General features: G+C 36.2%; 5 protein-coding genes across 5 annotated transcripts; 4 read left to right on the plus strand and 1 right to left on the minus strand.

The window, feature by feature from the left end:
• Nucleotides 1–8,715: 8,715 nt before the first annotated feature.
• LOC136123167 (vacuolar protein sorting-associated protein 45-like) lies at nt 8,716–33,243 on the minus strand. The gene is given in 4 exon segments (XM_065877228.1): nt 8,716–9,212; nt 9,215–10,199; nt 32,205–32,282; nt 33,193–33,243. Coding segments are annotated over 4 exon segments (1,611 nt in total).
• An 11-nt stretch (nt 33,244–33,254) lies between these two features.
• On the plus strand, nt 33,255–65,243 carry TMPRSS11E (transmembrane serine protease 11E). The gene is made up of 11 exons (XM_065877230.1): nt 33,255–33,284; nt 35,741–35,892; nt 37,217–37,341; nt 41,859–41,980; nt 44,168–44,235; nt 47,709–47,872; nt 55,591–55,629; nt 57,107–57,284; nt 58,138–58,397; nt 59,004–59,146; nt 65,082–65,243. Exons 1-11 carry the CDS (start codon nt 33,255–33,257, stop codon nt 65,241–65,243), a joined length of 1,443 nt encoding a protein of 480 aa, XP_065733302.1.
• A 5,632-nt stretch (nt 65,244–70,875) lies between these two features.
• LOC136123169 (RNA-binding protein with serine-rich domain 1-like) lies at nt 70,876–71,854 on the plus strand. Its single transcript, XM_065877231.1, is given in 2 exon segments — nt 70,876–71,472; nt 71,474–71,854. Coding segments are annotated over 2 exon segments (978 nt in total).
• A 206-nt stretch (nt 71,855–72,060) lies between these two features.
• Nucleotides 72,061–91,609, plus strand: TMPRSS11B (transmembrane serine protease 11B). Its single transcript, XM_065877232.1, is given in 11 exon segments — nt 72,061–72,124; nt 84,509–84,624; nt 84,705–84,736; nt 84,738–84,770; nt 85,968–86,128; nt 87,501–87,539; nt 88,349–88,526; nt 90,050–90,177; nt 90,180–90,308; nt 90,668–90,808; nt 91,446–91,609. Coding segments are annotated over 11 exon segments (1,185 nt in total).
• Nucleotides 91,610–117,353: 25,744 nt separating this feature from the next.
• TMPRSS11F (transmembrane serine protease 11F) lies at nt 117,354–127,197 on the plus strand. The gene is given in 5 exon segments (XM_065877233.1): nt 117,354–117,613; nt 121,359–121,529; nt 121,531–121,616; nt 122,840–122,982; nt 127,039–127,197. Coding segments are annotated over 5 exon segments (819 nt in total).
• Nucleotides 127,198–144,179: the final 16,982 nt, after the last annotated feature.

Below are 144,179 nucleotides of genomic sequence, written 5' to 3' on the forward strand. Positions count from 1 at the left end.
ATCAGGGAAAAGCAAATCAAAACCACAATGAGATATTACCTCACACCTGCCTGGCTGGCTATTACAAGAGAAAAAGACATTGGTTAGAATGTGAGGAACTTGGAGCTCTGTGCACTGTTGTGAGAATGCAAAATGTTACAGCTGCTATGGAGAAAAGTATGAGGTTCCTCAAAACATTAAAAATAAAACTACCATATGACCCAGCAATCCCATTTCTGGGTATTTATTCAAAAGAATTAAAATCAGGGTCCCAAAGAGATATCAGCACTCTCATATTCATTGCAGCACTATTCATAGTAACCAAGACATGGAAACAACCTAAGTGTCCATAGTCAGATGAATGGGCAAAGAAAAAGTGATATATAAATACAACTGAATACTATTCACCCTTAAAAAAGAAGGAAATTCTGAAATGTGTGACAGCATGGGTGAACCTTAAGGACATGATGCTAAGTGAAATAATTCAGTCATGGAAAGACAAATACTTTATTATTCCAATTATATGAGGAATCTATAATAGTCAAATTCATAGAATCAAAGAGAATAGTGCTTTCTAGGGACTGGGGGAGATAAGAAGTTACTAATCAATGAGCATAAAGTTTCAGTTAAACAGATGAATAGTCTCTAGAGATGTGCTGTACAATATTGTACCTATAGTAAACAATAATGTATTAGACATTTAAAAATTTATTAAGAGGTAAGATCTCACATTAAGTGTTCTTATCATAATAAAATACAATTTCAAAAAATTACATAAATCTTTGTATCTCAGTACCCTTGTCTGCAAAATGGAGATGGTAATAATGCCTATTTTATAGGGTTGCTGTGAAGATTAAATCAATGAATGTGTGAAGTCCTTAGAAGAGGCTATGGCACAGGTAAACACTCCATAAGTGTTACCTGTTGCTATTTTTACTTGAGTGTGTGGGCCTGCTCCCTAATTATACCAGTAGTCTCCCACTGTCTCCCACTGTGACACAAAGTGGCTTTGTGTCACTTAGGTGGCTTCCATGTCCTGGCTATTGTAAATAGAGCTGCAATGAATATTGTGGTACATGACTCTTTTTGAATTATGCTTTTCTCAGAGTATATGCCCAGTAGTGGGATTGCTGGATTGTATGGCAGTTCTATTTTTAGTTTTTTAAGGAGCCTCCATACTGTTCTCCATAGTGGCTGTATCAATTTACATTCCCACCAACAGTGCAAGAGGGTTCCCTTTTCTCCACACTCTCTCCATCACTTATTGTTTGTAGATTTTTTGTGATGATGGCCATTCTGATTAGTGTGAGGTGATACCCCACTGTAGTTTTGATTTGCATTTCTCTAATGATAAGTGATGTTGAGCATCTTTTCATGTGTTTGTTGGAAATCTGTATATCTTGCTTGGAGAAATGTCTATTTAGATTTCTGCCCATTTTGGATTGGGTTGTTTGTTTTTTTGATATTGAGCTGCATGAGCTGCTTGTATATTTTGGAGATTAATCCTTTGTCAGTTGCTTCATTTGCAAATATTTTCTCCCATTCTGAGGGTTGTCTTTTCATCTTTTTTATGGTTTCCTTTCTTGTGCAAAAGCTTTTAAGTTTTATTAGGTCCGATTTGTCTCTAGGAGGTGGGTCAAAAAGGATCTTGCTGTTATTTATGTCATAGAGTGCTTTGCCTATGTTTTCCTCTGAGTTTTATAGTGTCTGGACTTACATTTAGGTCTTTAATCCATTTTGAGTTTATTTTTGTGTATGATGTTAGGAAGTGTTCTAATTTCATTCTTTTACATGTAGCTGTCCAGTTTTCCCAGCACCACTTATTGAAGAGGCTGTCTTTTCTCCATTGTACACTCTTGCCTCCTTTATCAAAGATAAGGTGACCATATGTGCATGGATTTATCTCTGGGCTTTCTATCCTGTTCCATTGATCTATATTTCTGTTTTTGTACCAGTACCATACTGTCTTGATTACTGTAGCTTTGTAGTATAGTCTGAAGTCTGGGAGCCTGATTCCTCTATCTCCGTTTTTCTTTCTCAGGATTGCTTTGGCTATTCAGGGTCTTTTGTGTTTCCATACAAATTTTGAAATATTTTGTTCTAGTTCTGTGAAAAATGCCATTGGTAGCTTGATAGGGATTGCATTGAATCTGTAGATTTCTTTGGGTAGTATAGTCATTTTTACAATGCTGATTCTTCCAATCCAAAAACATGGTATATCTCACCATCTGTTTGCATCATCTTTAATTTCTTTCATCAGTGTGTTAAAGTTTTCTGCATACTGGTTTTTTGTCTCCTTAGGTAGGTTCATTCCTAGGTATTTTATTCTTTTTGTTGCAATGGTAAATGGGAGTGTTTCCTTAATTTCTCTTTCAGATTCTTCATCATTAGTGTATAGGAATGCAAGAGATTTCTGTGCATTAATTTTGTATGCTGCTACTCTACCAAATACATTGATTAGCTCTAGTAGTTTTCTGGTAGCATCCTTAGGATTCTCTATGTATAGTATCATGTCATCTGCAAACAGTGACAGTTTTACTTCTTCTTTTCCAATTTGGATTCCTTTATTTCTTTTTCTTCTCTGATTTCTGTGGCTAAAACTTCCTAAACTATGTTGCATAATAGTGGTGAGTGTGGGCAACCTTGTCTTGTTCCTGATCTTAGAGGAAATGGTTTCAGTTTTTCACTATTGAGAATGATGTTGGCTGTGGGTTTGTTATATATGGCCTTTATTATGTTGAGTTAGGTTCTCTCTGTGCCCATTTTCTAGAGGGTTCTTTAAATAATAAATGGGTGTTGAATTTTGTCAAAACCTTTCTCTGCATCTATTGAGATTATCAGATGGTTTTTATCCTTCAATTTGTTAACATGGTGTATCACATTGATTGATCTGCATATATTGAAGAATCCTTGCATTCCTGAGATAAACCCCACTTGATCCTTTTAATGTGCTCCTGGATTCTGGATTGCTAGTATTCTGGATTCTGTTTGCTAGTATTTTGTTGAGGATTTGTGCATCTATGTTCATCAGAGATATTGGCCTGTAGTTTTCTTTTTTTGTGACATCTTTGTCTGGTTTTGGTATCAGGGATGGTGGCCTCCTAGAATGAGTTTTGGAGTGTTCCTCCTTCTGCTATATTTTGGAAGAGTTTGAGAAGAATGGTGTTAGTTCGTCTCTAAATGTTTGATAGAATTCACCTGTGAAGCCATCTGATCCTGGGCTTTTGTTTATTTGAAGATTTTTAATCACAGTTTCAATTTCAGTGCTTGTGATTGCTCTGTTTATACTTTCTGTTTCTTCCTAGTTCAGTCTTGGAAGTTGGGGTTTTCTAAAAAATTTGTCCATTTCTTCCAGGTTGTCCATTTTATTGGCTTATACTTGCTTGTAGTAATTTCTCATTATCCTTTGTATTTCTGCAGTGTAAGTTGTTACTTCTCCTTTTTCATTTCTAATTCTGTTGATTTGAGTCTTCTCCTGTTTTCTCTTAGGCTAAAATTAGTCTGGCTAATTTTATCTTCTCAAAGAACCAGCTTTTAGTTTTATCCATCTTTGCTATTGTTTCTTTCATTTCTTTTTTCATTTCTTTCTGATCTGATCTTTATGATTTCTTTCCTTCTGCTAACTTTGGGGTTTTTTTGTTCTTCTTTCTCTACTTGCTTTAGGTGTAAGGTTAAGTTGTTTATTTGAGATTTTTCTTGTTTCTTGAGGTAGGATTGTATTGCTATAAACTTCCCTCTTAGAACTGCATTTGCTGCATTCCATAGGTTTTGGATCATCGTGGTTTTGTTGTCATTTGTTTTTAGGTATTTTTTTGATTTCCTCTTTGATTTCTTCAGTGATCTCTTGGTTATTTAGTATCCTGTTGTTTAGCCTCCATTTTTTTAATTTCTTACAGTTTTTTTTCCTGTAATTGATATCTAGTCTCATAGCATTGGTGTCGGAAAAGACACTTGATATGATTTCAATTTTCTAAAATTTGCCAAGGCTTGGTCTGTGACCCAAGATATGCTCTATCCTGGAGAATGTTCCATGAACACTTGAGAAGAAAGTGTATTCTGTTGGTTTTGGATGGAATGTCCTATAAATATCAATTAAGTCCATCTTGTTTAATGTATCATTTAAAGCTTGTGTTTCCTTATTTATTTTCATTTTGGATGATCTGTCCACTGGTGAAAGCGGGGTGTTAAAGTCCCCTACTATGATTGTGTTACTGTCGATTTCCCCTTTTATGGCTGTTAGCATTTGCCTTATGTATTGAGGTGCTCTTATGTTGGGTGCATATATACTTATAATTGTTATATCTTCTTCCTGGATTGATCCCTTGATCATTATGTAGTGTCCTTTTTGTCTCTTTTAATAGTCTTTATTTTAAAGTCTATTTTATGTGATATGAGAATTGCTACTCCAGCTTTCTTTTGATTTCCATTTGCATGGAATATCTTTTTCCATCCCCTCAATTTTAGTCTGTATATGTCCCTAGGTCTGAAGTGGGTCTCTTGTAGATAGCATATGTACACTGTTGTTTTTGTATCTGTTCAGCCAGTCTATGTCTTTTGGTTGGAGCATTTAATTATTCATATATATGTTCCTATTACCATTTTCTTAATTGTTTTGGGCTTGTTATTGTAGGTCTTTTCCTTCTCTTGTGTTTCCTGCCTAGAGAAGTTCCTTTAGCATTTGTTGTAAAGCTGGTTTGGTGGTGCTGAATTCTCTTAGCTTTTGCTTATCTGTAAAGGTTTTAATTTCTCTGTCAAATCTGAATGAAATCCTTGTTGGGTAGAGTAATCTTGGTTGTAGCTTTTTCCTTTTCATCACTTTAAATATGCCCTGCCACTCCCTTCTGGCTTGCAGAGTTCCTGCTGAAAGATCAGCTGTTAACCTTATGGGGATTCTCTTGTGTGTTATTTGTTGCTTTTCTCTTGTTGCTTTCAATATTTTTTCTTTGTATTTAATTTTTGATAGTTTGGTTAATATGTGTCTCAGCATGTTTCTCTTTGGGTTTATTCTGTATGGTACTCTCTGTGCTTCCTGGACTTGATTATTTCCTTTCCCATGTTAGGGAAGTTTTCAACTATAATCTTTTCAAATATTTTCTCAGACCCTTTCTTTTTCTCTTCTTCCTCTGGTACCCCTATAATTCAAATGTTGGTGCGTTTAATGTTGTACCAGAAGTCTCTGAGACTGTCCTCAATTCTTTTCATTCTTTTTTCTTTTTTCTGCTCACTGGCAGTTATTTCCACCATTTTATCTTCCAGCTCACTTATCTGTTCTTGTGCCTCAGTTATTCTGTTATTGATTCCTTCTAGAATATTTTTAATTTCAGCAATTGTGTTGTTCATCACTGTTTGTTTGCTCTTTAGTTCTTCTAGATCCTTGTTAAATGTTTCTTGTATTTTCTCCATTCTTTTTCTGAGATTTTGGATCATCTTTACTATCATTACTCTGAATTCTTTTTCAGGTAGTTTGCCTATTTCGTCTTCATTTATTTGGTCTTATATGATTTTACCTTGCTCCTTCCCCTGTAACAAATTTTTTTGTCCTTTCATTTTTTTTTTTTTAATGGGTGGTGCTGTATTCCTGTCTTACTGGTTGTTTGGCCTGAGACGTCCACCACTGGAGTTTGTAGGCAGTTGGATAGAGCTGGGTCTTGGTGTTGAGATGAGGACCTCCAGGAGGTCCAGTTGATATTTCCTGGGATCTGAGGTTCTCTGTTAGTCCAGCAGTTTGGACTCAGAGCTCTCACCACAGGAGCTCAAGCTTGACCTCCAGCCTGGGAACCAAGATCCCACAAGCCAGTCACTGGAGGCTCCTCCCATCCCTTTAAGTGTCCGTGGTCCCCTACCGGTGTCTGGTAGGTGCCCTAGTTGTCCAACAAGTATTTGAGTGCTTATGTTTCAGGTGCTCTATAGGTCCTAGGGATAGAGTCAAAGAGAACAAGATAAAGATTTCAGCTTAAGGGCTTTCATTCTAATGAAGGAAATTGACAATAAAAAAGAAACAAACACATGTATAAATAATTTTAACAATTAATAAGTACTTTGAAGAAAAGGCAGGCTAATGGTATGAAGAGTGATGGGGGGATATTAATGGGACAGACTGTTTCAGATGGAATGGTCAGGACTCTTTTGAGGAGATGATATTTGAGCATAGATATGAGTAAAGTGAGAGAGTAAGTGCTAGGAAAATCAATGAGAAGAAAATTCTAGAAAGTGGGAACAGCAAGTATAAGGGCCATGAGGCAGATCTGAATTCAGCTGTTCAAGAGCAAACAGAAGGCCCATGTGGTGGTAAAGTGAAGTGACATCTATATTTGGAAATGAGGTAGGAGTAGGCAAATAATTTTGGATTAATAGATATATTCAATGAATCAACAAAAATGATGGAGCATTTTGATTAAAAATACCTCAAGAAGTATAAAATATTATAGAAATTAGGAGACATACTAGATATATTTGTAAACAAGATTTTAGCTTGTTGAGTAGGACTTTTTCTGTTGCTTATAATTGAAAAGAAGAGCTAAGCAATACCCTTCGTATGAAAACCTCCAAAGAGATGCCAAAAATTGGGGTCAGTCACTGCCCTCCACCAAGGGTAGGCACACTGTGAGGTAAAATAACCTGCTGTCCTAACAAAAACCAGCACTCAACTCCTCATATGTATAAGGAGAAAACTAGGGAGAAGAGTGGTAAAATCCAGTAACTCCTGAAGATCACAGACCTCAGAGGAAAAGGTTTCTCCTCTTCCCAAGGGAAGAAGAGAGATTATTCTCTTCTCTTCCTGAAGCCAAATTATGGCTGCCCATTGGGAGAATCATGTGTAAAGAATGTTTGTGTGTGTCTGCAAGAAGCAAGAGAGGTCCACCTGGAGCTGCTATGGCAGAGCCCTGTTGTGAAAGTCTTCTTGGGGAAGTTAAGCATTTGCCATCTGATGTTTAAGCACCACCTGTGAACCAAAGACAGCTGCTCACTTCTAGTCTTCACATTTTTGAAGAGGAGGAGCTCACTGCATTAGCTCACATTAACAGGGAAGTAAGGGACTGGAGTTTGTTCCTGAGAGGGAATACATAGCCCCCTCTATCCCATGCTGGTGTTCTGTGGCTCTTGGAGGGTTCAGAAGATGATGTCAGTGGTTACCTTAACTATATTTGAAGCAGCACAGAGGAAAGGAAAGGGGCAGGATAGCTGCTCAGTGAGGCAAGGGAGGCTGAAGCAGAACCAGTGTCAAAGCCCAAAGTGGACATGGTTACTTTTCCCTGAGGGATTCCTCAGTGATTGGGAGACTCGGATAAAGCTGAACACCATCCAAAGAAAACCAAGCACACCATCAGCAAAGAACTCTCAATAACAGAATCTTTTAGCAGTAGACACAACTGGATTGAACCAGAGAAAGACCTGGGACGCTTTCCCACACCGACACATAGCTGATTATGTAAAATCTCTACTACCCTATCTCCTCTGTCTGACCCCAAGCTACAAGAAATAAGCACTGAGGAGGAGGGGCCAGACCTCCTTCCAACTTCTCTACTCCAAGCAGCCAGCGTCATAGTTTATGCTTGCGTTAAGGGGAAGAGGAGGTGATCGTATTTATATCAGACTCACTATTGAAGTTTTACACTAGACAAAGGTTTAAAATTAGACTATAATTAATAGAAAATGATCGTATGTACCAAGATTTCTTTAAGGAATATGAAAAGGAGATTTGGCACATCATGGATAGAAGCTTTTATTGGAATAAAGATTAACCTATGGTGCATTTATGCACCTATTGAGATACATTATACAATCCAGCAAACTATGAGACATAATAATACAAACTACACAGGAGCTAATAAGGAGTCAAAGTGCACTAATCTAAAATCATAATCTCATGGGGCTTTATGTTATTTAAAAGTAAAGTTTCCTCCAGCTCCTCAGTTTTGACAAAGTATCGATATTGTCAATTGCCTCTTTGGTGTAACAAAGTAAATTAATCTTCCCTCAATCAGCAATGCATAATCCTAACTCTCCAGGCCTTTGTCAAGGATATGAATTCAGAATCTCCTTTTCTGTTCTTATAAAGGTCTTCTGAGAGAAGTGATATTTAGGAATGTTCATCTAAGGAACATAGTATCCCTAGTTAAGGTAATTCAAGTTCTACCTTTGGATCAAGCTAGACCAAAAAGTTTTTTCTTTTCTATAATGAGAATTGTCTAAGTTTCTGTTGTTATCCTTACTGCCAGGAAGTTCAAAGCCAAATTGTCAGCTCTATCAAAGCAAGTATAAACAATATAGAGAGATAGTATATTTGCATTTGTCGTTTTTCTTGAAATTGATCCTTATTTTATCAATATATTTATACATCTTGGGGTGTCTATTTGTAAAGAGGTAGAGTGTAGATAAATACATTTAATTCATATCTCAGGAAAAGTCTGTTCAGAAGACTGAAAGGTGATCCCTCAACATGAAATTCATAAATCTTTTTTTTATGCTATCAAATACAAGGAATACATTTATGTATTTGATAAAGAAAACATGAGAAAAGTGGGTTGGAATGGGCTCAGACTTATTCTCAACTCACCACTGGAGTCTTGGTGTCTGTGCCAACAGTTCAGGAATCAGCAGGCTACCTGGAGATGGTTTATAACAAGAAGTACAAAACCCAAGGCTCTTCTCCAACACCCCTCTGGTCAGTGGAGAAAGCCTGCAGTGAGGCAAGAGGGGAAGTTGTGCCATTCTTCTCACCTCTCTATCACCATTTCATCTTCTGCTTGCTAACCTTGATGTAACTTGAGAGCTGTCCTTGCTTTGGCTGTGCAGTCCAGAAGCCAGAACTTCCTCTAGGAAGCTTTTCGTGTTATGCACAGCGGCTCCCCCCAGGACAATCCTCACTCCAGGAGTGGTACGGTTCAGGTTATAAACTGTTAGAGCCTCTTCATAGGTGGCTCCTCCAATTATAAACACAATGATATCCTGATGTCTGTCTCTGAGTGTGCTGGGGCCTAGATAAGGATACAGGTTTTCCTTAAGCTTTCCTTTGATGAGATGGTCCAGGTTCTCATGTAAGAAAGGCTGATGCTGAGCATATACATTTTCTACTCCCTTCAATCTTTTGAGGAAATGTTTGGTAATAGCCACAGCGTCTTTGGGGCTGAAGAGATCACTTCCTCTGACCCGTTTACCACCATATTCAACAACTGTAGACACAAGCTTTCGATACTTCTCAGAAACACCTTTATTCCTAAGGTCCATCATAATCCTGGTAGGCTATTGCTGCTGTGTTGCTCATAATGTAGAGGATAAAGCATCAGCAGGCTGCACGCATCAAACTCTGTCACTTTGGGGTTCTGCAGGAGACTCTTTATATTCTGGAGAACACTAGAATGGTCATTTTGACAGGCCAGTTCTTGCTCAACCTCCAAAACCTCCAGCAGATTCCACTCACTGACCAACAGAGACAGCTCTCCAACCACTGTCATGTGCTTTGATACAGTTCCAGACATCTTCTTGAATTGTGGGTAATTCTCAACAAAGGCCTTCATGTCTGCTATTGATTCTAGTTTTTGCTGTTCTTTTGGTTTCTTCTTCTGAAAGTCTTCCATGAGATTCTTTATGTTGCTACCAATCTCAGAAAAGTTCAGGTACATATTGTTAGTGTAGAATTCATCATTTTCAGCAGATAGGACCACCTCTCTCATGTCTTTACTGATCCCTGGCACTCTGGAAAGATCAATCCGATTGTTGTTTATGCCCAGTAGTTCATGGACCATGGCCTGATATGTTCACTGGTTTAGCAATGGGGTGATGGCATCATCGCAACGATCTAAAATAAGTAGCAAGGGAGGAACCTCAGTCCGCCAGAATTCAAACAGTTCATATTCTTTAGTTATCACTTGCTTAACACATTCTACAAGTCTCTTTGCTGCCTCTGATGAAAGCTGGTAATGAATCATGGGACATTTCTTCAGAGATAAAAGGAGAGCTGTCAGTCCTTGAGTTGCTCTGGATAGTTGGACTGGATCCCAATTTCGACCCTGGCAGCAACCCAGAATATTGAGGGAAAACAAATGTGGATTCACAGCAATGTAATCACCATAAAATTCCTGAACCTCAGCCACAACTTCCTGTTCATCAGGTTCAGCTAATGACTTCACATCACTCTTGCTGATCACATTACTGAAATAAATAAAATATATACTGTATTTGGGTCTTCAGAGCTCCTGAATCAGATAATCCACATTCTCCTGCTAGTGTGGGATGGTCTCCTGCAGAGGCAGAGGGTGGCTGTGGCTCACCATGGGGGCAAGGACACTGGCAGCCTGATAAATCTTAAAAATGTTTTTTAAAGACTAATTTAAAAAAATGTTTTAAAATTAAAATGAGTCCAAAAATGTTATCCTCATTCACTCACTAGTTTAACGACATTAACTAGTCTATACTGTATATCCCAATACATTAAACAATAAAGATAGTTTTAGCATTGATATTGTCTTTTAATTGTAAAAACCATATCTCTGGTTTTTGCTATATGTATCACTATGTATTGTAAAGCTTAGCAGATCCTCATGTCAATGGCCAGGAAAACTATCCCTAGCATAGGAGACAGTTATAGCAGGTGCGAAACATCTTATAGAGGACTTTGTTTTTCATTTCATAAAACTTTATTTGATTAAAAATTTGCCTTTTCTGTGTAAACTGGAATGCTTTATTCCTATGCATTTTACAGAGTTACAATCTCTCATTTTAAATATTACCCCAAAAGTAATTTCAGAAAAAAAAGGTTTTTTGAAACTAAACTTGACTTTTAAAAAACCGTATGGACAAACAACTCTCAAACAAAATTGGATTAATAATATTTCTTGCCTGCTTAACTACATGACAGATTTCTTGTCCCAGTCCCCTTTCTCAAAAAAAACATCATGTGGAAACTAAGCTAGAGAAAAGATTCTTCCCTAAGGCAGTTAAGGGAAAGGGAAGGGCCAGAAATTTCTTCGGCAAACAAGTATATGCATAGCCATTTGTGTGTTTTGCTTCAAGTACAGTACATTCTTTGGAGGGAAGGCGAGATGTTGTTCAGAGTGGGAGTGGTACTCTCCAACCAGCTGAAGTGCAGGAAGTTATCTACAGCCTCTTCCCCATGCTTGTGGTTGCATCCTGGAATCAACTCTGCCAACCCTATGAGTGCAATACCAGGTTAAAAGCCAATGCTAGTTTGGCTGAGATGGTCTCTTCCACTGCAAAACAATGGATAAGATGGGACTGAGAAACAACCACTACATGATGACATTCAATAAAAAAGGTTTAGGGAAGATAAAAAAAGGATTTCAAAGACAGGGACAGATAGGCTGGTGAAAAACAAATCACATTTTTGCTAAGAAAATTAGATAAAGGAGAGTGACAGAATGGTGATAGCTTGTTCTTCAGAGGAGCTCTGCATGATCTCTTTTTGCTGAAATAGAGGCCAAAGGTTAATTAATTATATTAATGCTCTTTGTTTTCTCAGCTTAAACAAACTAAGGTGCATGGGTACCTTCAAAACAATACATGATAGGAGGAAATGGATCCACAAATGACAAAATAGCTATGTTTACTCTGGTAACTAGCTCATTCACTAGTTTAACATTGGTCTGTTTGTTATGTACAACCCAATAAACTGGCCAATGAAAGGATCGCTTTAGCATTACAGAGACATAATCTAGGTATAACTTTGAGGGTTTCCGTAAATTAATCAGATTACTATCCTTAAGCATCCATGCATTGATATTATCAGGCATAAAAGAACTTGGTTCAAGCCAGGGGACTTGAACCACCCATGACTAGCCACACTGGCACTATACCTCTTTAGCATACTCATCCTTGTGGCCATCAGATGTTTCATTGCTATGACATTGCTAAATATGTAAAGAACTATGGAATAGTTTGTTGGCTGGTAAAAATGCCTGTGGTCTAGTTGCTATTTTACTAGTTATGCAATGTGACATATCTACTGTGGGTTTCTAAGAGACTTGAATCCACAAATATATTCCTCCTGACTCTGCTTCCACATTGCACAGAAGGACACAGGTAAGATAGATTGTCGTATCTCAGAAACAAAGAGGTGGATAACTCTGAATACATTTTCTTCACACCATAGTTTAGGGCAAAGGATTGCAGAATAAATTTTATGATTTCAGAAAAACAGTATAAAGAAAATAAATATTTGAATGAAAGACAAATTTTTGCTCTAAGATACTATTTTTCCCTCTTAGAGATCAATTAATTTAAAACTGATTGGCTTTGTTTTGGTACCCCATAACTCTAAGAATGACTTTTTAAAATTTTTGTTTTATTTATTTTTTTATACAGCAGGTTCTTATTAGTCATCAATTTTATACACATCAGTGTATGCTTGTCAATCCCAATCGCCCAATTCAGCACCACCATCCCCACCCCGCCATGGCTTTCCCCCTTTGGTGTCCATACATTTGTTCTCTACATCTGTGTCTCAACCTCTGCCCTGCAAACTGGTTCATTTGTACCATTTTTCTAGGTTCCACATACATGCGTTAATATATGATATATGTTTTTCTCTTTCTGACTTACTTCACTCTGTATGACAGCCTCTAGATCCATTCATTTCTCAAAAAATGACTCAATTTCATTCCTTTTTATGGCTGAGTAATATTCCATTGTATATATGTACCACATCTTCTTTATCCATTCATCTGTCGATGGGTATTTAGGTTGCTTCCATGACCTGGTTATTGTACATAGTGCTGCAATGAACATTGGAGTGCATGTGTCTTTTAGAATTATGGTTTTCTCTGGATATATGCCCAGTAGTGGGATTACTGGATTATATGGTAATTCTATTTTTAGTTTTTTAAGGAACCTCCATACTGTTCTCCATAGGGGCTGTATCTATTTACATTCCCACCAACAGTGCAAGAGGGTTCCCTTTTCTCTACACCCTCTCCAGCATTTGTTGTTTGCAGATTTTCTGATGATGCCCATTCCAACTGGTGTGAGGTGATACCTCATTGTAGGTTTGATTTGCATGTCTCTGATAATTAGTGATGTTGAGCAGCTTTTCATGTGTTTCTTGGCCATCTGTATGTCTTCTTTGGATAAATGTCTATTTAGGTCTTCTGCCCATTTTTGGATTGGGTTGTTTGTTTCTTTAATATTGAGCTCCATGAGCTGTTTATATATTTTGGAGATTAATCCTTTGTCTGTTGATTCATTTGCAAATATTTTCTCCCATTCTGAGGGTTGTCTTGTCGTCTTATTTATGGTTTCCTTTGCTGTGCAAAAGCTTTGAAGTTTCATTAGGTCCCATTTGTTTATTTTTGTTTTTATTTCCATTACTCTAGGAGGTGGATGAAAAAAGATCTTGCTGTGATTTATGTCAAAGAGTGTTCTTCCTATGTTTTCCTCTAAGAGTTTTATAGTGTCTGGTCTTACATTTAGGTCTTGAGTCCATTTTGAGTTTATTTTTGTGTATGGTGTTAGGGAGTGTTCTAATTTCTAAGAATGACTATTAAAGAAATACCTTGAGTGCATGAAAGGCTCCATTCAGTGGATAATTTTGTATAATGTTTCATTCCTCTTTCTTTCCCTGTTATTCTTCAAATTTCTATTGAAAGGTAAGTAATATCATGAAATTTGGTGATACACACTGTTAATGGTCTTTGTGTAGGGTGAATGAAGGCCTTTTATATAGGAAGGAAATCGTTATGGTTATATTTTGACCGACATCCACTCATCCTCTATTTACGTATCCTTAGTCTCTGGTTTTCTATAATTTCTAGCTTATATTCATAGGGTTTTTAAAAAATTCATGAAAGCCCTCTCATTTTTTTTTTCATTTACATGTTCAGGTATACATAAACTTAAGTAACTAGACTATATGAAGGATTTATTTGAGTTTGGAGTCTGGATTTAGGTAAAGAGAAAGAGTCATGGGGTTCTGTTAAAATGAGTCTGACAAGTTTTGGCCCAAAGTCACTCTGAGGGAGAATATGTCTTCCTTTGAAAGCAAGAGTATAATCAATATTTTCATAAAATATTAATATGAAGTAGAATATAGTATGTCAAGCCAGTATTAACATTTCATTAATGAGGATTTCATTTTTTAAAGGCTATATAACAAGAACAGGTTAATCTCATAACCTGAAAGTTTTTACTTCATTATTGTTTCTTTATTTCTGGCTAAATTGTACTTTCAAGTGAGTAGAGAGAAACATGATACTATATATTAAGTAACTTCAAGTAAATATCCATGCTATTCTTCAGTGTTAAGTGATCTCTTGGCTAATAAAAAGGGTAGATGTGATGCTCTCTCTAGTCCTAAGTACAGTGTGCCCCAACGTAGAGGTTTCTTGAGTTACTGTTAGAGAATGATTCCAATTCTTGGCAGTCTAATCCCACACTTCAGTATGGATCCCAACTTCTACATCTGTTCAGATGAGCCGTTGGCTAAATTGCTGTGTAGTAGTATTCAACAATATTTATTTGTCTTATTTATGGTGATTTTTAGGACTGGTCATACATACCCCCTTCCTCCTTCATCCCCTCTCTCTTTTCCATGCATATTTTTGAGAGCCCATATGTCTTAGAAATAAAGTTACTGTCTGTTAAGAATTCACAGTCTACTGGGGTTGAGATAAAAATAAAAAATTCTAGTATAATATGGTAAGTGTTATGATACCATGAGGACACAGAGGAGAAACACCTTATCTAGTTTATGGGGATTAGGGGAGGCAATTTAAAGATTATGCCTGACACAAATACACAGATATTTGTATATACATGTGTTGGCACACATTTTTAAAAACTAGGTTATTATCATTTCAGAAATAAGGTAGTAATGCCTCAGTGTTGGCTGATATGCCTGTCTCCACCATAGTAAAAGAAACACACTGTCTTAATTGGGGGTTAATATTTGCAAACTACTTGACTTTTCTAGTAGAACGGTGGCATTGAGATATTAATGCTTTTCTAATCTTCGCTGTATTTTCAACAGCTGACTTATAGTAAATACCAAAGTAAAACTTTTATAATATGCATGGTAGGGTGGAAAGCATGTCAGATTAGTTTTTAAAAAAATAGGTGTTAGTCCTATATAGAGGTATTAACTATGTGATTTTGACCAATTTAACTTAATTAAACCTCAGTTTCTTCATTGGAAACATGAAGAAGTTTAGCAAGATGATTTAAAAAAAGTTTTCTTCTAGATTTAAACATCTGACTTTTATTGAAAAAATCTGGTTTATATTAACATTTTGAAATCATTATAATCAGAAGACAATAGATTTTAAGTTCCCACTCCTAGGAAGTGCTTGTATTATTGATGTTCTCTCCCTCCCTATAAAATTTGACTTCATCTTACTAGTCACACAGTTCCCATCATACTAGCCAAGACTTGTCAGACTGGTTCTAGTTAGATCATCAGTGACTTCTTTCTTCACCTCAGTCTAGCCTACAAAGTTGCTGATAGAGCCTGGATACACACACTTGATGGCAGACCTCGGTCTCCACAGGACCAATCCTTGCTGGTCAGCAATGTATCGGTGAGTTTTCTTCTCTTTTCCTCTGTCTTAAGTTAACTTGCTTAAAGTGGCATGAACCACACCAAGGAATGTGTAGATCTCCAATTTATTATTTGCTTAATGTGGAAAAATACTTTTGATATTTAACATAAAATTATGTCAAGAAATAGGTTTCTTTTCTTTCTATACTAGTGTTCCCTGTCCTCTTGTGACCCATCCCAAATGTTTATGTACTTTCAGAAGAGCTCAACAAAAGATAAAGTCACACGGTGTTTAACAACTGTCTTTTAGTTTGTTTTGTTTTGAGAAAAATAGAATGTGTTTTTAGCTTGGGTTTTATTTGTCCCAAGTTTATTATATTATATTATATATTATATTTAATACTCAAAATTATACATGAGAAAAAAATCTAAAACCATGAAGATCAAACTTACACTTCTTTCTGTAAGTAAATAGTATAAACTAAAAAATATATATATGTTTTAAAAGAACAAGAAACAATTTAAGAAGACAATGTGATTAAATTATTATAGTTGGATTTTTAAAATAAATCCAGTGATATACCTGGTCACAATCAACTTCTCTAATAGAGAAGTCATAATTATTCTGAGGTTGTTTTCTTTAAAAGTTAGAAACTAAACAGTAACAAGATTTCAGTGTACCAGTTTGGGCTCTGAAAATAATTTTATCTTCATGTTAAGAATTCATTTTCTCTGATTGAGATATTGGCATGCTCTTTTTTGTTAATTTCTGTTTTGAGAAGAAAACAGTTTGAAAAGTATAAAGCTTCTAATGGAATCTTAATAGTGAAAAACACTCAGGCCCAGTAGTTGATAGGAAGAAAGTTCTACATAGTCCTCATGAGAAATTTAATACTCTCTATATTTGTTGATGAATCAACTAAGAGCTACAGACATCACAAATTAAATCAGACTTTTCAAGGCTTCCTGCCTTCTGCAAGTACTTCTCTATAATCCATGATGGTTTTGTGTCCTATCCTTTTTACCTGGATTATCTTTAAGAATATTACTATAGAAAACAGTGCTTTTATTTAAACATATAATTTCTATCAAACTCAAGATTCTAAATTGATTTCAGGCTTTGCCTATGCTAAATCTGAGTGAGTCTGGAGTTTGTGTAGGGGAGTTATAATTTGGAGGTATTGGAACGAATTTTCCTGAGTATAGTCTCTAATTTGAAGCAAAGATGTTTTCAGTCTTGCTTCAGAGTAGATGGAAGATACCTCTCAAGGAAAAACAAACAAACAAAAAACTCCTTCCTGATCTAAAACTTGTATACAAAGTGGAGCATATCGATGTTTGAGTCAGCCTAGGAGATGTTCAGAGAATGGGCTAGAGTGAAAAGGGATTAAATTTATTAGCACATTTGCTGGAATAAGTGTACCAACAAGAATGCTTTGAAAAAAGAGGTATATTGAGATACTTGGCAATTTCTTTTTAAGGCCATTTGCTCATAACTGGGAAGGCATATCAGAAACAGGTGGAGAGTTTTATCAAATGGCATGTTCCTTTCTCTTTGACCAAAATTTTGATAGCCCCTTCCTCACTCCACCTGTTCTAAATGAAAACCACTATGTTAGAATTTAAAGGTTAGAAGAAAGTTAGACCAGGTAAACATTATTCTTCAGATGCTATCATTTTTTCCAAACTCTGATTTTATACTATCCTTTGAATATGAAGAAATCAACACATTAATTTTATAAAAACACATACAACAGAAGGTTATACAAACACATAAAAACACATTAATTTTATAAAAACACATACAACAGAAGGTTATACAAACACATAAAAACACATACAACAGAAGGTTAAAGAAGACTTTTTCAGGTATAAGTTTATAGGGAAGAGATTTGAGAAGAGAAGAATATATTTATTAAATATATTTATTATTGATAGGAATGTCTGCCAACTGTATTCACCAGCAACCTCTGACAACCAGCAGACCAAATTTGTAGACATTAATATCTACACATGTTTAGATAGATGAAGGTAAACTGAGTAATATTCAAATGAAACAAAATGGACAACTTTAATTTTTACTTCGTAGGGTAAGCATTATCTCTCAACATGTGACCCATGGACCCCCTCCATTAGATTCACTGGGTACTTATTAAAAACAGAAAAGTCCAGTTCCCATCCAAGAAATTCCTGTGAATCTCTGGTTGAGGCATGGGAATTGTATTAAAAGTTACACAAGGTAATTCTTATTTACTGTACAGTTTGAGAAGAACTGATACAGTACAAAGCCATAAAAAAAAGGAACTTGTAAGATAGAAAGAAATTAAAGTGGAAATGAAATAGGTCAGTTTTTGAAGTGGTAACTCTTTGTTTTATTTAAACTGGTATAATTATACCTCAATGGGAGGTGTTCTCTCACAGTTTACCTTTTCCTCCAAGGGACAAGTGTAGTCATTTATGCAACATAGTGATGATTAAGGAAAAGAGGATAATTTCAGAATGTCTGGAAAACTGAAGGGAGGATACAGACATAATTTGGGTAGTTTGTGTCAGACAGGGAGAGTGGTCTTATTTGGATTAAGAATCTATTTGTTTACAGGGGAAAATCTCAATGTAAAATTAATCTATTGTAGCAACCTCTTCCTTTTTGCCCTGAAATTAGTCAATAGATAATGATACCGAAGGGTCCCTCTACTGAGGTGCAGGTCCAGAGTTGCTTTATGATAGTGTTCCAAGCGTTTAATGCTGTGCCTCATTTCTCCTTCAGCTAAGATCAGTCCTGGTCCATGTAACAACATTTAATGAGTTCTCATTGTGTACTAAGTTCTGTATGGAAGAAAACTTTGTTGAGCACCTATTATGTATTGCACATTTTGTAAAATGTTACCTGATTGAATTTTGGCAATACTTTGAGAAACCATTATTGTTATCTCTCCTTAAAAAGATGAAATAACTGCAGCTCAGATTGTCCAGGGTTAGTAAGTGTTGGATCTAGAACCTGACCTTGGCATTTCTGGCTTTAAAGTCTATGTTCTTTCTACTGTAACACACTGTCTTATCATGTGTGGGAAGCAAAAAGAAGAGTCTTTGGAAAGTTTGCCCTCTAACAGAAATGGAAAACGTGCACACATGCATATACACACACAGAGAAAATGTGTATGTATGTGTAGGCATACATGTTTATATAATGTATAGGAAAAGAAACAGGCCAATACAGGTTAATATGAAAGAATGCACATATATGTTGACGGAGGAAGGGTGGTGGTATAATTTTACTTTCATTGACAGGTCTTTACAAATGTTTTGAAGAATGCACAGACTACCGTTATGTAATTTTCTTAAAACTGTCTCTGTATTTAAACAAGATAAGAACATGACCTAACTTTTCCGCACTATCTCAAAGGTGATCAGTGACTGAGAGTACAGCACTTCAATTATATCATCACTGTTTTCTAAAAAAGATTGCAACATTTGCTATTGTGTGAAAATCAAGTTCATCTTAGTGCAGCATTTTATGGAAGGAATTCATCAGTCTGTAATAATTATAACTGTCTAGTGAACCTTTGTTATTTTTTCATTATTGTCTGCTTTCCTCCAAAAATATAATTGCTTCAATATAATAAGGGAATAAATAGAAACATTCAAGAAAAAAGCAACATCATGTGCTTCCTTGTCAGCACTGAGATTTATAATTATGCCTGATGCTTTTGTGCCTGACGATGGGGCTATTGGGCAGTTGTGGAGCAAGTCTTCTAAGATGGTCGGTGGTGAAATGAGTGCTCTGTCTGCGTTTCATGGCTTTATCAGGGTTAGATTTTAGAGGAACTCCACTAAGTTCATCTCAAAGCACACTCCTTTGACATATTCTCATCAAAGATGGTGGATAAGAATTGTGGAGAATGTTCTCACGGTTTCAAGCATAATTTGATAGGTTTGAAATGAGTGGATTAGAGGGTAGGAAAGTTTCAAGAGGTTGAGGGGAAAAAAATGCGCTGCAGACATACCAGGTCATGCCAGAACCTGCAAGCCGAACCTTCTCCCAGGTACATATATGGCCTGCATGGTTGAGCAATTTCTGAGAACTTTACAATAGTAATTCTGAGATGATAGAACTAAGTTTAGGGGAATCCAAAGTATCAGTCACCATTAAATTCTATCTTGCAGTCTTTCAACCTTTTATCTGAAGATGTCAGATGATGTCTTTTTTTTTGAAGCTGCAAAAGCAAATACAGAAGGATTTAGCACTCTGTTTAAAGTTGAGCTATGATTCAGTGCAGAACAAATAATAATTGCTATCATTTGTTTCACATGTACTGTGTACCAACTACTGTTCTAAAATAGCATGCACATTTAATCTTTATAACAAACAATGGTTATATTATTATACCCATTTCACAGATGAGGAAACTGAGGCTCAGACAGTATTTGCCTAGAGGTGATAATGGCAGAACTGGAAATTAACCCTGGTCTATCTGACTCCAATCCATGATCTTAATCACAATGCTATACCATCCCCACAATTCCTCCTTTATCTACCTAGGTGATGCTACTGCTATGCTGACTTAACTGTTTTACTGTGTTAAAAGATATAAAAGTTACATTTACAAGGAACAATGTTATTGTTCAATGGATAATCTTCTAAGTAGACCTCTGAGGATTGTAGACAGGAAGCATCTATGTGTTCTATAAATTAAGGGATACCACAGTCAAGGATTAGGTAGTTTGCATGTGGTCACAGGAATGGGTGAGTCAGTCAATACTAAAGCTTGAATCTGTCCTCCCAGTTCACCTGTGTACCGAGTCCAATGTTGTCAAGTAGAAGAGTTAAACCAACACAGGTGTCTACCTGACCCAGGAAATATTGTTATTGTTATTACTATTACCATTTGAATTTGTATAGAATTATACGGACTTTTAAAATTTGGTTATTGCACATTAAAAGGTTAGCAGGTCACAGCAAAATCCAGAGAGGGTACATATAGTAGGATATATATGTATATACACATATATATGTTCTTTACACATAATTCCAACATATATTCTTATTTGATACCTATCAACAACTGTGAGGCAGACAATTTTAATATTATCATGATTTTACAGATAGGAAAACCAAAGATTAGGAAGATTGAGATTTCCGAATCTCTGAGTAAGTGATTGGCAGAACTGGAGTTTGCCACACATTTCTAACTATGGTCCTGAACTTTCTAATACTCCCTGCTGCCTCCACTACATCATGATCCCTGGAATCACAAGTGTTCCCCTTGGTTAAGCAGAGATAACTTTCCTTTCTCTTTAAACAATTAGCTTAACCCTTGTGTCTCAACTTTCCTAGTCCAGAAAATACCAAAGATAATAAATAATACAACTAAAATATTTCAAACCAATCTTTCAAACCTTACAGTACATTCAAGTTGTAATTAAGCACTTGGATATATATTACTGGATTCAACAGCAAAGCTAGATTTGGGATTCCTTGTTTTTTTTTAACATCTTTATTGGAGTATAATTGCTTTACAATGGTGTGTTAGTTTCTGCTTTATAACAAAGTGAATCAGTTATACATATACATATGTTCCCATATCTCTTCCCTCTTGCATCTCCCTCCCTCCCACCCTCCCTATCCCACCCCTCTAGGTGGTCACAAACCACCGAGCAGATCTCCCTATGCTATGCGGCTGCTTCCCACTAGCTAGCTATTTTACACTTGGTAGTGTATATATGTCCATGCCACTCTCTCACTTTGTCACAGCTTACCCTTCCCCCTCCCCATATCCTCACGTCCATTCTCTAGTAGGTCTGTGTCTTTATTCCCATCTTACCCCTAGGTTCTTCATGACCTTTTTTTTATTTTCTTAGATTACATATATATGTGTTAGCATATGGTATTTGTTTTTCTCTTTCTGACTTACTTCACTCTGTATGACAGACTCTAGGTCCATCCACCTCACTACAAATAACTCAATTTTGTTTCTTTTCATGGCTGAGTAATATTCCATTGTATCATCTCACACTGGTCAGAATGGCCATCATCAAAAAATCTAGAAACAATAAATGCTGGAGAGGATATGGAGAAAAGGGAACACTCTTGCACTGTTGGTGGGAATGTAAATAGATACAGCCACTATGGAGAACAGTATGGAGCTTCCTTAAAAAACTAAAAATAGAATTACCATATGACCCAGCAATCCCACTACTGGGCATATACCCTGAGAAAACCATAATTCAAAAAGAGTCATGTACCAAAATGTTCATTGCAGCTCTATTTACAATAGCCAGGACATGGAAGCAACCTAAGTGTCCATCAACAGATGAATGGATAAAGAAGATGTGGCACATATATACAATGGGCTTCTTAAGTAGAGTTCTAAATCCTTGCACAAAACTGTATATGTCATGGCTGACCATTGGCTTGATGTATAGAGTCTTAGAGCTAAAAAGGTCCAAAGATGAGTAGTTTTACACATTGTCTTTACCAGTTGAATCCCTTTCACACATAAGGCTAATGCAAACCCCTGCTGTGTGGAGCAGTGTTGCTCTGGGTGGAATGGGAATAAGGCTTGGGAGCCTCACCTGTTCCATCTTCTCCTTATCCCCTCAGTCACATGAGGCAATTTGAGGGATTTTTCAACCTGTTTTGAAAACAAATTAATTCCTCATTATGAAGGAGGAATAATGACAAAGCCAACATTTGCTGTGCATGTACTGTGTACTTGGTATAATGCCAATTGCTCCATAAGCGTTATTCCATTTAATCCTTAGAAGAACTCTATAGTTAGGTTCTATCATTATCCCCATTTATGGGAGGGGAAATGTAGACTTAGAGAAGGTGAGTAACTTGCTTGGAGCCATCTAGCTAGTAAGAGGTAGAGCCGGGGCGAAACCCAAGCTGTTTGATGCAAAAGCCCAGACCTATATCCACTAAGCAAGAAAATAGAAGTCATTTGCTTAAAGTCGTAGAACTTTTTACAATGAGATCATCGATGAAAACTTGGCCTCCTTATTTATTAGCAGCAGATTTATTACTTGTATCTCAAAATTGTGCAGCTAGAAAATATTAAGTAAAAATATTTTATTAAGTAAATATATTTCTTGAATGTCTTCTTCTCCCAAAGATAATTACATAAAAAAATCACAATTTACCTTGATTGCAACTAATCTGTTTTGCATATTGCAATAGTATCAGCTTAGATATGAGTGACAGGAAGCTTAGGATAAAGTGGCTTACATAAAATGTCATTTTATTTCAGTTTAATGTAAAACAAGTCTGGAGATAGTCAGGTAGGGGCTGATAGGGAGGTTTACCAAGTAATTAGGAATCTACTGCCGTGCTGTCCTATGAACATATATCCTCCCAGTCATGGTTTAGTATGGTTGCCAGAGCTCCAACTAGCACATCAGGATTCTACCCACTGGAATAGAGACTCCATTGGTCAGAACTTATATTCACAGGGAGAGTCATGGATAAAGGATGTTATTCTATTTTCCAGGGGGCCATATGCTCAACCAAAAATCAAAGATTCTATTATTAAGGAAACTATTTGGGATAGGCACATATGAGTCTGTAGCACAGACATGCTTAGTTCGAATGATGAGACGTATATCCTGTTGTGATGAACAGTAGGCAGATGAATATATGGGTCTGAAGTTTAGACAGGTAATCTGTATTTATAGATTTGGTAGCCATCAGCATTTAGATATGAATTAAAGACATGGACATTAGTGACTGAAAATATTTAGCCCTTTTGGATAAAATAATACTTTTTAAAATAAATTTATTATTTTTGGCTGTGTTGGGTCTTCGTTGCTGCTCACGGGCTTTCTCTAGTTGGGGCGAGAGGGGGCTATTCTTCGTTGCGGTGCGCAGGCTTCTCATTGCGGTGACTTCTCTTGCTGTGGAGCACGGGCTCTAGGCGCACGGGCTTCAGTAGATGCGGCACATGGGCTCAGTAGTTGTGGCTCATGGGCTCTAGAGTGCAGGATCAGTAGTTGTGGCGCACGGGCTTAGTTGCTCCGCGGCATGTGGGATCTTCCTGGACCAGGGCTCGAACCCATGTCCCCTGCATTGGCACGAGGATTCTTACCCACTGCGCCACCAGGGAAGCCCTAGATAAAATAGTACTTTTATAATTTTACGGTATTTGCACAGTAAATTCTACCTTATTCTAATATGAATCTGAGCATATTTCACTATGTTATTATTAAAATGCCAATATATTAAAGTATAATTAAGTAAATATATTTATATTAAGTAAATATATAATGATCAACTTCACAAATTTGTGTTCCATCCAAAAGTTAAGACTCAATACTTCCATTATATTATAGGTCAACAACTGAGGCAGGAAATTCATTAGTCAAGAAATCCCTCTTTTGGAAGAATAATACAAACACTAACAAGAGTCAATACATTTCCAGTTGTCTCTCATTGCTAAATTAATTCAGATAGGGTTTTATTATATACAGAAATTTCTAGATTATCTGAGGGATTCTTTGTGTATGGCTTACAGTACTTGCCAGGGAAACAGCAGCCAGAAGGACACCACACAGTCTAGCACATGTTGCAGCTGGCACACTCCAATTTTAAGGCCCATCAGTGGCCTGCACAAAATGCAGTTTTACAAGTCTAGGAATTTAAAAACTGGCTTAGAATGCAGGTAGTCAAGAAACTTAATGACTTCCTCATATGAAACTTGGATTATTTCAAATGACTTGCAGACTCTTAATTTGACCATTCCAAATGATCTGGCATGTAGCCATCAGAAAAATAACATGTGAAAAATTATGTTAAAGTTGATTGTTTAAAAAATGCTAAATTTTAATTATAATAATGTTGAGCATTTTTAGGTTATTTGAGGCATGGAAGGCGAGCTTTGGTGGAAACTAAAGAGCAGCTAGATCAATTAAAATTCTCATTGTTTTCTAATAATAAATGAAGAAAATGAGAGCATACTTCGCATCATTTAAGTTGGGGGTTACAGGATGCTGGAACTTCCGTGATGTTGAATATGCTCTCAGATTTCTCATCTGAGAAACTTAGGACTTAGATGAAAGGACTTAGTCTTTCAATAAAAGTTCTAAGATGGAGACACAGGTCACTGGTCTTCCAGTTCAGAGTTATTTCCACCATATCATGCCAACTTTCATAAGAGGCATCTAGACAAAGTCATGAGAAAGATTTGGTAGAAAGATATCTAATGTTACAAAAAAATTTCTGAAAGGGAGTGCTATACATTAGCAGCTTCAAGAGTGTCTCTAGCTCAGGTTTCTCAACAATTTTTTCTTCTGATACAACAGCCACAACATAGTCACACACTCCCTGTTAATGCTTTTTTTTTCCTTCCACATTTTAAAGTGCATACAATTCCCTATGACTAGCTGCAACGGTGTCTCTTGTCAACATTTCTGTGGGAAACTGCTGCTTTTAAAATTGCTTACTCAGATCATTTTGACTTATTATCTTGAACTGCAAAAAGTGTGAAGAAAATAAAGCAAATATGTTAGTGTAATTGTGTTAAAGTAGCTCACTTTATAATTCTATAGACCCATACTTAATTACTTAATAATATCTTTAAATTTTTTGCACCCCATCTATCTGTGACTGTAAATTTCTAGACGTCAGGCAAAGTGCCAACCTAAATCTCAGTTTGTAGTTTCCTGTGACACATCATATCTGGCTGGGAACTTAATAAAGAGCTAGATGATAACACAGTGGAGACCAGAGACATTCGTTACAGTTGAATTGTCACTAATAGTTATATAACACACGTGTCCAATAAAAGCCTGATGATACCATATTTGTAATCACAAATTCCTTTTAAAGTAGGTGGGAGGAAACATATTATCACTTGAGTTTTATGGTTAGTTAAATATAGGAGTCATTAAGCTATGGGTTTTACCTAAGTTAACAGTTAGTGGTAGGGTTTTATTTCATTCCCAATATTTATTAAAAACTTACTATTGCACTTAGTAATACTACGCTTATTAAAAACTTATTATGGTACTAAGTAATAATATATTTTTATGTCTATGATTTCAACTTTTAGGTACTTTATAATGTGAAAGTGCCACACAGAGCCATTTCAATAATTCGCAAAGTGTTGTCAGATATTTAAAAACATTATCTTAGAGCTTGGTATAAATAATTTCACACTGCTTCCCCCACATAAAATTGTTTTTATTGAATAGTCATTGGTGCCATTTTCCAGTATTGAGGGGCATACTAAGAGTATTATAAAACTAATTTTTGTTTCTATGCTAAGAATATTGTGGTGAATAGAGTTCATGATATTACACAGTATTCTTTTTATTAGAATCTGAAAGAATTGTATTGTGGCTAAGTAATTGCTCAGTTTTAATCTTATGGGTGACATGAAGAATGTAACTGAATAGGGTTTAGTTGTTTTCTTGTTTAGTTTTGTTTAGTTTTGCTTTTGAGTTGGCTGCTAGAAAGCTACAAAGTTTGTCATCTGACTTAAGGAAATATCTAGATAGGAATTATGATATGTAGTTTTAGTACTCTTCTCATTTTGTGTTTTCACTTATGTTTTGCTTTATTCTTGCATCTCTATGTTTAATTTAATACCATATATGTAAATGTAATTTAATACTATATATCATTTAATAATTATATAAATGTAAATATATATCTTTATAAGCTACCTTAAATCAGTCTAGAACACGGTAGAATATAAATAAAAACATTTAGAATAAAAACAATGACTTTCCCACCATTTGTCTTGGTGCTATTAAAAGAAAATGGAAACAGTTGTCTGGTAATTAGACTACCACCTTGTTATGATGTAACTTCTCTTTGAGAACTATTCACAGTTATTATGGTAGGGAATGCACACATAATTCAGTCCAAGGGCCTGGCTGATGCTATCAGACACTTTATAGGTATGTTTGTATAACAGTGGACACGACAGCAGTAGGCTATTTGTAATTTATTTTTTGAATTGTATTTTATTTATTTTTTTATACAGCAGGTTCTTATTAGTCATCAATTTTATACACTTCAGTGTATACATGTCAATCCCAATCTCCCAATTCATCACACCATCCCCACCCCCCCTGCCGCTTTCCCGGCTAGGGGTCCATACATTTGTTCTCTATATCTGTGTCTCTATTTCTGCCCTGCAAACTGGTTCATCTGTACCATTTTTCTAGGTTCCACATATAGGCATTAATATACGATATTTGTTTTTCTCTTTCTGACTTACCTCACTCTGTATGACAGTCTCTAGATCCATCCACATCTTAACAAATGATCCAATTTCATTCTTTTTTATGGCTGAGTAATATTCCATTGTATATATGTACCACATCTTCTTTATCCATTCATCTGTCGATGGGCATTTAGGTTGCTTCCATGACCTGGCTATTGTAAACAGTGCTGCAATGAACATTGGGGTGCATGTGTCTTTTAGAATTATGGTTTTCTCTGGATATATGCCCAGTAGTGGGATTGCTGGATTATATGGTAATTCTATTTTTAGTTTTTTAAGGAACATCCATACTGTTCTCCATAGTGGCTGTATCTATTTACATTCCCACCAACAATGCAAGAGGGTTCCCTTTTCTCCACACCCTTTCCAGCATTTGTTGTTTGTAGATTTTCTGGTGATGCCTATTCTAACTGGTGTGAGGTGATACTTCATTGTAGTTTTGATTTGCATTTCTCTAATAATTAGTGATGTTGAACAGCTTTTCATGTGCTTCTTGGCTATCTGTATGTCTTCTTTGGAGAAATGTCTATTTAGGTCTTCTGCCCATTTTTGGATTGGGTTGTTTTTTTTCACACACACACACACACACACACACACACACACACACACTGTATTTTATTTTTACAAGAGATAAATTAACTGACACCAAGCATTATAAATGGATGACTACAACAAAAGCAACAATGATTGCATTTACCAAACACGAAACACACTCAAACTATGTCATAATATTGACATTCAGTCCAGTAATCCTCCACTGTAACAGCTCCTTTACTTTGCAGTGAAAATTGATTTGTATATTTTTTGCCTCTGAGTCCTTGTGGGGTTTTTTTGTTTTATTCAAACAGAAATTCACAAAAATTATAATAATCCTCATCAGTTCACTCAGTCCCATGTAATTTTTTTTTCATCTTCATCTTTTGTTAGCACTTTTATGAATTCATCAGTTTTCCATTAGAGTTCTGAAAATGCTTATTCATACTGCAGTATAGTCAGTTACTAGAAACCTGTACTTGTCAGAGTCTTTTCCATGAATTCCTTGAAGATGAAACCCTTTATAGGAACATATTTGCAAAAGCATCACAGTGGGTTGTTTGTTTTTTTAATATTGAGCTGCATGAGCTGTTTATATATTTTCGAGATTAATCCTTTGTCCATTGATTAGTTTGCAAATATTTTCTCCCATTCTGAGGGTTGTCTTTTCATCTTGTTTATGGTTTCCTTTGCTGTGCAAAAGCTTTTAAGTTTCATTAGGTCCCATTTGTTTATTTTTGTTTTTATTTCCATTACACTAGGAGGTGGATGAAAAAAGATCTTGCTGTGATTTATGTCAAAGAGTGTTCTTCCTATGTTTTCCTCTAAGAGTTTTATAGTGTCTGGTCTTACATTTAGGTCTCTAATCCATTTTGAGTTTATTTTTGTGTATGGTGTTAGGGTTTGTTCTAATTTCATTCTTTTACATGTAGCTATCCAGTTTTCCCAGCACCATTTATTGAAGAGACTGTCTTTTTTCATTGTATATCCTTGCCTCCTTTGTCATAGATTAGCTGACCATAGGTGTGTAGGTTTATCTCTGGGCTTTCTATCTTGTTCCATTGATCTCTATTTCTGTTTTTGTGCCAGTACCATATTCTCTTGATTACTGTAGCTTTATAGTGTAGTCTGAAGTCAGGGAGTCTGATTCCTCCATCTCCACATTTTTCCCTCAAGACTGCTTTGGCTATTTGGGGTCTTTTGTGTCTCCCTACAAATTTTAAGATTTTTTGCTCTGGTTCTGTAAAAAATGCCATTGGTAATTTGATAGGGATTGCACTGAATCTGTAGATTGCTTTGGGTAGTATAGTCATTTACACAATATTGATTCTTCCAATCCAAGAACATGGTATATCTCTCCATCTGTTGGTATCATATTTAATTTCTTTCATCAGTGTCTTATAGTTTTCTGCATACAGGTCTTTTGTCTCCCTAGGTAGGTTTATTCCTAGGTATTTTATTCTTTTTGTTGCAACGGTAAATGAGATTGTTTCCCTAATTTCACTTTCAGATTTTTCATCATTAGTGTATAGGAATGCCAGAGATTTCTGTGCATTAATTTTGTATCCTGCAACTTTACCAAATTCATTGATTAGCTCTAGTAGTTTTCCGGTGGCATCTTTAGGATTCTCTATGTATAGTATCATGTCATCTACAAATAGTGACAGTTTTACTTCTTCTTTTCCAATTTGTATTCCTTTTATTTCTTTTTCTTCTCTGATTGCCATGGCTAGCACTTCCAAAACTCTGTTGAATAATAGTGGTGAGAGTGGACATCCTTGTCTTGCTCCTGATCTTAGAGGAAATGCTTTCAGTTTTTCACCATTGAGACTGATGTATGCTGTGGGTTTGTCATATATGGCCTTTATTATATTGAGGTAGTTTCCCTCTATGCCCACTCTCTGGAGAGTTTTTATCATAAATGGGTGTTGAATTTTGTCAAAAGCTTTTTCTGCATTTATTGAGATGATCATATCTTTTTTATTGTTCAATTTGTTAATATGGTGTATCACATTGATTGATTTACATATATTGAAGAATCCTTGCATCTCTGGGATAAATCACACTTGATCATGGTGTATGATCCTTTTAACGTGTTGTTTGATTCTGTTTGCTAGTATTTTGTTGAGGATTTTTGCATCTATATTCATGAGTGATATTGGTCTGTAATTTTCTTTTTTTGTAGTATCTTTGTCTTGTTTTGGTAACATGGTGATGGTGGCCTCATAGAATGAGTTTGGGAGTGTTCCTTCTCTGCAATTTTCTGGAAGAGTTTGAGAAGGATGGTGTTAGCCCTTTTCTAAATGTTTGATTGAATTCACCTGTGAAGCCATCTGGTCCTGGACTTTTGTTTGTTGGAAGATTTTTAATCTCAGTTTCAATTTCATTACTTGTGATTGGTCTCTTCATATTTTCTATTTCTTCCTGGTTCAGTCTTGGAAGATTATACCTTTCTAAGAATTTGTCCATTTCTTCCAGGTTGTCCATTTTATTGGCATAGAGTTGCTTGTAGTAGTCTCTTAGGATGCTTTGTATTTCTGCAGTGACTGTTGTAACAGTTTCATTTAGAACTGTTGAAACTGTTCCATTTTCATTTCTAATTTATTTATTTGGGTCCTCTCCCTCTTTTTCTTGATGAGTCTGGCTAGTGGTTTATCAATTTTGGTTATCTTCTCAAAGAACCACCTTTTATTTTTATTGATCTTTGCAATTGTTTCCTTTGTTTCTATTTCATTTATTGTTGCTCTGATCTTTATGATTTCTTTCCTTCTGCTAACTTTGGGTTTTGTTTGTTCTTCTTTCTCTAGTTCCTTTAGATGTAAGGTTAGATTGTTTATTTGAGATTTTTCTTGTTTCTTGAGGTAGGATTTTATTGCTGTAAACTTCCCTCTTAGAACGGCTTTTGCTGCATCCCATAGGTTTTGTATCATCGTGTTTTCATTGTCATTTGTCTCTAGGTATTTTTTGATTTCTTCTTTGATTTCTTCAGTGATCTCTTGGTTGTTTAGTAACGTATTGTTTAGCCTCCATGTGTTTGTGTTTTTTACGTTTTTTTCCCTGTAATTCATTTCTAATCTCATAGCCTTGTGGTCAGAAAAGATGCTTGATATGATTTCAATTTTGTTAAATTTACTGAGGCTTGATTTGTGACCCAAGATGTGATCTATCCTGGAGAATGTTCCATGTGCACTTGAGAAGAAAGTGTAATCTGCTGTTTTTCGATGGAATGTCCTATAAATATCAATTAAGTCCATCTTGTTTAATGTGTCATTTAAAGCTTCTGTTTCCTTATTAATTTTCTGTCTGGATGATCTGTCCATTGGTGTAAGTGAGGTGTTAAAGTTCCCCACTATTATTGTGTTACTGTTGATTTCCTGTTTTATAGCTGTTAGCAGTTGCCTTATGTATTGATGTGCTCCTATGTTGGGTGCATATATATTTATAATATTTGTTATATCTTCTTCTTGGATTGATCCCTTGATCATTATGTAGTGTCCTTCCTTGTCTCTTGTAACATTCTTTATTTTAAAGTCTATTTTATCTGATATGAGTATTGCTACTCCAGCTTTCTTTAGATTTCCATTTGCATGGAATATCTTTTTCCATCCCCTCACTTTCAGTGTGTGTCCCTAGGTTTGAAGTGGGTCTCTTGTAGACAGCATATATATGGGTCTTGCTTTTGTATCCATTCAGCAAGCCTGTGTCTTTTGGTTGGAGCATTTAATGTATTCCCGTTTACGGTAATTATTGATATGTATGTTCCTATTACCATTTTCTTAATTGTTTTAGGTTTCTTTTTGTAGGTCATGTTCTTCTCTTGTGTTTCCCACTTAGAGAAGTTCCTTTAGCATTTGTTGTAGAGCTGGTTTGGTGGTGCTGAATTCTCTTAGCTTTTGCTTGTCTGTAAAGCTTTTGATTTCTCCATCAAATCTGAATGAGATCCTTGCCGGGTAGAGTAATCTTGGTTGTAGGTTCTTCCCTTTCATCACTTTAAGTATATCATGCCACTCCCTTCTGGCCTGTAGAGTTTCTGCTGAGAAATCAGCTGTTAACCTTATGGGGATTCCCTTGTATGTTATTTGTCATTTTTCCCTTGCTGCTTTTAATAATTTTTCTTTGTCTTTCATTTTTGCCAATTTGATTACTATGTGTGTCAGTGTTTTTCTCCTTGGGTTTATCCTGTATGGGACTCTCTGTCCTTCCTGGACTTTGGTGGCTATTTCCTTTCCCATGTTAGGGAAGTTTTCGACTATAATCTCTTCAAATATTTTTTCTGGTCCTTTTTCTCTCTCTTCTCCTTTTGGGACCCCTATAGTGTGAATGTTGTTGTGTTTAATGTTGTCCCAGAGGTCTCTTAGGCTGTCTTCATGTCTTTTCATTCTTTCTTCTTTATTCTGTTCCACAGCAGTGAATTCCACCATTTTGTTTTCCAGGTCAGTTATCCGTTCTTCTGCCTTAGTTATTCTGCTATTGGTTCCTTCTAGTGTAGTTTTCATTTCAGTTATTGTTTTGTTCATCTCTGTTTGTTTGTTCTCGGTCTTTGTTAAACATTTCTTGCATCTTCTCGATCTTTGCCTCCATTCTTTTTCCGAGGTCCTGGCTCAACTTCATTATCATTATTCTGAATTCCTTTTCTGGAAGGTTGCCTATCTCCAGTTCATTTAGTTGTTTTTCTGGGGTTTTATCTTGTTCCTTCATCTGGTACATAGGCCTCTGCCTTTTCATCTTGTCTATCTTTCTGTGAATGTGGTTTTTGTTCCACAGGCTGCAGAATTGTAGTTCTTCTTGCTTCTTCTGTCTTCCCTCTGTATTATTTGTAATTTTATAAGTAGTAATTTATTTGTATTTCTTTTAAAAACATAGCAATGAAAACATATGATCCATGAGCATGTATTCAAAATTTTAGTTCTGCCCTGGATATTTTAATAGTCTTGTTCAAGACTAAAATAAGAATCTAATAAGATTGAAGATCTCACCAATGCTGGCTGATATGATTCTTCCACAAAGCACAAAGCATCTGAAGTGTTTGTGTGAACAAGACAAGCAGGCACAATCTATAAGGTAAAGAAATGAGCTAGTGCCAAATACTCAACAAAAACTGAATAAATATTTATTAACTAATATTTTAAAACTTAAGCACTGACTTAGGGAATTAGTAATGTCATGAGGTACTATGCTGTTACTTCATTGTGGTATCTTTCCTTATGCTTTTGTTTGGATATTGTAATTATATACAGACATTCAATGACCACAAATAAGAAGTGTCTCCTGAAATTAATGTCTCCTTATTTTCATTTATCACTTTCTGAACTATGATAATACTTCACAGTAGATAGATAAAATCATAGTTGGAAAATTATATATTTTAAACAGGTGAAATAGACATATCAACCACAAAGCTTGATTATTATATAAAGTGTTTTATGGAAATCAGGTTTTACTTAAATAGTAATTATTCTTCACAACGTCTGACCTTTCTTTTCTTTTTGTAATATTCCAAGTTCTTTTCTAAGACTAAGGCAGAACAGAAGTGCTTTGAGAGAGGTTGAAACCCATATTGTGGTACTGACAAATGGTCAGTTCAATTTGGCTTAATCAACTTCAGTTCAATCCCCTCTGTGAATATATATTGAGCATCAGAGTGGTCAGAGAATAAAGAGATAAGTAAGGCACAGACATTATCCCCAAGGGGCTCAAGATGTATATTATGATGTGATACTTAGGGGTGAATATAGTTTACTGAAATAAAGGAGACTTTTCTGAACTGGCTCTTAAATGCACAAAGGCTTTTATGATGCAAGCAAATTACAGACTCTGAGTTAGTCCATATAGGAGGCAGCAGGAACAAAGGCAAAGAGCTAGAAAGCTCGTGGGGAAGAGGGGGAATGCCAGGCTAACTGAGGCCAACTTGGGTTTCAAGTGATCCTAGCCATTGGCTCTATCACTTCCAGAAAGAGCACTTACTGTAATGGACAATGATTCAGAGATTGGGGAGGCAGATGAGAAACCTGTCATCGAGCTGGACGATGAGTTTTAGTGACAATTATCAGAACAAAGTTAGTGGTATTGGGATTGGAGACACACTAAATTAGATTTGCCATGCAGTTGAGACTAAAAAATGAAAAGAATATTATAACTTCCCAACACAATTATCATTGACTTGTAGGCTATTGCTTATGTCAGCCATCAGTAAACTATGGCCCAAGGGTGAAATCCAGCCCACGACCTGTTTTGAGCTTGAGTTAAGAGTGATTTTTATACTTTCTAAATGGTTGAAACAAATCAAAATTTAAAAAATATTTCATGACAAGTGAAAATTATACAAAAGTCAAATTTCAGTGTACAGAAATAAAGTTTTATTGGAACACAGCCATGTTCATTTGTATATGTATTGTCTGTAGCTGCTTTTGCAGTACAATGGCAGAGCTGACTAGTTGCAATAGGGAGTGTGTGGTCCAGAATATCTAAAATAGTTACTATCTGGACCTTCACAGAAAACTTTGCTGACCTCTGGCTTAAGTAGTTAATGATGCATTAGCATCACCAGCTTTATAGATATTGTGCATGTGTTCATTCAAAACAGCTCAGCTGGACTGAGCTGATGAAACATTCCAACTAAGAATATCAGCACTGCTTACCATTACAGAGAATGGGCAATGAGTTGGACATCTACTATTAATCGGTCCATGGTGGTGGTGTTAGGAAAGCATTTGTTCTGGTAAACTTTCCTCTGAAGCACTGTGAGCCTTGACTTATGGTTCTCCAGTGCTTGCCATGTGGTTTATTTGTGGCAGTATGTTTTTTCCTCTCTTCTTTTTGTTGTTTCTGCTGCTTTTCTTTCTTATACTATTCTAGAAAAAGACACATTAAGAAGTGATAATGATAATGCACCTCTGGACTTGTCTTCTGGCAATTTGGAGATTATAAAAATATAACCATATTTTAACTGCTATATTCACCTGCTACATTCACCGTCTAATTACACATCCTCAATTGAAAAGAAAAATCATAGAAAGAAATCTGATACCACTGAAGCTATTAGAATTTACCCAGTCTGTCTGAAGGTGGTTTTATAAGAGCAGGTTCATGTAAGTTTCAACAGGCCCCAGTAATGATTGGACAAGTGTTTATGTGCAGGAAGAGGTTAGTTACACAAGTGTCTGTTGATATGTAAAATAGATTTATTCCTCCATTTTACTAATTTTTTTTTAGCACACTTCTACTACATCTAATTTGGAGCAATTCAGTATAGAATCACTTGCTGAGAGAGCAAACAAAAAAAGTAATTAAGAAACAGGGTGAATCAGTTTGAAAAGCAATCTCATACAGACTGGGAAGGGAAGAGATAATGTTTCAAATGAAAAAATCTCAGTAATGTGGTCATTACCATTATTATTAATAATTAAAATAATGATGATAATAATAATAGTCCTTACTATTTGTACAATGATTTTCTACTGGGCAGCTCAAAGTAATGAAATACTTCATCATTTTTATCTCTAAGAGCTCATCAAGTTAGGAAGGGTCTGAAATTCTTATCCTTGTTTTTCATATGGAGAAAATAAGGGAGAGAAGTGAATCTGCTAGTACCACACTATACAGTAGGTTGGTGGTCAGAAACAGAAACATACTCTCTTAACTGTTTATTCAAAGTGTTTTTGATGGATTCTCTTTTTTCCTTATCCCTTACTATCCCTATTATTTCCCTCAAAGCCACCAAAGACAGAGCATCCCTAAAATAGTTTTGAAAGGTGGGAGACAGGAAAAGAAGACACAGCAGTACCTCAAACAAGATAGTGATAGGAACTCCATGAAGAGACATGTATAACCGTCCTCGTTACTTTCTCTCTCTTTCTCTCTCTCTCATTTAATTCGAAAGCCATGATTTTTTTAAAAATCCATCATAACATAAAAAGTACCTAAATTAAAATTAAAGTTGCTCTCTTACTTCTGTTATTCCACTTCTTACTGTTAAAAATTTTGTGTGTCTTTCTATATACTTCACTATGCACCTACACATATAGCTTTATTATGTACAAAAACTGGAACATAGTATGCATATTATTCTGCAATATTTTTTCATTAAAATATATCATTGACATTTTGCATGTTAATATGGGTAGCTCTACCTCATCAATTTAATGGCTGCATTGTTTTAATTTTCTGTCTTAAGAGTTATTGTAGAATAAATAGAACTTGTCTTATATTTCACAGTTCTACATATTCTTTTGATAATTATCAATATCGATTGTTTCCTACATTTACAAATTCATGTTCTTCATCTGACATGTGTTGAAACTAGTTGAGAAGCCCTTCCCTCCCCATATTCCCTCCAAACTTTTGCTTATGTCTGCTATATGCATCTCCTTTCTTCTGCAAGAAATGAATAGCAAGCATTCAGGGATGAAGGAACAGGAGTCAATTTATAAGTTTCTTACGCATGTTTTCACGTAAGAAGTGTGCAGAAGAGAAGTGGAGAAGTCTTTTTATATTACAGTAATTGTCATTGTAGGAACAGGTGCTTGGAATCCCACTCAAGGGAGAACTGGAGATGGAAGAGATTGGGGAGAGAAAGATAGTTTCCTCGGCTACAGCCCCATGGGGCTATCACAGAAATAAGGGAGGAGACCAAGTAGAGTCCCTGGAGCCTTCCACTACATTCCAGTGACTTCAGCAGGGCAGAGTCATGTAGCGATGAAACTGTTGACTTCTGCAACAGTGTTCCCACCAAACAGGACATTGAGACAGAGCCAAGATGGGATGATGGTATGCCAGGGACCAGAATGATTATATCACTTCCTGGTCTTGTATCATCAGGAAACAGAGTTCTCTTGATTTCTGTAAGCAACGATTATTTACTGTGAAATGCTTCACAGTTTCCAAGAAGTTTTCACATTCCTGATCTCATTCTGGGTCCCACAGTCAACCATGTGCTTTAAACAGAATGGGTAGGCTGTCTCTTATTGACAGATGGACAAACTTAGTTCAGAGTCTAAATAACTTGTCCAAGCTGGTAAGGAAAGGGCTGGACTTGGAATTCTCTTTATTCTGAAGCAACCCCAGGTGCTCCTTCAGGATAAGACTTCCCTTTCCCTCAGTTCTTGCACCAGACTGCTCTGGAGATAAGAACACATGCCTTGATTCTACCAACGTGCTAAATACCTCAAGAAATTTAAAATAACAGCATCGTATTTAAACAACTTGGCCAACTCTGACTTATTTCATTTTCCCTAACTTTTGAGTTTGTTTAGCAGCTATTTTAACACAAGGGAATGACAACCTTACTAATCAAACAAAAATCAGGTTGATCAACATTTTTCAGTAACATGTATTTTTGAAGGCAGAACAAATGGGAGAGGTTGAGGAAGTTTCATGCAGAAGGGATTTCCTGCAGCATTGCTGAAGTTTAGAGGTAAATATTAGCTCAAACAGTCAGGTTCTTTAGAAGAGACCTCTGGTTAACTCTTATGTGTATCTTCTAAGTTTGTTTCAGAAAAAATAGTAAGAGAATAGAATTAGAAACTCTGCCCTCAACCTAATATGGTTCAAACTGTAACATATATCATAGGCCATTTAAGATTCTACAGTGGAAGTGCCCGACTTGGTATCTTGCACATAGCTGGCTCAGCAAATCATAGCTAACTCTTAAATAGCACTTTCTACATGCGAAGCACTGTTGTAGGCACTTTACATACAGTAATTCATTTAATCCTTACAATAATCCTATAAGATTGGTACTATCATTATGATCTTCATTTTTTGAATGAGGAAACTGAGATACAGAGAAGTCAAATTACCTGCCTAAGGTCAAGCAACCAGAGCCAGGAATGGTTTCAGCAGCCAGGGATTAGGGTGTGTTCTAAAACAAAACAGTACTCTTCCTTCTAACTGAGTGTCCTGAATTAGTTCCCCAGGAATATCTACTTCACCTAAGGAGTGGCTATGGGTGTGCACTGTAATATAATCCATCGTTTGCTTTCTTTCTCAGGCCAGCTGTGGTGAGGGCCAGGAGGAGAGCTTGTTTGGAGCCCTGGGTTATTGGCCTCATCACCTTTATATCCCTGATTGTCCTGGCAGTGTGCATCGGACTCATCGTTCATTATGTGAGATACAGTAAGTATGGGTTGCCCTGGCATCAAGTGATTTACCTCAAATATTTCCTGATTATATACCTGTTTTGATTTGCCTCAAGCTTATTCATTCATTTCTATAATTTGTTTGCATAGCCGGTACAAAGAACTCTTTACCAGCCTTGTTACTCATTTAACCCTCACAAGCCAAGGAGGATTCTTTCTTCTATCTTTGATGTAGCAATGCTTCCTGCTGGGAATAGCATGCTAGTTTTCATATTCATTAACAGCAATAATCAAGTCTTAATTAAGGGAAAACCATAGGAAAGCTACAGTCCAATGTTTGGGGTTGTTTGAGGTCATAGGACAATCATCTTGATTTAAAATAACTCCAACTCATTGAAATCCCGACAGCTCAATAAATTGTACAATCAGGGATCATAGGGAAGTAGGCTCTATTTTGTACTAGTAAGTCGGGAAAATGCTTATAGTAATATATTGCTGAATAAATGCCTATTCGTTATTTTAAAATCATCTTGGTATATATTGCAAGTGATTAAAGGAGATAGGATATGCTAAGAATATTAATTACAAAGAGGTTCACTCTGTGGTAATCAGGTATCTCCCTGCTAGATGAACCCTGAACACTGCTATGTTATTAGAAAGGTCCCCAGGGTACTTCAGAACTGTTCTTCTAGGGCATAACAACCCTTCTGAAGTTTCCTTCTTACTCTGTCTCAGGTTTTAATTTGTTGACTACACTTTGACCTATTTGTTTAATATCTCCTTTAGTGACTAGATAATGCTTTGATGTTCAAGACCCTGTAACCAAAGAAGCTAATCACTGGATTCTAATTGAATTGGGAATTTGTAGCAGTTGCTTTTTTGTAAAGAGAGATGGTGATCTGTAAATTGGTTATCTTCTACTAGCAGACACAAATCCAATCTCAATTTCCTAAACAAGGTGGATTATTCCTGAAAGAAAAAGTATTCAAAGATTTTTGGGGGGGGGGGGTAGAATTTGCCCACATGCAGTTCTTTGAATTTGGACTATCTGCATTTTGATAATTTCTCTGGAGCATGTTTTTTAGTATAAAAAGAATAGCTAAAATAACTTTATAATTCTACAGTTCTGTTCTGAATATATTAAGTCCCATTATGTTGTAAGCATCATTATTCCTCTCCATGGACGCCTATGTTTTACTCATTTTTATATTTCTAGAACTTATTAAAGAACTTATTAGGTGCATATTAGATAATTAATGTTTACTGAATACTGAATGATAAAAATAAATGAATTATACCTATGATATTTTCTTGGGGCATATTTTGGTTTGTCTGACTTAACAAGGAATTCCTAGTCATGTTAGGGATCTTATTACTTCAGTGAGAGAAAATGTTCTTACTACTTCTCCTTTGCCTCTTCCCAAGCCAAGTATTATAAGGCTTACAAATCTTACTCATATGCATACAATAAAAACCTGGTAAGACTTCAGTAACCTGTTCCTGTGTACCCTATTGTTGGGATGATCAGCTGAGTAATATGGAACACACAACGTCCACTGCCCACACACCACACCTGAATAAACAGCAATTGTTATGATATGTGTTACTGTCATATTTGTGATCTGTCTTTTGTTTAGAGATATAACCTAAGAACAGAGTAGATATAACACATGAGAATTTAGGTGCTGGCACGCCTAGATAACCAAACTGAGCCAAACAAATCTATTGTAGAAACAGGCAGATAAAGATGGAGGTGATCAGACTGCATCATTTTGGCATAAAACCCAGGACAGCATAGAACTGTGTGTTCAATTTTTATCCAGTGGCCTTTGGGACTGCGTTTCTGTCCCTTTTGTGATTTGACTGACAGCAGGTGAATCTATTATGAACATCATTGTAGGTTATAGAATCACAAAGCTGTTAGAAAATTATCAGCAAACTCATGTTCATCCTTATTTTTCTTTTCTGTTAATATTCTCAATAATATTTTTCAACAACTGCACATGCCATATAATTCTGGTAACTGGAAATATGTTTTTGCACCTAGCAACCTATTTGAGTCTATCAGGCAAATTAAAATATTGACTATAGATAAGTTGTTCATTTGGTTGAAGTGTATAAAATTGCTGATATTTGACCATTTTTAACCTATATAAATGGCAATTTCAAATAATTCAATCTAATAACTGAAAAGAAACAGGTCTAAGGATGTAGAAGAATATGTTTTCCTCCTCTTTAGAGCCTTACTATTCAACATGTGGTTAGGTACCAGCAACATCTGCCTCATCTAGGAGCTTGTTAGAAATGCAGAATCTTGGGCCCAACTTTATTTCTTTAATTAATTTTTATTGGAGTATAGTTGATTTACAGTGTTGTGTAGTTTCTGCCATACAGCAAAGTGAATCAGTTATACGTATTCATATATCTACTTTTTAAAATTCTATTCTCATATAGGTCATTACAGAGTATTGAATAGAGTTCCCTGTGCTATACAGTAGGTTCTTATTAGTTATCTATTTTATATCTAGTAGTGAGTATATGTCAATCCCAATCTCCCAATTTATCCCTCCCCCCATTTCCCCCTTGGTAAACATAAATTTGTTTTCTACATCTGTGACTCTATTTCTGTTTTGTAAATAGGTTCACTTGTACCATTATTTAAAATTCCACATATAAGCAATATCATATGATATTTGTCTTTGTCTGACTTCACTCAGTATGACAATTTCTAGGTCCATCCATGTCACTGCCAATGGCATTATTTCATTCTTTTTTATGGCTTTCTTATTCCACCGTGCATATGTACCACCTCTTCTTTATCCATTCCTCTGTCAATGGACATTTAGGTTGCTTCCATGTATTGTAATAGTAAATTTACAATACAATACAATTTACAATACAACACAATTGCTATTGCAAATAGTACTGCAATGAACATTGGGGTATGTGTATCTTTTTGAATTATGGTTTTCTCCAGATACATGTTGGACCCAACTTTAGACCTAAAGTAAACTATTGGTCAATATTTAGATAAATTTAAAATGTTACTTGAAATTATGTATATTGTGATCTGCTTGCATTTCAGGTCAAACAGTCCTCAGGGCAAGGGCAAGGTCATTCAGTGAAAGAGAGGGAGAAAGGCAAATCCTCCCTAGACCCTCACTTAAGTGGCTAATGCTCAGAAGACCCTGACCTTTCAGTGTCATCCATCTCCTTTATGCATAACCAACCCCTCCCCAGGCCTTGTCCGAGTCTGACCAGAGGTTTCCCTTTCTGTCCCAACAAATCCTCTGGATGGCTAGAACGTTCTTTTGGAATTTACTGGTAGTTTTTTTTTTTTTCTTATATAACTCTCATGTAAAACTAGAGATTTCTCCTATAGTCTCAGTGAGTGTATTTGGTTTTTTCCACTCCAAGAAGCAATATATAATGAAAATTTGTGCTTTGGGAATTAGACCTTAGCTTGAAACCCAGTTCAGTCTTTTCCGGCCATGTCATGTTAAGGCTGGGCAATTTATTTACACTTCTGAGATGGTAGTCCTTATCTGTTAAATGTGGATAATACTACTTTCTTATGGGAGTTATTTTAAATTGAATGAGATATGCAAATATGCTTGGGACACAGGTGTCTAATGTTAGTTTCCTTTCCCTCTGGGGTTTAAGTGAGGAAAAGGATGAGAAGCAAGAGAGCACCTGAGATTGATGAGGCACACTCCATTTTCCTATCATAACCATACGCAACCATCATGTTCCAGATGCTTGGCACAGAGTCTCTCACAGAAAAGATAGTCAGCTGAATATTCATGGAATGAATCTTCTGAGCTCTGCGCTTGCTTCATGTACAGGAGGGTAGAGGAAAAGCTTGAATTGTTGCACTAATTCTTCAGCAGACCAAAAACATGGGCTGCTTGAACTGGATGCAGAAAGTGGAGACAATGGCTAAAGAAACAGACAAACCAATTCCTATGGCTGGTGGGAGAAAATAAATAGAGTGACAAGGGAACCAGGTGAAACTAAGTAGTGTCTCTGGAGGGTTATGTCCAGTGGCAACTCTACCTCCTTAAACTTCTATATACTGAGCTCCTAGCATTTTAATCCCTACCCTCATCTCCTTATCCAAAATAAATATTCTTACACTAGAGTCCCTATGGCAAGAATTGATGTGTAGTTTATGGAATTGGAAGAAATCTATTTTTAAAATATAAAAATGCATTTACTCTTGGAAAGCTTCCGAATCTATTCCTGTTGATATGCTCAGATGGTGTGACTTACTGCTTCTTGTGGCTTATTCAGGAATGGATAACACATGATTAATTAGCCTACAGGAACACCAAGCATTTCACATGGCTTTTATACTCTAAATCTTATGATGATGAACGTTGTTGTCTTTTATTTTGAGATAACCATGAAGGTCAGAACAGGATGATGGAGATGTTGACCAGGGTAGCATTGTTTCCTGTCTCAGTCTGTCTAGCAACTACCAAATGGGGAAATGATGATGCTTTACACACATCTGATAAAAAGTATGATGAATTTTTTCCTCTATCCTTGTAGATAAAAAGACAACCTACAATTACTATAGCACATTGCCATTTACAAGTGACAAACTATATGGTGAGTTCGGAAAAGAGGCTTCTAAAAATTTCACAGAAATGAGCCAGAAAATTGAATCAATGGTAAGCATTTTATTCCCACTTCTAGGGTATTTGCTATCACTTTTCACCATAATTTTTAGTATCCTAGCTTCTCAAACATCCATTCAACTGATCTTGTATATCTTGCAAAATGGGGAGAGGCCCTACCTGAGAGATATAAGACAAAACTAACAATACATGAATTGGAGGAATATGCCTTACAGGGCTAAACCTAGTGACGTTTAGCCATTTCTTTTTGTACCTCCTACTCACCCTTCCTTAGCTAGTGCTACAGTATTGATCAGCAGAGTCTAGAAATTCTGAGAATGTTAGGGTGACCCAAGATACAGTGTTGTATCATTGATTTCCTAAAGAAGAGACCTTTAGCAAAAGGACACAAGATTGAAACTATTCAGACACATACTTGAGAACTATCTTAGTATTTTAAAATATCCAACCTTGGACAAGTTTTTGGTACATAAGTCTATAGGAAATCCTTGAATATTCACCTTTATCCTTAGGGCATCAACATTCATCCTGAGGAATGAACTGAATATTTTAAATAGTGGAAAATTTAGCAGTATAGGCCAAAAGAGCAAGAGCCTGGGTGATGACTTCTCTTCATTGTCAGACTACTTAGAGAATAATTTAGACTTTTCCTGGTAGTCTGGGAAGTAATTAGTGAAATGATGTGATGGAAAGCACCCTAAACTAGGAGTTGGGACACCTAGTTCTAGTACCATTTACTAGCCAGTGATGTGTCATTGACATATCTCTTTATCATTCTGGAAAAATTCTCTTATGTGAAAATTAAGGCACTATACTAGAAAATTTCCAAATTGTCTTCCAGTTCCAATATCCTGAGTGAGAACAGAATGGCAGTGGCCCACCTAGAAACTGCCTGGTAGACTAGGAGCCTGAGGATTTGGATACTTTGCTGAGAAGAGGGTCAAATCCTGGTTGTATTTGTACTTGTAAACACCAAACCAGGGAAATATCAAATAAGCTCTTTTTAAGGAGCTATATTTTAGGAGATATATATATATATATATATATATATATATATATATATATGCTTAAAATATAACATATATTAAAGGAAAGGAAATAGAACTAAAGAGATCAAGTAAAGATGCAACTATTTTCCTTGTTTTTTGTGCCATTCACTAAAATTTTTATAAGATCCAGACTGACTTAAACATATAGGAATATAAATAAGACTCTAATACTCTTAAAAATTTTGAAATTGTTTGATAAAAAAATAAACCTTTAAATAAATATTTCCAAGTGAATGCTGTCATTAGAGAACTCATTTGAATTGTGCTGATTTGTCTCATAATTGAAGTAACTTTCCTTGGGCACAAAGACTCAGAAGTCAAACAAAATGTAAGAAAGAATAAAAAGGCTCATTGTTTCTGTCAGTCAATTACCAGCTTGTAGTATCTGTATTTGGTAAATATCCATACAGTGAAAACAAGAAACACTTGATGTGTTTATCTTGACTTTTAATTTAAAAATTTAAGGTGGCTAGAATTCTTATTTGTAGTAGTAAGAAATACCTCCACAAAATACATTCTTCCACCCTACTAGAATAAACCTTATAGGAGGTATTAGGCTATGTATCCCAGTTCACCTGGGCCTTCCTAAGAGCATCTTGAGTGCTGAATTGAGTGCAGATTATGACAGGATATTTGGTAACTTTTTCACCAGGTTTGAGAACCATGTGACACCATTATGCGTTCATTTCCCTCTTCCAAGTACTAATCAAGCCCGACCCTGCTTAGCTTCTGAGATTAGATGAGATCCAGCATGTTCAGGATGGTGTGGCCATAGATTGTCCTTATTTTTATGATCTACCACTTGACAGAGCTTTTTCATTTCCTTTGTTTATCTACTGTAAAAGTCTGTATCTCACGGTGTGGATGCTTACTCTTACTTTTCAAAACCCAATCTGTTTATTCTCTTTTGTCTCTTTCTGAGTGTAAAATAGAAGATGTCACTCCTGGCCCCCCTACTATGGTTCCCCAGCTCCTATAATTCCTAAGGCAGAGTTCAGTTGAAATCACTGAGTAGAATACAAAAAGAGATCCCTCAAGTTTAGCACATTGTGAAATGTCAGTCAATGTGTTTTGTTTTTAAGTTTTTTAAAAATGTTTTTAAGCTTTGAATCAATTTGCAGAATTTCAGAAAATTATCCTTGCCGACGTATTTTGAATATTTTTGGAACAGGTGAATAATGCATTTCATAAATCTTCATTGAGGCAAGCATTTGTCAAGTCTCACATTATCAAGTTCAGGTATGTAGATTTAAAATGCTGACTTCTGAATATAATTTAAAACTAAAGCTGTTAACCTGGTCAGTAATAAATACTGTTGAAGTGTTAATGATATGATATAATTCAATTCAATAGACGTTAATTTGGTACCTGCTCTGTATAAGTCATGGGTTACAATGTGCCTTACTCATTCTTTAAATTCAAAAGAAGGCATTTGCAAGATGATTTTGAGGGACAGAAGTGTTATTGGTGGCTATGTTATAGAACTGTTTTTTTGTTTGTGTGTTTTTTTTGGAATCCCTAATTAGCACAAATAGGGACCTAAGCCACATCCCTCGGTTTAATAGCAAATAAGTGTCCTATGTAAAATAGTGTAGTAGATGAGATTTTTCTTCTCCTCTTGGTTCTCCTTCCTACCAATTTTCTTTCCTTTCCTTCATTCCACTCATTTTTTCTACAAATACTTAAGATCTCAGATCTAATCATCAACCATCAATAAATAGAATCCAGAACATAACATTTTAAGCAAAATATTATACGAGGATCTTAAGTAATGTATCATCTTAATACAAATTATTTTTATTTTTCAAAATAAAACAAGAGCTATTTCCAACATTATTTCAATGACAAAAACTCCAAGTTACTTCTCAGTCTATTACTTAGTTGACATTTCTGAGGTGTTAGTTTGCTCACTTTCTCCTGAAAATTCCATACTGTTTGGTGTTTGAATTTTTACTTTTTCTTAGATCTGCTTCTCCAGTTCTTAAATTTTCACTCTCTCAAGGGGACTTCATCCACCCACAACATGGTTTCATGTGCTATTGAAACCCAAGTTTCTATTTCCAGTCTAAACTGTTGTCCTGATTTTTAGAACTATATGCCTGCCCATGCACACCTCCACATGGAGGTTTCACAGAAAATTCTTAAACTCAAGAAAAACCCAATCACACTAATGAAAAAACTGGAAGTCATCCCACACTCCTTCCTTTCCTGGGCCCCTCGCACTTTATGAATAACTACCAATTCTGTCTTCCAAATAACTTTCTATTTTGTTTAGGCCTTCATCCCAGAAATCTTGCTACTCATTATTCTTTCTTCTGTTACTACAATATGAAGAAGTGTAATTTGTTGGAAAGATAAAGTCAGTCTTAGAGATGTTGATTTGAGGTACTAAGGGACCTTATGAGCCTGAAACATGCGTCTGACGTAAGGGAGGAAATGGAAACTGAGCTGAAGACATAAATTTGCTCAACATCAACTCAAAGTATTAGAAAGTGTGGGTGTCAACAGAATTTCTCAGAAAAGGAGTAATGCAAGAAAAAAAAGGATGATGAAGAAAGCTTGAAGAATGACAGTATTTAAGGAAATAGAAGAAAAATAGGAACCTAGGAAATAGGGAAGGAGCAGGAAAAATGAAGAAACAAGAGAGGCACCACTGAAGGTAACAACAGAACGTTTCAGGGAGTGAGTGGTCAGCATCAACAAGACTCCTGAGATGCCAAGTAATGTGACTAGAAAGAATCCATTGGAAATGTCAATGAGGAAGTCATTAGTGTTCAAGCAGAGAAACAACTCAGTGGAACAGAAGGGGAGGATGCAGACTGCAATGAAGTAAATATGAGGCAGAATGTAATTTATCCATTTAAGAAGGTTTTCTGTGATATGAAGGTGTGAGATAAATTGTATAGCTGGGGTAGAGGGAGAGTTTTGTTTGTTTTTGTCTCTATTAGCCAGCCAGTATAGGAATAGTTTAAGATAAATAAGAGTAAGTAATAGATTATAGGGTTGCTGAGGCAGTGAAATGGGATGAGATATATAACAATAATCTCTTTAAAGTCCTATTTGTTTTTTTCATATTACGAAAACAATAGAAAATTTTATAAAATTCAAATAACACAGTATTACAAAAAATAGAAAGCGAAAGCCCCATCTCCAATAATTTCACACCCAGAAATGATATGTTTTGTTAACAAATTATATTTAACATTTTCCCAATGACTGCATATAGATCTATTTCATTCTTTAGCTGGCTGTATAGTATTTCACTACAAGTATATGTCAAGATTGATTTAGCCAATGCCCTTTTGATGAACACTTGTGTTGTTACATATTTTTCTGATTTAAAAATAAGGTTATGACAACATATGTGTATGTATCTCCTTGCACACAAAAGAGTGTATTTGAAAATTAAACTTCTAAAAGCAGAAATGCTGCATCAAAGAAGATGGATAGTCAAATTTATAACAGATAAACTGCCTTCCAAAAGTGAGATTCTAATTTATATTCACACTTACAGTTTGGGAGCATAGGAGTTGATGCAGTATACAGTGAGGAGTAAAATTGTTTGGGGTTCTGGTTCAAGATGGTGAAGTAGGAAGAACTGAACTCACCTTCTCCCATGGACACACTGAGTCTGCAGCTACATAAGAAACAATTTTCCCTTAAAAAAAAAGAAAGTTGGCTGAGTAAATACTACACATTGGGCAAATGAGAAGAAAACCACATTGAAGCAGGCTGGAGACAATGGGACACAATTTTGTCATAAACTCCACCCCAGCAGAGCAACCCACACCAGAAGAAAACTCAAAACCCAGAGATTCTCCCTGGTGACTGAAGGGTTCGAACCCCATATCAGGCACCTCAACTTTTAGGATGTGCACCTGAGAGATGAGCCTCCAAAACATCTAACTTTGAAAATAAACAGTGCTTGAGTTCTGAGAACCACAAAACTGTAGCCACCTGGGAGATGGCTCTTAAAGGGCCCATGCACTTAGGCTCACCCATCCCAGGGCCCAGCACTGAGGCAGCTTATTGCACCCAGACTAAAAGGGAACTGATTGCATTTGAAAAGAAGGGGTAGAGTAACTGACAGAGAATGAGAAAGTGTAGTCAAGGATGATTCCAAAAAAATAAATAAATAAATAAAGGATGATTCCAAAGTAGTAATTCATTCAAATAATGCTAAAGCTAGTGAACACTCTATCTTGGAAATATAATCATGTGAAGTCAAAACAACTTGCTCAAGCTTTCTAATGTCCTTAGGATTGGGAGTTGTTTAGGATAGCCTGAAGGCTGCTTAGGAGATTTACTTAAGCCACTGGAAATTAAGCCTGAAAGCCAAAGCCAGAGTTGATTTCATATTTACCATACATTTTATTTGATAATTTTGAATGGTTGACAAGAGAATTGTTTTTTATATTAATAACCCAAGTATTTAACTAGATCCTATGGTGGTAAGGGAGATCATGAGCATACTAGTTGCTTATCAGAGAGGCTGAGATGGGAGTTCTGTATATGACAAACAATAGGAGTATAGAAGAAAACAAATTAAAACTTTTAAAATTGCATTTATGGATTTGTTTTGTGTTTGTGTTTGTGCTTCAAATGAATGATAAAGAAAAAAATAGAGTTTGATATTACCATAAATCTTATTTGGAACTTTATCTTTAAAAACCATCTTTCTCTTTTTTTTTTTTTTCCTTTTTGGTCCATAGTCAAGAGGAACATGGAGTATTGGCTCATATGCTGCTGATTTTTAGATTTCCCTCTTCTGAGGATCCTGAAACCATAAATAAAATTATTCAACATGTTCTACATAAAAAGCTGCAAGATGCTGTAGGACCCCCTAAATTCAATTCTGAATTTGTTGAAATTAAAAGTAAGTTTATTTCCTATTATGTAGTTCAATTCTCTTACATAGACTAGCTCCATGTTAAGTTTGGTCTTGGGCACTGATTTTTTAAAACGTTTTTGGATGTCTTTCATTGTAGGGATCTTGCCACCAACAGAATATTTCTTTCGGACTAAATTGGTTCTAATGAAGTTTAAAATTTTTTAATACTACCTTAAACTTACACCACTCATGCAAGTCTGTCATTAATCCCTGAGCCTGTGTTCTTTTTCTATGTTGGGGCTTACACTTTAGCTGTAGAATCCAATGATAAATGGAGAAAGTGGCTTTGTGCGTTTATTCCTCTTCTTTTTCTTGTTGCTTACTTTTTATGTTCTGAGTATGATGGATGGAAAGATTCATGCCATCCACATATTTGCTTTCAAATGTCATTAGCTTCTTTACTTAGGCCCTTTACTGATGAAAAGTTTATAATTTAGTTTCTGGTATAAATTATTTTTGGTATATTTTACAACTAATTTGAAAAATCTGAGGTTTTTGTTTTAGCTTCTTTACTTAGGCCCTTTACTGATGAAAAGTTTATAATTTAGTTTCTGGTATAAATTATTTTTGGTATATTTTATAACTAATTTGAAAAATCTGAGGTTTTTGTTTTTGTCAGGGGAGGGGGACAAGATAAACAGTGATAGGTCCTCATTACTAGAAAGTATAAAAATAGGAGATCCTTAGGGAAAATAAAAGACTGGTTAAAGCTAAGTCATGTGCTATAGAACAATGCTAGTCTGTGGAAATATTGTGCCAGCCACATGTATGATCTTAAACTTTCTAGTAGCCACATTAAAAAAGTAAGAGTAAACATGTGAAATGTATTTAAATAATTTATATATTTAACCCAATATATCCAAAGTAGTACTATTTCAACAAGTAGTCCAATAACTGACTACTGGTTGAAATGCTAATGTAATTTACATTGTATTCACAATGTAATTTATATTGACAAATAGCCCATGTAAATATTACTCGTGAGATTTTTTTTTGTAATAAGTCTTTGAAATCGATTGTATATTTTATATTTACAGCGCATTTCAGTCACATTTCAAGAGCTCACTAGGCGCATGTGGCTAGTGAATAGAATATTGGATATGGCAGCACTAGAAACTAGAGAAGAGGGGACAAGTAGAAAGAATGAATACAAGTGCTGATATAAAAGCTGACAGATGTAACTAGAGGCCTAACCTGGTGGTCAGCCCCTCTACTTGCTTAGAAAAGGAGGCTCACTTGTCAGGGCCAGCTATGTAATTTGTCGGGCACAGTGCAAAGTGAAAGTGTAGGACTCTTTGAAAAGCAATTAAACAATGCTGTTAAAGGTACTAAGATATAAGACTTTGCTTTCTTTCATGGTCTCTCTCGACTTATCATGGCATTTTTACTTGTTAATTAATGATTTCTAAGTGAAAAAATCCAAACTTTAAATTACTAGCATGAGTTTTGCTGTTCACCTTTATATTGTGAAATGTCAATTTCAAATGTAAATATAAAAGCATTTAACTTTTATTTGGAATCATGAAAATTATACAACGGTATTTCATAGCTCATCCATGCATGTACTTTGGTTCCACGCAATGGAAACACTACAGAAGTCTAGCTCAACATTTTTTATTTCCCTTCTTGATACAGGCACATTTTACCAATGCTCTCTACCTTCAGCTTATGTGAGGAAGAACCAAAAGATCCTTCTATGTCATTATTTTCAGCTGAAGCTGTTGGTTAATACAAAGAAATAACAGGAGCAAGAAAGGATATGAGAGGGTCCCTTAGTCATTCATGTTTATTAGAATGCCATTGCCTTCTTTTGTGTTCTAAGCAAGTTCTGGTTCAAACAGAAAATAGCCTCCTGAGACTGTCACTGCTCTCTGCTTACACAGTGGTAGACATCACACACTTATACTCACTTTGAGTTTGCTAAACATTGTGGGTCCACTGGAATTCTTAGTTCTTAGGATGTTGTGCATGATATATACAAATGGGGTAGCAAGAATCCATGGGCACACCTATTGTGTATATCTCCTTTGCCCATGCCATCTCTATTATCCTGTCAAAATTCACTTCCAAACATGTTATGAGATAAAATTATTATGAATTTCAAGACAGTGAACATTAAACCAAGTGAGATGTCATGCTGAGAGCAGGACTCAGTGCAGATACACAAGTCACACACCCATGAAGTCAGCTCTGTTAGTAGTATTGTATAAAAAAAAAAAAAAGAAATTCAACTAAATAAATTTAAAGATCTAATTGTCTTTATTTAATGATTCACAAATTGTGCAGCATTCTGCCTTAGCAGATAGATAGGAGCTCTGAGGAGCTGTACAAAATGGAAGATTTTTATAGCCAGAAGGAGGTGAGACAAGGAAGCTTTCTAACAGAGTGGACTGTGTCATGAAAGGGCAACTTCATTTGGGAGTAGGTGGGGTCTATCAGACAGATTACTTCACTGGTGCCGACCAGGTAATTCCAGATTGACTGATTAAAGGTCACATTCCTGAGACATGCTGAAACTGCAATTAGGCTAGGTATTAGGTGGTTTGCTGATGTAGGACTTACAACAAGTCACTCCATTTTGAGTCTCCTTATTTCTTTGTTTAACAGTATCAACATGCAAAGCCATTTAAAGCTTGTGTTTCCATATTTATTTTCTGTTTGGATGATCTGTCCATAGTGTAAGTGGGGTGTTAAAGTCCCCTACTATTATTGTGTCACTGTCAATTTCCCCTTTTATTGTTGTTAGCATTTGCCTTATGTATTGAGGTGCCCCTATGTTGGATGCATAAATATTTATAACTGTTATATCTTCTTCTTGGATTGATCCCTTGATCATTATGCAGTGTCCTTCTTTATCTCTTGTAACAGTCTTTATTTTAAAGTCTATTTTATCTGATGTGAGTATTGTTACTCCAGCTTTCTTTTGATTCCATTTGCATGGAATATCTTTTTTCATCCCCTCACTTTCAGTCTGTATGTGTCCCTAGGTCTGAAATGGGTCTCTTGTAGACAGAATATATATGGGTCTTGTTAAATAATACAATAGACCAGATAGATTTAATTGATATTTATAGGACATTCCACCCAAAAGTGGCAGAATACTCTTTCTTCTGAAGTGCACATGGAACATTCTCCAGGATAGATCACATCTTGGGTTACAAATCAAGCAGTGGAAAATTTAAGAAAATTGAAATTGTATCAAGCACCTTTTCCAACCAAAATGCTATGAGATTAGAAATCAATTGCTGGAAAAGAAACTGTAAAAAAACAAACACATAGAGGCTAAAAAATATGTCATTAAATAATCAAGAGATCACTGAAGAAATCAAAGAGGAAATAAAAAAATACCTACAAACAAATGACAACGAAAACACAATGACCCAAACCTGTGGGATGTAGCAAGAGGAAAGTTTATAGCAATACAGTGCTACGTCAAGAAACAAGAAAAATCTCAAACAAACAATCTAATCTTACACCTAAAGCAACTAGAGAAAGAAGAACAAAGAAAACCCAAACAGTAGAAGGAAAGTAATCATAAAGATCAGAGCAGAAATAAATGAAATAGAAATGAATAAAACAATAGCAAAGATCAATAAAACTAAAAGTTGGTTCTTTGAGAAGATAAACGAAATTGATAAACCTTTAGCCAGACTCATCAAGAAAAAAAAGGAGAGGACTCAAATCAATAAAATTAGAAACGAAAAAGGAGAAATTACAACTGACACCACAAAAATACAAAGGATCATAAGAGAACACTACAAACAACTATATGCCAATAAAATGGACAACCTCAAAGAGGTGGACAAATTCTTAGAAAGGTACAATTTTCCAAGACTGAACCAGGAAGAATTAGAAAATATAAACGACCTATCACAAGTAATGAAATTGAAACTGTGATTAAAAATCTTCCAACAAAAAAAAGTCCAGGACCAGATGGCTTTACAGTCGAATTCTATCAAATATTTAGAGAAGAGATAACACCATCCTTCTCAAACTCTTCCAAAAAATTGTAGAGGGAGGAACTACAATTGTAGAGGAGGAATTGTAGAGGGAGGCCTCATTCTATGAGGCCACCATCAACCTGATACCAAAACCAGACAAAGATACTACAAAAAAAGAAAATTACAGACCAATATCACTGATGAATATAGATGTAAAAATCCTCAACAAAATACTAGCAAACAGAATCCAACAACACATTAAAAGGATCATACACCATGATCAAGTGGGATTTAGCCCAGGGATGCAAGGATTCTTCATGATACACAAATCAATCAATGTGATACGCCATATTAAGAAATTGAAAAATAAAAACCATATAATCATTTCAATAGATGCAGAAAAAGCTTTTGACAAAATTCAATGCACATTTATGATAAAAACTCTCCAGAATGGGCAAAGAAGAAACCTACCTCAACATAATAAAGGCCATATATGACAAACCCACAGCAAATATTCTCAGTGGTGAAAAACTGAAAGCATTTCCTCTAAGATCAGGAAGAAGACAAGGGTGTCCATTCTTGCCATTATTATTCAACATAGTCTTGGAAGCCCTAGCCATGGCAATCAGAGAAGAAAAAGAAATAAAAGGAATCCAAATCAGAAAAGAAGAAGTAAAACTGTCACTGTTTGCACGTCATGACACTATACATAGAAAATCCTAAAGATGCCACCAGAAAACTACTAGAACTAATTGATGAATTTGGTAAGGCTGCAGGACACAAAATTAATGCACAGAAATCTCTTGCATTCCTATACATGAACCACAAAAGATAATAAAGAAAAATTAAAGAAACAATCTCATTTACCATTGCAACAAAAAGAATAAAATACCTAGAAATAAACCTACCTAAGGAGGCAAAAGACCTGTCTGTACTCAGAAAACTATAAAACAATGATGAAAGAAATCAAAGATAACATAAACAGATGGAGAAATATACCATGTTCTTGGATTGGAAGAATCAATATTGTGAAAATACCTATACTACCCAAAGCAATCTACAGATTCAGTGCAATCCACATCAAATTACCAACGGCATTCTTCACAGAATTAGAAGAAAAAGTTTTACAATTTGTATGGAAGCACAAAAGACCCCAAAGCAATCTTGAGAAAGAAAAACTGAGCTGGAGGTATCAGGCTCCCTGACTTCAAACTATACTACAAAGCTATAGTAATCAAGACAGGATGGTACTGGCACAAAAACAGAAACCTAGATCAATGGTACAGGATAGAAAGCCCAGAGATAGACCCATGCACATATAGTTATTTAATTTATGATGAAGGAAGCAAGAACATACAATGGAGAAAAGACAGCCTCTTCAATAAGTGGTGTTGGGAAAACTCGGCAGCTACATGTAAAAGAATGAAATTAGAACACTCCTTAACACCATACAAAAATAAACCCAAAATGGATTAAAGACCTAAATGTAAGACTGGAGACTCTAAAACTCTTGGAGGAAAACATAGGAAAAACACTCTTTCACATAAACCACAGCAAGATCTTTTTTGAACCACCTCCTTGAGTAATGGAAATAAAAATAAAAATAAACAAATGGGACCTAATGAAACTTCAAAGCTTTTGCACAGCAAAGGAAACCATAAACAAGACAAAAAGACAACCCTCAGAATGGGAGAAAATATTTGCAAATGAAGCGACAAAGGATTAATCTCCCAAATATACAAACAGCTCATGGAGCTCAAATCAAAAAAAACAAACAACCCAATCCAAAAATGGGCAGAAGACCTAAATAGACATTTCACCAAAGAAGACATACAGATAGCAGTGAGGCACATGAAAAGATGCTCAACATCACTAATTATTAGAGAAATGCAAATCAAAACTACAATGAGGTATCACCTCACACTGGTCACAATGGCCATCATCACAAAATCTACAAACAATAAATGCTGGAGAGGGTGTGGAGAAAAGGGAACCCTCCTGCACTGTTGGTGGGAATGTAAATTGATACAGCCACTATGGAGAACAGTATGGAGGTTCCTTTAAAAACTAAAAATAGAACTACCATATGACCCAGCAGTTCTAGTACTGGGCATATACCCTGAGAAAACCATAATGCAAAAAGACACATGCACCCCAATGTTCATTGCAGCACTATTTACAATAGGCAGGACATGGAAACAACCTAAATGTCCAATGACAGATGAATGGGTAAAGAAGATATGGTACATATGTACAATGGAATATTTCTCAGCCATAAAAAGGAATGAAATTGGGTCATTTGTAGAGATGTGGATGGACCTAGAGTCTTTCATACAGAGTGAAGTAAGCTAGAAAAATAAAAACAAGTATTGTATATTAACGTATATATGTGGAATCTAGAAAAATGGTACAGATGAACCTATATGCAGGGCAGGAATAGAAACATAGATGTACAGAACAGATATGTAGACACAGGTAGGGAAGGGAAGGGTGGGATGAACTGAGAGATTAGGATTGACATATGTACACTACCATGTGTAAAATAGCTAGTAGAAACATGCTATAAAGCACAGAAAGCTCGGTGCTCTGTGATGACCTAGATGGGTGGGATGTGGGGTGAGTGGGGTGTGAGGGAGGTCTAAGAGGGAGGAGATATATGTATACATATAGCTGATTCACGTCACTGTACAGCAGAAACTAATACAACATTGTAAAGAAAATATACTCCAATTAAAAAAAATGCAAATCCAGAATTTTCTCTAGGAAAAGCTTGAAATAAAGAACAGATTATTGAAATAGGGAGACTAGTGGTGGTGTTTTATTTACTGAGAATAAATGGTCACTTCTTCCTCATTTTTGTCATTTTCCCCAAATATAGCCAGAACAGAGAAAGTTAGAAAGAAGCCTCTCAAGAATACAGATTTTTTTTTTTTTTGGTAAATCAATACTATTAAATACTAAAATAAAAATTAACTTTAAAATTTTTTGCATTTAGAACTCCCATCTTACCAGGTTCTAAGAAAATAGGTTGGGCCACTGGAAATCTACTGAGTCAGGAAATTTGAGTTCTTAGTTTTATGTATCTGTCGGTTGGTTTAGTGTTTGTATAGCATTAGGGCCTGATTGTTGACAAGTCAACAAACTAAGGAGCCACTGGCTAGAGTTGAATGACAATTTGAGGGCAAACTGTCTTGCTAAAACTTCAGCAGAAAGAAGACCTGGAAAAGGATAACATTTGCTTTTAAATGGGAATAAGGACAAATTTATGGCCACTGGAATATGTTATACAGATGGAACTATGACTATGAGTTTGGTAAAAAAAAAAATCTGAAATAATGGGCAATAAAAATACTATCTCATCTGGGGAATCAATACTCTGGTTTAGAATAGTATGTCCCACGCAAAAGGCTGAACTACCTGCATCTTATTTCTGGCTATAAAATTCAGATTCCTGGGTTTCAGCACAAAGCTACTGAGTCAGAATCAGTGGGAAGAGGAACAGGAATTTACAGTATAAAGATGCTCTCTAGGTGACTTTTAGCCACACTAAAGTTTAAGAAACACTGTTCAAATCTCCCTTCTCCCCAAGACAATGAACGTTTTCTATCTATGATAAACTAACTGTGTTGCTTTTTTTTTTAACAACATAGAGATACTATCCAATAATGGAATTGAGCAACCTTTAGTATTTGAAGTACTCAGAGGCATTATGAAATTCTGATGTGCAGACCCTGTTCTATTCACCATTTCTGTGTGTTTCAGAAATCAACAAGACAGAAACAGACAACTTTCTAAACAATTGTAAGTTTAATATATTTATTAAAATTGCATTACCTGAATGAAAAATTTAACTCTGGATTATTTAGGCTTACTTTATTGGTATTATAGGGTCAGAACAAAGTTTGATCTGTGCACAGCTCATGGTATTTTATCTTATTTCTGAGGCACATTTTATTGCAAAAGGATAAAAACTGGGAGGACTTTGGAATGGGTGTATGGGGCTTGTGGCAGATGTGTAGTGGAAGAGAGTAGTACAGTTGTTAAAGAAAAGGCAAAAATACTCCTCAATGTTCTGATTGCAGATATCTACAATATACTCTCATGAACATTTTCTAAAGATTATATAAAAGTAATCTGTATGTTGCTATTTGTCAGCTAGAGGCAGAAATTTAGTGTTACTCTACACTAAATAAAATCTTGATGTTATTAATCCCTATTGTAAAAATTACAGACAATTACGGGGTTGGAGTATAGACTGATGAAATTATTGAAGGCCCAGATAATATCTTCACCCATATTTTAAAAAAATACTGACTCAAGGCTTAGTATTTCCTTTCCCCTATAGCAGAGTACCCTACCATGATTTAGAGAATACATTTGATATTTAACAGAATTAGTACACAATACATTTATGTTAAAAGATGAAAGGAAGTGTGTTATTCACTAGCTCAGAATGTTGGTTAATTCACAAACTTAACTAAACATAAAAACCAAAGGATAATCCCATTACCTAAATGGCATATATTTTTGTCACCAATATTTAGTGGGAACTTGCTATGTGCTAGTGCTGTGCTAGTCAACAGGGATATAAAATGGATAAGATTTACTCCTTGCTTAAGGCAGCTCATACTCAAATGAGACTAGATATATGAGACTAATGCATAAACAGAGTTCTAAAATAATAGTTCTCAAACAGGGGCAATTTGGCCCCCAAGTGACTCTGTCCTATTGTGGCATTTTGGTTATCATTATTGTAGTGGGGGGATGCTACTGGTACTAGTGTATATAGGCCAGGGATCCTTTAAACATCCTATTATGCATGAGACGGCTGCCCACACAAGGAATTATCCATCTAACAGTGTCAATAGTGCCAAGATTGAGACATCCTGTTATAAACAATATCCCTCATACTAATATTAGACATATATACACACAATAATATAAACTAATATATATTAATCTATTATATAGAGAGATATATATACACAGAGTATTATTATTGTTATTATTTTGATGTAAGCATCAAGAAAGTCATAAGTAATCCAGTCTGGAGGCAAGGGAATTATTAGGGAAGGCATCCTAGAGAAGGTTATGACTGATTTAAATCTTACAAGGTGAAAAGGAGTTAAATAAATGGAACACTATAGTTTAAGCAAAGGTAAGCGCAAGAGAAAATATTTGATACTGTTGGAGCACAAAGTATAAGAAATTTGAGACGCAGTAACACAATTTGATACTTAAAAAACAACTGCTAACTAACGCATCATGTCTTTTGCAGGCTGCGGGACACGAAGGAACAAAACTACAGCACAGAGTCTCAGGATTGTTGGTGGGACAGAGGTACAAGAGGGTGAATGGCCATGGCAAGCTAGTCTGCAATGGGATGGGATCCATCGCTGTGGAGCAACTTTGATTAATGACACATGGCTTGTGAGTGCTGCTCACTGCTTTAGAACGTAAGTCCTGAACCTTGAGAATGACTAAGGGTAAGCAAAGTGCACTGCGGCTTGGCAGGAAGGAAATACCTCATGAGAGATGAGTTTAATACAAATTAAAGATCATATACATATGAGAGTGGGAAATTCATAAACCTTAGTAAGAGGTTTTATAGTTTAGAAATGGAAATGGTACCAAAGTACATGTAGATAAATTATCCATTGACAACTACACAATAATTTATCAAAGGAAGCAGGAATTTGAGAGTCATCTATCAGGGATGGAGGCTAGGTGGATTGTAGGTTTGACCCTGATAGGGAAATTCCACGTTGTAAGAAAAAATTAAATATGAAGAAATTTGGTAGTAACAAATTATACAACTGAATAGGTCGACTAGTTATATTTCAATGAATTTCAATTCAATCTTCCAACCCAGTGCAAAATGCCTACAGTATACAGGATAAGTAATACTTTGTTAAATTATTGTATAACATTTTTGATTTTCAGAGAAATGTGTGGATAGGCAACATGGTGCACATAGAATACATTCAGTTCTCTCATTCTGTACAGGATATGCTTTCCATATGTCCCCTGGAGTCAACTGATGCCCAGAAATGTCAAAAGGTCCTAGGATCTGGAGTGGGTGACTCAGCATGCTGAGTGGCGTGCATATCCTAAGAAACATGCCAAGGTGGAATTTCCACCTGATCTGACACCTGAGCCTTAGATTGGAAAGAGTTTGTATCTATGCATATAAACCATCATTTTAAAAAGAAAACTTACATTGATACTTTTACACTAAATTATTTAATATAAATAGTTATATTGGTAAAAATGGTAAAGTAGGATTTGTTCCTCATACTTTCTCCTCAGGTATAAGGACCCAGCCAGATGGACTGCTTCCTTTGGAGTAAAAATAGAGCCTCCAAAAATGAAACAAGGCCTCCGGAGGATAATTGTGCATGAAAAATACAAATATCCATCACATGACTATGATATTTCAGTTGCAGAGCTTTCTAGCCCTGTTCCCTACACAAATGCAGTACACAGAATTTGTCTCCCTGATGCATCCCGTGAATTCCACCCTGGTGATGAGATGTTTGTGACAGGATTTGGAGCACTGCAAAATGATGGTGCGCATCTGAGGAGAAAGTCAAATCATAGTAATTTAATTTGGTATTCTAAGGCATTTAAACAATGGAATGCCATTATGCCAAAATATGTCTGTGGGTTGGTCATATGGACCGGGGCCAAGTCAGGCCCTACTTGTGAACTAAGTCATTTAGAAGACACATAAATTCCTTCAGGCCTTAGGTTACTATCAAAAACATCACTATCACTATAGTAATTGTGCTTGGTAAGGTGTCTGAAAGAGTAAATATATCTGAAATTTTTACTAGGGTATTAACCACATAAGAGATTAGGGATCATTAATACATACAACCAGTTGTGAAGATCAGAGAATCATAAAGCCACCATTCTCCCCTGCTGAAATTATCTTCTAAGCTTAACAATGACAGAGAAATTACTTAAACAACTGGAGCTTCTTTCCTAGGCACCTAACTTCATTTAAAATAGTTAGAAAAGAATTCATTTCCCAAATTTTACTGTACCTGAAAAAATATGTATCCTAAGATTCTATGCCACCACCTTATCTAATAATTAATTATAAAAGAATTTCTTCAGGTTTATAGAATATATGTAGATTTATAAATATGAAGTCTATTTTTTTCCTTTAGGAAGTAGTCAAAATCACCTTCGGCAAGTACAGGTGGATCTCATAGACACTAAAATCTGTAATGAACACAAAGCTTACAATAATGCCATAACTCCTAGAATGTTATGTGCTGGATCCTTGAAAGGAAACAGAGATGCGTGCCAGGTAAGTGGTTTGCTACATAATTTTTTGTTCACCTTTTATTTTTAAATAATTACAGCTTTACAGGAAGTTGCAAAGATAGTACAGAGGGGTCTCATCTTCTATCATCACAGAGGTCTGTCTCCCTTTATAATAACATCTATTTCCCTCTCCCAACACTTTACCATCACTAACACCTGGCAATCACCAATCTGTTCGCCCTCTATAATTTTGTAATTTTGAGAGTGTAGCATCATACAGTAACCTTTTTTTAGAATTCCACTTTGATTTATTTATTAGTGTTTTTGACCAGACTCTCTGTAAGAAAATTGTGTGGTTCCTCTAAGTTAAACACACATAACTTATCAGAGTCTACTGGCACTGAGATTTTACTAGTTTGACTGGGGTTTAGAATAGAAAATGTACCTCCCTTTAAGTCTCTTTAACCCTCCCTCATTTATAATATTAAATATTAATAAATATTAAATATTTCCTCTCTATATGCTGAGAGCCACATCAAACAGTGTTTCTGCTTCAAGTGCCAAATGTAACTTAGAAAACTCAAGAGGAGAAGGGAAGTCTATTTACTCATAATTTGTTCTTTCTTTCCCTCTGGTTTTCTAAGATTATTTTTATATCATTTCTTTCCTGTTTCAGAAACTTCCTTTAGCCATTCTTTTAGTGTAGATCTGCTAGTGACAAATTCCCTTAGATTTTCTTTGTGTGCAAAATTCTATATTTCCTATTCATTTCTAAATCATAATTTTGCCAGATATAGAATTTAGGATTGACAATTTTTTTTTCCCAGCACTTAAATCATGGCCTCTGTGATCTCTGATGAGGAATCTGCTGTTATTAGAATTGTTTTTCCCTAAAAGAAGAGGTGTCATTTCTCTTTTGCTGTGTTCAAGGTTTTTTCTTTGTCTTTAGTTTTCAGAAGTTTGATTACGTATCTTGTCATGGATTTCTCTGGGTTATACTGCTTAGGGCTTGCTCAGCTTTTTAATCTGCAGGTTTATGTCCTTTGACAAATTTTCAGCCATTATTTATTTGAAAACTTTTTCAGCCTTACTTTCTTTTTTGTCTCTTTCTGGAACTCTAGTAACAGGTACGTTAGCTCTTCCATTATGGTCTCAGAGATCTCTAAGCTTCTGTTCTTTTTTTTCCCACTCCTCTTTCTCTCTGTTCAAATTGAGTAATTTCTATCATTCTGTCTTTAAGTTCATTGATTTTTTTCTTCCATCATCCCCATTCTTCTGTTAAGTACTTCTAGTGAGGTATTTTTGTTTTTGTTTTTTTTTTTGTAGATTATTGTATTTTTCAGTTCTGAGATTTCCATTTGATCCTTTATGTATGCTATTTCTTTACTGAAACTTCTAAATTTTTCATTTATTTCAAGCATGGTGGTAGTTGCTCGTTAAGATATTTTTGTGATGGCTGCTTTAAAATCTTTGTCAGATAACTCCAACATCTGTGTCATCTCAGTGTCAGTGTCTATTGATTGCCTTTTCTCACTCAAGTCAAAATATTCCTGGTTCTTGGTATTGAGTGATTTTCAGATATATCCTGGACATTTTGGGTATTATGTTATGAGTCTCTGTATCTTCTGTTTTAACAGGGTTCCTCTGACATGACACCAAAGGGGGTAGGGAAGTGCTATCTTAGTCCCACGCATTGTCCTCTGACACCAGGGTGGTGAATAGTGCTTTGTTACTGCTGGATGGAGGTGGAATTTCAGGCTCTTCACTAGGCGTGGGTTTTTTTGGTTGTTTTTTTTTTTTTTTTAAAAAGGTTAGGGAAACTTATTAAATATAATTTTCTTTAAATATTTTCTTTTTCCCATCCTCACCAACTCTGGATGGGGGCATCTTGTTACTGCTCCCCTTGTGGTCTCCACTGACCTCATGGGGTAGTGGCCTCATCACTGCTTGGCTCTCCACTAGGCCTCTTCTGACATCACCCTACTGGGAGAGAAAGTTATGCCTTCTTACCATTGGGCAGTAGTCCATGCTCCCCAGCTGGTCACCACAGAGGAGACAGAGGAGGGCTTCATCATCACCTGGCAGAGATGAAAGAGTGGCTCCCCACTCAGACTTCTCTGACATAAGTCTGATGGGGGATTGGGCCTCATTAGATCCTGGTAAGGCTGGAAGTCTAGGCTCCCCAATTGGCCTTTGCTTATGGGGGTTGGAATGGGGCCACAGTTTTTTCTGTTATAGGCTGGAGTGTGTACTCATCACCCAGCTTCAACATTATCAACTCATGGTCGATCTTATTTCATTCCTATATATTTTAACCCCCCAACCTTCTTCTCCCCATCCCAAACTCTAGATCTATTTTGAAGTAAATCACAGATGTATATGATTTCACTTGAAAATATATCACCTATTCTACAATGCCATTTTGATAATAGTATTAGATGTGAATGTCTCATAAATTTGGGGAATTAAAGAGGAGAAACCAAGTTTAGCCTTGTGATTATAATATCCTGCTTTTCTATTTCAGGGGGGACCTGGCACCCATTTTTCCCCCTCTTTTATGTCTACTCTCCACAATTTTTGCCACTTTACTGCCTCCATTTTTTTTTTTTTGCGGTACGCGGCCTCTCACTGTTGTGGCCTCTCCCGTTGCGGAGCACAGGCTCCGGACACGCAGGCTCAGCGGCCATGGCTCACAGGCCTAGCTGCTCTGCGGCATGTGGGATCTTCCCGGACCGGGGCACGAACCTGTGTCCCCTGCATCGGCAGGCGGACTCTCAACCACTGCGCCACCAGGGAAGCCCCTTCCATGTATTTTAATATCTCAAAAATCATTAATAACTTTATATGCAAAAACCTTTACTTGGGTGTCTTACTCCTTCCCATCTCAGTGGCATGTGGCTACCTCCTCTTAAAATATGATCTTTCTTTGGGTTCTATGATCCTGAAATATGGTGATTTTCCCCTCCCTCCTTCTCCAACAACTCATTCCTGGTTCCTTATTTTGGTTTCTCTTTCTCTTCCTCTCTCCCTCCCTCTAAGCCTGGCTGTTCCTCAACACTCATTTTTTTTCCTCTCTATATACTCACTCAAAGAAATTATCTTTTCTTTAAGTCAGCTGTCACTTTAATGACTTCCAAATCTACATCTTCAAAATTAACCTCTTGCCCAAATTCAGTCTCACATTTTCATGTACTCCAAAACCGTTTCCATTTATATGTTTTAAGTTGTTAGTATAAGACTAAAATTTATGTACTTGCCATCTTAAACTCAACAGGCATCACGAAATGTTACCTGTTTTTTCATTTCAAGTTTCTCATTTATGTGGTTGGCTTTCATTTTTCTTGGAATTTTCTTTTACTCTTAAATCTCCTTCACATGTAATCAATTAAGTCATGAAATATTTTTCCTCTTTATTATTCCTTCCAAATTTATCTCTTTGTCTTTATTCTTTCTTTTAAGACCCTACTCTATTCCTTCATTACTTCATATCTTGATCACTAACATTGGTTTCTAGTTTGGCTTCTTCTAGTTTTAAAAGTTTCTGTTGTGATTGATATATATATATATATATATATATATATTCTTTTAAAAATTTTTTTTGTTGGAGTATAGTTGATTTACAATGTTGTGTTAGTTTCTGCTGTACAGCATAGTGAATCAGTTATATCAGTTATACATACACATATTCTTTTATTTTTTCTTTGGCTGTGTTGGGTCTTCCTTGTGGCAAGCTGGCTTTCTCTAGTTGCAGCGAGCACGGGCTACTCTTCGTTGTGGTTCACGAGCTTCTCATTGTGGTGGCTTCTCTTGTTGCAGAGCTCGGGCTCTAGGCATGCAGGCTCAGTAGTTGTGGCTCGTGGGTCCTAGAGCGCAGGCTCAGTAGTTGTGGTGCATGGGCTTAGTTGCTCCACCGCGTATGGGACTTTCCCAGGCCTGGGATGGAACCTGTGTCCCCTGCATTGCCAGGCAGATTCACTGTGCCACCAGGGAAGTCCCATACACATATTCTTGAATAAACTTCCTGTTATGTTTCTCACTAAACCACTCACTAAAAATAACTGAATTTATGGTAAAAATAGGGTTAGATACAGACCAACAGACCCCTCAAAGGCTATGCAACTTTGTAACCAGAGAATTAACAACATCGACAACAACAAAAATAATTGTACCTTGAAAAATAACTTAGACAATGTAGGTAGACAGAATACTCAGGGTGGCTGGTGGCTGACTTAAGGGAAGTTAAAAATGCACAGAAACAATAGAGTAGAAATACTGACTTGCTAAGGCTGAGACAATGCACATGGGAGTATAGCTCTGGGCAGAGGAGGAACTCCAACCTGCCAGGACCCAAGAATTAAGCAAGCCTGGGCTGTGCCACTCTGGGCAGGGAGAGGGCTTCCTCGGCACAGACACTCTTAACATTTTCTTAAAATAGAGCCTCAAAGGCTTCCGCCTGTGCAATAGCTGAGCTGAGGCCTTTTCTTCTGAAGATTGCAATTCTACTCCCATTATTCTGGCTCCACTGCCTGAGACAAAAACACATATAAGCCATGAAAACTTCCACCTTATCCTGATATAACTCCCCTATTCACCAATCGCATGTGACCTAACTAATGTTAACAGAACCCACTATATCTTTCTCTATTTGATATTTGCTGGCATTAACTTAGTTTTCAGCTTGTAATGCTGTTAGACTCACTGCTTTCTTTTTTACCTTAATTACCTTATTCTCAGACTCATTCACTCCTGTCTCTTAAACAAATTTAAGCTTTGTTGTCTCTGGCATCTTCTATTTCTTTTTCCTAATCTGCTATGTCTTCACATATGCCTGGGTTTCAATTATCAAAATGATTTGTTATCAAATAGCTTCATATAATACATTTTATTTCTATAAGCAGATTGTACACTGCTTGAGAGGAGGGCTCATATGTTTATACTCTTTTTACATCTCCTACCACATATGAGAGTATAAGTAAATACTTATTGGTTAATTGATTTAAAAATTACAAACACATTATTTCTAATTGAGTTATTATTACTATTAGTTAAAATTTTTATGTGGACAAAAGAAAATTCACAAGGAAGTTAGTATAATGTAAGGGGAAAGAAAGCATAGGCTTCTGAGTTAGATCACTCTGGATATTGAATAGCATGTGATATCAGGAAAATTGCTTAACTTCTGTTGGCTTCAGTTTCTTCACTGCTAAAATGGAGAAAATGAAACCTAACTCCATGTTTTGTTGCCAGAATTACATGGGTTAATGAAATAATAAATTAATAGTTTCATATAGTGCCGAACACTTAATGGGTGGTCAGTAACTAGAGACCCCAGGATTTTTCGGGAAGATCAGTCAGCACCTTGTTTTTATGACCTGTATAAAGAAACAGCCCACTGGCTGTTTTTCACAAAGCACAAACAATTGGAATTTGTGGTTATATATAATATTTACTAGGTTCTGTTTTGTGCCAGGCTCTATGCTGAGAACATTGCATACACTGTCTTGCATAATCTTCAAAATTATCATTGAAGGTAGGTATTATTAGGAGCGTTACAAATAAGCAAATTAAAGGTCTTAGCCAGCTTCAAAGGGCCAGACTTGAGATTTAAACTCAGGTGTCTGACCCTAATGTCCGTATTCTTTATCAGTAATAAATTCTTCACCCTTCTTTTGGGAGCTGTGTTAAACTGATAAAGAGTATGGGCAGTTATCTTGTCAGATGTATCAGACTAGTACTGTCCTGCCAAGAGATGGAGTCTTTAATCTCTCTGTACTGAACCCTGAGTCTAAGCTGTTCTCCAGGTAGGGGAGTGCCTCCTTTATGTCAATTACTGGCATAGATAAAAAGCATTGCTTCTCATTTGAGCACACTGAAGATTTTTGAAAACTGCCCCTTTCATTAAACTCATGTTAGAAAAACAGCACATTTCTCTGTGAAAAACTGAAATACTAATTACCAATCTCTCCCTTCTCCTTTAGGGTGACTCCGGAGGACCACTGGTTAGTCCAGATGCTAGAGGTATGTGGTACCTCGCTGGAATAGTGAGCTGGGGAGACGAATGTGGGCATCCCGATAAACCTGGTGTTTATGCTAGAGTGACTGCCTTCCGGGACTGGATCACTTCCAAAACTGGTGTCTGAGAGAGAACAACCTAGAAGAATGGAACACATTTTTGTGTAGAGGCCGTTCTTAGAGATACAGAATTGCAGAAGTCATGCAGATCACCTGGATGTGACCGATCGAACTAAACTATCTGCTATTTCCTTCCTAGCTCTGCTTCACTTAGCATCCTGCTTCTGCCAGATGGATTCTGTCCCAACTTGCAGTCACTTGTTTTCTATCATCAAATTTTGGCTTGTTGACATAAATTTCTCATGCATACATACAATCTGAAGCGATCCCCTCCTTCATTTCCCCAGTTTCTCTCATCTCGGTAAATTTCCACTTTCAAGGTGCAGGACAAAGAGTAAAAGGAAAGAGCTACATTTTTATGTACAGGAAAGTATTAGGTGTTTTTTTTCTTAATGAAATGAGGAAAGTGATCTTAATCATTATGAAAGCTCAAGCACACAGACAACGGAATACCAAACACTTCATGACAGCAAAAGAATGGGAACTAAAGTTAAGGGAACAAAGAGAAACCGAAATACAACTTTATTTTCATTTCCAGCAAACAAGAGATAAGTGTGGGGAAGATTCTGTTTTCTTGTGGCCTATAAATTTATACAAACTATATAATGTACTTATTCTAAGTTAAAGCAAATAATATTTATTTAACATTGCACTACTGAGAATGTCAATATATAATAATAAAAAATAAATATCATCAATTTGCTTGATATTATAATAATCCAAGAGGAAGGGGAAGATGGGGAAAATGTCACCAATCAATTTATTGCAAATTCTTTTAAAGTCTGAGGCTAGAATGAAAATTCACTTAAGAACAACCAGCATACCTTATGTGGTAAGATTTTTGTATGGTTGGATAGGAGGAAATAAAAACAGCATCAGTACAAACTACTGAATGAAATGGAATTATCACCAAGTGCTTGTGTATTTGTATTTAAAGCTTTTCCAAACTGCAAGGCCTTGAAGGGGAATAAGGTCCAGGTGTTAGTGTGTAGCTGTAGTTGTGCAAATGAAGCTAGAGGTCAGACCTCTATTTTGAAATGACTGCAGATTCCCCTTCTTACCACTCCCTCCCCCTCCTCCACATTTCCAGTCAGTGCTTGGACCATGGGCCTCTTAGACTCTTCTGGGCTCAGGGGGAAGACATCATCGTGAAAGCTGCCTCCTGCTACCTCTAGCATGACACTGAATTGCTCACTGCCTAGATATAAAGTTGATGAGAAAAAGCCTAATATCAACCACCTTCATAATTTCAGCTTTGGTAAATTATTACTGAGTTGTTAGATACACAACATTCAAGTGATCTAGGCACTGTGAAGTTAGGATCGGTGCCATGGCATACAGGCCTGTTGGTGGTGAGATTTCACGGAATCTTTCCATTACCCTTTCCTCATTGTGTATAGCTACTCGTGTGAGTTCTGTATTGTACCGTAACCACTTTGAAAGAAACATTAGTAGAAAAAGATTGATTTTTATCAACCTAAATAACGCTGGTATATGAACTGATAAAATTTAGGGACTTGGCTAAAATAAGGTAGGAAATCTGATATGAATTGACAGCATTAAATATTTTGCAAAACCATATTTCATTTAATGAACTCTTTTGAAAAACATTGAGGAAAATGTTGAATTTTAAACAAAGACTTAGGTACATTTCAAACTTAATTTCTCTCAGTGTTCTGTTAAAAATTGGTTCCCCTTGTTTGAGTATGTTTTGCAGTTGGGCCTCTAGGTAGCACACAGGTAGATACAGGGAAGCAAGCCCTTGGGATGTTCAAGTAATAATGAAAACTGTAGTAAAACCGAAAGAATACAATTCATCTTTGCGAAGGCATTTAAAGATGAATCCATATAAATTGACACCATGAGTAGTATATTCCAGATTTCTGGACGTGACTTTCCAAATTAAAATAAATTTTATAATGTGATAATGAGGAATTTCTTTGGCAAACAAACTTGAAGAGATTTAAATTAAGGAGAAATTTTAGAAGTTTAATTTCACAATGGCATCACATTTCTCAGAGAAATATTTCTGATATTTTTTTTTACAAAAGATTTGAGAAATAGAGGTTAGGCCACAGTGAAAATATGAGCAATAGTTCAAATTTTATGTGCACAGAGAAATAGATAATACAGTATCATATTTTTAAAATAACTTTCTTTGAAAGATAACTTATAAAGGGTTTCAGCATTCCTGGACATGTCTGTTTTAACCATCTCATTGGAAAAAGTTAAGAAGTCATGACTGAAATAATACTTATTAACTGTGCAAGAGGGCAGGCCATTTCTCAGCGACATCTTTTAGCTCTCTTCCCACAGTACCTAATAAAGTGCTCTGTATATAACAGTCTTTCAATAAGTGCTATTGAACTGATCTTTTATTTTTGTATTATGCAGAAAATATAGCTTTGTTATTATTTACACATTGATTTAACACATTTTTGACCGGAGACATATTACGGCCACAGGCGTTAGTTTCTGCAAAAATCCCCCAGTTAATAATGTGTTAAGAAGTAATCCCAGATTTTACATTGTGTGACTTAATCCAGTTATTTATACACACTAAGCCTCAGTATACTCACTTATAAAACAGGGATAATAATATTTACCTCAAACACCGTTGTAGAGATTAAAATGAGATATTTCAAAGTGCTTAGCGAAGTTCTTGGAACATAGTAGATGCTCAAGAAACAGTGTTATTATAACTGTTGCTGTAACTACAGTCTTATTTTATACAATTGCTACTTGATCACAATAGCTTGAATAAGTATTTTCAAAATGAAGAGATGAGTAGGTCAACAGAATGCACTGACTTCTTGTTTAGTTTTAATTCTACAAAAGAAGTTTTATTAGGATCATTCCAAAAGAGATTGTCAAGTTGTTCTCTGTTATTCTAATTTTTCATTTCAACTTTTAAAAATGATAAACCTTATTAACCATAGAGTTACTGGATTACATGAAGATCTACAGTCTAATTCAAACGATGCCTCCTCCACGAAGCCTTCCTTGACTCCGTCAAGTGGAGATAACATTCTTTTTTCTGAAATTTCTTACCACTTAAAAATAACGTTTTTATTTTCAGATAATCATAGACTCACACAGAGTTGTAAAATGTAATACAAAGAGATCCCGTGTATCCTTTATCCAGTTTCTGGCAAAGGTAACATCTTGCTTAGCTATAGTACAATATCACAACCAGGAAGTTGACATTGAGACAATCTATTAACCTTTTGACATTTTATGTTTTTAAAACATGCAGTTATTTCCATGTGTGTGTGTATTTAGTTCCATGTTGTTTTTTATCTCATGTATGGATTTGTGGGCCACCACCACAGTCAAAATGCAGAATAGTTTGATCACAAGGACCCCTCACACTACCCATGGCCATCTGGCTCCATCCCTACCCCTGTTCCCAGTCTTTAACCCCTGGCAAACATTAATCTGTTCTCCATCTGTATAATTTTGTCATTTCAAGAATGGTATATAAATGGAATCATACGATATGTAAACTTTGGAGGTTGGCTTCTTCACTCAGCATAATTCCCTTGAGATCAATCCAAGTTGTGTGTGTCACACACACACAATAATTCATTCTTATTTTATTGCTGTGTAGTATTCCACAGTATGGAAGCACTGCAGTTTGTTTAACCATTCATACATTGAAGGGCATTCAAGTTGTTTATAGTTTTTGGCTACTATGAATAAAGCTACTATAACATTTGTATGTGGGTGTGTAGGTTTTTGTGTGAACCTAAGTTTTCATTGTATCTTCCCATTTTTTTCTCAATCTTATATAAAGTACTATGCAAACACACATCAATTGTCAACCCTAACCTCCTTTGGTGTACAAATTTTACATTTACCACTGTTCCTGGTGCATCATCCTATGTACTTACACACTTAGAAACTTTGCAGGACCAATTATATGTTCAAATACAGTAAGACTATATCTTAATAATAGTGTTATTATCTTAATATCTTTTCATGTAAACATAGGGAATTTAATAATTAAATTCTGTGACGTTCAAGAAATTCACAAAACATTTTCAAAGAAACAACTTTCAGCAGAAAGCCAGTGCAGCAATAATGTTTTTTAACTCTAGACTATTTCTCTTGTTAGTTCTAGCACTCTGGTGGTGTAAATTAACAAACATTACTGATGTTCAGGTTTCTTCCTGCAAAATGAAGCAGCCATACCATGGATTGGGTGATTTTAATAAACAACAGAAATGTGTTTCTTACAGTTCTGGAGGTTGAGAAGCCCAAGATCAAGGTGCCAGTTATAAGACAAATAAGTACTAGAGATTTAGTGTACAATATTATTAATATAATTAACACTAAAAAGTAATTTTATATTTAAAAATAAATATGAGGACAGTATTAAATAAATTGCACTCAGGGTGCCATTAAAAATGGATTTTTAAAAAATCTAAACAGACATTACTCCAAAGAAGACATACAGATGGCCAAGAGGCACATGAAAAGATGCTCAACATTGCTAATTATTAGAGAAATACAAATCAAAACTACAATGAGATACCACTTCACACCAGTCAGAATGGCCATCATCAAAAAGTCTACAAACAATAAGTGCTGGAGAGGGTATGGAGAAAAGGGAACCCTCTTACACTGTTGTGGGAATGTAAATTAGTAGAGCTACTATGGAGAACAGTAGGGAGGTTACTTAAAAAACTAAAAATAGAGCTACCATATGATCTAACAATCCCACTCCTGGGCATATATCCAGAGAAAACTATGGTTCAAAAGGATACATGCACCCCAATATTCATTGCAGTGCTGTTTACAATAGCCAAAACATGGAAGCAACCTAAATGTCCATTGACAGATGAATGGATAAAGAAGATGTGGGACATATACACAATGGAATATTACTAACCCATTAAAAATAATGAAATAATGTCATTTGCAGCAGTATGGATGGACCTGGAGATTATCATACTAAGTGAAGTAAGTCAGACAGAAAGACAAATATTATATGATATTGCATGTATGTGGAATAAAAAAAATGATACAAATGAACTTATTTACAAAACAGAAGCAAACTCACAGACTTAGAAAAAACAAACTTATGGTTACTAAAAGGGAAAGGTGGGGAAGAGGGATAAATTGGGGGTTTGGGAGTGAATACACACTACTATATTTAAGATAGTTAACAATCAAGAGCCTACTCTATGGCACAGGGAACTCAGTATTCTGTAATAACCTAAATGGGAAAAGAATTTGAAAAAGAATAGATATATGTATATGTATAACTGAATCACTTTGCTGTATGCCTGAAACTAACACAACATTGTAAATCAACTGTAGTCCAATATAAAATAAATTTTTTTTAAAATGTACTTTTTTAGGTCCGCTCTGCAGCGGGCCCAGTGAGGCCCCCCAGAATTCGGGGCAGCCGGGAACTCGGCCTCCGTCCTCGCGGCCCTCTCGCCAGGGAGACCCAGGCCGGCAACGCCGAGCCCTACCCTGGAAGTGCTCACAGCCCGGCGCCTGGACTGGAGACTTGCTGCACTTTGGCGTAAATTGCAATCGATTAGGGATCGTTTCTCAGACTCAAGTTAGAAGTGAGAGTTCAGATAAGTGAGGCCGCCACTGCTGCTGTGAACACCTCAGAAGGGGAGAATGCATTTATCAGGAGTGAAAAAGAAGAGCTTGCTAGGAGTCAAAGAAAAGAATAAAAAGTCCAGCACTAGGGCTCCTTCTCCTACCAAATGCAAAGACCGCTCTGATAAGCAGTCCAAGGATCGCTCTAAAGATAAGGGGGCCACCAAGGAGTCGAGCGAGAAGGATCGTGGCAGGGATAAAACTCGAAAGAGGCGCAGCGCTTCCAGTGGTAGCAGCAGCACCAGGTCTCGGTCCAGCTCGACTTCCAGCTCGGGCTCCAGCACCAGCACAGGCTCCAGCAGCGGCTCCAGCTCATCTTCAGCATCGAGCCGCTCAGGAAGTTCCAGCACATCCTGCAGCTCCAGCTCCGGCAGCTCCCCTGGCTCTCCGAGTCCTTCTCGGGGCAGGCAGGACAAGAGGCAGCGCTCCTGCTCCAAATCCAAACCACCCAAAAGAGATGAAAAGGAAAGGAAAAGGCAGAGCCCTTTGCCTAAACCTACCAAAGTGCACATTGGAAGGCTCACCAGGAATGTGACCAAGGATCGTATCATGGAGATATTCTCCACCTATGGGAAAATTAAAATGATTGACATGCCTGTAGAAAGGATGCACCCACCATCTGTCTAAAGGCTACGTATATGTGTAGTTTGAGAATCCAGATGAGGCCGAGAAGGCACTGAAGCACATGGACATGGACGGAGGACACATCGATGGCCAGGAGATCACTGCCACGGCTGTGCTGGCCCCTGGCCTCGGCCAACCCCCTCCCCCAGCCCCCCGGCGATTCAACCCTCCCAGGAGAATGCTGCCACCGCCTCCCATGTGGCGCAGGTCACCCCCACGGATGAGGAGAAGGTCGCGTTCCCCTCGGCGCAGGTCCCCTGGCCGCCGCAGCCACAGGAGCCGCTCCAGCTTCAACTCCTCCCGATACGCAGGGCCACCGAAGCTCTGTCCTGCGACTTGTATCGCATCCAACTCACTTCTGTCACTTTTTTAGCCGAAGGAGGATCGGTAGGAAAGAAATTCCTCACTCAGGGGCAGGCTTCGAAGGTGAAGGCAGTAATTGCCCTGGCGGCAGAGTTCCGGCTGCAGGAGTGTTGTTGGTTTGGGGTCGTGCTTATAAAGATGCCCTCCAGTTTTCTGGCTAGAAATCTTCAACATTTCTAGTTCCTGAGAGTCAGTTTAGTGGCAAATCCAGCAGGGATGAGCCGGGGGCTCCAGGAGGTGGTACAGCCCCAGACTGGGAGCATGTTTTCCCGTTCCACAGGTGACCTGGGGCCGATCTGGTGGCCTGTTCGTGCCCTAACCTGTTGACCTGCAGGGTCCCACAGGAAAGGGTGTGCTTTTATGCAACTGCTGTTCCTGTGAGCCTGGCCCTGCTCTCCTGCTTGAGTCCTCTTCTGACCTCTAGGGCCAAATACCCAAAATAGTTCTTTCCATGTGTACTCATGTGCGTGTACACACACACACACACACACACACACACGTCTCCCTTTCTCTCTAAAACTGGTAAGTTGAGAGCCATCTCTGTCAGGTCATCACAGAAGCCCCCCGTTTTGTTGGTATTCATGGTGGTCGTGCAGGTTACCTTGGCAACATGTACATTGTTTTTTGGCTTTTATTGTACAGTCAGTACTACATATTTTCTGTTTTGAGTTTTGTAACTTTGTATGTAACATTTTAGGTAATATTGTGTGTGCACTTTGTAGTGTAGAGGAAAGAATTGTGTTGAATAAACCTAGGATTAGAGTGCCAAAAAAAAGGACTTTTTTGCCCACAGAGATATATGTAGGTAGAACTCTAGATGGTGCTACAAATCTGCAAATCAGAATTTCAGCCAGGAAAGAAGACTTACTGGTCCAGGTGGAATAATTCTGAGGGGACAATTAGAATATCTATACTTAAAAACTATGATAAAAGAAGAGAATTCAGTTGCTCTTTGTGATTGCATTCTTAAAAATACTCAGGTGAAGTAGTATAAAATATTAGTATTTTCAGGACACTAAAAATATTTTGCAAACCATAAGAAAATATGTAGTATCTACAACTTCAGTAGTTCTTTCCCCAGTAATTTGGAAAGTATTTGCTAAGGATAAATTTGTAATGTTTAATTATATGAACAAAATCACATTTATCACATAAATATATTTATAGTTATAAAGATTTTACAATAGCCAGGACATGGAAACAACCTAAATGTCCAATGACAGATGAATGGATACAGAAGATGTGGTACATATATACAATGAAATATTACTCAGCCATAAAATGGAATGAAATTGGGTCATTTGTAGAGATGTGGATGGATCCAGAGTCTGTCATACAGAGTGAAGTAAGCCAGGAAGAGAAAAACAAGTATAGTATATTAACGCATATATGTGGAATCTAGAAAAATGGTACAGATGAACCTATTTGCAGGGCAGGAATAGAGATGTAGACATAGAGAATGGACATGTGGACACAGTGGGGTAAGGGGAGGGTGGCGCGAATTGGGAGATTAGGATTGACATATATACACTACCATGTGTAAAATAGTTACCTAGTGGGAACATGCTATAAAGCACAGGAAGCTCAGCTCGGTGTTCTGTGACAACCTAGGTGGGTGGGATGGGGGGACCAGGGAGGTCCAAGAGGGAGGGGATATAGGTATACATACAGCTGATTCACTTCACTGTACACCAGAAACTAACACAACATTGTAAAGCAATTATACTCCAACTAAAAAAAAAAATTTGAGAGTAGGGGTTTTAAATACCAGCAGTATATTTAAAATTTTACACATTTAGCTATGTAAATAATGGGTACTCATTTTCTTCTTATGAAAACTCCATCTGAAAATGGAGTGCACTGAAATGTGTAACTCTTGACAAGTTTTCTTGGAAAAAGTCATTTAGTTATTATAATAACAATATTCACATATGTTTCAGGTATATTAAATTTCTTATCACATCTAACCTCTTTAGATTGCAGATGCATTCTTTTCTGCATCTTTCATATCTACCTTCACAGCACCTTGCAAGGTGCTCAGCAGTGTAGTAAGTTTTCAGTACATATTGTTGACAGGCTCTTTATTTTGCTTTCATACAGAAATAATTTCCTTTTGAATAGCTTACATATTAATTTTTCAGAAATTTTGCTGTGAAGTATAACACAGAAAAGAACACAGGAGACAAAGGTACAGACCAATACATTGTCACAGAGTGAATAGCCATGTAATTACCACCTAGTCAAGAAATAGTACACTGCCAGCATCCCAGAAAACAGTAACCTAGACTTCTAACTCTATACTCTACATCTAATTGTGTTTGAATATTACAGAAATGAAATCATAAGGTATATATTATTTTGTAACTTTTCATTTGTGAGAATTATCTATGTTTCTGCACGCATCTGAAGTTCTTTTACTTAAAATGCTGTGGAATGTTTTATTATGTAAAAATACCACAAGGTATGGTATTTTGTGGTAATACTTTTTTTTGTGTGTGAAAACTTTGCTGTCTTCACAGTCATTAAGACTATTTCCTAAATTATCTTCTAAAACTTTATTATTTTTCCTTTTACATTAAGATCTATGATCCTCCTATAGTAGAATGCCATGTAGGGACCAAGTATCATTATTGTTTTTCATAGAGATATCCAATTCAGTCATTGGGCATATACTTTCATTTAGCAAACTGCCTTTCAGGACCCCAACTCAAAGCATGTTGGGTTTATCAACCACCCTTACCCAGTGTGGGCCCTGGATTCCAATTTTTTATGCTGTTGCCCTGATACTGTCAGATGCCCTACTCAGCTTTAGCATACTTTTCAGAAATAGCAGCTCCAAATGGCAGGCTAACCGAACTTCTTTGAGTTTATCTTCGCCGAGATCTTGGCCCTGAAATTTTTATCTTGTTATCTCTATGACCTCGTCAACAGAATCTCTATTGATTTTACCCATCTTTCCTACTATAATTATCAGAAGTGTTGGTCTGAATTCCTTAGTCCATCATTACAGGAAATGCCAGACCCATGTATTTTTTTTTTAAAGTGTTTATTGAATTTGTTTGCTTCTGTTTTATGTTTTGTTTTTTTGGCCCCGAGGCATGTGGGATCTTAGCTCCCTGACCACATCTCGAACCCACACTCCCTGCATTGGAAGGCGAAGTCTTAACTACTGGACCATCAGGGAAGTCCCAGACCCATGTTTTTTAAAAAAAATTTTATTGGAGTATAGTTGATTTACAATGTTGTGTTAGTTTCAGGTGTACAGCAAAGTGAATCAGTTATACATATATCCACTCTTTCTTAGATTATTTTCCCATATAGGTCATTACAGAGTATTGAGTAGATTTCCCTGTGCTGTACACTAGGTCCTTATTAGTTATTTATTTTATATATAGTAGTATGTATATGTTAGTCTCAATCTCCCAATTTATTCCTCATCCCCCTTCACCCATAGTAACCATAAATTTGGTTTCTACTTCTGTGACTCCATTTCTGTTTTGTAAATAAGTTCATTTGTTCCATTTTTTTTAAGATTCCACATATAAGTGATATCATATGATATTTCTTTCTCTGTCTGATTTACTTCACTCAGTATGACAATCTCTAGGTTCATCCATGTTGCAGCAAACGGCATTATTTTGGTTTTTTTATGGCTGAGTAATATTCCATTATATCTATGTACCACATCTTCTTTATCTATTCCTCTGTCAATGGACATTTAGGTCCATGTCAGTCACATATATTTTTAAAAAATTAATCTTGATTTCACTACTCACTATCTGGGTGACCTTTGACAAGTAACAAACTCCTTGAAGTTCAATTTCCTCATTTGTAAAATGGGAGTGGCAAAATTTATCTCATAGAATTGTTGAAAAAATTAATATGAAAGGTGTATAGAAGCTTGGAAGATGCAATATAAGACTGATAGTATACCTTCAATGAATGGCAGCTATTATCTTTGTTATATTAGTGATGATAATAATTATTAAGATGATGATGGAAACAGTAAGAGTTCTAAGTACCTCTGTCTACCACATTGCCCTATTCTCCTAATCTAAAAGTGGTATAAAGTTAATCTCACAACATTTATTTTAAGTGAATCAATATAGTCTTCAAGTAATGATTGCTCCCAGTTTTTAGATTTGCTCAAGACATACTTTTAATAATTTATCCTTGATTTTTTTTTTTACCCAGAATTTTGTCAGACTCAGTGGCAAATGATTTTCAATAACAACTTTTCTCTTTGCGAAGACCTAGAGGGGTGGGATAGGGAGGGTGGGAGGGAGGCTCAAGAGGGAGGGGATATGGGGATATATGTATGCATATGGCTGATTCACTTTGTTGTACAACAGAAACTAACACAGTATTGTGAAGCAATTATACTCCAATAAATATCTATTATAAAAAATAAACTGTGTTATCTCCACTCTTGTATTCCTCTCATCTTATGATTCATCAAAATTTCATAAACATTAGCTATAATGCTGCACACAGTTTCATTTGTAAGTACTCTTAGTACCTAGGAATGTAATTCATCTTACAAAAGACTGAAACCTATTGAACAGCAGCTTGGTCTCTTACAGTCTTTTTATTAATGTTAGACTTCAGTTCACTATGTTACAAGGGTTGGCAAGGAAAGTCAATCTTCTTTCAACTTTCCTTAGTCTGAACAGAGTATATAATGAAGTTATAGTTTTAGCAAAAAAAATTACCAATGCACAAGAAACGGTGTTTTATCTAGAGGATTTATAGGAAGTGGGCGGGCACTCAAGTATCAGAATATTTGAATTTGATACATATACATCACTTTTTTATTTTTTTTTAATTTTTGGCCATGCTTCAGGGCATGTGGGATCTTAGTTCCCTGACCAGGGATTGAACCCATGCCCCTTGCATTGGAGGCACGGAGTCTTAACCACTGGACCACCAGGGAAGTCCTACATCACTTATTGACTAACAGACCTATTGACTAGGTTAATAGGTTACCCAGGTTACTTGAGAATATGAAAGTAGCTTCCTAGTGATGGACTCATGTATCCTATAGATAGGGAATACTGTAGCTCCCATTCTAAGTTAACTACATGACATCTTGGTCAAAAAAATACACCATGAGTTTGATAAATATGAAGTAATTCCCTAGACCTGGATCATGATCGACTATTGATAAAACTGAGCTTCTGGTTTTGCTATTTTGAGAACCAGGTCCTGTTAGATGTATGCTTATTAAGAAACAGTGTCCTGAAAAAGGCCACTGTTACCTCACTAGACGAGCTAAACCAAATATTATTGTAAATGCAAAAGAAAATAGTATAAGAGCCAAATACTATGTAGGAATAAACAAGCAATAAAGAGAAAGGAGAAGAGGTACTTGCTTCCTGTTCCAGACAATGAACCTGTAAGTGCTTATTGAGAACCTGGAATGTATGAAAAATTAGTAAAATACATAAACCCTGCACTTTAGGATCTTATCATCTTCTTGGGGAAACAAGTATGGCACAAATAGAACAATAAATAGTAATTAGTTGTTGTGAGGTATGTGCAATTTTATGACAGAAAATATTAATATTAATGTGGACCAGAGTTATTGCAGAAGATTTGGTGGCTTTGAAGGATTTTGAAAATTTTGAAAAGAAATGTATTTGGATGCAAATGTCATGATAATGTTTGTGGAGAAATATAAACCCAGGAAGAGGAAGTGCTGTCATGAGATGGATAATTCCAGCTGCTACAGAGCATTTCATTAATTCTTATCCAAGTTTGTTAAGACACTGAGACTTCATAACTGAATTGAAACTGGGACATGCAGCCTATGGGAAATGTATGGGAACACATGTGCATTCTATAATATACTCATTTATGATGCGTTCAGCCAGATCATTAATATATAGCATGACATATTGTGATTTTCCATTACAATTGACAGGACTTTTGTGGTTATGGGACCAAGGGGAGAAAAAGTGCATAAGTACTGAAATTTTAGGCTTTGTTCAAGATGGAAGAAAGGCTTATACTGTTTCAGCAGCAACACTGTTTATCCGTGGAAAGTTGAAGAACCACGTCATTCAGTAGTTGCTATTTTTGACATTAGAAGCAAATCAAAAGAAAAAAGAGATGAATATGAAATGATTGATATCTAATATAAATATTTTATATACATCAGCTTCAAATCTTTAAGTCTTGTTTTAAAAAGATAAATTGACAGTAAATGTCATATAACATCTCTATGAGTCACGGATCATATTTCTATTAGCTGTTTCAACAAATATTGGGTTGGCCAAAAGGTTCATTTGGTTTTTTCCATAAGATGGCTCTAGTAGCACTTAGTTGTCTTTAACTTCATTCAAAACAGTTTTGTTAGATTGTATGTGACAGCTGTCATATCAGCATGCATTTAAAAAAAGACTTCAAAATTGGTGAATTTTTGTGTAGCCATTTTAATATTGAAGATGGAAGAAAAAAAGCAACATTTTCGGCATATTATGCTTTATTATTTCAAGAAAGGTAAAAACACAACCAAAACACAAAAAAAGATTTGTGCAGTGTATGGAGAAGGTGTTGTGACTGATCGAATGTGTCAAAAGTGGTTTGTGAAGTTTTGTGCTGGAGATTTCTCGCTGGACAATGCTCCACGGTCAGGTAGACCAGCTGAAGTTGATAGCAATCAAATCAAGACATTAATTGAGAGCAATCAACATTATACCATGTGGGAGATAGCCGACATAAAACATCCAAATCAAGCCTTGAAAACCATTTGTACCAGCTCAGTTATGTTAATCGCTTTGATGTTTGGGTTCCACATAAGTTAAGTGAAAAAAACCTTCTTGACCGTATTTCCTCATGCGATTCTTTACTTAAACGTAATGAAAACGTTCCGTTTTTAAAGCAAATTGTGACGGGTGATGAAAAGTGGATACTGTACAATAATGTGGAATGGAAGAGATCATGGGGCAAGCGAAATGAACCACCACCAACCACACCAAAGACCAGTCTTCATCCAAAGAAGGTGATGTTGTGTATATGGTAGGATTGGAAGGGAGTCCTCTATTATGAGCTCCTTCCGGGAAACCAAATGATTAATTCCAGCAAGTACTGTTTCCAGTTAGACCAACTGAGGGCAGCACTCTACGAAAAGCATCCAGAATTAGTCAACAGAGAACGCATAATCTTCCATCAGGATATTGCAAGACCACATGTTTCCTGGATGACCAGGCAAAAACAGTTAGAGCTTGGGTGGGAAGTTCTGATTCATCCGCCATATTCACCAGACATTGCACCTTCAGATTTCCATTTATTTTGGTGCACGTTCAGATTTCCTTTTATTTTGGTCTTTACAAAATTCTCTTAATGGAAAAAAATTTCAATTCCCTGGAAGACTGTAAAAGGCACCTGGAACAGTTCTTTGTTCAAAAAGATAAGAAGTTTTAGGAAGATGGAATTATGAAGTTGCCTGAAAAATGGCAGAAGGTAGTGGAACAAAGGGTGAATATGTTGTTCAATAAAGTTCTTGGTGAAAATTTAAAATGTGCCTTTTATTTTTACTTAAAAACTATAGGTAATTTTTGGCCAACCCAATAAATTTCTGAATCTCAGGGAGTTAGTTTGTTTTGACTTTGTGCAAAGTCCAAAGGTGGTATGCTTGAAGGGCAGGTAGCATTTCTTAGAGTGGTGATTACATCTGTTTTGGAGACTTGAATTTTTTTCTAGGAATTTTTTCACTTGATATAAATTTAAAATTTTATTTACAATAAAATAGTTACTTTCCAACTTGTTTTATAAGGCCAACATAACCTTGATTATAAAACTTAACAATGACATTAAAAGACAATAAAATTATGTCATTCTTTTTCAGAAGCATGGATGCAAAAATCCTAAACAAAATAAGATATGAAACCCAGTGACACACAAAATGTATCATATTTTATTTGCAATCAAGTTGGGGTTATTCTAGAAATACAAGGTTGGTTTAACATTTAAATATCAATCAATGTAATTCACAATATTGGTCAGATAAAAGTAGAAAAATGATATGATTATCCCAATAAATGCAAAAAAAAGCATTTGGTCAAATTCAAAATTCATTTATCATAAAAATTAGCAAACTAAAAGTAAAAGAAAACTTCTTTAATCTGATAAAATGATAGCAAACATCCTATTTAATGGTGAAACACTGAAAGCTTTTCCCTGAAATTAGGAACAAGAGAAGGATGCCAGCTATCAACCCTTTCTATTCAACAGTGTACTAGAGTTCTATAATGTAAGGCAATCAATCAACCAAGCAACCAAAAAAAAAGAAAATATAATCGATGGAAAGGAAATAATAATACTGTTTTTATTTGAAGATGTAGGTGTATGCTAAAAATCTAAAATAATATACAAATAGAGGGCTTCCCTGGTGGTGCAGTGGTTAAGAATCTGCCTGCCAATGCAGGGGACACGGGTTTGAGCCCTGGTCCAGGAAGATCCCACATGCCGCGGAGCAACTGGGCACGTGCGCCACAACTACTGAACCTGCTCTCTAGAGCCTGTGAGCCACAACTACTGAAGCCCACGGGCCTAGAGCCCATGCTCTGCAACAAGAGAAGCCAGAGCAATGAGAAGCCCACACACTGCAACGAAGAGCAGCCCCCGCTCGATGCAACTAGAGAAAGCCCGCGTGAAGCAAGGAAGACCCAACACATACAAAAATAAATAAATAAATAAAATAAATAAATTTAAAATATATATATATACAAATAGAAAAAATAAAATTAATAAATGAATTAAGTTTTCTCAATACAAGGTCAATAGACAAAAGTCAATTGTATTCTATGTCAGCAATAAATATAACACGAAACTTAAGGAATAATACCATTTACACCAGGATAGAATAAATCAAATACATGAGACTGAACCTAGGAGAACATGTATAAGACTTCTATTTAGACACTTGTTAAACACTATTGAGAGAAATTAAAGAAAATCTAAATAAATGAAAGAATGTACCAAGTTCACAGATTGGAAGCTTCAATATATTAAGAAGTCAATTCTTCCCCAATTGATCTATAGGTTCAATGCTATATCAATAAAAGTCTAGAGATTTCTTTTTGGAAATTGATCAATGTTAAAATTTATAAGTAAAGGCAATGGACTAAAAATAGCCAAAATAATTTAGAAAAAGGAAAACAAATATGGGCTTACATACCAGATATCAAGTGTGAACAGAGAAAAACAAGTGTTTTCTACAAGGATTAAGTCATAACCCACTACATTCGCTGACCTACTGCAATCTGAGAAGAAATTAAGAGGATGACAGGATGAGGCTGTCTAGATAAACATCTCCAGAAGAATTTTAATAACCCCGGATTCCTGCATCTTCCCATACATAGAAAAGCACTAAAATCACTGACTTGAGATATCTGTTCTTTGTGATAGCAGTACACTTTTACCAAGATGTATGCTTGATTGCATGTATTTCCCAGCCAAAAATCATATATAAACTGGTTTCTCCCCTACCTCTTTGCAGCAGTTTCCTCAGAGCTAACTGAGTGGCTAGTCCTCAGTAAGACCTTGAATACAACTTAAACTCACAACTCTTATGTTGTGTGTTTTTCTTTAAGTTGACACAAGACATTCTATAACTTCAATAACTAAGGTGGTGTGATATGGCACAGTAATAAAAAAATAAATCAAAGAAACAATAAAAAATTCAGAAAGAGACCTGCATTTGATTTATACTTGATTTATAACAGAGGTGACTTTGCAGGGCAGTAGATAAAGAATTGCACACGCATGATTTCAATAAGATGTACAGGGTCAATTAATAGTCATATGGAAAAAAATGCTCCTACTTCATAATATACACACAAATGAATGCAATGTGAATTGGTGACTTAAATGCAGATGGTAACACATTAAAGTTTTTAAAATAAAACATACAAGTATATCTTTATAAAAGGCAAGGAATTCTTCAACAAACTACATATATATACACATAAAATACTAACCTTGAAAGGAAATATTGACAAATTTTAAACTAAAATTAAGAAATTCTGTTTTTTAAAAGTCACCAATAACTCGTTCCACTTCCAGCAATGGTGAAATTTCTTATATCAAGCCCTTCTAGAGTTAATAGTTATAAACTTTGGAAAAAATATAAAAACCATATGAAGGCAGTACAGAGTGACAAAAAACTGATAAAAACTGTCTCAGAGTCAATTCATGAAGGGAAGGGACCGTACTGGGCAAGATTTACATACATATGGTTTCTTGCCAGAGGGCACTGGCCAGTCCAGGTGATGTAGAGGAGCTAAAAAGTTAAGCAGAAAGCCACAGTCTCACTGGCTTTAAGAGTCAGAACACAAAAATTGGGGTTGCAGCATGGCTGAAAAGTGAAATATGTAAAATAATGATCACAATGATCATTCTCACTGGTAATTAGGGAAATGAAAATATAAACTGCAATTAAATAGAATTTCATTATATCAAAATGATGGCAATATTAGTTATGTTAAAATCGGTACTTTGTGGAAAGTCTTTTGTCAGAAACTTCTACATAGTTACAGATGGTTTCAGCTGAGGAGGAAGAAGCCAGAATGACGGAATTGGTCAAACACAAGAGTTAGGATTATCCTGATTTACCACAAAGCTGTTTCTTGGGTGTGCATTTTAAGTGACTAGTCCAAGACTAGGCTATTACTTTTTCTAAATAGCCAAGTCAAGGAAGTTTGTCACCCCCTGGATGACTCCTATCTTGAAACCATAGAAATACGACAGTCATTAACGCTAGTTGGACAAGTTTCATCTTATTTGTTCTCTATATTTCAGCCAGCCCATAAAAACAAACCAACCAACACTGGATGTAGCACATAAACCTGTGAAACACTGATCATCTTAAAAGCTACACCAGAAGGCCCTTATTTTTATTACCACTATCATCATTGCCATCATCAATCACTACCCTTGTCCCTGACATCACCACCACAATCAGAACATTATGTTCAGGTAAATGGGATTTTATTTGGGAGATTAAGTCTATAAAAGCTAACAGGTTGCTACAGAGTATTTTCTAGTTTTTTGCTAATTGGTTGCTTTTTATAATTTAGATTTTTATTTCTGGACCCATGCTATTATTTCTGAGGTCTAGAGGCCCTGTAAAGTCTCTGGGAAAGTTTCAGAAATTTGGAAAAAGAATAATCAAAGTTCAGCAAAATTTTGTCTACTTTTTAAAAATAATCACTCATAAGATACTACCATTTTTGTTCTCTAATAGTGTAATTAAAACCATATTTTCTAGCTTGAATGTTTTTTAGAAATAATTTAAAAACCTGAATGCCATTATAGATTTTTAGAATAATGTACTTTATAACACAGATCCTAAATTAGCACTTGACAAACTGCAGTGGGCCCACAAAACTTAATAGATTTTCAAGTGAGTTCCTTTCCACTGACTCTTGGCTTTCCTCGAGTTCCAGAAGAATGTTGGTGGTGGAGGCCATTTGCTTCATTTGATCATTAGTTTCTTTGTTCCTTATTCACAAGCCTCTCCCTAATAATTTAAAGTCCTCTATGAAAAAAAAAAAAAGGTTTATCTTTACAGAATTTGAGGAATTTTGTTTTGGAATTTTTTTTTAACACTCTTCACTGTATAACAGAAATCAGGTTAATCCAATTCAAATGGTTGGAAATGAAGTTTTAATAAATTAAAACTACTGTTTGTAATACTTTGCAGTTTAACTGCTAATGCAGTATCAGAATGTGGCTATAGGGAAGTCTAATCTAGGAAATGATACCTGGTATGGGCTGTAGGAGATAAATTACAGTGAGATTGATGTTTTAAAATTGTGGGGCTTCCCTGGTGGCGCAGTGGTTGAAAGTCCGCCTGCCGATGAAGGGGACACGGGTTCGTGCCTCGGCCCGGGAAGATCCCACATGCCACGGAGCGACTAGGCCTGTGAGCCATGGCCGCTGAGCCTGCACGTCCGGAGCCTGTGCTCCGCAACGCGAGAGGCCACGACAGTGAGAGCCCCGTGTACCGCAAAATAATAATAATAATAATAAAATAACTTTATTCACAAAATGTCCTTATGTATAGTGCTCTGAGTTTTCCAAATCAAACCCTCATAAAGAAGCCCTGTCAGCATGTTAGTGAGGACCAGTAGCTTAATTAGCTATCCTTCCAAAATATAGTTTGCATTTAACATTGTTTCTTCTTCTGGGGGAACAGTGACTTAGTGGAAAGGAGTGATGCAAAAGGTAGAACTGCAGGCATCCTGGCTTGAGCAGGAAGTGTGTGGATGAGAATTTACTCTTGAATTTCTCTATATGATCAACTATCTACAATTTCAGATACAAGGCTGGACGAGCTTATATTTCCTGAAGTTAAATTAGTTGAACTGGGCTTCTTGAAGTAAAAATAAACACTCAAACTCTGTTGTAAAGGTTGTTTGAAGTCATTTTGGAAGATGGGTTTACTCTAGGATTCTGGCTTAGGAGCTAACACAATCTTTGTTAATACTGACAGTAACTAGAGTTGGATGAAAGCTAGGGGAATCTCTCATTCAAGTGGTAGTAAATTAATTTCCCTGTCTGAGTATATCCATTGAATATTAATTTTGAGATAAAGATATGGAGGGACTTGAGGTCACTTTCTATTTTAAAATTTTCTAAGTATTTCTTTATTTCACAGGAAAGACTTACTATTACCAAGGTGATTTTCATATTTCTGGAGTCATATACAATGATAATTGTGAAAAAGCAGTTTCACAAGTCAGCACAGATCTGAGAAAATATATTGAGACTATGGTAAGTCAGAGATTTATCTTACTAATTTTACTATAAATTTGATTGAAACATGTGGTGGCTTTGTTTTTTTCTCTTGACAGATGTCTGATGCATTTCAAAATTCTGGTGTATACAGAGTATATCAACTCTCAAGTCATCAAACTTCTGTAAGTACAAATTCATTCAAGATCTTATGGAACAAAAAAATAATTAAAAAGAAAGATCTTATGGAACGAGAAGTAGGTAATATGTCATATCAGCTCCAGTTTTAAATAACAACAACAGCAAGAAACAGAAAGAGAGATAGAGGGAGCAAAAGAGAAGGAAGGAAGGGAGGAAAGAAGGGAAGAAGGAAGGAAGGAAGGGAGGAAGGAAAGAAGGGAGGAAGGGAGGGAGGGAGGGAAGGGATAAAGAGCTCCCCATAAATTAAAGTATCACTGTATTTAACAAATTTTTATTCAGTGTAGGAAGTGTTCTGTACATATCTTTAATCTCTGTACTTGAAGGAGAATTGTAAGGTTTTTGGTGGCAGTCAGTCCTAATTGATTTCTATGATAAAAGATAACTGTAACTATGCAAAACAAGGAGTCTGATCTGATTGTTTTGCTACCTATATACTAGCCACCTCTTCTCCCATCCATACCCATCTGGCCATATCTTTCCTAAAATAATCCTCTTTTGGTCTCTTTAATAATTACCATCACTGTAATGCCTGTGAACAAAAGTGAATCTTTTGAGATAACATTTGTCTAAATATGTATTGTAAGTGTGCTTGATGGTGGTAGTGGTGAGGGCTGCAGGGAGACAGGTATCACAGGGCATAGGGGATGAGTGATAAAAGGAGAGACACCTGTAATTTGGTAACTGCCAATATCTATTCTGGGGAAGTCTGAACTCTCCAAACAAAACAAAACAAAAAATCCAGCTAGCCAACCAATGGACCAACCAATCTACTTACCTACAGACAATATCTTTTGAATGCTTCCTGGCCCTGCATTTAAGTTCTCATTTATCTCTTTCTCTAAAATTAAGTTATTAGAAAATATCTGTACAAGAACACTTTTTACTGTATTATTATAAAATCTCAAGTCAATTATTTGTTGGTCAGTACTCAGTTTCTCAAATGTGTTTGAAATATTCTGATTTCTAGTTTGTGGTTCATATCCTCTTTCATGAACAATACCTCTTAGCCAGTTAAATTTTTAGGGACCATTGCACTTTATTTATACTGAGACAATATCTGTGTATTTTTTTAATATGTATGTGAAGGCAATATAATAATTAAAATGTGGCAAATCCAATGCGTTCATGAAACATCTACAAAATCAAGAAACAACACACTAGAACATTTCTGTTGCTTCTAGTTCTTATCCCAATGGTTCAAGTGTACAGTTACAGTTGACATTCAAGTTTCCTCCAGCAAAAAAGAACAGCATGAGGACTAAAATCAAGGCTATCTTACATCTGATGTTGAAGGACAACATGGCATCTTGGAATGCAGTTCCCACTTCCATCAAACTTATAGGTATTTCACTTATTTTCTACTACTTAACTATCTAAACTATTAAAAAAAAGTACTGGAAAAAAAAATGAACCAAGAGTTTCAGGAATTTGCTTAGGAAAAACTAGTCTTCCCAACTGTGGCACTCCTACCATTGAGGTGGTAGTGGAGAAGGCAGTGCTATAGAATCTGTCTGCACAGTGACAGAAATAAGTGTTAAGCTACAGGTATGCTTGTGAGTTTGGAAGGGTTGGCTGTAATGGATGGAAAGGGGGTGAACAATAATTGAAGCATTATTCCTCCCTACTTCTACTTTTGTCAGGAACTCATAGGAAACAGACAGGGTTTTCTTGATCATTAAGCGTGAAGACTGCAGAAGTCAGTGTGAAGTTGAGGACGGGGGTTCTCATTGTTTCTTGTGGAAGAATGGAAGTAATACTATTAAAGACAAAATCTGTCTGAAATAATTCCCTAGAAAACAAGGGAAGAAAATGATAGGATTTTGCCCCAGTACAGAAAGTAAAGTTTGTAAACATTCAAAGGTCCTACGAAGTTCTTCAAATGTTAAATTGGATTGTTAAAAGGTCTATTAGGTGATAAGCTTGTGTTTCCAGAGCCGTTTTGTGCTTCTTCCAGACTGACAGTTGATCCAGAAGCTCTGATGGCTGCCAGCTGCCAGTTACAGCTCTTTTGCCTCAGAACATAGTCCCTGTCACCAATGGGCCACTCATGAGAAGTGAGTTTGAGGTAGAGGTTCTGAAAGGAGCGATACGATTCCTTTGTGGGTAGTCATTGGGAAAGAAGGCTGTACAAGTTACTGCCCCTCTGTATCCCAGGGATTCAGAGTCAGCACTTTCCGATGTGTCTTTTTTTAGTTCTCTTTCTCTCTAAAGCCTCTTCCCAATAGAAAAGAGACTTGAATTTAAGTTAAATTCTCAAAATTTCATAATTCAGTCTTAGTAATGAGATGACTTCTAAAGAGCAGGATAGGTCTAATGAAATGTAATTTGAATTGGGTTTTTTTCTTTAAAATATAGATAACTACATTTCAGAGTAATGAGAATTATCATAGGGAAAAAAAATCCAAAGATTATGCCCAGTGCCATTTTTAGTAAGAGTGTCAGCTTCTTACTTCACTAAATATTTTACTTCAACCATCATAAAACTGAGAGCTTTGCTTTTTTATTTCCTTTTCCCTTTTCCTATACTACCCGGTAGAGATGCGGAGAGATGGCCAAAATATAACAAGTAGAAGTGAGAGGGGTTGATAGACAATACATGAACTAGTCTGAATAGTTAAATGTTGGGAGTAATTGGGTTAGGAAACTTAGTCCTCGGGCTGAAGAGAATTGCTTGGTGATATTTTATCAACCTTATGTTTTTATTTTAATTTCAGAAATCAGCAAGGCTAATGCTGAAATGCTTACCAATAACTGTAAGTTTAGAAACTTTATTATAAATTTAACACATTCAAAAATAGTTCCCCATCATTTTGTTAAAAAGGATCTAGAAGTACTTAATGCTGGAAATCTATAGTAGTTTTTCAAAATTATTGGATATACCACATATCTATCTGGCATTTCTTTTTGAAAAACACTGACCATTTATAATGGGTTGTCCAAAAGGGTGAAATGAGAACTGTTTCCAAAGAATGGAATCATGAAGAATATCATGTCTGAATTAGTTTTTAAAAAAAAGTGAAGGAAGAACGAACAACTTAGGATAATAAGAAAATGCAAAACTAGGCTATATCAAATATATTTATTATAAGGTAAATAATAGTTCTGTACCTTTTAAGCAAATTCTCTTTAGAGTATCATGAGGCCTACAGTGTGATACATACATGTATTCATTCGTTCAGTGGATATTTATGAAGTATCTGTTGTCTACATGGGGCTTTACAGATAGCATTGCATATGCTATACAAGATACAGACCTTAATGAAGCAAAGTCTCCACCTTCAAGAATTATGCAATGTACTTGGGGAGACTAGAGTTATAACAGATAGATACAACAAAAATCAGTAGTTGAAAAATGCTTGAAACTGGAAAAGAGGAAAAGTAAAAGTCACCCAAACAAGGATGGAATGGGCTATCATGATAAGGGTACATTCCAGGAAAGAAACAACATTGATTAGGAGATGCTGGACAATCATTGAAGGGTTTCAAATAATGTTTTAAAATATATTTCTTAAAAAATATAATGAAAGATACATGCTCTTATATAAATAAATCCTTTCTTCAGGTTGTGGGGGACGACTGACCAATAGTATCACAGCAGGCAACCGAATTGTGAATGGGGAAAATGCCCTGACGGGGGCCTGGCCATGGCAGGCAAGCATGCAGTGGAAAGGCCAACACCACTGTGGTGTTTCTCTGATCAGCAGTAGGTGGCTCCTATCTGCAGCTCACTGCTTTGCTAAGTAAGTTTGAAAGTCTACTAAATGCAGGATTCTGGTTGCAGGCCTATTTGGGAGGTCTGTGGGGTTAACCTAAATGTGTGAGGTTCTGCCAAGACCATATGAAATTTACAACCACTTACATAATTGAAGGGCAGCAAAGACATTTAAATTGGGCAACTAAGGGAAAAGTGAATGGAAGCAATTAACATTTTCCAAATAGGGGCTTTGGCCTGATGTTAAGTACTTTACTTACACCATTTTATTTAATCATAACAATAATTCCGTATGAAAGGTATACTTTAACCTATTTAAAGATAAGGAAACTAGGGTTTAGAAATGGTGATGTAACTTGACCAAGATCATACAGCTCTTAAATAAAAGAAACTGAGTGTGAACTTGGGTATGTCTGACTCCAGTTACAGGGTGCTTATTTGTCTTACCCTCTGGGGGTTTACAATCTAGTTGAAGAAATTTAAACGTGATATATTAAAGGTATAAGGCAGCACAGTGCAGTAAGTGTCACATGCACAACACAGATAGTACGTGCTATGGAAACTTGGTGAAGAAAGAGAACACAATCTAGCTGAGGTATTCAGTTGTAAGATTTGATCTAGACTCTAAAGATATAAGCTTTGATTGATTGGGGTAGGTAGATCAGAAAAAAATAATATGCATTTCGAGTTGGAAAAATAGCCTTCTTCAAATGTGTTGAGATGGAGCAACACAAGTTGTATTCTATGGACAGCAAACAGAAAGAACTATTTGAAGTAGAGAAGATTTGTAAAAGGAAACATTAGAAAATATGCTTAGAAAATGTAGTTTTATTCATTGGGGACACCTCTAAATGACAAGATGCTTACTTACTGGAGAAACACAGCTAATGAATGTGTGGAGTCACTGAAGATTTCAGAAGGAGAGAAGGACTGAAGAGGGTCACAGTTACATGAAGGTCTTGAAACCTTAAAAAAAAAAAGGCACCTGACATTTTGAGGAAGTGACAATAGTTAAATAGGATCTTAGGGCCTAAACTGGGAAAGAATCTCAGGGGAACTGGAGAAACTGGTCAGAAAATCTAAATTAGAAGCCAAGATGCATTGACTTGGTAAACATAATGGGGTGATTGGGTGAGAACAGATTGCAATTGTTTATGTATGCAGACGGATGCCCAGAGCCTGCCACAGGCTCCTGGAGCCCAGGGTATATGACAGTATGAGTGATTCTGGACTCCATCCACTGAGACTGCTTATATGATTCTTACCCAACTCAAATGCATAGAAACCAGATGGGGCTGAACTAGCAGGAGACATCAGTGACTCTAGTTAGGAGGACTTGAAGAAGGCTGACAGCTGTAATAGTCCTTAGCACTATTTTTATGTGTCTGTAGCATTTATGACATCCCCACATCAAAGACATTTTAAAAATAAGAATTTAAGTGCTTTATAGTGTTGTTTGGGAAACTCACACCTTAAAGTGATAAGATAATCACTGTGAATACTGTTTTGGCCCCCAAACTGAGTGTATTTTAATTAAATTGTGTCCTCCAGGAAAAATAATTCAGAAGATTGGACTGTCAACTTTGTAACTATAGTAAATAAACCATATATGACACAGAAAGTCCAAAACATTCTTTTTCATGAAAATTATAGCAGAGCTGGGGTTCATGATGATATTGCCCTGTGCAGCTTGCTGAAGAAGTCTCTTTTACAAAGTACATTCATAGGATTTGTTTTTCTGAAGCCAAAATGAAGCTCTCAGAAAATGACAGTGTTGTAGTTACAGAATGGGGAACACTTTATATAAATGGTAAGTTTTTCTGTAAATATGTAATAGCTTCATAAGAATAATTATTTAATCAATCAATCAATCAATCATTCTTTCACACAATTAACCAGTCCATAAATATACTGAAAAGAAAACCAAGTGATGGGACCAAAGGCATGGTGTTGTCTTCAATTTCTGAAATATCTCTGGGAATAAGAATTGGAAAATTTGGAATTTATGTGTGAGGCAGCCAGCTCTAATAAACATTAGAAAGAAAGCAATCTAGCCTGGGACTGGTCTGGCTCTTGGTGACCAAGAGAATCTGCTTTATTCCATAGATGTTCTTTGTCTCAAAAAACAAGGTTAAGATCTCCATGATATGCAGAATTTATTGCCCTTAGGTTCTCTTCCAGTGATACTTCAGCAGGCTTTTTTGAAGATTACTGATAACATAGTTTGCAATGCTCCACATGCATTGTCTGGCTTGGCAACTGATACAATGCTGTGTGCTGGATTTATGTCAGGAGAAGCTGATGCCTGTCAAATACTTCTAGATACATTATCAAATCATTTTTTCCGAAGTACTAATTCAATGGAAGTTTTTATCACCATAATTTTTTTTGTCTTAATGATTTTCACAGAGTAGCTTCTTATTTCAATCCACATAACAAACATTTATTAATCTCATTAATGTACCAGAACCCAGCTCATAAGCTGGAGATGCAGTGGTGAACACAATTCCTGTTCTCATGGAGTTTTCAGTCTAGGAATCCATAGTTACAAGGTAATAAAATAAATTTGGCCCTATTTTCTGGGCAACCTGCAGAACTAGAATGCTTGCCTCTCTCTTATCAGGAGATGCAGCAGGAAGCTTTACAGGTGCACATGTCATGCATTCCTGAGAGGATTCATCATGGAGCCTCTGAGTCACTTTCTCCAGAGTTAAGTTTGGACTCATTAAAAAGTCAGCTTCTAGTCTTCCCAATCCACTCCAGTCCAGCTGTAGGTAATATACTCTGGTTTGTAGTTGCCCTGGGTTTTGAAGAAATTCAAGAGTCCCATGGTTCTAAGCCCAAAGAGGGTGGATTGTCTCACTGCCTAGGGGCTGTTGACAACTCCAGAGGAGAGATAGAAAGAAATGTTTCAGGACAAGAAACATTTTTTTTCTCTTTTTATTCTAGAATGATTCTGGTGGACCACTAGCTTATCCCAACTCTAGGAATATCTGGCACCTTGTTGGAATAGTAAGCTGGGGTGAAGAATGTAGGAAAAAGAATAAACCAGGTGTCTATACTTGAGTGACTGCTTATCGTGGATGGATTACCTCCAAGACTGCACTCTGAAAGAGAAGTAAGTTTGAAATGGAACAAAAAGACAATTATAGGGTATTCTTATCCATTGCTTCAAAATCTTTTTCTTTTGATTGTTGGTATACCAATCATTTTCTTATATACAAATGCATAAAGGTCTTGATTAATGTTTTATTTTATCTAAAACACTATCCATTTATTTATCTATTTAACTAATATAGTAAACAGAAAGAAAAGAAAAAGGCCAAAATATTTTTATTCATAGCCTAGTTCTGATTTATCTTACCTTTATATTTGGAATAGACCTTAATTTATTTTTCAGAATTTAAAAAAATACAGATTTTGTTAGTATGAGAACATGAATGCTGGATCTACCAAATATATTATTTTTAATTCTATAAATCATAAATTTATAGATTTATAATTCTATAAATTATAAATTCATTTTGTTAAACTGGAATATGTAAGGCAAATAATGTACATTCACACTTTGTTTATATTTGAGATAGTTTGTGTATCTTGTAAAATCATATAATCTTGGAATGGAGAAGGGGTAACATAGGTTCAGGTAGACCAAGTCTCTTAATTTACAGAGTGAGGAACACTAAGAAAAACAATTATTTGCTTGAAGTCATTCTTCAGCCTCTCTGATAAGTTGTAACCCTCACATGAATTTTCCCTCATAGAATTTAAATCCAAAATTAGTCAGGTATTTAAAAATGATTTTTAACTTGCAATTATTTATATAATATTTTCTTCATGTCCTTCTTTTGTCATCTGTTCGCATTTTCTTGCAGCAAAAATAATGTGAGGCCCTCAAGGGGAGAGGACAGTGTGGCATCTATTGCAGTAGCTCTCCTGATAGTGCATGTGAAATTGTATGGAGGGCTGATTTTGTAATCTCTGCAAATAATTCACCTTTTAACTCTCCTAAAAATAAAACAAGTACCTTAAAATTTTAAAAACTGCTAAAACAAACTAAAAATTATCTTCCTTCAATTGTTTGTGACATTACTTTTATTTTCTCTTTATTATAAATTATTGACTCAGAGCAGAAGCAAGAAGAACTGCAAACATGCAGCCTGTGGATCAAAAACCACATTCACAGAAAGATAGACAAGACAAAAAGGCAGAGTGCTATGTACTAGATGAATGAACAAAATAAAACCCCAGAAAAACAACTAAATGAAGTGGAGATAGGCAAACTTCCAGAAAACGAATTCAGAATAATGATAGTGAAGATGGTCCAGGACCTTGGAAAAACAATAGAGGCAAAGATCGAGAAGATGCAAGAAATGTTTAACAAAGACCTAGAAGAATTAAAGAACAAACAAACAGAGATGAACAATACAATAACTGAAATGAAAACTACACTAGAAGGAATCAATAGCAGAATAACTGAGGCAGAAGAACGGATAAGTGACGTGGAAGACAGAATGGTGGAATTCACTGCTGTGGAACAGAATAAAGAAAAAAGAATGAAAAGAAATGAAGACAGCCTAAGAGACCTCTGGGACAACATTAAACGCAAAAACATTCGCATTATAAGGGTCCCAGAATGAGAAGAGAGAGAGAGAAAGCACCCAAGAAAATATTTGAAGAGATAGTCGAAAACTTCCCTAATATGTGAAAGGAAATAGTTAATCAAGTCCAGGAAGCAGAGAGAGTCACATACAGGACAAATCCAAGGAGAACCATGCCAAGACACATATTAATCAAACTATCAAAAAATAAATACAAAGAAAAAACATTAAAAGCAGCAAGGGAAAAACAACAAATAACATACAAGGGAATCCCCATAAGGTTAACAGCTGATCTTTCAGCAGAAACTCTACAAGCCAGAAGGGAGTGGCAGGACATATTTAAAGTGATGAAGGGGAAAAACCTACAACCAAGATTAATCTACCTAGCAAGGATCTCATTCAGATTTGATGGAGAAATTAAAACATTTACAGACAAGCAAAAGCTAACAGAATGCAGCACCAACAAACCAGCTTTACAACAAATGTTAAAGGAACTTCTCTAGGCAGGAAACACAAGAGAAGGAAAAGACCTACAATAATAACCCAAAACAATTAAGAAAATGGTAATAGGAACATACATATCGATAATTACCTTAAATGTAAATGGATTAAATGCTTCAACCAAAAGACACAGACTGGCTGAATGGATACAAAAACAAGACCTGTATATATGCTGTCTACAAGAGACCCACTTCAGACCTAGAGACACATACAGACTGAAAGTGAGGGGATGGAAAAAATATTCCATGCAAATGGAAATCAAAAGAAAGCTGGAGTAGCAATTCTCATATCAGCCAAAATAGACTTTAAAACAAAGACTATTACAAGAGACAAAGAAGGACACTACATAATGATCAAGGGATCAATCTAAGAAGAAGATAAAACAACTGTAAATATTTATGCACCCAACACAGAAGCACCTCAGTACATAAGGCAAACACTAACAGCCATAAAAAGGGAAAACAAGAGTAACACAATCATAGTAGGGCACTGTAACACGCCACTTTCACCAATGGACAGATCATCCAAAATGAAAATAAATAAGGAAACACAAGCTTTAAATGATACATTAAACAAGATGGACTTAATTGATATTTATAGGACATTCCATCCGAAAACAACAGAAAACAATTTCTTCTCAAGTGCTCATGAAACATTCTCCAGGATAGATCATATCTTGGGTCACAAATCAAGCCTTGGTAAATTAAGAAAATTGAAATCATATCAAGTATCTTTTCTGACCACAATGCTATGACACTAGATACTAATTACAGGAAAAAAACTGTAAAAAATACAAACACATGGAGGCTAAACAATACACTACTTAATAACCAAGAGATCACTGAGGAAATCAAAGAGGAAATCAAAAAATACCTAGAAACAAATGACAATGAAAACACAATCACCTAAAACCTATGGGATGCAGCAAATGCAGTTCTAAGAGGGAAGTTTATAGCAAAACAATCCTACCTTAAGTAAAAAGAAACATCTAAAATAAACAACCTAACCTTACACCTAAAGCAATTAGAGAAAGAAGAACAAAAAAACCCCAAAGTTAGCAGAAGGAAATAAATCATAAAGATCAGAGCAGAAATAAATGAAAAACAAAAGAAGGAAACTATAGCAAAGATCAATAAAACTAAAAGCCGGTTCTCTGCGAAGATAAACAAAATTGATAAACCATTAGCCAGACTCACCAAGAAAAAAAGGAAGAAGACTCAAATCAATAGAATTAGAAATGAACAAGGAGAAATAACAACTGACACTGCAGAAATACAAAGGATCATCAGAGATTACTACAAGCAACTATATGCCAATAAAATGGACAACCTGGAAGAAATGGACAAATTCTTAGAAATGCACAACCTTCCGAGACTGAACCAGGAAGAAATAGAAAATATGAACAGACCAATCACAAGTACTAAAATTGAAACTGTGATTAAAAATTATCCAACAAACAAAAGCCTAGGACCAGATGGCTTCACAGGAGAATTCTATCAAACATTTATAGAAGAGGTAACACCTTTCCTTCTTAAACTCTTCCAACATATAGCAGAGGGAGAAACACTCCCAAACTCATTCTACGAGGCCACCATCACCCTGATACCAAAACCAGACAAGGATGTCACAAAGAAAGAAAACTACTGGCCAATATCACTGATGAACATAGATACAAAATTCCTCAACAAAATACTAGCAAACAGAATCCAACAGCACATTAAAAGGATCATACACAATGATCAAGTGGGGTTTATCCCAGGAATGCAAGGATTCTTCAATATATGCAAATCAATCAATGTGATACACCATATTAACAAATTGAAGGAGAAAAACCATATGATCATCTCAATAGATGCACAGAAAGCTTTTATCAAAATTCAATATCCATTTATGATAAAAATCCTACAGAAAGCAGGCATAGAGGCACCTTACCTCAACATAATAAAGGCCATATATGACAAATCCACAGCCAACGTCATCCTCAATGGTGAAAAACTGAAACCATTTCCACTAAGATCAGGAACAAGACAAGGTTGCCCACTCTCACCACTCTTATTCAACATAGTTTTGGAAGTTTTAGCCACAGCAATCAGAGACAAAAAAGAAATAAAAGGAATCCAATTAGGAAAAGAAGAAGTAAAGCTGTCACTCTTTGCAGATGACATGATACTATATGTAGAGAATCCTAAAGATGCTACCAGAAAAGTACTAGAGCTAATCAATGAATTCGGTAAAGTAGCAGAATACAAAATTAATGCACAGAAATCTCTTGCATTCCTATACACTAATGTTGAAAAATTTGAAAGTGAAATTAAGAAAACACTCCCATTTACCATTGCAACAAAAGAATAAAATACCTAGGAATAAACCTACCTAAGGAGACAAAAGATCTGTATGCAGAAAATTATAAGACATTGATGAAAGAAACTAAAGATGATACAAATAGATGGAGAGATATACCATGTTCTTGGATTGGAAGCATCAACATTGTGAAAATGACTCTACTACCCAAAGCAATCTACAGATTCAATGCAATCCTTATCAAACTACCACTGGCATTTTTCACAGAACTAGAACAAAAAATTTCACAATTTGTATGGAAACACAAAAGACCCCGAATAGCCAAAGCAATCTTGAGAAAGAAAGAAGGAACTGAAGGAATCAGGCTCCCGGACTTCAGACTATACTACAAAGCTACTGTAATCAAGCGAGTATGGTACTGGAACAAAACAGAAATATAGATCAATGGAACAGGATAGAAATCCCAGAGATTAACCCACACACATAGGGTCACCTTATCTTTGATAAAGGAGGCAAGAATATACAGGGGAGAGAAGACAGCCTCTTCAATAAGTGGTGCTGGGAAAACTGGACAGTTACATGTAAAAGAATGAAATTAGAACACTCCCTAACACCATATACAAAAATAAACTCAAAATGGATTAAAGACCTAAATGTAAGGCCAGACACTATCAAACTCTTAGAGGAAAACATAGGCAGAACACTCTATGACATAGATCACAGCAAGATCCTTTTTGATCCACCTCCTAGAGAAATGGAAATAAAAACAAAAATAAAGAAATGGGACCTAATGAAACTTCAATGCTTTTGCACAGCAAAGGAAACCATAAACAAGATGAAAAGACAACCCTCAGAATGGGAGAAAATATTTGCAAATGAAGTAACTGACAAAGGATTAATGTCCAAAATTTACAAGCAGCCCATGCAGCTCAATATCAAAAAAGCAAACAACCCAATACACAAATCGGCAGAAGACCTAAATAGACATTTCTCCAAAGAAGATATACAGATTGCCAACAAACACATGAAAGAACGCTCAACATCATTAATCATTAGAGAAATGCAAATCAAAACTACAATGAGATATCTTCTCACACTGGTCAGAATGGCCATTATCAAAAAATCTACTAACCGTAAATACTGGAGAGGGTGTAGAGAAAAGGGAACACTATTGCACTGTTGGTGGGAACGTAAATTGATATAGCCACTATGAGAACAGTATGGAGTTTCCTTAAAAAACTAAAAATAGAACTACCATACGATCCAGCAATCCCACTACTGGGCATATACCCTAAGAGAACCATAGTTCAAAAAGAGTCATGTACCACAATGTTCATTGCAACTCTATTTACAATAGCCAGGACATGGAAGCAACCTAAGTGTCCATTAACAGATGAATGGATAAAGAAAATGTGACACATATATACAATGGAATATTACTCAGCCATAATAAAAAACGAAATTGAGCTATTTGTAGTGAGGTGGATGGACCTAGAGTCTGTTATACAGAGTGAAGTAAGTCAGAAAGAGAAAAACAAATACCGTATGCTATATATATGGAATCTAAAAAGCAAAACAAAAAATGGTCATGAAGAACCTAGGGGCAAGACGGGAAGAAAGACACAGAGCTACTAGAGAATGGACTCGAGGATACGGGAAGGGGGAAGGGGAAGCTGGGACAAAGTGAGAGAGTGTCATGGACACATATACACTACCAAATGTAAAAGAGATAGTTAGTAGGAAGCAGCCGCCTAGCACAGGGAGATCAGCTCGGTGCTTTGTGTCCACTTAGAGGGGTGGGATAGGGAGGGTGGGAGGGAGACGCAAGAGGGAGGAGATATGGAGATATATGTTTATGTATAGCTGATTCACTTTGTTATAAAGCAGAAAGTAACATACCATTGTAAAGCAATTATACTCCAATAAAGATGTTAAAAAAAAAAAAAGGCACTTATAAATGAGTTGCATGAGGCCTGTGGGCTTGAGGGTGTTTATCTCTACTATAAACTCTTTTGTCTGCACTCTTGTAGTCAGCCTACAATGTTAGCTTTGCCAGATGCATATCCTTGATCTTAAATTATCTATAGCAGTGGTTCTCAAACTGTGAGCTCTTAGGATTGATTTATATTCTTCAAAATTATTAAGAACCCCAAAGAGCTTTTGCTTATATAGGCTATAACTACTGATATTTATCATATTAAAAGTTAAAAGAGAAAAGTATTTAAAATATTTAATCCACTTAAAATAACAATAATAAACTCATTACATGTTAATATAACAGAATTTTTATTTAAAAAATAGCTCGATTTTCCAAGACAAAAATATGAGAAAAATGGCATTGCTTTATAGTTTTGCAAATGTCTTTAATATATAGCTTAATAGAAGACAGCTGGATTCTCATATCTGCTTTTCTATTAAACTTTTTGTTTTGGTTAAAGTACATGAAGAAAATCTGACATTTACACAGGTATGCAGTTGAAAAAGGGAAGAGTATGGCAATAATATTTCTAGATATTCTCCATTGAAAATACTACTCAACAAGTGGTTGTTTCTTCCAATGTGGAATTTAACCTTATCAATGAACTTTTGGTGCTGTTCCAAGTATTGACAGCTTTCATTATATAATACCAAAAAAATCATATTCATCAATATCAGAACCAACCTCATCATAAAGTCTTTCATTATCTGGGGGCTGTCAAGTTCACAGGGGCACATATACATTTACCACAATTCTAATTTTTCACAATAAATCTCAAATTTTATCATTAACAACAAATACTGTTAGTTGTTTTCCTTGTTTACTTTATACATTTTCAAGGTAATGTCTACCAAATACTGATTCTAAATAACCACAGTTTTCAGTCATTCTTTTCAAATAAAATGTTGTTGCATTACAAAAGTGGTGACTTCAGCTTATAAACTGTACAATTGCTCAAGTGTTGTCCCTCAAGAGAGCCATTTTAATTTAGTATGCAGCAAAAGTCCTTATGTGTACTTCTCATTTTGTCATTTAGAATATTACAAAGACAGATACTCAGTGTCAAGATTTTATACAATTTATAATTTTTAATGTTTCATTCAGGGCATTCTTGATGAAACTTGATATTTTCCCCTGTGAATATGTGGCAGTGAAAAATACTATGATACAATGACTCCTATTATAGTTTGATTCCACTAACGTGATTTGCTAGAGTACTAGCAGTTTTAGCGGTTACTGCTTTCACACCATTGGTTTAATTTCACAGACCTCTTGAAAGGATCTTAGAGACCCTCAGGGGTTAACAGACCACACTTTTAAAACCACTGATCTATGCTAATTGTTCTCAAGGGAAGTGTACATAACCAATATCCAAAATAACCTTATCAATCCATACAAAACCAAAAATCACTAATCTATATACTCATGTATGACAGAAGCATGTGGAAGAGGCAATTAACCCAGAAAGGGGGATGAGGGCAACCAAAGGTTTATCAGAGGACGTGCCCCTGAGATGAACAAGAAGATGAACAAGAAAAATCCAGAAAAGACTTCCTGGTAAAGGGGTGGAGGTGCTTGGGAATGGCACCCAAAACAGAGAAAACATACTGTCAAACACTGTGACTGGACATAGCATCGTGTATTAGTCAAGATAGGCTAGATCATATTGTGCTAATACACAACTAAATCTCCATAGTTTAGCACATCAAAATTTATTTCTCCCTCATTGACTATTACCAGTAGGACAACTCTCTAAGGCAACTGGATCAGCAACCCAGGCTTGTGTTGTGGCTATGCCATGTGAACATGTGGCTTCAGAATCCATGGCAGAGGAGGAGAAAGCTGCTAATAATAGCTCCACTAATAGAACTGAACAAATATCCGCTAATGCTCCTAGACCATTAGCCATAACCCCTCAAATGGCCGCTTCTAACTTTAAGAGGCTGAGAAATATGAGAGAGGGCTTGGATATTTGGAGAGCCTTACATTTCTATGGCTTAACCTATTTCCTTAAAAGAGATCCCTGGCACACATAATTTCTAAGAGTAAAGAGTTAAGAGCTCTGTTAATCAACCATAATGATGACTAGTAGAAAGATTCACACTGCAGTTTCAGACCAAAAAGGAGTATAAGTAGAGGACAGGAGATCAGATAAAAAGTGAGAGATTCTTTATGGTATAAAGATCAAAATCTCCCTCTGATATTGGAGAGCTAACTTTTTTCTTTAAATGGGTTAAAGAGGGAAAGAGAAACAGGTACTATGTAGAGAGAAGTCTAGAATTACACAAATTTATATCATAATGCTAATAGAAAAAATGTTATACTAAACTACTATGTAGCTTGTCCCTACTGTGTAAAATATGCATAAAAAGACTAAAAGGAAATACAGGATGATTTCAACAATTAATTCTCGTGATATTTCTATTTTCCATAATGAGCATGTTTACATTGTAACCAAGGGAAAAACTTAAGCTTCATTTTAAAAATGCCAATCTAAATGATAACATTTTCTACAAATAAGTCTGATATTGAGATGAGATATTCATTAATACAGTGAACATACTTTCCCCCACCTTAAATTGGGATGTGTGGCTTGATATAAATTTGACAAGATTGAAACTTTTGCATTAAAGAGTCTTGGAAAATCATATGGCTGCATAGCCACAAAGAACTAAAAAGCTGTAATTATTCTTCTTTAAGCGCAAATGGGACATATTTACATATATGTATATATACATAACATACATATAATGTGTATATACATATGTATATATGTACATAATGTACATATATATATTTTAACATACATCCTTGCTCTCCACAGAGGTGTTACTGAAATTTGTGTTAATCCAATTTCTGTAAACTGAATTATGTTTTAAATCACCAAAATAGCTTGGTATTTAAATAATGCATTATTTTGAATTATTTTTCTATAGAAGATATACACACACACACACATATTTGCTTAAAGGATAATAAGCATCTAATTTTTACCTCTGAAATCTGGGCTTTTTTTTTTTTTTTTCTTTTGCAAACAGGAGAGAACACCTATGTTCTATCATTTCTCCCAGCAGAGGGCACTACGACCCAAGCATCATGCTTCACAAATTAAATCTTTATTTTGGGTAAAGGAGGAATATAAGCTGAGGTGATTTGTGCATATTTTTATCAATTTGTGCCAGACGTCAAGTGTGTGGAGACAGACTGCTAACAGCCCAGAGGGCAAACAGTTTTTAATGAGGGTGTCATCACATCTAGGGAAGGTTAGAAATGGTTCTGGGAAGAAGCACAGGTTAAGTTCATTTTTTAAAATCCACTCTTGCAAAGGACAATATCAAGTTCCATGATAAATAAAGATATTTCTATTAAGTAAAGGATTCTGTTCTAAAAAACACATGATCTAGTGAAGATAAAGTATAAATACCCAGCAAACTCAGATGCAAGATAGCTGTAATAACTGCCAGTTTTAGACCTCTAAATACCATTTAATATCTCTGGACACCCCGGAGGCAGATGCCCTTGCAGGAGAAGACATGGCACAGCGGTGTGTGTTTCTTCTTGCACTTCATGCCCAGGGGACAGCAATCTTTGAGGATGTCGGTGCAGACCTCTGCCTGAGGGACACGTAGACGTGCCTATAGGGACAGTAGCTGTTACGGCAAATCCCCTGAGGCAGGGGCAGTGCTCTCCTCAGTTGCACCTGCCCAAGTGGATGTAGTAAGTGCAATACTCCTCCTTCTTCTGCCGCTTCTGCCTGGCCTACCAGATGATGGTCAGGCTGCACTGGCTGGCCTGGCTAGCCAGGGAGCAGCTGCAGGTGCCGGTAGACTCTAACCCACCTGTGTGCAGGAAGGGACTGCTGCCCCCATTGCAGGTTTACCACCAAGTATTTTCTGAATTTATATTTGTTCAGAACCATAAACATTGTTATTGAATCTGTTGAAGAAGTACAAAATATGTTTGTTGCCTACAAACTTGGGGAGCATAAACTAAATACTATATGAAATACTAGTGGACAAAGCAAGGCAGAACAAAGTTGGGAAGTATACTTTCTGTCAGCATTCTAAGATGGTAAAATCATATCAAGATGGAATAGTTGTCCCAGAATGATTTAAAGCATGGATGCCAGAATCATCAGACCTGAACTGGAATTCTGTCCCTGCTGCCCAGCTGTATGAATTTGGCAAGTTTCTTAAGCTCCACAAGTCCCCATGTCCTTGTCTACAAAGTAGGAATGATAATAGTACCAAGGCTCATAAATAACATAACGAATGTAAAGTATTTAACACAGTGCCTAGTGCCCCACCATACGTGTTTGCACACACGCACACACACACACACACACACACACACACACACACACGCCCCAAATGGTGATCTACTGTTAGAGAAGCTTTAGGGAAGTTTAGGCCTTGATGGAAAGGGAGAGTCTGGACAGGTAGAAACCATGGGAAGAGGCTGGCATTCTGGGTGAGGGGAATAATGAACTTGAACAAAGCAACGATGGTGGCACATCTGAGCACACTAGGAAAGAAATGCACATTAGGGAGCATAGGGATGGGATCTGGCATATGGGGTTAATCTAGAGAAGGGCTTCTCAGCTTTGGAGCCCTAAAGGAGGGAGTGGGATGTGTAGCTATTATGAGGAATCCTCAAATCTATTAGTGCTCCAAACAATGCCTTAAAGTGAATAATATGTATTACTTCCCACTTCCCAATATGTATAGATGCTATTGAAATTCATAAAATATAAATTTATTTAAAAGAACTGTTGAATTAAAGCTATTTTAACATTTATCAAAGAACACCATTCTTCAGGTCTCAACTTAAATCTTACATCCTCAGAGATTTTTCTCCTCATTCCACTACTTGAAATAGTGCCCAGGTCCTCATCACTTTCTGCCCTCATTTGCTTTAATTTGTTTTTTAGCATCAAAACCAACCTGGAATTATGTGTTTATTTGTTTACTCCCTGTCTCCTCTCTTTGTAAGCCACCATGAAGGCAAGGACTTTGTCGTATTCACTACCAAAACACCAGCACCCAGAACAGTGCCTCTACATGGTGGGCTTCCAGTAAATATTTGCTGAATAAATGAACAAGTCTACAAAATACTAGATTCAGATGCATGCTACAAGGCAAATAAATTATGTTATATGCATCATCTTTGTCTTCTCAATGAATAATTTAAAGTAAAATTGCAGCAGAAGACTCTTCACTTCCTCTTTATAGTCATCATCAGCCCTTTTCATGAAATGACAATTTCTTATTAATATAAGAGATGACACAGAAGAATTGGCCCAATTATGACACACATAAGAGGGAATGAATCTTTTTTCTAAGAGGCTGCAGCTTAATCACGTGAAAGAATATTGCTTTTGAGATATAAGTATATGACCTAACTATTCATTTCAGTGTTGAAACGATAAAGACATTAATCAGAGTTTCCCCTGACCTCACACAGGTTAAACCTCTACCATATTATTTAAAATTAGGTAATATGTATTGTCACTTGGATGCCTAGTCATCTATTACCAATACATTTTGAACTCCTACAACCCCAGACACCTTAAGAAAATGATCGTATGTCATGATATTGTTTAAAGACGTGATAGAAACAAGATCTGTTATTATATATTAAACAAGCAGGTCATCAAAGGATATACTGAACATTTGATGAGAAATTTGGTGTGATCCAAAGTACTCAATATATAGTATTATGTCAGGAGGCATCTGAATTTTTAATAACAATGTCATATTATTGTTCCCTGGTCATGTTTATTCATTTCCCTGACCTTTATTCTGACATAATTAGATTACCGCTGATTGTAGGGCAAAAGTTGATAGTTCATTAAAGTATTTTATGTTACTGAGCTTCCTCTCCCAAGAATTTGACAGGGTTGTTTTCACTTCACTGTCTTCCTATGAGAAGAATGTGAAAATAGTGGTCATGCTGCGCTCTTTTCTTCTCTCTAGTCTGGCTGTTATTATTTAAACACATTACATTAGCAAATTTGCTCTGGTTATTTGGCCACAAATGAATGGTGTGCATTAATATTAATCAAATAGTAATCAAATAAACAATTACACATGGGATAACCTGTTTATCCATATACTCACCTATTACTACATCAGAGTTTCTGATATGTCTGTTCCTAAAACATCCTAAACTCTAGCAAATCAAGTAAGATTTTTTTACAGTGCTAATGACTTGAATAGTTGTACGTATAACTCCCTTCCACCCACCAAACCATCTGTTAACCTATGAAATTTGTCATGGTTCTCCTAGTAGGACAATCTCATCTACTTTCTTGGAGCCCAGTAAATATGATTCTTCTGTTCCTCTTATCTCTCAATAAATTAACTTTAGGTAAGTTCACAAAGATTCTGTTTCTGCAATTTAAAACTATTGCTGGTCTTTTTTAATAAGGTGAATAGGACTTGACTCTAGGCAGAAACCCTAATCACAGGGGATCTTAGGATCACCAACTATCTTAGTCTGGATTTCTTAGAAAACAGAGCCTGAAGCAGAAAGCCTTACTTTGGGGGGTTTGCAATTCTAGGGAAGGAAGAGTGAGGGAAAGGGGCCAATGAGCAGGGAGGTATGGAAAGCAAATGCAACAAGGAAGATTACCAGTCTGGCTAGAGCTTTATATCAAGCTAATACAATATCTTCAGAATATCTATATGAGCTACTGTGTTTCTGCAAAGACTGACCAGGGAGAGAGAGGAAGATGAGTTTATCCACCTTCTCCTACCTACCTCTGAACAAAGTTCACCATACAGTGAATCAACAGTGACACACTTTTAGGTTGTACCACCTGGTCCTTCCAGTAGCCATGGGAAATCTAAATCCCAAGACAGCAGTGACAGCATTCATAACACCAGCCACACTGCATGAGGTGAGCTAGTGAGCAGAAGCAAGTCAGTGATACTGCCTACCTGTCCATGTATAGGCTTCAATCTCACAGGCCCAGCTGGGCAAGCCAGTGCACCTCCTGTGTGTCTCAGGCAAAGGAAGAGCCCAAATGGGAAGCATGAGGTATAGTGTAAAGAATGAGACAACATGTTGTCAGTCTTGCTTGAGAATCCCATGAACGAGGGACTGGGAGCAGTCACCCCAATGTGACTGCCTGGCCAAGCAAGCAGAATACCATGAAAACATGGCTCCCACCACAAAGCCATCAGCAAGCTTTCCTCCAACAAAGTCTGAAATTCCTCTTCTATGGTCTATGTTAATGTGTAGGTGCCAGGAAATCTGGAGGATTATTAGGACCAACCAGAGAAAACTATGGTCTAGAATCCAAAGGTTGAACAAAAACTGGGTCTAGTCATAACCCAACAGAGCTGGAAGGGAGTGAGCTCATGAAAGAGTATTGCAGCCATTATAAGAAAAAAACCCACTATTTATGGAAATTAAGCTTATAAAAGAAGTAGGGGAATAAGCCACTCTTAATTCTTACCTGTTCAAACTAAGTTCATTAAAGATATCCAACGATTTTGCAGTATTCACTAAAATGAGGCAATGTAAACCAAAGCAAGTAGTACCCCAAAGTATACATACAGATGGCCAACAGGCACATGAAAAATGCTCAGCATCACTAATCAGAAGAGAAATGCAAATCAAAACCACAATGAGATATTACCTCACACCTGTCAGAATGGCTATCATCAAAAAGACCACAAATAATAAATGTTGGTGGGGATGTGAAGAAAGGGGAACCCTTGTATACTGCTGGTGGGAATGCAAATTGATACAGCCACTGTGGAAAACAGTATGGAGGTTCTTCATAAAACTAAAAAATAGAACGACCATATGATCCAGCAATTCCACTCCTGGGTATATATATCTGAAAAAAAATAAAGACATTAATTTGGAAGGATATACGTACCCCAATGTTTATAACAATATTATTTATGATAGCCAAGATATGGAAGAAGCCTATGTGTCCATCAACAGATGGATGGGTAAAGAAGATGTGGTATATATATATATATATATATATATATATATATATATATATAATATACTCACACACGTGCATACATGCGCGCACACACACACACACACACACACACACACCCACAATGGAATACTACTCAGTCATAAAAAAGAATGAAATTTTGCCATTTGCAACATCATGGGTGGACTTGAAGGGTATTATGCTTAATAAAGTAAGTCAGAGGAAGACAAGTACTGTAGGATATCACTTATATGTGAAATCTAAAAAATAAAACAAACTAGGGCATATAGCAAAAAAAAAAAAACAGACTCACAGATATAGAGAAAAAACTAGTGGTTACGAGTGAGGAAAGAGAAGAGGGGAGGGGCAAGATAGGAGTTTGAGAGGATTGAGAGGTACATACTACTATGTATAAAATAAATGAGCTACAAAGATATATTGTAAAGCACAGGGAATATAGCTAATATTTTATAGTAACTATAAATGGAGTATAAGCTTTAAAAATTGTGACTCACTATGTTGTACACCTGAAACTTATAGAATATTGTAAGTCAACTATACCTCAATAAAAAAGAAAACAGTACCTGCACCATGGGAAATGTGAGGCACTGTGAGGTAATGAAAAGAAAACTACTTGGAAGTAAGAAAAACTGGATTCCAGTCCCAATTCTGTTACTCATATTGTGGCTTGAGAAGTTTACTCAACTTCCCTGATCTCAGTTTGCTTTCCAGCTTTGTGCTGTACACTTCACAGTGATGTGAGGATTAAAGGAAACGAAGTACTGAAAATGTTCATTACAGCAACAGGAAATCAGCAAATCTTGTTTAAATCAGAAACTGCTCCTGAACTATATTTTGTCACAATTTTTTTTCTTCTCCAATATTTAACTTTACATGCAAATATGTATACTAGTATCTCTCACCATCTATGTGACATTAATTGGTTGGATCTTGCTATGAATTAGTTATTTTGCTTTGAATGAGTGAATCAGTGAAAAATTCAACTGAGGTGTTACACACATTCTCTGAAGAATGACTGTTCTCAGGCATGAATATCTGGGCACTGACAATAACTCCTCAATAACAATACTTAACTATTTATTGGCCACTTCTTGTGTAACAGGTGGTAACCTAAGTGCTTAATATAGGTAATATCATTTAACTTCCTAGTAGCCCTATGATGTAGAAACAGGTCAGCTACATAATTTGTAAGGCCTAATGAAATGTGAAAATTTGAGGTCCCTTAAGCTTTTTCCTCTAAAAACATTTTATTACTAATGAAACATAATAGGGATATTGGTGAGTAACATTACAAAATAATAAAGGGCAAAATATATAATTATTGTTATCACAATAAATAGCAACACTTTGTAATATGTTTGTTATAAAAATTTGGGGTTTACTTTTATAAAAACTCATTTGTTAGCTTATTAAAATTTATACTTTTATCAACCTTGTTTTCAACTGGTATAATTAAAATTTATGTCAGTAGCTCTTGGCAAGATCACAATTTTTTTCTTTTTTAAAAGGTAAACAATTTAGTTAAAAGTTTATTTTAAATAAACATAATTTTTGACAGTTGTACGTTTACAGAAAAGTGCAGTGTCCATGTCCCCACACAGTTTTTTCTATTGTTACCATCTTACATTAATATGGTTTATTTGTTATAATTATTGAACCAATATTAATACATTATTATTAAATAAAGTCCATACTTTACTCATATTACTTCAGTTTTTTTTCCTAAGTCCCTTTTCTGTTCTTGGACCCCATCCCGGCTACCATAATATATTTAATTGTCATGTCTCCCTAGGATCATTTTGTCTGTGAAAGTTTCTCAAATTTACCTTATTTTGATGACCTTGATAATTTTGAAGAGTACTGGTCAGGTATTTTGTAGAATGTCCCTCAACTAGGGTTTGTCTAATGTTTTTCTCATGATCAGATTGGGGTCACAGGTTTGGGGGAAGGATACCACAGAGGTACAATGTCATTATGTGCCATTAACGTGATTTATTACTGTTGATGTTGACCTTGTTCAGCTGGCTGAGGTAGTGATCGTGTGGTTTCTCCACTGTAAAGTTACTCTTCCTCTTCACCTTCCCAAAGGGTACTCTTTGGAAGGAAGTCACTCTTTGCAGCCTCCCTTAAGGAGTGGAGAGTTACATTCCACTTCCTTGAGAATGGAGTATCTACATAAATTATTAGGAATTCTTCTACATGAGAGATTTGTCTCTTCTCCCTCACTTCTTTTTTTCTTCCAAGCATTTACTTATATCAGTATACATTCATGGATATTTATTTTGTACGTTGAGTTATAATCCAATATTTTGTTGCTCAAATTGTTCCAAACTTAACCTTCGAAGCTCTTTTTTTTTTTTAGTAAATTTATTTATTGATTTTTGGCTGTGTTGGGTCTTCGTTGCTGCACAAGGGCTTTCTTTAGTTGTGGCAAGCGGGGGCTACTCTTCGTTGCCGTGCATGGGCGCTTCACTGCGGTGGCTTCTCTTGTTGCGGAGCACGGGCTCTAGGCGCACGGGCTTCAGTAGTTGTGGCATGTGGGCTCAGCAGTTATGGCTCATGGGCTCTAGAGCACAAGCTCGGTAGTTGTGACACACGGGCTTCAGTAGTTGTGGCATGTGGGCTCAGTAGTTGTGGCTCGCAGGTTCTAGAGTGCAGGCTCAGTAGTTGTGGCGCACAGGCTTAGTTGCTCTGCGGCATGTGGGATCTTCCTGGACCAGGGCTTGAACCCGTATCTCCTGCATTGGCAGGTGGATTCCTTTTTTATTTTAACATCTTTATTGGAGTATAATTGCTTTACAATGGTGTGTTAATTTCTCCTTATAACAAAGTGAATCCGCTATACATATACATATATCCTCATATCTCCTCTCTCTTTCCTCTCCCCCTACATTGTTACATTCTTTCTTTTTTCTTTCTTTATTTATTTTTATTGGAGTATAATTGCTTTACAATGGTGTGCTAGTTTCTGCTTTATAACAAAGTGAATCAGTTATACATTTAAATATGTTCCCATATCTCTTCCATCTTGCGTCTCCCTCCCTCCCACCCTCCCTACCCCACCCCTCCAGGCGGTCACAAAGCACTGAGTTGATCTCCCTGTGCTATGCGGCTGCTTCCCACTAGCTATGGCAGGTGGATTCTTAATCACTGTGCCACCAGGGAAGTCCTAGAAGCTCTTTTAGTTGCCTCCTGTGTCCAAACTAGGTGACATACTACCATCACGTTTTTTTGTTTTGTTTTTTGGGGGGCTTTGTTTGTTTGTTAGCACTTTCTTTCTGGAATTACAAGGTACTGTGAGCTCATCTCATGTATTTCCTGTCCCAGTCCTAAACTCAGCCGTTTCTCCATGGAGCCCTGGTGACTTTTATTGGAGAATGGTATTAGAAATCAAGATCTGGGAGCTAAGTGTGTTTGTGGCTACTGTGTTTCCTTGCTTCTAAATCCTCTCAGCTGAAAGAAGGAGGAAATATGCCTACATATATACATACGTAGTATATACATAGTAAATATATGTTTGTATACATATGTGTTATATACTATGTATGCATATTTACAAGCATAGTGTATACATAGTAAATATATGGGTATATATGTATATATATATATCCAGTGTATATGTGTCTACAAATATCTCTCTGTGTAGCAATTTGTATCCATATTAAACTAAACATGAATTCATACTTATGTCTCTAAATCTAATCCATTATCACATGGATCTTTCTAGTTTTAAAATTTTTGAGAATTTTTAATTTTGAGAAAGCTCTTTTCACTGATGTGACTGCTACTTGACCTCTTAAGAGTATTTTATACAAGCTGACATCATTAGATAAATTTCTAATAAATTATTTAAAAATATAAGTTTTAGTATCTCTAGAGCTGATGATTCTCACATAACTAAAAAGATTTTTCTAAAAAGAGTTAACTTTTCATAGAAATCAGTTCTGAGTAAGTCTGAAATTAATTTTAAATTCAAATTTATACAATGAAATTTTAATGTTTCTTCAGACATTTCTTATAACTTGTGGAAGCCATACAAAAAATTGAAAGTGGCATCATGATTTGTATATAATTCAAAGTGCCTATACAAAGAAAACAATTTAAAAAAACTTTTTTTGTTTGTTTTTTTTTCTTTTTTTGCAGTACGCAGGCCTCTCACTGTTGTGGCCTCTCCCATTGTGGAGCACAGGCTCCGGACGCCCAGGCTCAGTGGCCATGGCTCACAGGCCTAGCCGCTCCACGGCATGTGGGATCTTCCTGGACCGGGGCACGAACCCGTGTGCCCTGCATCAGCAGGCAGACTCTCAACCACTGCGCCACCAGGGAAGCCCCTAAAATTTTTTTCATTAATAATCACTTCATTCAAAGTACCATGTGAAAATAGTTTTCTTTTCCATTGAATGAAATGATCTTTAAAGACAATTTCTACTTCTAAGACTATAGGTATTTGTTTTGCAATGGTGGAGAAGTTTTCAAAATTGGAGACTCTATACCTTTTTAAGAATTCTAATAACTCCCTGATATACTTTATTACAAGGTCCATGTGTATGACTTTATTTTGTAATAATTTACTGGGAAAGTTTATTGATTGAATGCTTGCAGTCCTTCTGACAAAGCTCAGGCTAGAGAGTTAATATTTGTGCAGACTTTGCAGGGAGAGCTCTGGAACAGAAGGATGAGCTGGTCTTCTACCACCATCTCATCCCTGTGTCCATGTGAGGACCTTTCTTGTGCAATGGCCACTACCACTGCTACTGCTACCTCTATTGCTGCTGCCACAATTGTCACTACCAACCTGAACCAAGGTCCCATTCTGGCAGCCCGCTCAGACATGTACATGTGCTCCAGAGAGTGAGGCTCACAGCTTGTCACCTATACTGCCCGTGGTGCCTTGGGACTTGAGCCTACAGATGTGGGCACTACTGCTTGATCACAATCATATGTGCTCACTGTTACCCAGTGTATTGCCTCTGCTCATGCACATGTTCACAGTTAAAATAACTAAGAATTTCAAGATGGCACAGTAGAACATTAAACCAAGTGGGAGCCCTTCTGGTAGGAAGTGTCCTGTAAGACTATACAAGTTGTACTCTCATGAACCTGTCAGTAGGATAGAGACTCTTAGTAGCCTTGTTTAAAAAAATTAGAAAACTAAGGTTTGAAAAGTCACCTGCCCAAGGTTATACAGCTAGTAAACAGCAGAGCTAGGGATTAAACCCAAACATATCTAATCCGAAAATCAAATTCTTAGTTATGTGCTGAGCCATATAGAAAAGCTCACTCCATCATAAACTTCTGGTTGGTCACAGAAACTGCTGATGGCTTATTCTGTTGGAGCAGTAGCACTGTCTTTCTATAGGGTAATGTCTTATTCCTAATTCCAAATAAAAATAAAAGTTAAAAAAATAGGTCTGTGGTACTGACATCTTTAGTAGATTAAATGTTATAAAATGAATGAATGGTTGTGGATATGGCTTATTCCTTCAATTACAGTGGTGGAGGAACCATATAAACCACACTCCAGGGGTGCACTAATCAGATTTGAATCCCAGTGGGGCCACTAACTTACTAGGTGACCTTGGACAAGTTGCTTAATTTCTCTTTGCCTTTTTCTCCCACCTGTAAAATGGTAGGAACAATAATACCTACCTCATAGGGTTTTCACTGAGAATTTAGTGAGTTAATTCCCATGAAGCACTTAGTAAGCTGCCTGGCATATATATTTAAGTACTTAATAAATGTTAGCATTTGTATATCTTTAAATTTTTATAATAATTTTATATTTGTAGGTATGAGGAGTGAAGAGAAAGAAAAATTCGGGCATAACTCAAAATTTTAACAGCGATTACCTCCAGGTGATGAAATTGTGGATTTAAAATTTTTCTTTACACTCTTATGTATTTTCAAAATTTTGTGTAACATATATATCAATATTATTATAATACAAAGAAAAATAAATTCTATTTTAGAAACTTAAAATAATATTTCTTATACTTACTCCACCTGGAGTCATCTACATTTCATCCCTGTCTCTCTCCACACAAGCACACACACACACACACACACACACACACACTCATGACAATACACATCCAGAGAAATATATTCACAGATCAATCACACTCTGTTTAATTTGAATTTCAGTAAACAAAAAATAGTTTTTTAGTATAAGTATATTTCAACTATTGTTTGTCTTTGCAAATAAATGGCTCAGCTGGGTTTCAAACCTGGGCTGTGCAGCTGTGGAATGTGGGAGGATGTCAAATATGGCATAAAATATACTTACACTAAAAATTTATTTATTGTTTACACGAATTTCAAATTTAACCAGGTATCTGACATTTTATCTCTCAACTTAACTTCTTAGGCCCCATTGATAGACTAATTCTGATTTTCCTCTGTTTTTCTAACCAGATCTAAATATAACCAATGAAATGAATTTTTTCAAATCTTTTGTCTAGAGTTGGCAGCTCAATATTACTCAACAAAAATAAAACAAAATGCTTCAAGATTCAAACATATAATTTTTGCTTCCCCTCCAGCCCTGAGTTCTTGTTCTATCATATACACAAACACACACACTCGGGAACATTTCCCTCCTCCTCCACCACCGCATCATCTCCTCATCTCTTCCTCATCATAATGACCCACCATTTCCATTCTTGTGGTCTATAATATTTTTTTAAGGGAGAGAAGGAAACAGAACTAAAACATCATACTAAGGAAGTAAAGTAAAATAGTTTGAATCAGAGTAACATATCCTGTTTTTCTTGTCCCTTGTGTCTGTGAGGTGTTTTATCAATTACTTTGTGAGTCATGGTCCTTCCTATGCTTTGCTGAATCACAGATAGTCCTTATGTAAATGCTCTAGTGTCAGTTGTTATACTGATAAAGAACTTTTTTTTTTTTGAGAGCTAAATGAGCCCTGAGCTGAGTTCGTCATTCCTTTGCTGCTTGTTTCTTTGCTTATCATTTTCACTGGTTTCTTTTCAGCTGAAGACTCATGGGCATTGCTATGGGTTTTTAATTTCCCCCCATATATGTATTATCATGTTGGATCTTTTCCAAAACATGAAAGGGTAGGTATTATTTCCACCATTTTAAGGAAACTAGACTCAAGTAAGATGTCAGACATGGGACTAGCAAGCCTTGGGGGAAGAATTAAAGTACAGGTATCCTGACTCCCAGAGGTCTTTACTGGTCAGTTATGGGGGTTAGCTTCTATAGTATCAAAGAAACAGACATCTTTATGAAGGTTGACCCCTGTTGGAAGAACCATTGACATGAACTGTAAAGAGGTTCTCTAGTTTATTTCCAATTTTAAACAATTTCTTATTCATCTCATCATTGATTCCTCACAACACAAACTCAGAAAAGTTCTCATTTTATCTTCCCCCAAAAGTGGAAGAAAATGAAGTTCAAAAGGTTATGAAACTAAAACTACCTCACAACTGGTTGGAAACCAAACTGAGAGACATTTCTATTTTTCTATGCCAACATATAATTAAAGAAAGTAAAATAATGTGTTTCAAATAAGATTGTAAGTGCCAAGGTAAGGGACTGTGTCTTTTTATTTTCTTACTCCTCCCCCTGAACTCTAGTATACGTCTCACAGGCATTAGGTGTTCCAGCTCTGTTCATTGCTTCCAATTAAGTATTTCCAAGTGTAGTTACTTCTGACTTAATACCAAAAAATAAGGCTTGTCCTTTGGACCTAGAGTCTTTTCCCCTCCCAGCAGCCGTGAAGTGAAGAAACAGATCATCTAAAGTGAATTTCTCTATTGTTAGACATCAGGAAAATCCTTTAAATACATTTTGAGATAGAATCTCCACACATAATAGTGACAACTTCTTCCTGAAGTAATTAGAAGTGATGAAGAGTATGGTATCCACCTTTATTTTTAATCAATTGTATTCCAAAGAAAAATATGACATTTTCCAGCATGCTGTAAATGGCAATCTCAAACTAAATCTCAATTCCTAATAATATAATTTCCCTAATACATGATTATATAAGCTAAAGTAAAATATCCATCATAAAAAATGTTAAAATTGTAGAGTTTCTTATTTTACAATTTTTAAAAATCACTTTTCGGCCTTCTTGGTCATGTATACTGACTTTTTACTATAAAGGTTGTTTTAATATCAAAATAACGATATTCTATGACCATCCTCAATAACCAAAATTCTACCACATATATTTTCTTCTGCCACATACATAGCTCTCATTAAATGAAGAGAAATGAAATGTCCAGGAAATCTATTAATATTCTTTTTCAAAATATCATGTTCCATTTTATCCCAATATTACAATTTTTACCCATCACTAAAGACTCTTGTTATATTTTTACTATTTCTCCTTCTTGAGTCTTGATTTAAATTCACCTTTTTGCTTGCTGAACTCTATCTTCAAGTTATTTTTTTTCTTTTTTCTGTTTCTTTTTTTTTAAACATCTTTATTGGAGTATAATTGCTTTACAATGGTGTGTTAGTTTCTGCTTTATAACAAAGTGAATCAGCTATATTCAAGTTATTTGTAAACAAGAAAATTATACAGATGGTATATTTTCTGAGAACTCGCATGTCAGAATCTTTCTACTTCCTTTTTCTCATTTTATAGGAATATTGGACCATAAACTTTCCCAAATAATTGTATATACATTATTGCCTTGTATTCTAGTGTTTTTGTTATAGAGTAGAAGTCTAAGGCTGGTGTGATTTTTATTCTTATATAGGTTACCTTTTTGGTTTCTGGATGAAGATAGGAAATCTTTATCCTATAACTTTTTTTCTTTTTCTTTTTCTTTTTTTTTTTTTGCCAAGAGATCTAGATGTGGTTATATTTGGCACTAAACTTTGGGAAATTATGAGCATTTTCAATGTTCTCATTCTGGAAAAATGTTCTTCCTCTATAAATTTGATGATTGATTCTGTTCCAATTGTTCTTTTTTTTCTTCCTCAGGAAGAAAAATGATTTATTACCTGAATGTCCATTTTCTGCTCTCCATGTCAATCATTATTTCTAGTTCCAGCTCAGGTTACTTTCCTCTGCATTCTGAAAGATCTCATCAGATCTATACTCCCAAAAACCACTTATCTCTGTTATTTGGCGTCACTTTTTCTTTTTACTACTTCTACGTGGATTTTATATGTTATGACATTTCTGTGATATTTTGAATTTTCTTTAGTGACAGACAACTCTTTCGTTATGTGTACTCTTATCACAGTATATTTTCCCCTTATGTTTGGCTACTTTTTTTGTGTGTGTGGTACGCGGGCCTCTCACTGCTGTGGCCTCTCCCACTGCGGAGCAACAGGCTCCAGACGCCCAGGCTCAGTGGCCATGGCTCATGGGCGCAGCCGCTCCGCGGCATGAGGGATCTTCCCGGACTGGGGCACGAACCCGTGTCCCCTGCATCAGGACTCTCAACCACTGCACCACCAGGGAAGCCCATGTTTGGCTACTTTTGTTTAATAAGATCATGTCTTCTTGCATATCTTTGCTAATACCAAGCACATGTCCTAAAATTTTTTGAAGAAAACTTTCTGAGATATGTCTGTCTTCTGAGTTTATATATCATCTGATTTAGAGGACCTTAACCATGACATACAGTTAGATGCAGGATTAATTTCTGATCTTACAAAGAGAGTATATGAAAACTACATCAACGACCCATTTTAGAGTACCACCAGCTCCAGCATTCACTGGTGCCAGTGCTCTTTCTTTCTCTGTTTAAATTGCTTTTCATTAGTCCATTCCTTGTGTGATAACAAAATATCATAGATTGGGTAGTTTATAAACGGCAGAAATATATTTCTCACAGTTCTGAAGGCTAGAAGTCTGAGATCAGGGTGCCAGTATGGTCCGGTGAGGGCCCTCTTCTGACTCAGACGTTTTGCTGTATAGTCAAATGGTGGAAGAGGCTAGGGATCCCTGTGCACACTCTTCCATAAGGCCCATTCATAAGAGCTCCATCCTCATGACTAAGCACCTTCACCTACTAATACCACCACCTTTAAGGGTTAGGATTTCAACTATAAATTTTGGGGTACACATTCAGACCATTTAATAAAATAACTACATTTTCAGAGAACTTTTCATCTTTCCTGTGTCCCTAGACAGGATGGTATGCTAGACAGTGTGGCTTCTTTGGAACACACACACAGAGAAAAGCTTGATGGGTCACAACTGGATGGTTCAAACTATAGTTTCTATTTGGCTAGCTTTATTCCCTGGGCTAGGGAATCACAATAGCAGTGGCTTTGTCAGAATTGTTGGGGTTCTCCACACAATTCTGGTTCAGGGATATACCTTGGGTTATCTAAGAAGTTGCTTTTTAAACCAACCAACCGAACACTGCAGTTACTGAAAATTACTACCAGAATTTATAATTTTTCTTATCCTTCCTTAATTTCTGGTGATTTTGCTCCTTTTGCCTTTGAACAATACCATAGACTCAATTTTTTTCATCTGCAATATGAGGATAATAACATCTAACATAGAGGGTTGTTATAAAAATTAGGGAAAATATATGTAACATTATGTACAGGGCCTGGCTCATAACTAGTAGATGTTGTTTTTATTATTATTATCTTCATGCTTACTTTAAGGGGAAGTTGGGAGAGCAAGTATTAGGCAATACTGATATGGCACCATATTAACCTAGACACTCTATTTGTTCAATTTTATGGTCACCTTAAGCTAAAGCTATTTAACACTAAGGGAGTTATGATAAATTTGTAAATATGATTTCAGGCAACTATTTTTACCTGTTTTTGAATAAAACCCCTTTTTGTAAAAAAAAACACTTGTATTCTTAACAAAATATAAATAATTAAAAAGCACATTAATAAAGTATGCTAATATACTTTCAAGTATTACTTAAGGTTGATTTGAAGTCTAATCAATTGAGGGTTTGCTATCAGGGAATCAGAATTTTTTTTAAAACTGGTCTTTTAAATTTTAGAAAAGCAAAAAAGTCATTGTATTTAAGACTTAAATATCAGGGCTTTACAAAGACAGTCTACAGATTCATGTCAAGGCAGAATCATGACTGACATTCAGTGTTGGGCTCTCTCTCAGTAGTAAGAATACAAGCTTTGATGTGGATCCTTCTAATTTTATATACAACTCTGTCATTTACCAGCTGGGTGACCTCCAGTAGTTTACGTTCTCCTCCAGAGCCGAGTTTTCTCATTTGAAAAGTATTTTGCTATAAATGTATCTGAAACCCTTAGCAGAGGATCTATACATTTTTATGCTCAGTAATTTATCTACCCACCTGTTTATTCATCCGTATATGCTTTATATGGAGACCGAATTTAATTCCTGGTTTTGATGCCTTGAAATGTTGGTAAATATTTCTTCTGAACCTCAATAGGATTAGTAGGACCCTTACAGAATAACCCCAGAGACTGAGTGCTAGGAATGGGTTAAAGAATAGCAGGTTCAATGGACTGTCTAACCATCTGCACGCAGTGCAAATCAGGATGTCCTTTTCTTCCATTCCTTTTCATGAAAGCAAACTAACGCATGTTTCTGTGACAGACTGTGGAATAAGGATGACATCTTCATACATGCCATTACTAGCATCGTCTTCTACTGAAAGGGTTGTCCAAGGAAGTGAAACAGCTATGGAAGGGGAGTGGCCATGGCAGGCCAGCCTCCAGCTCATAGGGGCAGGCCATCAGTGCGGAGCTAGCCTCATCAGTAACACTTGGCTGCTCACGGCCGCTCACTGCTTCCGCAAGTAAGTTTATTAGAGCTGTTGCTAGTCTTCCTTACTCAGTTATTAATTACTGTCAATTTAGTGCTGGGAAGAGTCCAATCTCACCAGCTTAGCCTCTACTCCATTCTGGATGGACCCTGTCCCCTAAATACATTATGGTTGCTCTATGCCCCAAACATACTCATCCCCTCACCCTTCTCTCCGTATCTATCATGTTTGGTTTGCATCATTCTTATGGCTCTTACAACATATTCTCTTGTAGCATCATGACACCAATGTGATCTTTTCTACTATACCATAAATTATTTTAGTTTAAAGACTATTATATATGTAACAAATTTAAACTCTTCTACCTATTTAAAGAGAAAATTCAGCCACTTTAAAAAATATTATTCCATCTATCCTCCAACTATCAACATCCACCATCACTTTAGTAAGTGATGAGAAAAAAATCAAATAAGAAAAAAGAAAAAAATCAAAGGTATCACTCTTGAAGCGCTCCCTTCCAATTGCATTATCCAAGAACTGTGTGGGCTTTTATGGACCAGAGAGGTGTGTGGATGGTGAGAGAGACCAGCCAGCCTTTATCACTGCCCTCATAGAATGTAAGACTGATCACACACAATCTAAAAGGAGCTCTCTGCTTGGGCTTTCACAGTTGTAGCTCTTAACACTCAGCTATATCACTTCACATACACAGACATGCACTGGCACGCTATTGCCCCAAGACCAGGGACACACTATCTTTTCTCCCTGAGGTTTCACTATCAGGGTACAGAAAGTTTTTCCTTTTAAACCCTCAAAACACAAAAGCTCTGAGTAAAGCCCTGGCCAGTGGCACTGTTCACACACCCGTTCAGAGGAAACTATCCTTGGTGTGTCTAGGAGGTGCTTGATCATCCTTCTGTGGTAACACCCAAATTGTTTCAAGATGCCTACACCTTTATTTATGGAGCAGACGTGCAATGAGAATAACCTAATGAATTTAAGGTGATTGTCACTCTCTCATGAAAGAAGAGAAAAGGGACTCACACAAATTCACAACCCTGAAAATGACTAGCATCATGCCTTAGGTAAACTTGAGTCTCACTAATTTTTCAAGGCTTTCTGATTTTTTTTCATGTTTACAGACTCCTCCAATCTTCACACTCGTGTTTGGGAGTGTCATCTATTTTGCTTTGTAACTGATCTTTGCTTATATAAATTAAAAATAAATAAGCCCAGAATGTCAATACATTTAGAAAAGAATATAAGCTATAATGACTGAGATACATTTTCGGCAGGTCCAGTGCCATCTCTGTGTGTTGGCAGACCTACGTGGGGATCGGCCATTGAGTTTGATAAAAATCGAGATAACTGGTGACCTTGATAAAAGAAACTGTGATTATATGATGGGAATGGGAATGAATTCAAGAGAGAAAAGAAGGAGAAGGATTGGATGTAGTGAGTTTAGATGCCACTTTCAAGGAGTTTTTAAATGAATGGGAGCAGAGAAATTTGACAGTTGGGGGTGGTTGTGGACTCAAAGGAAGGATTTTTTAAAATATGAGAAATGTAATAGCATATTTTATGCCAGTAATAATAATAATATAAAAGAGTTGGGAAAGGTAATGATCCTGGAGAGAAAGGGTTCCATTTCGCAGGTGATATAATTTCATGTAACTGCATAATGCAGTGTACTGTTGTGAAGGAAAAATAAGGATTCTTTGAAGACAATTTCACAATTATCCAAATACTTTTAAACTTTTTATGTTTTTTCCCTACAGAATTAGTGTATTTTTAAAAATTTTATTTAAGACAAATGTTAGTACCTTTATGTCCATGAAAAATGATCCCAGTCTTTGTGAAACAAGAGTGTGTAGGGAAAAAGTTCTTGACGGGATATCATGAGACCTAGGTCATCTCTCTCTGACAGTAACCAGGTGGATATGTGACTTACCTGCGCAAGCCATTTAACTTCTTAGTGAGTCTTAGTGTTCTTATCCACAAAACATATTGAACTGTGCCTATGACTGGAGACTCCCTTTCTGGTTGATGATGCATGAAGAGATGGGTATTCCTGTTTTGTCCACTCCATTAGCTTACAAGCTCCTTAAGGACTGAAGTAACATATGTCTTTGTAGCTTCCAGAATTCTAGTTTTCAAATGAATGCTTCAGCCCTAAGATTTCTGCTTTGAATAAAATCTCCCTTTAAAGTGTAAATAAGTAAAACACATGAGAGGCACTTCCCCGGTGCCGCAGTGGTCAAGAATCCGCCTGCCAATACAGAGGACACGGGTTCCATCCCTGGTCCGGGAAGATCCCATATGCCGTGGAGCAACTAAGCCCATGCACCACAACTACCGAGCCTGCACTCTAGATCCTGCGAGCCACAACCACTGAGCCCACACGCCACTACTACTGAAGCCTGCGGTACCCTAGAGCCTGTGCACCACAACTACTGAAGCCCCCACGCTCTAGGGCTTGCGGTCCTCAACTACTGAGCCCACGTGCTGCAACTACTGAAGCACGCACGCTTAGAGCCTGTGCTCTACAGCAAGAGAAGCTGCCCCAATGAGAAGGCTGCACACTGCAGCGAAGGGTAGCCCCCGCTCACCACAACTAGAGAAAACCCGCGTGCAGCAATGAAGACCCAACGCAGACAAAAAGAAAAAACAAATTATATACATAACCAAGTGGAAATTAAAAAACAAAAACAGATGAGAGAGGAGCCCTCCCCATATCCCAATCCCTCCACCCCTAGGCTTGCCTGCTCATCCCTGGGGCAGTGCAGAGTACTCTGAAAACTACTGATCTTTCAGGTTTTTCATTACACTTAAAAGTTATGATTCACCAACACAGTAATCCTGCATGAACAAGGAAACCCCCTTTCTGAATTCTCTTCTGTGTGATTTGCTTTTAAATAATTTTCTTCTACATAGAGAATTTCAAGTTTCTATATATTTCTAGTCATTCTTGAAAGGGATAATTAGACAAAGAGGGAACTGGGCTTTAGATTAGAATAGGGAGGTAAAGAGATGATAGGAGTAAACAGAATTTGCTTGTTATGTAACCTTGTGGTAGAGAAAAGCATCTGTGTTAAGGAAGAGCCTCAAAAATAGTAAGAGGGACTGACTAGGCCAGGTCAAAGGCGGTGGGAGCACTAACAACATGACACTGAATAGGGCTGCTTAGCCCTTGAGTATTGGGGCAGGGTATGGGCCTTGGGTGGAGAAACAATCCTGTGTACATATGAGGGTTTGTGAAGCAGACAAATTGCACTTTATCTCAAAGATCAAGGTAAGACCCAGTAAACAAGAACTGACAGGTGAGTCATAAAATAAGAATGGATGGAGTGTCTCATATAGAAGGAAAATACCTCTTATGGTGCATAATATCCAAAACAAATCAAAATTAATTTCTACATACTTCACTGAAATTATAGAAGAAATCAAATTTGAAGAGTTTCTAATAAACAAGGAATTAAAATATTAGAAACTAATTGTATAGTAGCCATTACTATTATTATTCCAAACATAGTATGGAACTCCATTTAGTTACTGTACTCTCTTTAATTTTAGAGTATGTAAAATATTTTAAGGGCTTTCATACTCTCATTTGTATCAATATTTTAACCTCTTTTTTCCATAAGGTCATCAACTGCAAATTCTCTCACCATAGGGATTTTTCAGGAGCATAATTCCAATAGTTGGGGAGAATATGGTCTCAATCTTTTTTTAAAGGATACAGTTAAGCATCACACATTTTACCCTTTATATTTTGCAGACATAAAGACCCAAGTCAATGGATTGCTACTGTTGGCACGACTATAACACCACCTGCAGTGCCACGAAGTGTGAGGAAAATTACCTTTCATGAGAATTACCATAGAGAAACAAATGAAAATGACATTGCTTTGGCTCAGCTTGCTACCCGAGTTGAGTTTTCAAATGTAGTTCAGAGTTTGCCTCCCAGATTCATCCATAAAGTTGCCATCTAAAACAAGTGTATTCGTCACAAGGTTTGGATCCATTGTAGATGATGGTGAGCTGTTCAACATAATTTACTTCTTAGTACAATTTTATCTTGGGATCTAATGAGGCATCTAGGGGATACCGCTTTAGACTCTTCATTAAAATGTGGATGTTTCTAATGTGTATGGCTCGGAGAAGAAAAAGGTACTGTGGGTTAAAAAGTAAAAGGAATCAGATACCTGTCCTTGAGGAGTTCACAATTAATTGGAGCAGTGGTGAGGAAAGGGAGAGGTCAATAACATGATGAATAGAACAGACCGTTTTAGATACTATAAGGAACAAAATGCTATGGGAGTACAAGGGAGTAAAGGATTACAAATTGTATATTTGCCAGACGTAAACACTCCCGGCTAGCATATACTTCATATACTTTTTTTGGTATAAATTCTTCCTAATTTTAATGAGGATATATAATGATCATAAACATGAAAGTGTTTTGTAAATGTTTTGAGACTCAGTTGTGCAGTATTCTCTCCTCCTAACCACTGGCCTTACTCTCTGCTGGTGTCATATTGTTGCTGTATCTTGGGCATTTGTTTTGTTTCTCATGTTTTGAAACACCTGAAATAACATGCAGGGGTCCCCAACCCCCAGGCCGTGGCCCGGGAGCAGTCTGTAGCCTGTTAGGAACTGGGCCGCACAGCAGGAGGTGAGCAGTGGGCAAGTGAGAGAAGCTTCATCTGCTGCCCCCTATCGCTCGCATTACCAACTGAACCAACACTTACACCCACTGGTCCATGGAAAAACTGTCTTCCACGAAAACGGTCCCTGGTGCCAAAAATGTTGGGGACAGCTGCTATACAGCATAGAGTAGGACAAATAGACCTGTGCTGCTTGTACCCTGGTTTCTTCTTGAGTAGCTTTTGGAAAATCAATGAACTCCTCTGAGCCTCAATTCCCTTACATGGAAAAATGTGAAGTTGGACAAGATCAGTGTGATGAACCCTCTTCTCATGAAAAAAAAGGGCATACACACACAATGTTGCATGTAGTTTTGAGGGTTCCAATAACTCTTGAAGAGCTAAAAATATGATATAATATTGGGTCATGTATGTGTATTGTTCCTTGCATGTAGGCATTTTTGACACAGAAAATAAAATTAGACAATAATTAAATAATAAAAATCTTAATGCTTTTGTTCCTAGAAATATACAATTTATGTGTCTTCTGAGTCTTAGATATAACTCTATTCAAAGAACATGTTTTTCATTTTTACATTTGTTTGTGTAATAGGACCTACACAAAATAGATTTCGGCAAGCCAGGGTGGAAACCATAAGCACTGATGTGTGTAACAGAAAGGATGTGTATGATGGCCTGATAACTTCAGGAATGTTATGTGCTGGATTCATGGATGGAAAAGCAGATGCATGTAAGGTAAGTCCAAAGTCAAGGTCAAAACTTTAAAAGGAAAGTTTCCATTAACTATTTCTAATTTGGGCATATACTTTACCTGGGAGAAAAAAAATGACATGAATTTTACCAAAGACACAGTTTGCTTAAATAGACATGATAACAAAAATGATTGTACTGAGTGTTTACTATGCCAAAACAACGCTAAGCACTTTCTATACATTATTTCATTTAATATAATGAGATTGAAGCATTACTATAATTATCCCTATTTTACAAATTAGGAAATTAAAGTCTATTGCTCCAAATTTCTGGTTCACACAATAACTCTTATGCTCTATTGTTATTTTCTTAAACAAATTTGGAATCAAAAGACAGAGAAACCTCTCCTCTGAAGACCACTTTATTCAGCTCTATCATCATCTCTCATGCATCTTGTTTTTATTCCCCCACCTCCAAATCTTTGTCCCTTTCATTCTTTCATGACTGACACCTGAAACAGATTTTGTCTCCATCCCAAGGCCTGCAATATTAACGTCAACTCACTTAAACGCTGGATTCTTAGTTCCTAGATCTCCTAACCTCCAGTGATCTTCACTCCTCCTCAGTCACCTATTCTTAGGGTCACACCTTGAGCTTTGTCACCAAAAACTATTCCATTTCCAGCAACACTAAATCCCCAAGTCATCCTATTTAACAACAAACCTCAATCCTTCTGCCTGCTTTTCAACTACTTCTGTTTCTTTGGCCACACTCTGTTACACCCCAACCTTCCAACCCTCACACCCCCAACATACACAACTTACACATATATTCTTTGTGTCCCTTCTCTGTTTTATTTTTATCTTTAGCTCTTGTACCATTCAGCACACAATATATTTTATTTAACTGGCTTATTATCTGTCTCTTTCACTAACCTAGAATGTGAGCTCCATGAAGGCACACATTTTAGAGCATCTATTTTATTTTACTGCTGTATTACCAACACCTAAAACAGTGCCTGGCACAAATATTTGTTGGCTGAATATCATCCTTCAATTTCATAGAGACCTGTAGAGCACAGCTTCTCTGCTATTTCACATCCCATTAATCCTTTCCTTTCATCTACCATCCACTTGTCCAATTTAGATTTCACTGTGATCTTTTTTTTTTTTTTTTGGCCATGCCTTGTGGCATGTGGGATCTTAGTTCCCCCACCAGGGATCAAACCCCTGCCCCCTGCAGTGGAAGCATGGAGTCTTAACCACTGGACCACCAGGGAAGTCCCTGTGATCATTTCTTAAACACTTTTGCTAATACCCCAAGCCCACCTGATGCTCTCTCTTCCCAGTATTTCTGTCTGACAAAGTCCCAAACCTGGAAGAACTCAATTATTTAGTCTCTCTCTCTCTCTGACTGTATCTGGAAAGTCAAATGCTCCTGGAAGAAATACAAGAGAACCCATGGTTCCACTATAGGTTCCAGATAACAAAACTGACAACCTTACTCTTTTTGTTAGTTTGTTTTTTTCTAAATCTACCTTTCTCTGAATTCTTCCGCCATTTTCTACTTTCCTTAACTTTCAGTTTCTCCTGCCTGTTTATTCTCAACTGATGATTTTGTTTCCCAATTTTCAAAGAAAAATATAAGTCAAAAGAGGGGAGTTTCCCATCTTCCCAGCACCAAGCATACAGACATGCCTTCATCCGGACCCTTGTCATCCACCTTCAGCTTAGATCACAACAGAGGAGCTGCCTCTTCGCTAAGGCTGGTCCCTTCTCCTTTGCTCCGTTTCTTCTTCTTGCTGGCCTCTGGGGAAGTTTACACTGGCAATTATGTCCTCTCTCTCTCTTTTCAGACTCAACGTTTCTCTTGTAACTAGATCCTTCTCTATTCAGATCTCTTAAGTTAGGGAAAAAAAGAAATAGCCAATTCTTTTTTGACCCATAATGCCTCCAGCTAGCTTCTCATCTTATCTCTTTACCACCAAATATTTGTGAAAATGTCTCTACCCATGGTCTCAATTTCCTCACCTCCCACTAACTCCTCAAACCAATTTCAATATGGTTTTTGCCCTATTACTTCATCAAAATCTCTCTTCCTGATGTTTTCAATGAACCACTAATGACGTTATACAAATTCTTTGGTCTTCTTTTTTTTTTTAACCTCTTAACAGCATTTAATAATGCTTACCACTCCCTCTTTCTTGAAATATCATCTTCCCTTGGCTTGTAATGATTTTCATCCTACATCTGTCTGCTCCTTCTCTGTCTCCTTTTCAGGCTCATTCTCTTAATCCCATCTAATACATGTTAATCTATCCTATGCCTGTTTCTTTTTTCACGCTATACTTTCTCCCCAGAGAATCTAATTCTCTCTCATACCTTCAATTATCATCTTTTTGTTGATGTTTCATACATTTATACTTTTAGTCCTAACCTCCTTTTTGATCTCCAGACTTATATATTCTATTCCTACTTGGCAGCTCCAGTTGGATGTTTCAAAGGCATCTCAGATTCAAATGTTGTACATGATTCTGTTCTTATTCCCCTCCCCACCTGATCTTCTTCCTATGTTTTGTACCTCTATGAATGGAATCCCCTTTCATTATGTTAAATAAGCCAGAGTCTAGAAATCATTCTAATTTCTCTCTTTGTCCCATATCCAATTGATTACCTAATCCCATGGGTTTTACCTCCTAAAATCTCTCTCCACCATCTCTTGCCTTTCTCTCTTCTCTCAACCTCCCTCTCCTCCCCTTCCCTTCCCTCCAACCCCCAACCACATTAACCATCTAGTTTATCTCCCTTATATTCATTCTTATGCTCCTTTAGTGCATTTGTCAAATGAATGCCAGGACAGTTTCTAACAAGATGTAATCTGATCATGTCAACCCCCTCCTTAAAACACTTAAAACTTCAGTGGTTTACCTTTGCTTTTATCTTATGATAAAAATCAAAACCGTCTGTAAAAGACCCATAGGGCTCCATATAGACTAGTCTCTCCTTACCTCTATGGCCTCATTATGTACCACTTGCTCTGTTGCTGTCTTCTCTCCAGTCCCCCTTTCTACAGGCCTTTGCATATGCCAGGCTCCTTCATGCCCAGAGCATTTGTCATGCTGTTCCCTCTGTCTAGAACACATTTTATCCACACCTTTCTTTTCATGATTTCCTCCTCTTCTTTTAGATATCAGCTCAATTACATCTCATCAAGGCAAACATCCCTTTCCTCCCTGACTAGTCGAATCCCCCATTGTGTGTTTCCATAGCACTTATCACAGTTGTCATTTTGCATATTTGTAGGCTTATTTAATATTGTGGTTTTTTTAACCTAAATGTCAAGCTCTATGAGCATAGGGACCGTTCATTTTTGGTCATCGTTTTATCCTCGATGTCCATCAGAATGCCTGGGACACATAATAGGAATTCAATAAATAGCTGATAGAAGAAAAAATAAATGAAGGAGGTGAAAGAGGCACAGAGAGGTTACCCTGTGTATCTTACCTCAGGTTACACAACCAGTAATTAATAGAACTAGACCTGAAACTTGGGCAGTTCAACTACTGAGACCACAATTTTAATCTCTACACTTACAACTGTTTATTTACTTAATCTTCCTTGATCCAAAAGAGATTTAATCTATATAAAATTCAGAAAGCAAACATAAATTAGAACTAGGTGAGTAACAGAAAAGGAGACCAAGATTAGGTCCATAAAATACAGTCAAGCTAAGACATTCAGAAGAGATCACAGAAAATTTCTACCTAGGCACAAATACCAACCTCATGTTAAATATTTTAGATAAATGCTTACTAAACCCCATGCTTAAAGCGTCTAATAATACTAGCAAAAAAATCTAGGGATGCTGAACCAGAAATAATGTAACCATTCCATATGAATGAGTGTTAGTCTTTCTAGAAAACAATTCACTTTAAAGTTTAGCACAAAATTTTAACTCAGTTGAGAGAAACATCATATAATCTGTCTCTAGTTTGGCTGCATGTTCTGTGTACCAGTTTCCATTTTTCCTGTGGAAGAGAGATGACTGCAGTGACCTTCCTATTGATGTTAACAATTTTAAATATATTTTTTTCTCTAGGGAGATTGTGGTGGACCTCTGGTTTATGATAATCATGACATCTGGTACCTTGTCAGTATAGTAAGTTGGGGACAATCATGTGCTCTTCCCAAAAAACCTGGGGTCTACACAAGAGTGAGTCAGTATCGAGGCTGGATTGCCTCAAAGACTGGTATCTAGTGTGAATTGACCATGAATTTTATCCATGGCACACAGAGCTAAAACTCCTGCATATTGTATATTATTTATATTCTTGTGGTTTGAATCAGTGCTTGTGCTGGATGTCAAGAAGTACTTCAGAGTCAGACCAATCTAATATCATGAGGTGGACTTTGTATACACGTGACAGAAGTATTTCTCTACCCAAAGCGAAGAAGACACAGCAAATGACAAGTAGCACCAACTCCTCACTCACAAGAGAACTGTGATCTTATTAATCAGATGAATATTTATAAATGCTTTCCCCCAAGTGAAGATGGGGAACATCACTTTCCACAGGATATGAAGAGCTGCCAGGGCTGTCAAAATCTTACCTTATACACTACTTGGAGCACTTGGGATTCATATAGCAAAATATCAAACAGCAATCATCCCTGAGGATTCAGGGCTTCAACATTCTAGGACTGATGACTGGACATTCAATGGCTAGAATGGAGAAGTGTGGGATTTGTAATATAATTTGAACTCTACCCTGGGTTTATAAATAGTAATACGGATCATTATCATTAACCACAAGAGTCGCCATTTAAAAGATGTTTAAATGTATCTGAACTTGCTGTTAACATTGGGTTATATACACAAGCACTAGCTTCAGGATGCATGTTGTATTGTTACTAAGCATTTCTGATTTATTCTTTAACAGCATCTTGCCATCCATGCATCATTTGGAGTTAGACCAAAAAGGAGAATAAAGACAACTCTTGGGAACACTCTTCCATGGGTAGAAGATAAAAGGAACCAATGGGACCAAGGCTAGAAGAGTTGAGTTTCAAATGATTAATAACAAAACAAGCACTCTAGGGCTTCCCTGGTGGCGCAGTGGTTGAGTCCGCCTGCCGATGCAGGGGACACGGGTTCGTGCCCCGGTCCGGGAAGATCCCACATGCCGCGGAGCGGCTGGGCGCGTGAGCCATGGCCGCTGAGCCTGTGCGTCCGGAGCCTGTGCTCCGCGACGGGAGAGGCCACAGCAGTGAGAGGCCTGCATACCGCAAAAACAAAAACAAAAACAAAAAAAAAAACAAGCACTCTAGATTTTTGTTGGAATGAGACATCCAATTATTTATTTAGATATACCTACATTAGCATATGGTGCTTTTATAAGTCTTCAATTCTCTGTCAAGTCAGATGCCTACCAGAATGTCAGGTTAGGAGAGTTGATTTGTACAAAGCACTTAGGATAGTGCCTGGCATATATTATACATTATATAAAGGTTTGTTATAATGGAAAGGAATGTCTCTATGAGTTTTAATGTAAATAAACTTAATTTGTCAAATGAGTGAATGACGTTGGGGCTTAAACCAGCCCCAAGTCTAGGGGTGGAGAGCACAGGCTTTGGCACCAGGCTGCCTGAGCTTGAACATTGGCTTTGCCACGTATAAATTGTGTCCTTAACATCTCTGTGCATTAGTTCTTTCATTTCTGCAGTGAGAATAAAAATAGTACCTACCTAAGATCATCATGAGGATTAAATGCATGCTTACAAGTAAATTACTTGGAACAGTGTCTGTACACAGCAGGCTCTCAATATAGACTAGGGGCTATCAACTATTATTCATTTGTTTAAGACTCAATAAAACAATATACTTTTAAAAAACTGTATCTTCTTTAAAATCATGTATTTGATTTCAGAATACTTAAAATTACATTGTAAAAACAATTAGGTGAATTACTAGGTTTTCAAAATCACTTTTTATGTCTCAGTAATGTATATTGAACCAAGGCTTCTTATACACAAGTAGTCATAGGATACAAGGTCATCTGTCACCAGGGTTGTGACTACAGATGCAGCTGTTTTCACATCCAGGTCTCAAATGTAAGACCTCAAACACTAGACTTGTTGCTCTGATTTACTGGAGAAAAGTTTAGCCTCTTAGTTTCTTTAATAACTAAAACTTTTAATTTACATGTATATGTGCTATATGTAATATATGCAAACAAGATAAATATAACTAAAAAACTCCTAGTTATTATTTAATATCAATATTAAGATATAATAAACATGAAAGGGTCATCACACACACTTTTTAAAAGAAAAGGTCACCAAATTTCTGAGTTGATGACTACTAACAGTTAAATATCAACAGGAAAAACAGAGTAAAAATTTAAATTCTTATGCTTCCTTTTGTACGTACAGAAAAAGCCAAAGCTTTCTGGAGAATATTTAGCATATTCAAGATCTGTTTGACTGATGATATATCTTTTTTTATGTTAAAGCCTAATGCATCATTTGGTAAAAACAAGAAAACAAATCTACCTACAAAAAAATTATTTTCTACTAATTAATTTCTATAAGAATGGATATGTGCTTTTGTGTACCTCTATTTATATTTCAGAAGACTGTGATAACTTTTTGCAAATGTCTGTGAAACTATATACTTATTTAAATAATTATATGATTAGTTTAATTCAACTCAATGACATTTTAACACAAATGAGAAATGCAAAAGGCTACAGGAAAATCTAAGAAATGGAAAAGTAGATTTTAAAATAGGATTTATGTATCCTATTTCTAGTTTGATCCTGACTTATTGACTGGTGTTATGGGAATCACGCGATAACTTTTGATTCATATTTTCCATCTACCATAAGAGACATTAAGCTATTTACCCCATGGTATTGTTGTGAGGCTTTCCTGTTGAATAATAAAGTTGAAAAGTCAAATATTTAAAACCTGCTTAAAAAATGCAAAGTATATTATTGCAAACTGATATCAGTACAGATGATGCTGCAAATGCATTAAGATTATAAAGAAGGTGCCTTTTTTTTTTTTAGTGTTAGCATTTTTATTTATCAGTATTATTGCTTGGTGAATTTTACATATATATTGTGGTTTAAAAAAAACCTGGGTTTTGTCTCTTATGCTGTGACTGCTATAATGATATATCTTTTCATAGGTAAAAAATTCTACAATTTGACTTGTTTTAAAAGACAGGTCAGGGCTTCCCTGGTGGTGCAGTGGTTGAGAGTCCACCTGCTGATGCAGGGGACACAGGTTCGTGCTCCGGTCTGGGAAGATCCCACATGCCGCAGAGCAGCTGGGCCCATGGGCCATGGCCGCTGAGCCTGTGCGTCCTGGAGCCTATGCTCTGCAACGGGAGAGGCCACAACGGTGAGAAGCCCGTGTACCGCAAATAAAATAAAGGTCAAATTCATTAGGTTGACAGTAAATGATACAGCACATAACCTCTGTGGAATGCCATGAGAACTAAAGGGTTAGTTTTTAATACTAGAGTAAGAATTGAACAAAACTTATTGCAATGCTTAACCACCTCTCAGTTAAATCTTCATGATTCAATAACAATAAGAACAAAAATATATTAATAGCAATCGCCCAGTGAACTTATTGCTTTGTTCATATATTTATTTGACAGAGAGGGGATGTGTGCAAGGCATTCCTTCATTCCATCATGGAAATGAAAAATAAACTTGTTACAAATTATTGAAGTTAATGCCAGAATTATAGCTGTTAGAGCTGGGAGAGACCTAAAAGACTGTCTATATCAACCTCCTTTTTTGACTCATGTGAAATCAAAGCCAAGAGAATTTCCCCGAAGAATACAGTAGGTGATAGCCAGTAGAGGAACAGAATCCAGGAGCTCTTTCATCCAGTTCAGTCTTCTCTGCACTACTCTGTGTTATGCACATTCACTAGGCAGGGATATTGCAGTTCTAGAAGTCACTGGGATTAAATGATTGTTGCCAAACAGATGTTTCTCCTTGGAAAAAATGTAAGTTAAACTCACATGGTGTTTAGCAAAGTATATCATTTAACCAAGCCAGTTTTATGGTTAAGACAAATAATACCACTTAAAACTATATCCAACTATACCTAAGGAAATGAAGGATGATTTTAACATAGGCAAAGCTGCAGAGCCAATTAAATTGGCAGGTCAGAACACTCCATAGAAAGTTTACCCTCCAAATCTATATCTTACCCCATCCCTTTCTCACCCTCCACACTAAGCTTATGAAGTAATTTAAAGACTTGATGTGGTATAAATTATATACCATATTTTAAAATAAGGAGCAGCAAAATAGTTCAAACCCTGCTGAAACAACAAAAGTTTGTTTTGAACTTTGCTCTTTTTAATGCCTTATTAGAAAATCTGTTTTATAAACAAAACTACAGGAAGCACACTAAAATGCAGCAAACTAAAGTTTTGATTAAGATGATTTTGTAAATACTTACAATAAACATTCTTTTACAGGTTTCAGTATTTTTCTTGCCTGAAAGTTTTAACTATGGCTAATAAGAAATGAGAAAAATGTAATCTTGTCACACAATTAAGAAGAGAAATACATCTTTACTCCCAACTGTCCTTATCCTGTTAAATGGAACTTAATCTATCTCCTCACGATGTTATGAGGCTTTCCTCTTGAGTAATAAATTAAAGTCCAAATTCAGAGAATGTTTCAAACTGTTTGAAAAGTGCAAAGTATATTATTATAAATTGGTATCAGCACAGCTGATGCTGCACATGCACTAAGATTGTCATTGTTTTTATACAATGTCAGCATTATCATTAGTATTGCTTTATGTATTTTGCAAATACCACTATTTTGTTGAAATTATATTTAGCATTTTCTTGAAGAGAAATAATATATAATACAGCTCATATGGTTAATATTAATTTATCACAAAAAGAAAAGTACCAAGCAAATCAAATTAATTGTTGTTCACTTGATAGCTTTAAGACTGAATATAGTCCCAACTCATTTTATTTACAGCATATTTTATGACAACTTGTTGGAGAATTCTATAATCAATCACTGTATAGCATAGGGAACTCTACTCAATACTCTGTCATGACCTATATGGGAAAAGAATCTAAAAAAGAGTGGAGATATTTATATATAATATATTATATATATGTATAACTGATTTGCTTTGCTGTACACCTGAAACTAACACAACATTGTAAATCAACTATACTCCAATAAAAATTAAAAAAAAGAAAAAATCAACCGGGAACATTGTTAAAGTTATTACATAGCTGACAATGGAAAATACCAAAATCATTCCAAAGTCAGAATTTAACAAAGTATATTTTAAAGACTCTGCTTAGTAATATCTTAGTCTACATTCTGAATTATTAAAGATTCTTTAACTTAAGTCACAGAGCTATGTAATTGTGAGTATGCTAACCAGATGTCATAGGTTTCCTGTGAAGTTCTATTTTTATACATTTTGTTCCATTATTAGAATCTATGTCCCAACTTTTATTTAAAATTTAGTTTTGGAGATGAGGAGATCACCCTGTTAGATCTTTCTTCTCTCTCCATTCCCAAATGTCAGTGCTCTCCATGCAAGATGTTCAGATGCCCCCCTAAGAAATGTTTTCAGGAGGAGAAATTTCAGAAATGCATAGGATTACCTAATGGTTTCAGCTACCCTTCATCTGTGTTAAAAACTAGTACTTTCTGCTGAACCTGAAACCCATATTTTCCTGTTTAGATCTAGGTGGAGATTACTGAATTCTTGGGATAATTTTTTAAATCCTCTAGTGTTTGTCCTACAAGTAATAATCCTTAGGGAAAGAGGATTAGGAAGTTGAATGAATAGGCTGAAAGGCACTTTGAAGAAAAGAAGAATTTAAAAGTGGAGAGGAGAAATAAATAGAACCTGAAAGTTAAGGCCATTGGAAAGACAAATATTAAGCCACAGCCACTTTATAAAAGTTTCGTAGGAAAAAACATAGTTGCATTACAGAATAAAAGTTTTTTTTTAATTAAAGGAAATTAATGGGATTTACTTATCCCACTACACACACACAAAAAAACCCTGTGGGAACATTATAACTAATACTTTTTAGAAGGAGAGGGCACACAATTGTATCAACTTACAACTATTTTTATTTTTTACCTTCCTATTCTTGTATATATACCTACATATATTTGACAAAATTGACACAATAGCATATATAAAATTATGTATTTCTCCATCTGACACTATATATTTTCCAATGACCAAATGTTTGGTATTATTATCACTTCTAATGGCTATCTTTGAGTTGATACATTAAATAGTTACACCACATAGACCTTGCCCAGAACATTAGGATAGCCTGCTAGCAACTAAATTTTTCACCAGGGTCATGAATCATAAAGTATGGTGTCTTACCCTTCCTCACTCCATGAACCCTCTTGCACTCCACCAAATGAAGCCCACTGTGATCACGTATCCTTACCTCTGCTTTGCTTCTTTCTCATAATGCCTGTGGTTTCTTTTCCCTCTCACTACACTGCTCATTGTCTTTCCCACTGGTTTAACACCTCACTACTACCCTTTTTCTCAGCTGATTCCACTTAGTCTTTCTTTTTTTTTTTTTTTTTTATCAGAATGTTCCTATACCTTCAACCTTTCATAGAATGCTCCCTCAACCTCTTACTCAAGTCTGGATGTCCCTATCTAACACACCCTTTCATTGTAACCCTCTCAAGTGATTGCTTTTTCTCCCTGGCTCTAAGTCAAAATTTTTCCAACACCCATTTAAAAGCTTCCAAATGTTTGTGTAGCCTTCCAACAATTACTGCTGCACAACAGTATAAAAATATAAACTATTTTTAGTATATAGGCTCATGCCTCTAACCGTACCACATATTGCCCCTCCTAATCACTTCCAAGCTCTGGACACCCCCCACATTAACTGAGGTACTAGGCACCTGCTCAGAATGGACCTATGTATCTGACTCCTATCTTCATTGTTGTCAGTTTCAACATCCAAGTAGATAATCCACACCCAGCCTCAATTCTTTGAACTCATAAATCCAAATGATCTTAACTTCTTTTCCACTTCCATCATCTCCTTCTAAACTGTTGGAAGAACCTCAAAATGATCTTCTTTCTCTAATCTTGAAGTCCTATAGTCCATGTCCCTGCATTTCTAATTTCAAATACCTCTAATTTCTCCAACTCCTACAGAAGATGTACTTAATCTAGAAAACTCCTACAGAAGATGTACTTAATCTAGAGCACAACTTGGATAGGAAAAAAAATCTTCTTTATCTTCACTAACTTTTAACAGAAACTTACTATTTCTTTCCATTATAAAATAGGCAAAAAAAACCCCAACAACCCAGTAACATAAGTTGTATCAGTGACTTTGTCACCAAGAGAAATCATAGATATCTTAGTTTCATTTAATAGTTGTTGCATATGTATCAAAATATATTTATTCTCATTGCAACTTTGAAATTGTTACTAGACTCATTGCTAAATGCTGTTATTTAATATGTTAAAAGAGAAGCATATTTATTTCTATTCAAAAATTTCAAAATTATTTTGATAACCACATCACCATATACTGGTTTTAGTATAATTCTATGTATTTTATTTTATGTATCTAAAAACATTATTATGAGAAGGGGTCCATAGTCTTCACCAGACAGCCAAAGATGACCATGGACATGGCATAAAAAGAAATGATGAGACCTTAACCTATAAGGTAAAGACAAAACATAGTTTCTAGATGTACAAAACTTCCATGATTATCCCCTTCCTATTTTCCATTTTAATCTCTCATCTTGGCTTCTTTCCTTTTGCTATTCTTAATTTTCATTTTTTAAAGAGGTATTCTAGTGCTCTAAACACACTATAATGTTGCATGTACACATGAATCCCTTCACATAAAAGTTCTTTCCTCCTTACCACTTTAATAAGTTTGCATTCTTGAAAGAGTTGTACCAAATGACTATACCCCCAGAGTACGTGAATGTTGAATTTTTACTAAATATCTAACATTATTAAACATATAGTTTAAAAGGGGGAAAACAATCTTTTTTTTTTTTAGTATTGTGGTAGACAGAATTCTTTTTTTTTTAATGGTCCTCCAAGATCTTCTGCCCTTATCTTACTGTGAATATAATGAGAAATCATACCCATGCTTATGTTACATTACATGGCAAAAGGAGTTTTGTAGATATGATTAAGGTTACTAATCACCTGACTTTGAGTTAATAAAAAAGGAGGTTTTTCCAGGTGGGTTTAAGTCTAATCCTTTAGAAGCAGAGTCCCTTAGAAGCAGGGAATTTTCTCTTCCTGGTAGCAGAAAAATCAGAGATTCCAAGTGTGAGAAGATGCACCACTGTTGGCTTGAAAATGGAGGGGACCATTTACCGAGGAATTCAGTTAGCCTCCAGAAACTGTGGGAAGCCCAAGATGATAGGGAGCAAAAAAACAGGGACCTTAGTCCTTCTGAAATGAACTTAATTCTACCAACAGACTAAATATGCTAGCAAGTGATTCTTTACCACAGCCTCCAGATAGAAACCCAACTGAGCCCACTTCTTGCTTTTAGCCTTTAAACAGTAAGCAGAGAACAAAGTTGGGCCCACCTGGACTTCTGACAAACAGAATAAAAACAAATAATAAATGGCTGTCATTTTAAGTGGTTAAGATTGTAGTAAGTTGTCAAACATTAGTAAAAAGTTGACAAAGGTATAGAATTTTTATTTATTAGCCAATTTGAACATTTTCCCAAATGTTAATTTATTCATTGTAATTTTATGTGCCTGTTTTGCCAAAAACTTCTTCTCAAAAGAGGTATTGAAATATGAATTTAATTGTTGATTGTCAAATTGACTAAAAGAAAGATTCAGTAAACATTTAATGTCAAAGTGTTTACAGAGGTGATAATAAGTGCATTCATTCAAAGGTGTCACAGTTTCTGGCCTCAAATCTTCCACTGTCTAAAAGGAGGAATATTTTGAAAATAAAGAAAACTAAAACTAGGTTCCTGCTTGAAGGGAAAGCATGGGTCAAGGGCTATTTGGACAGTAGGGAAATTACAGGAAAACATCCAGGACCCTGTGTAATAAGATTCTAACTAAATGTCTTGAATCTTACAGTGAAGTGGATTTTTAATTGAGAACTGTATTACAAAGAAGGAAAACAATATTCTAGGCATGTGGGCAAAGACACAGTGGGGAAAAAAAAAAGATCTGATGGACAGAAATGAAAACTCAAAGTCAATAAAAGTAGGCACTGCTGTAGCTACAAAGGAAATCACAAGGAGAGTTGGGGAAGCAGATACAAAAGAATTACTGGGCCAGACCCAGACAGGTACCATTGCACTAAGAAAAGCAAGTCAAGGGCTATCAAACCATTTATGAAAGTCTCTGATCTTGTTTCACACTTGCCTCTAAAAGGAGAAAAGGCATAGCCTGAAGACCAGAACGTACTGACTCAGAACAAAGAGTGCCATCTCTTGAAAGACAAATACAAAACTGCTCCAAGTATTCAAGGGTTTTGCTTAGGTTTTGGACATTATATTGTTTCTCATTTAATTAGCCAGAATCAGGAAATATTTACTTCCTAAAACAAAGATTATCAAGTGATTCTTCACCTCAAACCATACTATTGGTTAAAGTTTACCATCTAAACTTGTTAAACTAGTTTATTTTAAATCCTTAAGTATATTCTTTCTTTAGTCACCTTACAAGTCTGAAAGAATGTCCAGATGCTACTTATTTGATGAGAAATCACAAAGAAGCATAGAGGTGGAAGAGTGTGCATTCTCAACAGTGGATGATGTATCAGTAAGTTTAATTTTATTTCATGTTTAAAATATCTGTTTCAGATTTGTGGTTTCCAATTCCAGAAATTATTCTGAGTTGTGAATTTAAGAGTTTTTTTTTTCTCTACCACTGGAGAAAATATAAACTTGGTAATGTTAATATTCTTTATTTCAGGAAACCATGTTAACAATTTTTTATTTAAGATTCGAAAAGTCTAACATGTTGGATTTTAATTGGAAAATTTAATGTGAAAATGACATAATTACAGAGAAAGGGAGGAAAAACACAGAGCCTGAGGTAAAATTGTGTAAGTTTGCAGGCATGGAAAGATGGAGCAAGTAAGAAAGTGTTTTCTCACCCTCATCCCAGTTTAGAATATATAAGGCTGTTTGTGATCTTTCTAAATTATGCATTTAGTTGATACACTGAAAACAGAATATATGTTGTATAAGAACTATTATATTTTAACCCCCTTCTGAAATTCATAAATATAATTAAAATATCAAAAAAAATAAGATTTTAATGTCCTTTGAGAAATTCTTTGCTTTTTAAAATAAAAAAATTAAAGAACAATATTAAAGATATTGGTTCAAGATGGCAGAGAAGGATGTGCACTCACTCCCTCTTGCAAGAGCACTGGAATCACAACTAGCTGCTAGACAATCATTGACAGGAAGACACTGGAACTCACCAAAAAAGATACCCCACATTCAAGGACAAAGGAGAAGCCGCAATGAGACAGTAGGAGGGGCATAATCACAATAAAACCAAATCCCATAACTGCTGGGTGAGTGACTCAAAAACTGGAGAACAATTATACCACAGAAGTCCAACTACTGAAGTGAAGGTTCTGAGCCCCATGTCAGGCTTCCCAACCTGGGGATGCAGCAACGGGAGAAGGAATTCCCAGAGAATCAGTCTTTGAAGGCTAGCGGGATTTGATTGCAGGACTTTGACAGGACTGGGGGAAACAGAGACTCCATTCCTGGAGGGCACACACAAAGTAGTGTGCACATCAGGACCCAGGGGGAAGAAGCAGTGACCCCATAGGAGACTCATCCAGACCTACCTGCTAGTGTTGGAGAGTCTCTTGCAGAGGTGGGGGGTTGCAGCTGTGGCTAACCACAGGGAGAAGGACATTGGCAGCAGAAGATCTGGGAAGTACTCCTTGACCTAAGCCCTCCCAGAGTCCACCATTAGCCCCACCTGTGCTGGGTCACTTCAGGCCAAACAACCAACAAGGATGAGATTCAGCCCCACCCAAAGCAGACAAGCAGATTAAAGTTTTATTGAGCTCTGCCCACCAGAGCAACAGCCAGTTCTACCCACCACCAGTCCCTCCCATCAGGAAGCTTGCACAAGCCTCTTAGACAGCCTAATCCACCAGAGGGCAGACAGCAGAAGCAAGAAGAACTACAACACTGCAGCCTGTGGAATGAAAATCATATTCACAGAAAGATAGACAAAATGAAAAGGCAGAGGACTATGTACCAGATGAAGGAACAACATAAAACTCCAGAAAAACAACTAAATGCAGTGGAGATAGGCAAGTTTCCAGAAAAATAATTCAGAATAATTGTAGTGAAGATGATCCAGGACCTTGGAAAAACAATAGAGGCAAAGATTGAGAAGATGCAAGAAATGTTTAACAAAGACCTAGAAGAATTAAAGAACAAACAAACAGAGATGAACAATACAATAACTGAAATGAACAGTACACTAGAAGGAATCCATAGAATAACTGAGTCAGAAGAACGGATAAATGACCTGCAAGACGGAATGGTAGAAGTCATTGCTGCAGAACAGAGTAAAGAAAAAAGAATGAAAAGAAATGAAGATAGCCTAAGAGACCTCTGGGACAAAATTAAATGTACCAACATTCGCTCTATAGGGGTCCCAAAAGGAGAAGAGAGATAGAAAGAGATGAGAAAATATTTGAAGAGATTATAGTTGAAAACTTGCCTAACTTGGGAAAGAAAATAGCCACCCAAGTCCAGGAAGGGCAGAGAGTCCCAGGCAGGATAAAGCCAAGGAGAAACATGCCAAGACACACAGTAATCAAATTGACAAAAATTAAAGACAAAGAAAAATTATTAAAAGCAACATGGAAAAAACAACAAATAACATACAAGGGAACTCCCATAAGGTTAACAGATGATTTCTCAGCAGAAAATCTACAAGTCAGAAGGGAGTAGCACGGTATATTTAAAGTGATGAAAAGGAAGAACCTACAACCAAGATTACACTACCCGGCAAGGGTGTCATTCAGATTCGATGGAGAAATCAAAAGCTTTACAGACAAGCAAAAGCTAATAGAATTCAGCACCACCAAACAAGCTCTACAACAAATGCTAAAGGAACTTCTCTAAGTGGAAAACACAAGAGAAGAAAAAGACCTACAAAAACAAACCCAAAACAATTAAGAAAATGGTCATAGGAACATACATATCAATAATTACCTTAAATGTGAATGGATTAAATGCTCCAACCAAAAGACACAAGCTCTCTGAATGGATACAAAAACAAGACCTATATATATGCTGTCTACAGGAGACCCACTTCAAACCTAGGGGCACATACAGATTGAAAGCGAGGGGATGGAAAAAGATATTCCACGCAAATGGAAATTTAAGAAAGCTGGGGTAGCAATACTCATATCAGATAAAATAGACTTTAAAATAAAGAATGTTACAAGAGACAAGGAAGGACACTATATAATGATCAAGGGATCAATCCAAGAAGAAGATATAACAATTATACATATATATGCACCCAACATAGGAGCACCTCAATACATAAGGCAACTGCTAACAGCTATAAAAGAGGAAATTGACAGTAACACAATAATAGTGGGGGACTTCAACACCTCACTTACACCAATGGACAGAGCATCCAAAGAGAAAGTTAATAAGGAAACACAAGCTTTAAATGACACAACAGACCAGATAGATTTAATTGATATTTATAGGACATTCCATCCGAAAACAGCAGATTACACTTTCTTCTTAAGTGCACAAGGAATATTCTCCAGGACAGATCACATCTTGGGTCACAAATCAAGCCTCAGTAAATTTAAGAAAACTGAAATCATATCAAACATCTTTTCTGAACCACAATGCTATGAGATTAGAAATCAATTACAGGGAGAAAAACGTAAAAAACACAAATACATGAAGGCTAAACAATACTTTACTAAATAACCAAGAGATCACTGAAGAAATCAAAGAGGAAATCAAAAGATACCTTGAAACAAATGACAATGAAAACACGACAATCCAAAACCTATGGGATGCAGCAAAAGCCGTTCTAAGAGGGAAGTTTACAGCAATAAAATCCTACCTCAAGAAACAACAAACATCTCAAATAAACAATCTAACCTTACACCTAAAAGAACTAGAGGAAGAAGAACAAACAAAACCCAAAGTTAGCAGAAGGAAAGAAATCATAAAGATCAGAACAGAAGTAAATGAAATAGAAACAAAGAAAACAATAGCAAAGATCAATAAAACTAAAAGCTGGTTCTTTGAGAAGATAAACAAAATTGATAAACCATTAGCCAGAATCATCAAGAAAAAGAGGGAAAGGACTCAAATCAATAAAATTAGAAATGAAAAAGGAGAAGTTACAACAGACACCGTGGAAATACAAAGCATCCTAAGAGACTACTACAGGCAACTCTATGCCAATAAAATGGACAACCTGGAAGAAATGGACAAATTCTTAGAAAAGTATAACCTTCCAAGACTGAACCAGGAAGAAATAGAAGATATGAACAGACCAATCACAAGTAATGAAATTGAAACTGTGATTAAAAATCTTCCAACAAATAAAAGTCCAGGACCCAATGGCTTCACAGGTGAATTCTATCAAACATTTAGAGAAGAGCTAACACCCATCCTTCTCAAACTCCTCCAAAAAATTGCAGGGGAAGGAACACTCCTAAACTCATTCTATGAGGCCACCATCACCCTGATACCAAAACCAGACAAAGATACTATAAAAAAAAAAAAAATTACAGACCAATATCACTGATGAATATAAAGGCAAAAATCCTCAACAAAATACAAGCAAACAGAATCCAAAAACACATTAAAATGATCATATACCATGATCAAATGGGATTTATCCCAGGGATGCAAGGACTCTTTAATAAATGCAAATTAATCAATGTGATACACCATATTAACAAATTGAAGAAGGAAAACCATATGACCATCTCAATAGATGCAGAAAAAGCTTTTGACAAATTCGACACCTATTTATGATAAAAACTCTCCAGAAAGTGGGCATAGAGGGAACCTACCTCAACATAATAAAGGCCATATATGACAAACCCACAGCAAACACCATTCTCATTGGTGAAAAACTGAAAGCATTTCCTCTAAGATCAGGAAGGAGACAAGGAAGTCCACCCTCACCAATATGATTCAACACAGTTTTGGAAGTCCTAGCCACAGCAATCAGAGAAGAAAAAGAAATAAAAGGAATCCAAACTGGGAAAGAAAAAGTAAAACTGTCACTGTTTGCAGATGACATGATACTATACATAGATAATCCTGAAGATGCCACCAGAAAACTACTAGAGCTAATCAATGAATTTGGTAAAGTTGTAGTATACAAAATTAATACACAGAAATCTCTTGCATTCCTATACACTAATGATGAAAAATCTGAAAGAGAAATTAAGAAAACACTCTCATTTACCATTGCAACAAAAAGAATAAAATACCTAGGAATAAACCTACCTAGGCAGACAAAAGACCTGTATGGAGAAAACTATAAGACACTGATGAAAGAAATTGAAGATGATACCAATAGATGGAGAGATATACCATGTTCTTGAATTGGAAGAATCAATATTGGGAAAATGACTCTACTACCCAAAGCAATCTACAGATTCAATGCAATCCCTGTCAAATTACCAATGGCATTTCTTACAGAACTAGAACAAAATATCTTAAAATCTGTGTGGAGACAAAAGACTCCGAATAGCCAAAGCAGTCTTGAGGGGAAAAAATGGAGCTGGAGGAATCAGGCTCCCAGACTTCAGACTATACTACAAAGCTACAGTAATCAAGAGAATATGGTACTGCCACAAAAACAGAAATATAAATCAATGGAACAGGATAGAAAGCCCAGAGATAAACCCACACACCTATGGTCAACTAATCTACGACAAAGGAGGCAAGGATATACAATGGAGAAAAGACAGACTCTTCACTAAGTGGTGCTGGGAGAACTGGATGGCTACATGTAAAAGAATGAAATTAGAACAAACCCTAACACCATATGCAAAAATAAACTCAAAATGGATTAGGGACCTAAATGTAAGACTGGACACTATAAAACTCTTAGAGGAAAACATAGGGAGAACACTCTTTGACATAAATCACAGCAAGATCTTTCTGGATCCATCTCCTGGAGTAAACAAATGGGACCTAATGAAACTTAAAAGTTTTTGCACAGCTAAGAAACTACAAACGAGACAAAAAGACAACCCTGAGAATGGGAGAAAATATTTGCAAATGAATCAACGGACAAAGGATTAATCTCCAAAATATATAAACAGCTCATGCAGCTCAATATTAAAAAGCAACCAACCCAATCCAAAAATGGGCAGAAGACCTAAATAGACATTTCTCCAAAGAAGACATACAGATGGCCAAGAAGCACATGAAAAGTTGCTCAACATCACTAATTATTAGAGAAATGCAAATCAAAACTACAATGAGGTATCATCTCACACCAGTTAGAATGGGCATCATCAGAAAATCTGCAAACAACAAATGCTGGAGAGGGTGTGGAGAAAAGGGAACCCTCTTGCACTGTTTGTGGGGATGTAAATTGATACAGTCACTCTGGAGAACAGTATGGAAGTTCCTTAAAAAACTAAAAATAGAATCACCATATGACCCAGCAATCCCACTACTTGACATATACCCAGAGAAATCCATAATTCAAAAAGAGAGATGCATCCCAATGTTCATTGCAGCACTATTTACAGTAGACAGGACCTGGAAGCAACCTAAATGCCCATCGACAGATGAATGGATAAAGAAGATGTGGTACATACATACAATGGAATATTACTCAGCCATAAAAAGGAATGAAATTGGGTCATTTGTAGAGACGTGGATGGATCTAGAGACTGTCATACAGAGTGAAGTAAATCAGAAAGAGAAAAACAAATATGTCTTATTAACGCATATATGTGGAACCTAGAAAAATGGTACAGATGATCTGTTTTGCAGGGCAGAAATTGAGACACAGATGCAGAGAACAAATGTATGGACACCAAGGGGGGAAGTGGTGGCAGTGGTGGTGTGATGAATTTGGAGATTGGGATTGACATGTATACACTAATATGTATAAAATGGATAACTAATAAGAACCTGCTGTATAAAAAATTAATTAATTAAAATTCAAAAAAAACCAAACAAAAAAACATAACAGTCAACAAATTTAGAAAATGATGACATACTTTTTCTGATTCAGATTTTAATAAATGTTTTTATGCATACCTACACAGTTTTATGATGTCAATAAATGTAACCAACTCAGGAAAAAAAAAACATTCAGGATAAAACCTCCTCAACAAACAAAGAAACAGGAAGGAACTTCTTCAACCTCACACAGGGCATCAATAAAAACCTACAGCTATCAAAAAAGAAAAAAACATGTATCCAGACATTGCCAAATGTCATCTGAGGGGCAAAATCGCCCCAAGTTGAGAACCACTGCCATCGGGTCAGTAGTCAGAGGAAAAGAGTCACTCTTAAAAATCTTGCACCCACAATTTCTTTACATGAGTTTGAAAATGTCTTTCTTCTTCCCTTTTATGTAATGCTGATGCACTGAGAACTCTAAAAGACCATCTATCATGATCACACTCATATCTAAAAAATCCTAGCCAAATTAAGATCATTTGGAAACTGAACCTTGCTGGAGAAAGAAGGCAGTTTGAAGACTGAGTTGCTACAAGCAAATAATTCATCTCTAGATGGATGAATGTATGTATGTATGTATGTATGGATAGATATAGATGTAGATAGAGAGATCTATCTATATAGAGATACAGAGAGATTATGTAGAGATATATCTATATAAATATGTAGCTAGTGAAATAAATGTCAAGCACATAAATCCTACATAATTGCCTCATGTTTATTTATTCAGTATCCTCAAAATGCATAAACAGATACTATTTGAAAGAGTATTACATAATCAACTGAGGCAGAATGGCTCAGTCCATCATTCACTAACATTTCAGAGTGGAGAATAGAAAATCATGTAGCATTACTGTATACTAAAATCTGTACTGTCCAATATGGTAGCCACTAGCTAGATGGCGCTATTTAGATATAAATTAATTTAAATTAAATACAATTAAAATTTTATTTTTCAGTCATACAAATCACATTTTAAA

Source organism: Phocoena phocoena, chromosome 5 (assembly GCF_963924675.1).
Source record: "Phocoena phocoena chromosome 5, mPhoPho1.1, whole genome shotgun sequence".
Lineage (NCBI taxonomy): Eukaryota > Metazoa > Chordata > Mammalia > Artiodactyla > Phocoenidae > Phocoena > Phocoena phocoena.

Excerpts from the sequence above, each read along its gene's own strand:
- TMPRSS11E (XM_065877230.1), top strand. The coding sequence starts at position 33,255 with ATGAGTTTTAGTGACAATTATCAGAACAAA. Across the intron at positions 33,285-35,740 it reads GTGACAATTATCAGAACAAA|GAACAGGTGCTTGGAATCCC; the intron begins GTTAGTGGTATT and ends TTGTCATTGTAG. Across the intron at positions 59,147-65,081 it reads GAAACAGAGATGCGTGCCAG|GGTGACTCCGGAGGACCACT; the intron begins GTAAGTGGTTTG and ends CTTCTCCTTTAG.